Below are 104,728 nucleotides of genomic sequence, written 5' to 3' on the forward strand. Positions count from 1 at the left end.
GCACACACTTCATCACGCACACACCGTCCCGCACACACCGCCCTGTGCGGCAGTGCCCCACGCAAACCGCACAGCGCCCCACACGCGCGCGGCCCGGCCCGCAGAGGGTCCCCACAGCCCCCCGCAGCCCGCACTCTGGCCTCCGGCCGGGGGGGGGGGTTGGTCACCGAGCCCCCGCTCCCAGGGCCCACGGGTGCCGTGCCGGTCCGGCGGGGGCGTCCTTGGCCCGGGGCGGGCGCCGGGCCCCCGGCCCGCCTGCGCGGGCGCCCAAGGCCGCGGCGTCCCGCGGCCCCGGTGGCCTTGGCGGCGTCCCCACGGCGTGGGGCCTCTTGGGGACGGGGCACAGGGGGACCCCCGGGGGGGAGCACCCCCCCCCCCGAGGGCTCCTTTGTGGGAGGGGAGGCCTAGGCCCCTAGCGGGGTCCCCAAAGGGGGTATCACCAGGGGGGCAGGGCATCCCAAATGGGGGGTGGTCCCAAGCAGGTGTGTGTGGGGGGAATATCCTCAAAGGGGGGGTCCTGGGGAAATCCCCAAAGGGGTTTCCCGGGGGGCACACGGGTGCCCGGGGGCATCCCAGGGGCCATAGGGGATATCGTGGAGGGTCTACGGGGGTATCCTGGGGGGGGGCCATGGGGGATACCCTGGGGTCCTCGGGAGTATCCTGGGGGGGGGGGGGTAGGGGGGATCCCGGAGATATCCCTGGGGACTCTCGGGAGATATCCTTGGGGTCCATAGGGGATATTCCAGGGGGGCCATGGGGGTATCCTGGGGGCAGGGCACGGGGGTATCCTGAGGATATCCCGGGGGATCCATGGGGGTGTCCCAGGGGGGCCATGGGGGTATCTCAGGGGCCTCTGGGGGGGGGGTCATGGGGTATCCTCGGGGTATCATGGAGGTATCTCGGGGGGTCCATGAGATATCCTGGGGGGCCATGGTAGTATCTTGGGGATATCCCAGGGAATCCATGGGGGTATCCTGGCGGGAATCATGGGGTATCCCAGGGGGTCCATAGAGGTATCCTGGGGGAATCCCAGGGGAACCATGGAGGCAAGCTGGGGTGTCCATGGGTATCCCACGGGTGTCCGGGGGGGCCATGGGGGTATCCCACAGAGGCCCACAGCGGTATCCTGGGGTTATCCCGGGGGGTCCATGGGGGTATCCCGGGGGGCCTTGGGGGTATCCCGGGGCATCCCGGGGGGAGGGAGGTCCATGGGAGTATCCCAAGGGTATTCCAGGGTATCCTGGGGCAGGTCCTTGGGGGTATCCCAAGGGGGGTTCCCAGGGGTATCCTGAGGGGGGTCTATGGGGTATCCCGAGGGAGAGTTCCCAGGGGTGTCCCAGGGGGGAGTCCGTGGGGTATCCCGGGGGGGTCCCAGGGGTATCCCAAGGGAGGTCTATGGGGTATCCCGGGGGGGGGGGTCCCAGGGTATTCCGAGGGGGGGGTCCCAGGGGTATCCCAGAGGGTCCATGGGGGTATCCCGGGGATCCCAGGGGGTATCTCGGAGGGTGCATGGGGGTATCCCGGGGATCCCAGGGGGTATCCTGGGGGGGGGTCCCAGGGGAATCCTGGGGGTATCCCGGGGATCCCAGGGGGTATCCTGGAGGGTGCATGGGGGTATCCCGGGGATCCCTGGGGGTATCCCGGGGGGGAGTCCCAGGGGTATCCCGGGGGTATCCCGGGGATCCCAGAGGGTCCATGGGGGTATTCCGGGGAGTCCCGGGGGTATCCCGGGGGTATCCCGGGGATCCCAGAGGGTCCATGGGGGTATCCCGGGGGTATCCCGGGGATCCCAGGGCGTCCATGAGGGTATCCCGGGGGGTCCCGGGGGTATCCTGGGGGTATCCCGGGGATTCCAGGGGGTCCATGGGGGTATCCCGGGGGGGGTCCCAGGGGTATCCCGGGGGTATCCCGGGGATCCAGAGGGTCCATGGGGGTATCCCAGAGGGTCCTGGAGGTATCCCGGGGGTATCCCGGGGATCCCAGGGGGTCCATGGGGTATCCCGGGGGGGGGGTCCTGGAGGTATCCCGGGGGTATCCCGGGGATCCCAGGGGGTCCATGGGGGTATCCCGGGGGGTCCCAGGGGTATCCCGGGGATCCCAGGGGGTCCATGAGGGTATCCCGGGGGGTCCCGGGGGTATCCCGGGGGTATCCCAGGGATCCCAGGGGGTCCATGGGGGTATCCCGGGGGGTCCCGGGGGTATCCCAGGGGTATCCCGGGGATCCCAGGGGGTCCAGGAGGGTATCCCGGGGGGTCCCAGGGTATCCCGGGGGTATCCCAGGGGTCCCAGGGAGTCCATGAGGGGATCCCGGGGGGTCCCGGGGGTATCCTGGGGTCCCCAAAGGGCCCAGCGGGGGGATCCCTAGGGGGTGACGAAGGAGACCCCCCCCAGGGGGACCCGGGGGGCGGGGCGTCCCGGGGCCCCAGGGCTGCAGCACGGGGGGGCGGGCGGGGGTCCCGGGGGGGTCCCGGGGGGTCCCGGGGTCCCGGGGGCCGCGGGGGGCGGCGGGGCCGCGCCGCAGTCCTCCTCACCGTCCGCCGCAGCCCCATGTCCGCTGTCACCTGCCGCCGCCCGGCGCGGCCCGCCCCGCCCCGTCCCTCCGCGCGCGCCCATTGGCCCGCCCCGCCCCACCGCCCCGCCCCACCGCGCGCGGCAGCCGCGCCCATTGGCCGCCCCTCTCCGGGAGGGGGCGGGCCCCTCCCCGCCCCGCCGCCGCCGATTGGGCGGAGCGGGAGGGAGAGGCGGAGCGCCCGGCCCTCGCGCCCCGCCGCGCAAGCCCGGTTGGCCGCCGCCGGCCTTTCGCGCGAATGGCCAGAGGGGGCGTGGCGGCCGCGGGACACGCCCCCCCCTGCGGGCGGGGGGCGGGGCGAGGGGCGGTGGCGCGCGCGCGGCGGGAGCGGGCAGTGGCCACGTGGGGGGCGGGAGGAGCGGGGGGGGCCCGGTGCGGGGGCGGGAGGGGCACGGTGAGGGGGGGGTGGTCCCGGTGCGGGGCCGTGGGTGAGGGGGTTGGGGGGTCCGGAGCAGGGCCGGGCGGGGGCTCAGTGAGGGGGGTGGTCCCGGTGCGGGGCCGCGGGTGAGGGGGTTGGGGGGTCCCGGAGCAGGGCCGGGAGGGGGCTCAGTGAGGGGGGTGGTCCCGGTGCGGGGCCGTGGGTGAGGGGGTTGGGGGTCCCGGAGCAGGGCCGGGAGGGGGCTCAGTGAGGGGGGTGGTCCCGGTGCGGGGCCGCGGTGAGGGGGTTGGGGGGTCCGGAGCAGGGCCGGGAGGGGGGCTCGGTGAGGGGGGTGGTCCCGGTGCGGGGCCGCGGAGGTGAGGGGGTTGGGGGGTCCCGGAGCAGGGCCGGGAGGGGGCTCAGTGAGGGGGTGGTCCCGGTGCGGGGCCGCGGGTGAGGGGGTTGGGGGGCCCGGAGCAGGGCCGGGAGGGGGCTCAGTGAGGGGGGTGGTCCCGGTGCGGGGCCGCGGTGAGGGGGTTGGGGGGTCCCGGAGCAGGGCCGGGCGGGGGCTCAGTGAGGGGGGTGGTCCCGGTGCGGGGCCGCGGGTGAGGGGGTTGGGGGGTCCCGGAGCAGGGCCGGGAGGGGGCTCAGTGAGGGGGGTGGTCCCGGTGCGGGGCCGTGGGTGAGGGGGTTGGGGGGTCCCGGAGCAGGGCCGGGAGGGGGCACGGTGAGGGGGGGTGGTCCTGGTGCAGGGCCGCGGTGTGAGGGGGTTGGGGGGTCCCCAGAGCAGGGCCGGGAGGGGGCTCAGTGAGGGGGGTGTCCCGGTGCGGGGCCGCGGGTGAGGGGTTGGGGGGTCCTGGAGCAGGGCCGGGAGGGGGCTCAGTGAGGGGGGGTGGTCCCGGTGCGGGGCCGCGGGTGAGGGGGTTGGGGGGGTCCCGGAGCAGGGCCGGAGGGGGCTCAGTGAGGGGGGTGGTCCGGTGCGGGGCCGTGGGTGAGGGGTTGGGGGGGTCCCGGAGCAGGGCCGGGAGGGGGCTCAGTGAGGGGGGTGGTCCTGGTGCGGGGCCGCGGGTGAGGGGGTTGGGGGTCCCAGAGCAGGGCTGGGAGGGGCTCAGTGAGGGGGGTGGTCCCGGTGCGGGGCCGTGGGTGAGGGGGTTGGGGGGTCCGGAGCAGGCCGGGAGGGGGCTCAGTGAGGGGGGGTGGTCCCGGTGCGGGGCCGCGGGTGAGGTGGTTGGGGGGTCCCGGAGCAGGGCCGGGAGGGGGCTCAGTGAGGGGGGTGGTCCTGGTGCGGGGCCGCGGGTGAGGGGGTTGGGGGGTCCCAGAGCAGGGCTGGGAGGGGGCTCAGTGAGGGGGGGTGGTCCCGGTGCGGGGCCGTGGGTGAGGGGGTTGGGGGGTCCGGAGCAGGGCCGGGAGGGGGCTCAGTGAGGGGGGTGGTCCCGGTGCGGGGCCGCGGGGTGAGGTGGTTGGGGGGTCCCGGAGCAGGGCCGGGAGGGGCTCAGTGAGGGGGGGTGGTCCCGGTGCGGGGCCGCGGGTGAGGTGGTTGGGGGGTCCCGGAGCAGGGCCGGGAGGGGGCTCAGTGAGGGGGGTGGTCCGGTGCGGGGCCGCGGGTGAGGGGGTTGGGGGGTCCCGGAGCAGGGCCGGGAGGGGGCTCGGTGAGGGGGGTGGTCCCGGTGCGGGGCCGCAGGTGAGGTGGTTGGGGGGTCCCGGAGCAGGGCCGGGCGGGGGCTCAGTGAGGGGGGTGGTCCCGGTGCAGGGCCGCGGGTGAGGGGGTTGGGGGGTCCCTGTGCCGGGCCAGGGGGTCACAGAAGGAGGGTTCCCGTGTGGGGCTGGAGAGGGGGTCAGAAAGGGGGACCCAGTTGCAGCATGGGGTGAGCTTGAGGGGGTCCCTATGAAGGGGCAGGGGGGCTCAGAAAGGGGGTCCCGGTGTGGGGCCGGAGGGGAACCGGGGGAGGGGTCCCAGTGCAGGGCTGGGGGGTCTAGATGCGTCCCGGTATGGGGCCAGCGGCCTGGGGGCACTCAGAAGGGGGGTGGTTCCCGGTGAGGGGGCAGCAGAGAATCATAGAATCGGTAAGGCTGGAAGGGACCTCTGGAGATCATCTAGTCCAGCCTCCCCGCTCAGCAGGGTCACCTAGAGCGTGTTGGACAGGGTTGCATCCAGGCGGGCCTTGAAGATCTCCAGAGAAGGAGACTCCACAACCTCTCTGGGCAACCTGTGCCTGGGCTCCGTCACTCTCACAGGGAAGAAATTCCCTCTCACAGTCAGGCAGAGCTTCCTGTGCTTCAATTTCTGCCCATTGCCTCTTGTACTATCACACGGGACAACTGAAAAGAGCTTGTCCCCGTCCCCTTGACACCCTCCCTTCAGGTACTTGTACACACTGATCAGATCCCCCCTCAGGCTTCTCTTCCCCAGGCTGAACAGGCCCAGCTCTCGCAGCCGTTCCTCGTAGGGCAGGTGCTCCAGCCCTCTGATCAGCTTTGTAGCCCTACACTGGACTCTCTCCAGTAGCTCCATGTCTCTCTTGTCCTGGGGAGCCCAGAACTGGACACAGCGCTCGAGATGAGGCCTCCCCAGGGCTGAGCAGAGGGGCAGGATCACCTCCCTCGACCTGCTGGCAACACTCTTCCCAATGCACCCCGGGAGACCATTGGCCTTCTTGGCCACAAGGGCACATTGGTGGCTCATGGTCAACCTGCCATCCACCAGCACTCCCAGGCCCTTCTCTGCAGAGCTGCTCTCCAGCAGGTCAGCCCCCAGCTTGTACTGGTGCCCAGGGTTATTTCTCCCTAGGTGCAGGACTCTGCACTTGCCCTTGTTGAACCTCAGGAGGTTCCTCTCTGCACAATTCTCCAGCCTGTCCAGGTCTCTCTGTAGGACCGCACGGCCCTCAGGTGTGTCAGCCACTCCTCCCAGCTTGGGATCATCAGCAGACTTGCTGAGGAGGCACTCTGTCCCCTCCTCCAGGTCATGGATGAAGAAGCTGAACGGGATGGGACCCAGTCCTGAGCCCTGGGGGACACCAGTAGCCACAAGCCTCCAAGTAGACTCCACGCCACCAATGTCGACCCTCTGAGCTCTGCCTTTCAGCCAGTTCTCAATCCACCTCACTGTCCACTCGTCTAACCCACGCTTCCTGAGCTTCTCTAGGAGGACGTTATGGTGACGGTGTCAAAAGCCCTGCTGAAGTCAAGGTGCACAACGTCCCCTGCTCTGCCCTCCTCTACCCAGCCAGTCAGTCCATCACAGAAGGCGATCAGGTTGGTTAAGCAGGATTTCAACAGGGCCTGGGGGGGGGGCTGAGAAGGGGGGTCCTGGTGCAGGCTTGGGGGGGAGAGGGTTGGAAAAGGGGAGCACCAGGATACCCCTGTGCCCCCTCGCCCCCGTGGTGGCCCCAGCCCCGCCGTGTGCCCGCAGCAGGTGGACGGCGCGCTCGGCAGCCCCGCGTCAGCGCCGTACAAAATAACTTTATTCCAGGTTGGGGACGAGGCGCGCCGGCCTGCGGCAGGGTGGGCTGGGGGGGGGCCGCCCCGGGAGCCCCCCATCCCGGCCGGGAGCCGGAGCGAGGGGGAAGGCGAGCGTGGTACGGCACCACGCTGCACGGCACCGCATGGCACTGCGCGGCACGGCACTGCGCGGCACGGCACTGTGCGGCACGGCACGGCACTGCGCGGCGGCCCCGCTCAGGCGCCGCAGGCGTCCACGCAGTCCTGCCCGCTGCGGAAGAGGCGGTAGACGCTGACGACGGGGAACATGGCGAGGGCGCCGAGCAGGGAGCCCGCCTGGATGGCGGCCCCGCACCAGAGCAGGGCGCCGTGCCCGGCCTCGTGCAGCAGGCTGCCCACCACCGCCTTCAGGTAGGAGAAGAGCCCCACGAAGAGGATCCAGGACAGCACCTGGGGGAGACGCGACCCGTGAGCCCCATCCGGGCCCCCGGGGGCTCGGGCGGCCCCAGCGGCTGCCCCAGGGTGAAGGCGATGCAAGCAGGTGGCAGTGACACCCCACATCCGGATGGGATGGTGTCCTGGCACTGCCCCCCACCTCCTCCATGGAGCCACCGGTGGTGGTGGTGACACCCTGCACCCTGATGGGATGGATCCCGGCACTGCCCCCCACCTCCTCTATGGAGCCACCGCTGGTGGTGGTGACACCCTGCACCCCGATGGGACGGATCCCGGCACTGCCCCCCACCTCCTCCATGGAGCCACCGCTGGTGGTGGTGACACCCTGCACCCCGATGGGACGGATCCCGGCACTGCCCCCCACCTCCTCTATGGAGCCACCGCTGGTGGTGGTGACACCCTGCACCCCGATGGGACGGATCCCGGCACTGCCCCCCACCTCCTCCATGGAGCCACCGCTGGTGGTGGTGACACCCTGCACCCTGATGGGACGGATCCCGGCACTGCCCCCCACCTCCTCCATGGAGCCACCGCTGGTGGTGGTGACACCCTGCACCCCGATGGGACGGATCCCAGCACTGCCCCCCACCTCCTCCATGGAGCCACTGCTGGTGGTGGTGACACCCTGCACCCTGATGGGACGGATCCCGGCACTGCCCCCCACCTCCTCCATGGAGCCACCGGTGGTGGTGGTGACACCCTGCACCCTGATGGGACGGATCCCGGCACTGCCCCCCACCTCCTCCATGGAGCGCTGCCACAGGAAACCCAGTGAAGCGGTGGGAAGGGGGCACCAGCGCCCTCCCCTCCCGCCCTGGTACCCGAGGAGCCCAGCTCACCACCAGCGCTGTCCCCAGGGCGCTTCCCACCAGGGGCGGGCAGGGGCTGAGCGCGGCCAGCACCATCAGGTAGGCCCCGAACGCCGTTCCTAGGACTGAGATGATGCCCAGGCCCACAGCCGACCTGGTGGGGGGCAGGAGGAAAGAGGGTCAGGTGAGCCCCCCGCCGCTTTGCCCCACCTCGGGAGCCCGGAGGCCGCCCCGGACCCACCTGCAGAGCAGGAACATGGCGGCGAAGCAGGCCACGGGGTTGGCGATGTTGCTGAGCACCACGGCGAGGTGGAAGGCCAGGCTGCCGTAGGGCAGGCAGGAGTAGCTCTGCACCGAGGGCAGCACGCCGTTGGTGAGGGCGTTGGAGGCGGCCAGCAGCGCCAGCAGGTAGGCGGTGCGCCGCAGCGGGGAGCCGGCGGGCGCCGGGACCTCCGGCGCGGCGGCGCTGCCCGCCGCCGGCGGGCTGTCCTGCAGCGGGAAGGCCTCCTCCGTCGCCATGCTCTCCTTGGAGGCGCCCGGCGGCTCCGGGCCGGCCGCGCCGCGCCACGCCACCAGGCCCAGGAAGGCCAGCGCCGAGGCGGCCAGCAAGGCCAGCACGAGCCAGAAGTAGACGGTGGCGGGGAAGCGCTCCTCCAGGTAGCGGGGCTGCGTGCCGTTGAGGCACTCCACCTGCCCCACGCCCTGCGCCAGCGCCAGCACGCAGGGGAACAGGGCGCTCAGGCCCTGCCCGATGAAGAAGGTGCGGACGAAGGCCTGCGGGAAGCGGTACATGAAGGGCAGGAAGGTGACGTTGGAGGTGCAGCAGACGGTGGCCAGCACGAAGGCCAGGGCGAGGTAGGCAACGCTGCGGTCCTGCCCCGCCACCACCACCACGTGGTCCCAGAAGAGCGCCAGGAGGAAGGCGGCCGCCACCGCCAGCGCCTGGATGCCGTAGATGACCCGCCGCTCGTCCAGGCTCCTCGGGGCCAGCCGGTGCACCGCAGTGACCGCCACGGGGCCCACGTTGCCCAGCGCGATGAGGACGGTCAGGTAGGCGGGCAGGCTCCAGCCTGGCGGAGGCAAAGACGGAGAGGAGCTGCCCGCGGCGCCAAGCTCTCGCCGAGCCCCTGCTCCGTGCCCGCGGCATCCCGGCCCCTCTCCTCCCCGCCGACCGACCCACGGTGGCACCGGGCTGGCGGGGCCGGGGCCGCGCACATCCCCTCCCCGCCGACCGAGCTCCGGCACCACCAGACCCGCCGCGGCCTCTCCCGGGAGAGCCCCTGCGGCCGGAAGGGTCTTTCCCTTCCTGCTTTTGTGCGAGCGCGGTGCGGCCGCGGGGGACGCGGCCGTGCCGCGGGGGCAGCCCCAACCCCGCCGCCCAAGTCGGGGGACGGACCCCCGGCGTGCCCCCCGCCACCGCCACCCCGCGCAGCGGCTCCTCACCTTCCGGGAGGAACTTCACCACGACGGGCAGCTCCACCCAGAGCGAGTTGACGGAGACCCAGGAGCCCATGGCGAAGAGGGCCACCAGGACGTGGCCCAGCAGCTCGCGGCGGCGGGCGGCGGGAGCGCCCAGCCTCTCCATCCCGCTGCCGGCGAGACGACGGAGCGCCGCGTCAGCCCGCCCGGCCCCGGCCCCGGCTCCGGCCCCGGCCCCGGCCGTCGCGGGGCGGCAGCGCCGGGCAGGGGTGGCGGGGCCTGCGGGCGCCGGGAAGCAGCCGCGGGACGCGGGGCTGCGCCGGCAGGAACGCCTTTCCGCCCGGGACCGTGGCCAGGCGCCAGGGGAACAGGCTCCCGCCCCGCGCGGGGCAGCGCCGGCCCCACGGCATGGCACGGCCTGGGTGCCCCGCTCCCCCCATCCCACCCCACCACGGCAGGGGGGCTGGCGCCGGCTGGGGCGGCATGACCACAGCAGCCAGCCCGGCCTGGTCCAGTCCAGTCCAGTCTGGTTCATTCTGGTTTGGTCCAGCCTTGTCTGGTTCATTCCAGCCCAGTCCGATTTGTTCTGGTCCAGTCCGTTCTCGTCCAGTCCAGTTCAGACCAGTTCATTCTGATTTGGTCCAGCCCAGTCTGGTTCATTCCAGCCTGGTCCTGTTCGCTCCAGTCCAGTCCAGTCCAGTCCGGTCCATTCTGGTTTGGTCCAGCCTGGTCTGATTCATTCCAGCCTGGTGTGGTTCACTCCAGTCTAGTCCGTTCTGGTCCAGTTCAGGTCAGACCAGTTCATTCTGGTTTGTTCCAGCCCAGCCTGACTTGCTCCAGTCCAGTCCAGTTCATTCTGGTTTGGTCCAGACTGGTCTCCTTCATTCCAGTTCAGCCTCATTCGGGTCCGGTCCGGTCCAGTTTGGTCCAGTTCATTCTGGTTTGCTACAGCCCAGTCCGGTTCATCCCGGCCAGGTCTGGTTCGTTCTGGCCTGCTCTGCTCGGTTCCAGTTCACTCCAGCCCATTCCATTCCAGTCTGGTCTGGACCAGCTCATTCTGGTCCGATTCATTCCAGTTCATTCTGGCCCAGATCGTTCCAGGAAATTCTGTTCCTGTTCATTCCAGCCTGGTCCAGTTTGGCCCAGCTTGTTCCGGCTCAGCCCGTTCCATGCCAGTCTAGTCCACCTTGTTCCAGTCCAATCAGACCCAGTCTGGTCCGGTTTGTTCTGGTTTGCTCCATTCCATTTTGGTCTGGTTTGTTCTAGTCCAGTCTGGCTCGGTCTGATCTGGCCCAGTGCAGTCCAGTTCGTTCCAGTCTGGTTCAGCCCAGTCCAATCCATCTCATTCTGGCCCATTCCACTCCATTCCATTTCAGCCTGATTTGTTCTGGTCTGGTCCAGCTCAGTCCAGTCCGGCCCAGTCCAGTCTGGTTTGTTCCAGTCTGTTCCATTCCATTATGGTCTGGTTTGTTCTGGTTCGGTCAAGCTCGGTCCTGTCCAGCTCAGTCCAGTCTGGTCCAGCGCAGTTCAGTCCAGTTTGTTCCGCCCCGTTCTGTTCCAGTCCAGTCCAGCTTGTTCCACTCCGATCTAGTCCAGCCCAGTCCAGTCCAGCCCAATCCAGTCCCGCTTGTTCTGCTCTGGTCTGGCTCGGTCCAACCCGGTCCAGTCCAGCTCGTTCTGCTCCAGTCCAACTTGGTCTGGCCCAGTCCAGTCTGGCCCAGTCCAGTCCGTCTCGTTCTGCTCTGGTCCAGTCCTGACCAGCCCTGCCTAGTCTGGCTCGTTCTGGTCTGTCTCGGTCCAGCCCAGTCCAATCCAGTCCAGTCCAGCTCATTCTGCTCCACTCCTGTCCAGTCCGGCACAGTCCTGTCCAGCCCGGTCCAGCCCGGTCTGGTCCAGCCCAATCCAGTTCAGCTCACTCCGCTCCGGTCCAGCCTGGTCTGGCCCAGTTTGGTCCAGCCCAGTCCAGTCCGGCTCGTTCCGCTCTGGTCCAGCCCAGTCCAGTCTGGCTCATTCCGGTCCGTCTCGGTCCAGCCTGGTCCGGTCCAGCCCGGTCCAGTCTGGCTCGTTCTGCTCCCGTCCAGTCCAGCACAGTCCAGCCCGGCTCGTTCTGGTCCGGCCCGGTCCAGCCCAGTCCGGTCCAGCTCGTTCCGCTCTGGTCCAGCCCAGTCCAGTCTGGCTCATTCCGGTCCGTCTCGGTCCAGCCTGGTCCGGTCCAGCCCGGTCCAGTCTGGCTCGTTCTGCTCCCGTCCGGTCCAGCACAGTCCAGCCCGGCTCGTTCTGGTCCGGCCCGGTCCAGCCCAGTCCGGTCCAGCTCGTTCTCCTCCCGTCTGGTCCAGTACAGTCTAGCCCGGTCTGGTCCAGCCCAGTCCAGTCCGGCTCGTTCCGGTCCGGCTCGGTCCAGCCTGGTCTGGTCCAGCCCTGTCCGGTCTGGCTCGTTCGTTCTGCTCCCGTCTGGTCCAGCCCAGTCCAGCCCGGTCCGGTCCAGCCCAGTCCAGTCCAGCTCGTTCTTGTCCGGCTCGGTCCAGCCTGGTCCGGTCCAGCCCTGTCCGGTCTGGCTCGTTCGTTCTGCTCCCGTCTGGTCCAGCCCAGTCCAGCCCGGTCCGGTCCAGCCCAGTCCAGTCCGTCTCGTTCTGGTCCGGCTCGGTCCAGCCCGGCCCGCTCCAGCCCAGTCCGGCCCGACCCGCTCCAGCCCGGTCCGGTCCGGCTCGCTCTGCTCCCGCCCGGCGCGGCCCGGCCCGGCCCGGCCCGGCGCGGCCCCCTCCCCCCCCCCCCCGCCGCCGCGCCCCGCCCCGCGCCCCCCCGGTACAAGATGGCGGCGGGCGGCGGCGCCAGGCGGGCGGCAGGTGAGCGGCGGCGGCGGCGGCCGCCTCCTTCCCCCCGGGTCCCCCCGCCCGCCCTCTCCCCCTCGCCGCGGCGCCACTCACCCCCGGCCCGGCCCGGCGCGGCCCGGCCCGGCCCGCTGCCGCCGCCGCCGCCGCCGCCCCGGAAGTGCGCGCCGCCGCGGCCCTCCCCCGCCGGGGCCGCCGCCGGGGCCTGCCGCTGGGGAGCGCGGCGGGGCCGCGGGGCCGGCCCGGGAGCGGGGCCGCCAGCGCCTCTCCGCGGCACCCCCGGGGTACCGGGACCCCCGAGGTACCGGGACACCTGAGACCTCCCCGGGCCCCTCCGGCACCCCCGAGGTACCGGGACCCTTGAGACCACCCCGGGGCCCCCCGGCACCCCCGAGGTACCGGGACCACCCTGAGGTACTGGGACCCCCGGGGTACCGGGACCCCCCGGGGACCCCGGATGTACCAGGGCTGGGACCCCCCCAAGGGACCCCCCCCCCCGCCCGGTGACCGCGGAGGTGCTGGGGCTGGGACCCCCCCTCTGGGTCCCCCGTAGGTACCAGGACTGGGGCCCCCTTTGGGACCCCCCCAGGTACCAGGGCTGGGATCCACCCGTCAGGGACCCCCCTCTCGGGACCCCCCCATAGGTACCGGGGCTGGGATCCACCCGTCAGGGACCCCCCCCTCGGGACCACCCCATAGGTACCAGGGCTGGGATCCACCCGTCAGGGACCCCCCTCTCGGGACCCCCCCCATAGGTACCGGGGCTGGGATCCACCCGTCAGGGACCCCCCTCTCGGGACCCCCCCCATAGGTACCGGGGCTGGGATCCACCCGTCAGGGACCCCCCCCTCGGGACCCCCCCATAGGTACCGGGGCTGGGATCCACCCGTCAGGGACCCCCCCCTCGGGAACCCCCCATAGGTACCGGGGCTGGGATCCACCCGTCAGGGACCCCCCCCTCGGGACCCCCCCATAGGTACCGGGGCTGGGATCCACCCGTCAGGGACCCCCCTCTCGGGACCCCCCCCATAGGTACCGGGGCTGGGATCCACCCGTCAGGGACCCCCCTCTCGGGACCACCCCATAGGTACCGGGGCTGGGATCCACCCGTCAGGGACCCCCCCCTCGGGACCACCCCATAGGTACCAGGGCTGGGATCCACCCGTCAGGGACCCCCCTCTCGGGACCCCCCCCATAGGTACCGGGGCTGGGATCCACCCGTCAGGGACCCCCCCCTCGGGACCCCCCCCATAGGTACTGGGGCTGGGATCCACCCGTCAGGGACCCCCCTCTCGGGACCCCCCCATAGGTACCGGGGCTGGGATCCACCCGTCAGGGACCCCCCCCTCGGGACCCCCCCATAGGTACCGGGGCTGGGATCCACCCGTCAGGGACCCCCCTCTCGGGACCCCCCCCATAGGTACTGGGGCTGGGATCCACCCGTCAGGGACCCCCCTCTCGGGACCCCCCCATAGGTACCGGGGCTGGGATCCACCCGTCAGGGACCCCCCCCTCGGGACCCCCCCATAGGTACCGGGGCTGGGATCCACCCGTCAGGGACCCCCCTCTCGGGACCCCCCCATAGGTACCAGGGCTGGGATCCACCCGTCAGGGGCCCCCCTCTCGGGACCCCCCCATAGGTACCGGGCCTGGGATCCACCCGTCAGGGACCCCCCCCTCGGGAACCCCCCATAGGTACCGGGGCTGGGATCCACCCGTCAGGGACCCCCCCCTCGGGACCACCCCATAGGTACCGGGGCTGGGATCCACCCGTCAGGGACCCCCCTCTCGGGACCCCCCCATAGGTACCGGGGCTGGGATCCACCCGTCAGGGACCCCCCCCTCGGGACCACCCCATAGGTACCGGGGCTGGGATCCACCCGTCAGGGACCCCCCTCTCGGGACCCCCCCATAGGTACCGGGGCTGGGATCCACCCGTCAGGGACCCCCCTCTCGGGACCACCCCATAGGTACCAGGGCTGGGATCCACCTGTCAGGGACCCCCCTCTCGGGACCCCCCCCTTAGGTACCGGGGCTGGGATCCACCCGTCAGGGACCCCCCTCTCGGGACCCCCCCATAGGTACCGGGGCTGGGATCCACCCGTCAGGGACCCCCCCCTCGGGACCCCCCCATAGGTACCGGGGCTGGGATCCACCCGTCAGGGACCCCCCCCCTCGGGACCCCCCCATAGGTACCGGGGCTGGGATCCACCCGTCAGGGACCCCCCCCTCGGGACCACCCCATAGGTACCGGGGCTGGGATCCACCCGTCAGGGACCCCCCCCCCTCGGGACCCCCCCATAGGTACCAGGGCTGGGATCCACCCGTCAGGGACCCCCCCCCTCGGGACCCCCCCATAGGTACCGGGGCTGGGATCCACCCGTCAGGGACCCCCCTCTCGGGACCACCCCATAGGTACCGGGGCTGGGATCCACCCGTCAGGGACCCCCCCCCTCGGGACCACCCCATAGGTACCGGGGCTGGGATCCACCCGTCAGGGGCCCCCCTCTCGGGACCCCCCCCATAGGTACCGGGGCTGGGATCCACCCATCAGGGACCCCCCCCCTCGGGACCACCCCATAGGTACCGGGGCTGGGATCCACCCGTCAGGGACCCCCCCCTCGGGACCCCCCCATAGGTACTGGGGCTGGGATCCACCCGTCAGGGACCCCCCTCTCGGGGGATGGGGTCCTGGGCCTCCCCCCTATAGGGATGGGGTCCCAGCCCCCTCCCCTCCCCCCACCAGACCCCATTGCAGGGACTGGGCCGCAGGGCCCGGCTTGGGGCTGGCACGGGGGCCGCGATCCCCGAGCGGCCCCGCCGGCGCTCACGCCGTCACCCTGTCCTCAGCCCCGGCGCGCCACGCCGTGCCCCCCGAGTAGCCCCCATGGCCGAGCCAGGCGCCCCGGCCGGCCGCGGGGCAGCGGCGGCCGCCCGCCCGCTCCGCGGCGCCTGGGCCCGGGGCCGAGCCCGCCGGAGGAGGACCCCGAGGGGGGCAGCGCCCGACTACGTGGTGCACGAGACGGACGACGACGTGCTGCTCATCATCTCCAGCGTCGGGGCGCCGCCGGCGCGCGCCGCCGGCAAGAAGAGGCCGAAGAGGCGAGCGCCCCCGGGCAAGGCTGCCCCGGCGAGGAAGAAGAGGCGAGAGGAAGAAGAGGCCCCGGAGCCGGCTCCCGCGAGCGGCGAGGCTCCGGTGAGCCCCGGCAGCGCTGCTCAGAGCTCCTGGGGCGAGCGCTTGCCGGTGGAGATCCTGGTGCGCATCTTCCAGCCGGTGGTGGCCCGCGACGGCGCCGTGCCCTTCCTCTGCAGGTGGGTGCCGCGCGGCAGAGCCGGGCGCCGCGGCTGCCGCGGCGGGGACGAGCGCGGCGCCCGGCGCGCTGCCCCGCTCCGGTGCCCGTCCTGCCTGGGCCGCGAGGAGGGCGGGGGAGGCTCCGGAGTCCCCGACCGCGGCTCCGGGCTCCCCGCGGCGTCCCCGGTGACCATTCGATCCCTGCGGCTGCGCGCGGCGGCGGCGGAGCCGGCTCCGGAGTTGCGGGGCAGCTCACCGAAGCGCGGCGCGCGCCCGGCCGCGGGCTCCTCCCGGCCGCTGGGTCTGCGTGCCGAGCTCGGACGGGGCCTGGAGCCGGGCGCGTCCCTGCTGCGGCGTGACGGCGTCTGCGTCCCCAGGGCCGCCCGCGTGTGCCGGCTGTGGTACGGCGCAGCCTCCAACCCCGTGCTTTGGCAGAAGGTCTCAATGGGCTTCTGCTGGGCAGAGCCAGGCAAGAAGCGCCCGCCACTGCTGGAGAAGAGGGTCCTGGGCACGGTGGAGTGGCTGGCCGCGAGCAGGTGGGTGCCGCAGGGTGGGCGCCACGCGGCCCCTCGCCGCCAGGACCCGCCGCGGCGCGGTGCATCTCCGCTTCCCGCCCCTCGCAGGTTTTCGCTTCTCCGGGACTTCGTCCTTTGCCACTGGAAGAGCCACGTGCCCTTCGTCCTCAAGGTGGGAAGGCCGTGGGTCGCGGCGGGGGCCACCCGCGGACCTAGCCGCGTTGCAGGGGGTTTGGTGTCGGTGCCGTGTGGGCGCTGGGCAGGGTCCGCGTGTGCCTGGCCGCGGGACGTGTGCGTCCGAGCCCGCGCGCCGCCCGGCAGGGAGATCGTGGCTCAGGAGATGCCGGCAGCGCCTGTGTCACGCCTGGGCCCGGCACCCGCGTGTGCTCGTCTTCTGACGGTGCCACGTCCCCTCTGGGCGGCGGGGATGGCTCGGGCGGTGGGGACGAGATCCCGGGCTCCTTCCCCCGGGGCGTCGCGGTCCCCAGGCGCCCTTCTCCCTGCCTCCCCGCTGCTCTCCTCTCCCCGGCAGGCCCTGCAGGACTCCTGCCCCCTTCTCGCGTCCCTCAAGCTGTCCCACTGCAGCGGGGTCACCACGGAGTCCCTCACCAGCCTGGCCACGCGCTGCACCCGGCTCGACAGCTTGAACCTGCAAAACTCCCAGGTAGGGGCGGCGGGGGGGGGACGGCGCGGTGCGGGAGGTGGCCCCTGCCTGTCCAGCCCCTCTCGGCACGGAGCCCCCGGGGCCTGGAGCCGGGCCTGAGCCCACCGCTGCTTTCAGGTGGACTCGTCGGCCGTGGTGACCTTCCTGGAGGTGGCCGGCACCCGGCTCCAGCAGCTCTGGCTGACCTACAGCTCCCGGATGACGGCGATCGTGGCTGCGCTGGCGGTGAGCGCGGTGGGAGGCCTTGCCGTGGGCCTGCCTGGGGCGGGGAGGTTTTGTGGGGCGGAGAGAGCTCGATCCGTGGTGCTGCTGACTTCAACGGCACGCGTGGCGTCGAGGGCAGGAGCGAGGCGGTGCCGAGATGGCTCCGGAGCTCGCAACGCCCGGCCGCCGCGGGCCGGGCGAGCGGCCGGGGCGCGCGGGCTCCGGTGCCCCGCGCCGGGGCGGGAGGGGTTTGGGTGCTGCTCAGCCGCCCCGCGCGCTCTCCGCAGAGCGGGTGCTGCCCGGGGCTGCGGCTCCTCGAGGTGAACGCCGAGATCAAGCAGAGCAGCCAGCACTTCCAGGTCCCCGTGGAGCAGCTGCAGGCGGCCTGCCCTCAGCTGCAGGTACCCGCCGGCGCGTCCCGCGGGGAGCTCGGCGCGGCGCCGGCGCGGATCCCTCGGCTGCGGCCCCGGAGAGCCGGGCGGCCCCCAGGCGCGCGTGTCCCTCCGTGCCGAGGGCGGGCGAGGGCTCTGGGGCCGCCAGCGCCCGAACCGGGCTCCCGCTGCCCTGTCCCTGCCCGCTCCAGGTGCTGCGCCTGCTCAACGTGGTCTGGTCGCCAAAGGTGAGTCCCCGGGCGGCCCCGGCGGGCCCCGGCTTCCCGCAGCTGGAGGAGCTCTGCTTGGCCACCACCTCGTACTCCTTCGTCAGCGACGGCGTCCTGCGGAGGATCCTGCACGCCTCGGCGCGGCTCCGCGTGCTCGACCTGCGCGGCTGCGCCCGCGTCACGCCGCAGGGGCTGCAGGCGCTCCCCTGCCCCGGTGAGCCGGGCCCCGGGCCGGGGGCGCACCGAGGGCGGGCGGGCGCCGCGCTCGGCACCGGGTCCCCAGGCCCGCGGGGCGTGCTGGTGGCTGCCAGCTCGTCACCCTTGGTGCCGGTGGGGACGGGGCAGAGCCGGGCGGAGGTCCTTGCGTGCGTCTCGGGGCCGTGCCACGCCGCCTTGGCCGCGCCGTGCCGCGCCGCACCGTGCTGTGCCAGCCGTGGCGCGCCACGCTGCACCGTACCGCGCTCCGCCGTGCCGTGCCGTGCCGTGCCAACCTGCGCCTCTCTCCGGCAGACCTGGAGCAGCTGCACCTGGGGCTGTACAGCAGCGCGAGCCAGCTGCTGCGGCCCGCCCGGGGCAGCGCGCTGCTCACCTGGAAGTGGCGGCACAGCCTGCGCGACCTCGACCTGGCGGGCCAGAGCTTCGGCGAGCGGGACCTGGAGCAGGCGCTGGCGGCCTTCGCCCAGGGCGCCGCCCGGGCCGCCCTCCGCTCCCTCAACCTCACCGGTACCAAGGTCACCCTCGACACCGTCAGGTGAGCCCGGCCTGCGCGGCGCTGCGCTGCGCTGCACCCCGCCACGCGCCCTGCGCGCCCCGCGGCTCACGGCGTGCCCGCTTCGCCCCAGCGCCCTCATCCTCGGCTGCCCGACCCTCACCTACCTCAACCTGTCTTCCTGCCGCTACCTGCCCCGCGGGATGAAGAAGGCGTACCGGGGCCAAGACGACGTCCGCCAGTGCTTGCACCGGCTCCTCGCGGCCGCCGACGAGCCCTCGGCCCAGCGCAAGGCCTAGGGAGACCCGTCCCGCGGGTGCAGCCGGGCGGCCGGCACCCCGCGACCGGGACCCCCTCGGGCTGCAGCAATAAGGACTCAGGACGTCCCCGCTCCCGCCCCGGCCCCCCTTTTTTTTTTTAGGGTTTTCCCAGGCGCTGCGGCGCCCGGCGCTGCACAATAAAGGGCTGTTCTCCCTGCGGGGCGGCGGGGGTGCGTGCCGCGGGGCGCCTCTCCGTTGCCGGGGCGCTGGGCTGCTGCTCCGGCGCTCGCTCCGGAACCGCCGTGGCACCGGGTCGCTGCGGGGCTGCTCTGGCCGAGGCGAGGGGCTCCCGGGCCGTTCGCAGGCCCCCCGGCGTGACGCGGCCCTTAGGAGCGGGCTCTCCTGCGGGGTCCCTCCCGGCGGGCGCCGACGATTGCGGCGCTTTGGGGGCTCCACGCGCAGCCGGGACCCCCGTGTCCCTGCCGCCTGGGGGGGCTCCCCCTTGCCCCGCGGCCCCTCCGGCGCGGCCCCCGGCATGGAGCCCCTGGTGTCGCTGCGCTGGGCCCTCTTCCACGGCCCCTTGGCGCTGTGGAGCAGCATCGTGCCCGACGCCGAGCAGAGGCTGCTGCAGAAGATGCAGGCGAACCGCTACCACCCCTTCCAGATGCAGCAGATGCACGGTGAGGAGGGGGCCGGGCGGGCGCTGGCCCCGGGCACTGGCGCGGCCCCGGCCCCCCAGCGCTGTCCCGGCCCCCCAGCGCCCGCATCCCCGCAGTGTACGTCATGGAGTACTACAAGAGCACGCTCTGGAAGGGCCTGCTGCTCCTCATAGTCTCTGCCATCAGCTGGAGCTTCCTCTACGAGATGGAGAGGGTATGGGGGGCCGCGGGGCCTGGCCGCCTGGGGCCGAGGGGGCAGGGCTGGCGCGCCGCGCCGGGGGTCCCGCCGCCCCGGGCCGTGCCCCACGCCGGGTCCTGGGCCGGGGGGCCGCCATCCCCGGCAGGTTCCCGTCGTGTGGCTCGTGGTGGGTGTCCTGCAACGCTGCGCCGTGCCCGTGCTGCGCCCCGTGCCGGGACCGGGCCGGGCCCCGTGTGGGGCCCTGCAGCCCGTGCCATGGGTGCACCGTGCCCCAGGCCATGCCCCGTGTGGGGCCCTGCAGCCCGTGCCATGGGTGCACTGTGCCCCAGGCCGTGCCCTGCAGCCCATGCTCTGCCTGCACCATGCCCCATGTGGGACCCTGCAGCTGTGGTGTGCCTGCGCTGTGCCCCATGTGGGGCAGGGTACTGCCCCCCATGCTGTGTGCCCATGCTGTACCGGTTCTGTGCCCCGTTCAGCGCCCACCACATGCCCTATATGGTGGCCCCTATATGGTGGCCATGTGGTGCCAGTGCTGTGCCACGAGTGGGGCCCTGCAGCCTGCATCGTGCCCCATGTCATGCCCATGCAGTGCCCTATGTGACACCCATGGGGTGCCTGTGCCATGCCCCCTGTAGGGTGCTGCATCCCGTGCTGTGCCCCACACCGTGCCCTATACGATGCCCGTACCATTACTATGCTGTGCGCCATGTAGGGTGCTACATCCCGTGCCATGCCCCACAGTGTGCCCTATATGCTGCCCATGCCATTACCATGCTGTGCTCTGTGTAGGGTGCTACATCCTGTGCTGTGCCCCATGCTGTGCCCTATATGGTGCCCATGCCATTACCATGCTGTGCCCCATGTAGGGTGCTACATCCTGTGCTGTGCCCCATGCTATGCCCTATATGGTGCCCATGCCATGCCCACACCACGCCCCATGTAGAGTGCTGCATCCCGTGACATGCCGCAGGCCATGCCCTGTACAGTGCCCATGCGATGCCCACGCTGTGCCCCACGAGGGTTGCTGCATCCTGTGCCTTGCCCCGTGCCATGCCCTATATGATGCCCATGCCATGCCCATGCTGTGCCCCATGTAGGGTGCTGCATCCCGTGCTGTATCCCATGCCATGCCCTATATGATGCCCATGCTGTGCCCACACCACACCCCATGTAGGGTGCTGCATCCCACGCTGTGCCCCGTGCCGTGCCCTGTGCAGAGCCCATGCGATGCCCGCGCCGTGCCCCACGCGGGGTGCTGCATCCCGCGCCGTGCCCCACGTGGTGCCCGCTCCGTGCCCACGCAGGAGACGCAGTTCTTCTCGTGGCTCTGCCTCTACGGGGTCCTGGTGGGCCTGTGGCTCACGCTCAGCTCCCTGAACAAGTGGCGCCTGGTGCTCGACCTGCCCAGCGGCAGCTACCAGCTCTTCGTCCGCGGACAGCTGTGGCGGCAGCAGCCCCTGCACCAGATCTACATCCGCCTCACGGCCCAGGAGAACAGTGCGACCCCCCGCCCGGCCCCCCGCCCAGCCCCTGGCCCCCCGGCCGGGCGCTCACCCCCCGCCCCGCGCTCTCTTGCAGCCTCCGGCGTCCCCTACTACAGCCTGGTGCTCGGCGGCTACGGCATGGAGGCCGTCTCGCTGGCCACGCTCTCCCGCAACTACCAGGTGAGGCCGGGCGGGGGAAGCCGGCCGGGGGGCAGCCCATCGCCGCGGCCTCGGGCCGGCGCTGCCCGCCTCGCCCCCCCCCCCCGCCCCGCAGTACCTGGAGTTCCTGGGGCAGCGGATGGCGCAGCAGCTGGGCATCAACTACTTCGACTGCCGGGACGCCTCGCCGCGCCACGCGGTGCTGCACTGGCCGCCGGGGCGGGCGCGGGGCGCCGAGGACGCCGGGCGCCCGGTGCGCTGAGCGCCCTGAGCCGCCGCCAGTAAAGACATGTCCCGTCCCCCCACCACCACGCACACGCTCCCTCCCGCGCCGTGGGGCTCCTCTGCGCCCCCCGCCTCGCCGGGGGGCTGCGCTGCACCCTGGCACCGTGCTGCCGGCACCCTGCCGTGCCGAGGGGGCTGCAGCCCTGCCGGGGGGCTCCGCGTGGGGCAGGGCTGCCATGGGACTGGCAGACCCACCGGGGGGCTCCACGTGGGGCCAGACTGCCGTGGGGCCAGCAGCCCCGCCAGGTGGCTCCATGTGGGGCTGGGCTGCCATGGGGCCAGTGGCCCTGCTGTGGGGCTCCATGTGGGGCCGGGCTGCCGTGGGGCCAGCAGCCCCGCCAGGTGGCTCCACGTGGGGCTGGGCTGCCGTGGGGCCAGCAGCCCCGCCGGGGGGCTCCACGTGGGGCCGGGCTGCCATGGGGCTGGCAGCCCCACTGGGGGGCTCCACGTGGGGCCGGGCTGCAGTGGGACCAGTGGTCCTACTGTGGGACTCTGTGTGGGGCCAGGCTGCTGTGGGGCCAGGCGGCCCTGCTGTGGGGCTCTGCGTGGGGCTGGGCGGCCCCACCGTGGGGCCAGCGGCCCTGCCGTGGGACTCCACGTGGGGCTGGGCTGCCGTGGGGCCAGCAGCCCTGCCATGGGGCTCCGCGTGGGGCCGGGCTGCCGTGGGGCTGGTGGCCCTGACGGGGGGCCAGCAGCCCCGCCGTGGGGCTCTGTGTGGGGCCGGCAGCCCCGCTGGGGGGCTCCAGGTGAGGCCGGGCTGCCGTGGGGCCAGCAGCCCTGCCATGGGGCTCCGTGTGGGGCCGGGCTGCCGTGGGGCTGGTGGCCCCGCCGGGGGGCTCCGTGTGGGGCCAGGCAGCCCCGTCGTGGGGCTCCAGGTGGGGCCGGGCTGCCGTGGGGCCAGCAGCCCGCCCTGGGGCTCTGCGTGGGGCTGGCGGCCCCGCCAGGGGGCTCCGCATGGGGCCGGGCTGCCGTGGGGCCAGCAGCCCTGCCATGGGGCTCCGCGTGGGGCCGGGCTGCCGTGGGGCTGGTGGCCCCGCCGGGGGGCTCCGCGTGGGGCCAGGCAGCCCCGTCGTGGGGCTCCAGGTGGGGCCGGGCTGCCGTGGGGCCGGCGGCCCCGCCGTGGGGCAGCGTGGCCGGGGGGCAGCGGGGACAGCCCCATGGCCGGCCCCACCACCTTCCCCCACTAGGTGCCGCAAGTGACATGTGGGACCCGGGGACCCACCGGCCGGGGAGGTGTGGGGGGGCTACGAGGGGCACAGGGGGTTGTGGGGCAGGGGCATGGGGGGCTATGGGGGGCACGGGCGTTATGGGATCGAGAGGACGCAGGGGGCTATAGAGGGCGTGGGGAGTTATGTGGGGCAGGGGAGCTATGGGGGTATGGGGTGTTATGGGATCGGGGGACTGGGGGGCTATGGGGGCATGTGGGTTGTGGGACGCAGGGACGGGGGCTATGGGGGCACAGGGGATTATAAGGGGCATGGGGGTTATGGGGCGGGGGGACATGGGGGCTATGGGGGGCTTGGGGGGTTATAAGGAGCACGGGGGTTATGGGGTGGGAGCGAAGGTGGGCTATGGGGGGCACAGGGGTTATGGGGCAGGGGACAGTGGGACTATGGGGGCATGAGGGTTATAGGGTGGGGGGACGTGGGGGTTATGGGGGGCATGGGGGCTACGGAGTGGGGGGAAGGCAGGCTATGGGGGGCTTGGGGGGTTATAAGGAGCACGGGGGTTATGGGGTGGGGAGGAAGGTGGGCTATGGGGGGGGCACAGGGGTTATGGGGCGGGGGACAGTGGGACTACGGGGGCATGAGGGTTATGGGGTGGGGGGAAAGCAGGCTACGGGGGGCTCGGGGTTATAAGGGGCAGAGGGGTTATGGGGGGACGGCGGGCTATGGGGGCACGGCGCTTATGGGGTGGGGGGACGGGGGGCTCCAGGGGGGCAGAGCATCGCGTGGGGCGGTGCAGAAGCGCACGGGGGGCACGGAGCCGCCACCGGGCCGGGGGCCGGGGGCCGGGGGCCGGGGCGGCAGCTGGGAGCAGCCGGGCCCCCCGGGAGGTGGGGGGCCGGCGGCGGCCGGGGGCTAATTAGAGGCGGGGAGGCGCATGTGGGCGCCGCGGCGGCCGGCGCGGGGCCCTGATGGCCTGTCACCGCGCGCATCTGCGCCAGCCCCGGCGCGCCGTGATGGATCGCGGCGCGGCCGCCGGCCCCCCGCGCCCGCCGGCCCCCCGCGCCCGGCCCCCCGCGCCCGCCCGCCGGCCCAGGTGCTCGCGCCGGCGCCGGAGCCGCGGCCGCCAATCGGCAGGGGACCCGGCTTTATAGCGCATTACCGCGCCGCCACATGCGCCCCGCCGCCTGATTAGGCCCCAATTAGCCCCGTGGCGGGGCCGGCGGAGGGGGCCGGGGTCCCACCCTGCCACCTCCGGGGGTCCTGGCCCCGGGGCCGGGGGGAGCTGGGTGCCCCCCGCACTGGCACCCGGAGCCCTGCTTGCACCTCGGCTGTGCAGGACGCCCCAGCGGTGCAGGGCACCTCGGTGGTGCAGGACTCCTCGGCAGTACAGGACACCTCAGCAGTGCAGGACACCTCGGCGGTGCTGGACACCTTGTCGGTACAGGACGCCTCGGTGGTGCAGGGCAGCTCGGCGGTGCAGGACGCCTCGGTGGTGCAGGGCAGCTCGGCGGTGCAGGACACTTCGGCAGTGCAGGACGCCCCAGCGGTGCAGGACACCCCGGCGGTGCAGGGCAGCTCAGCGGTGCAGGACGCCCCAGCGGTGCGGGACACCCCAGCGGTGCAGGGCAGCTCAGCGGTACAGGGCACCTTGACGGTACAGGGCAGCTTGGCGGTGCAGGACGCCTCAGCAGTACAGGGCACCTCGGCGGTGCAGGGCAGTTTGGCGGTGCAGGACACCTTGGCAGTGCAGGACGCCTCGGTGGTGCAGGGCAGCTCAGCGGTGCAGGACGCCCCAGCGGTGCAGGGCAGCTCGGCGGTGCAGGACTCCTCGGCGGTGCAGGACTCTGTGGCGGTGCAGGATGCCCCAGCGGTGCAGGACGCCTCGGCGGTGCAGGGCAGCTTGGCGGTGCAGGGCAGCTCGGTGGTACAGGGCACTTTGACGGTGCAGGACTCCTCGGCGGTGCAGGGCAGCTCGGCGGTGCAGGACTCCTCGGCGGTGCAGGGCAGCTCGGCAGCGCCGGGCCGCAGCGTCGCGGCGCAGCTGGGCCGCGGCGGAGCCCAGGTGTTGGCGGCCGGCCCCGCAGTGCCGAGGGGGAGGCGCGCGGGCCCGCGCCGTGGGGATGGGGCGGCTCGGCCGCCAGGGCCATTTATCAAGCGCTGTCAGCAGCGCCCGGGATTTACATTTTTATATGTTTGTGACGATGCCGCGGCGGCGGCGGGGGCGGCGGGGGCCGGCGCGCAGAGCCCGCGCGGCACAGGCGCCCCGCCGGCCCCACGGCTCGCCGGGGTCCCCGGCACGCGGGCGCGCCGCCCCGGGGCCTGCCGGCGCTGGGGGCCGGGACCCCGGGCGGCGGCGGCGGGGTGGCGGGCGCGGGGGGCCCCGGGCGGCTCCCCTTCCCCCAGCGCGGCGCCGGGGAGCTCCCGGCCTCGTTAAGCGTTTTTAATGAGCCGGGCTTGGCCCAGATGCGGCCGTCTCCGCGGCGCAGCCTCCCGGAACGGGCCCCGCTCGGCCTCGGCGCCTCGCTAATCAAAATGCTAATTCGCGCCGTCCCCCGGCGCCCCTCGGCTCCCGCTCGGCTCCCCCCGGCCGCGGGGCTCGGGGGGCCGCGGCGCCCGCCGCCCCGAGCCCCCCGAGCCCGGCGCGTCCCCCCCGGGGCCGACGCCTTTGTGCCGAGGCGGCGGCGGGGACATTAATCTCGTTTGTCACCAGCGGTCCCGGGGGGGCCCGGCCGCGGGGCCGCGGCCCTTATCTCGGCCCTGCAGCGGGCAAGCGGGGCCCCGGGAAAGCCGGGCCGGCGGGAGCCCCCCGCGCTGCGCCCGCGCCGGGAGCCACGCGCGCACACGGGCACTCCTGCGCTTGCGGGCAATACGCACGCAGACCCGCGCACGCAGACACGCACATGCGCTCACGGACACAAGCCCGGGCGTGCAGGTGCACGCACGCGTGCACGTGTGGCCCCGGACACGCACGCACGCACGCAGACGCGCGCGCACCCCCGGCCCCCGGAGCAGCGCGCGGCCGAGCAGCGCGGCGCCAGCGGCGCCGAGGGCAGCGGCCGCCCGCGTGTCGGGGCCGGGCAGCAGCGCAGCGCCGAAGCCCCCCGGCCCCCTCGGGTTTCCCACCGAAATGTTCGGGGAATGAAGCACTGTGATTAAAATAGCACAGAAATAACCGTGCCCCAAGGGGTGCCGCGGCGCCCGGCCCGCGGGCCAGCTGGCTGCCGGCTGCCGAGGCCGAGCAGCGCTTCCTCCCGAGACGGGGCTGCAAACGGCGTCGCTGCAGCCCCCAGACGCCTCCGAGGTGCTGCGCCGGCGCCTCGTGCGTGGGCTGCAGGCGGAGGCGCCGCGGTGCAGGGCGGGACGGCCGTGGTGCAGGGGACGGGGAAACCACGGTGCAGGGGACGGGGAAACCACGGTGCGGGGGACGGAGAAACCACGGTGCAGGGAACGGAGAAACCACGGTGCGGGGGACGGGGCGGCCGCGGTGCAGGGGACGGGGAAACCACAGTGCAGGGAACGGAGAAACCACGGTGCGGGGGACGGGGCAGCCGCGGTGCAGGGGACGGGGAAACCACGGTGCGGGGGACGGGGCGGCCGTGGTACAGGGGACGGGGCGGCCGTGCTGCAGGGGTTGGGGTGGCCACGGTGCAGGGGATGGAGAAACCACGGTGCAGGGGACGGGGTGACCACAGTGTGGGGGGCGGGATGGCCGTGGTGCAGAGGATGGGGAAACCACGGTGTAGGGGATGGGGCAGCCACGGTGCAGGGGGTGGGATGGCCGTGGTGCAGAGGATGGGGAAACCACGGTGTAGGGGACAGGGCAGCCACGGTGCAGGGGATGGGATGGCCGTGGTGCAGAGGATGGGGAAACCACGGTGTAGGGGATGGGGCAGCCACGGTGCAGGGGATGGGATGGCCGTGGTGCTGGGCACGGGGAAACCACGGTGCAGGGGATGGGGCAGCCACGGTGCAGGGGACGGGGCAGCTGTGGTGAAGGGGGCGAGTGTCACCCAGCATAGGGCAGCGAGGGGCGTGTGATGACTAGAGGGCACTGAGAGCCCCACGGAGAGCCCCACGGAAAGCCCCACGGAGCGCCGGGGACCATGGGGGCAGCCGAGCGGGCGCGAGCGACCACTGGCGGAGCAGGCGAGACCACGGCGCGGAGCCACGGGGAGCTGCCGGGCCCGGCCGGGGCCCGAGCGCTGCGGGACCCGCGGGAGCAGGCGGCAGCAGCGGGCACGTCCTGCTGTCCCGGCGTTCTGCTGTCCTGGAGTCCTGGTGTCCCAGTGTCCTGCTGTCCCGGGGTCCTGCTGTCCCGGGGTCCCGGTGACAGGAACGCGGCCGTGGCACTGTCACAGAGCAGGGACGGGGCCGCCGGGCTGCCAACGGCGGTGCCGCAGGGATGGAGCAGGGCAGAGCCCCCAAGCAAAGGTCGATAGGGAGGGGGAGAAGGGACCGACGAAATGCTGCAGGGAAACGCAAGAGAGATGGGGCCGCGGGTGTGCGGGGACGGGGACGTCGGTGTGCAGGATGGGGTTGTGAGTGTGCAGGATGGGGCTGTGGGCGTGCTGGGACGGGGCTGTGGGTGTGCGGGGATGGGGACGTGGATGTGCGGGGATGGGGATATGGGTGTGCAGGATGGGGCTGGGGGTGTGCAGGGATGGGGCTGCGGGTGTGTGGGGACGGGGATGTGGGTGTGCAGGGACAGGGTTATGGGTGTGTGGGGATGGGGCTGTGGGTGTGCAGGGACGGGGACGTGGGTGTGCAGGGATGGGGCTGTGGGTGTGTTGGGACAGGGACGTGGGTGTGCAGGGCCGGGGCTGTGAGTGTGCCGGAGAGGCCAGTGGGCGTGCAGGGCCGGGGCCGCGGGTGTGCGGGGTCGAGGCCGGTGGGCGTGCAGGGGCCCCGCACGCCGCGCTGCCTCCGCGCCGCGGTCCTGCAGCCCGTGTCCGGCGAGCGTCCCGCTGGCTGCGCCACGCGTGCGTGCCCGTGGGTGCTCGTCTGCGTGGGCGGGGGGCGCCCGGCCCCGTGGGGGCCCCGTGCCGGGGGGGGGGGCGTCCGACCTGGGCTGCCTTTGCCTGTGGGGCAGGTTTTGGGTGCACGGCTGGTTTTGGGGTGTTCTGTGTGTTTGGGGTGTCCTGGTGTATTTTGGGGTGCTGTGCCCAGTCTGGGGGTGCCATGCACAGTTTGGGGGTGCCATGCACAGTCTAGGGGTGCCATGCACAGTCTGGGGTGCTGTGCACAGTTTGGGGTGCTGTGCACAGTTTGGGGTTCCCTGCCCCTTTTGGGGTGCTGTGCACAGTCGGGGGTGCTGTGCACAGTCTGGGGTGCCATGCACAGTTTGCAGGTGCCATGCACAGTTTGGGGTTCCCTGCCCCTTTTGGGGTGCTGTGCACAGTCTGGGGCGCCGTGCACAGTTTGTGGGCGCCGTGCACAGTTTTGGGGCGCCAACGCCGCGTCTGCTCGCGGCGTCACGGGAGGGCCGAGGTGGGGGCACCCCCCGAGATCGGGTGCTCGCCCCCCGCTCGAGCAGGGTCGCCCAGAGTGCGTCGCCCAGCGCTGCGTCCAGGCGCCTCCTGAGCGCCTCCGAGGACGGAGACTCCGTGTCGTCTCCGGGCAGCCTGTTCCGGGGCTCCGGCTCTTGCCCAGCAAAGAAGTTTTCCTGTAGGTTCAGGTGGAGCTTCCTGTGGCTCAGTTTGTGCCTGTCACCTCGTGTCCTGTCACCGGGCACCGCCGAAAGAGTCCGGCCACGTCCCCTCGACACCCTCCCTTGGGACACTCAGGCGCATGGATAAGATCCCCTCTCAGTCCGCTCTGCTCCAGGCTAAACAGGACCAGCTCTCGCAGACTCTCCTCAGAAGAGACACGCTCCAGGCCTCCAGCGCATCTCCCTAGCCCTTTGCTGTGCTCTCTCCACTAGCCCCACGTCTCTCTTGCACTGGGCAGCCCAGAACTGCACACTCGACTCCCGATGGGGCCTCACCACGGCTGAGGAGAGGGGCAGCATCACCTGCCTTCACCCCCTCGCAACACTCTTCCCAATGCACCCCAGCAGACCATCGGCCTTCTCCGCCACACGGGCACATTGCTGACACATGGGTAATTTCTTCTACGCGAGAACTCCCAGCTCCTTCACCGCGGTGCTCCTTTCCAGCACCTCAGCCCCCAGCCTGTACTGAGGCAGGGCCTTATTCCTCCCTACGTGCAGCACCTCGCGCTTGCCCTTGTTGAACCTCTCCAGACAACTCTCCAGCCTGTCCAGGCCTCTCTGAAGGGCAGCACAGCCTTCAGCTCCATCAGCCTCTCCTCCCACTTTGGGATCTTCAGCAAACTGGCTGAGCAGACACTCTGTCCCTTCATCCACGTCACCGAGGAAGATGTTCAAGACTGAGCCCAGTCTTGTTGACTTGACCACTGGAGCAACCACAGCACCCGGGGGCAACCTCAGCCCCAGGCAGGGCAACCTCCACATCCAGGGAACCGCAGCGCCTTGGGGAGCAGCCTTGCACCAAGGGTAACCTCCTACCAAGGGCAACCTCGGCATCCAGCAAGGCGACCTCAGAGCCTGGAGGGCAACCACAGCACCTGGGGGGGGGGCAACATCAGTGCCCAAGAGGGCACCTTCTGAATCTGGGGGGCAACCTTGTCCGCAGAGCAGCTGCAGCACCCGGGAAGGAACTTCAGCACACGGTGGACAACCTCAGCACCCGACAGGGCAACCGCCCCATCCGGGGGGGCAACATGAACGCCCACCAGGGCAGCCTCTGCGTCCTGCAGGGCAACTGCTGCACCCAGGGGCGACCTCATTCCAGGCCAGGCAACCTCAGCCCAGGGGCAGGCAACTTTGCACCTGGGGGTGGCCTCCACACCCAGTAGGGCAACCTGAGCATTTGACAGGGCAACCCCAGCACCCAATGGGGTCACCTCTGTACATGGTATTGCAGCCTCTTCAACCGATGTGGCCACCTCCACACCCGGGGCCACCTCTGCACCCAGCAGGACAACTTCAGTGTCCAGTGGGCAACCTCAGTGCCCAGCAGGGCAACCTCAGCATCTGATGGGGCAGCCTCAGTGCCTGTCAGGACAACCGCTGCACCCTGTAGCAACCCCTGCACTCAACGGGACAACTTCCCCAGCCAGCGGGGAAACCTCGGTGTCCAACAGGGCAACTTGCGCATCCAGGAGCAACTTCTGCACCTGGTGGGGCAATATCAGCGCCTGGTGGGGCAACCTCAGGGTCTGATGGGCAACCTCAGCACCCAGTGGGGCAACTCCTGCACCCAGCGGGCAGACTCGATGCCCAGCGGTGTAACCGTGGTGCCCGGCAGGACACACTGGGGCATCCTTGGCGCCTCGCGGGGCATCTTTGACCCCAGGAGCGGCATGTGTGGTGGCTGGTGGGGCACCCTTGGCACCTTCCAGAGCATCCTCGGCACCACCAGCGAGGACGATAGGGTGGGTGGTGCGGGGTGGTGGCGGGGGTGCCCCGGGCCAGCGTGCCCATCTGGGCCACGCGGGTTGGTGGCCTTGCACGACCTGCCCAGCTTGGCACTGGAGAGCGAGAACTGGTGTCAGTGGGGGCGCTGTGATCCCCCCCGCAGACGTCACCGTGCTGCACAGTGCTATTATCATGGAAATGAGCCATGCAGCAGCCAGGGCCTGGGCTGCACGGTCACCGGTCACTGTGCCACCACCACCGGGGTCACCGTGCCACCACCACCGGCGTCCCCAACGGCCGGGCCGGGACTGGGCTCCCTCCTGCAGCCAAGCCTGGCGATCACAGGAGGACCAACGCACTGGCAGTGCAGGGGTGCTGGGTGCTGGGGTGCAGCTGCGGGGGTGCCCCGGAGTGCAGGGTGCCCCACAGCACCATCCACGTGGGGTGCCAGCGGCCTGGGCAGCACTGGTGGGCGCAGGTTGTGTGGTGTTGGGGGGGGGTCCCCGTGCAGCCGACTGCATGGGGTGCCCAGGGTGGGGGGGCTTATAGGGGCCGCAGAGTGCTGGCTGCATGTGTGTGCACATGCATGCATGCGTGTGCAGGTGTGCATGCATGTGTGTGCATGCAAGCATTGTGTGTGTGGCATGAGTGTGTGAATGCATTGTGTGTGCATGTGCATGCATGTGTGTGCACGTGTGTGCATGCAAGCATTGTGCACTACATGTGTGTGTGAATGCATTGTGTGTGCATGTGCATGCATGTGCACGTGTGTGTGAATGTGTGCATGCATGTGTGTGTGTGTGTGCATGTGCACGTGTGTGTGTGCCTGTGTTTTTACGTGCATGCCTGTGCCCCCATCTGCGCGTGTCTTTGTGCCAGACCGTTGCACCAGCAGCAGCTGCGCCCGAGAGGCCTTGCACGCCGGTGAGCACGCGTGCGGCCGTGTGTCTGCCCGCATGGTGCACACGGGCACAGGCGGGTGCACGTGTGTGCAGGTGCACACGCGTTTTCCTGCCCAGCGCCTGCCCCCTCTCCTTGCTCAGGCAGCAAATTCGCAATCCTGCCGGCCCAGCGCGCGGCGCCGGTGGCAGCGGTGCCGGGAGCCTCGCCGGCCCCGGGGCCGCGCAGGTGCCGGCCGCCGGCGGCGAGCGGGGAGTCGGCGCTGACCTTAATTAATTCCCCAAATGAATCCAAGGCCCCGTGCGAACAACGGCAATCTGCTGCCTTGCCGGAGCCCGTGCACACGCGCACACGCGCGTGGCGGCGGCGGCGGGGGCCTTTCACGCGCAGGTGTCTCTGAGGTCACGTCCGACTTCTCTCTCGCTCCGCAGCCGCCTCCCGCAGGCACGTCCTGTCCTCGCAGTGCCCCCCTGTTCACGCACGCCCCTCTTGCACAGTCGCACACTTGCCGACACACTCACGCACGCACAAAAGCACCCTGCCGTGCTCACGCACACTCACACGCCTCCATGCACAAGTGCACACTCTCTCGTACACACCTGCCTTGCAGGGTCTCACGCACGCACACACCTACAGTGACATGCTCATACTCACACTTGGTTGCACACTCTCTCCCGCAGCTGCACACCCGTGCACCTTGCACCCCACCGGCTCCCTCTTTGCGTGTGCTCTGCCACCACTCTGCATGCTCACACACACACACAGCCCATGTGCTTACACACCTACATGTGCCTGCTCACTCACAACCCCTTGCCTGCTTGCAGTACATGCTCTCAACCCTATGTGCACACTCACATACTTATGCTCTCACACACACAGGCACACTCACACACACTCCCTGGCCTGTACAGGCCCACAGCCCCAGGGACTGGTCACACACGCAGCCCCTCTGCGTGCTCACACACACCTACACACTCACACCATCCCCCACTGTGCACGGTCACACCCCCCACAGACGTGTGCTCTCTCACACATGCATCCTCGTGCATGATCACACTGCCACGCAGGCTTGCACACCCACCCGCATGCATGCTCACACCTGCGCATGCATCTGTAATGCATGCTCACACACACTCCCCTGTATGTGATCGCACATGTGCATCCTGCATGCATGCTTACACAGGCATCCACACGTGCATGTTCACACGCACTTGCACCCCATACATGATCACACGTGCACACACCTGTGCATGTTCATACACACATGCATCCCCTAGGCATGCTCACATGTGCACACACCCATGCATATTCACACATGTGTGCATCCTGCATGCATGCTCACAAACACATGCACCCCTGTGCATGATCACACATGCACACACCTGTACATGTTCACACACACATGCATCCCCTAGGCATGGTCACATGTGCACACACTTGTGCATGTTCATACACACATGCATCCCCCTTGCATGCATGCTCACACACACCTGTACACGCTCACACATGTGCACCCCCCCATGAGTGCTCACATATGCACACACCTGTGCATGTTCACGCACACATATATCCCCCTTGCACGCTCTCTCACACACATGCACACCCGTGCATGCTCAGAATCCCCCTGCATGCTCACACATGTGCACACACCGGTGCGTGCTCACACAGACGCATTCCCCATGCATGCTCACACACGCACACACACCTGTGTGTACCCTCCCCCCCCCCGCACGCTCACATAAATATGCACCCGGTGCATGTCCACACGTGTGCACACACACTCCATGCGTGCTCTCCCCCGGCATGTGTGCCCACCCCCCCCCGCGCATGCTCACACCCCCCAGTGCATGCTCACACACACGCAGGCACACACAGGGCCTGCTGGCCCCCCTTGCACGCCCTCCCCCGCGCAGCCCCGCGTGCCGCAGCACCCCGCGGCGGGCGCTCAGGGACCCCCGGCCGCGGGGGATCGGCGTGTGGGGCAGGGGCCGGCTCAGCGCCCGCGGCCCAGCGCCCGGGCAGACAATGGGCGCAGGCCTGGGCCCGCGGCTGCTAATTAGGGACATATGTGCGCGCAGGATCGGTGCGGAGGGGGCACCTTCTGCTCGCCCCCGCCGCCCGCAGCCCTCGCCATTGGCTCGGGCGCCGTGATGCTCCGGGCGGCTGCGGGGGGCCGCAGCGCGCAGCGCCGCAGCGCAGCGCAGCACCGCAGCGCGGCGCGCAGCACCGCACCGGCGCGCATTGTTAGCCTGGCTGCAGCTGCATCCGTCTGCCGGGACGGGGAGGGGGTGGGAAAGAAAAACCCCGGGGAAACGCGGGGGGGGGCTGCGGGGGGGGGGGGGGAGGGACAGGACCCCCGGCTCCGCGGGGGGAGGGGGTTGCAGCACGGCCTGGCGAGCGGTGGCGTTCGCCCCGCGGGGCGCAGGATCAGGCCCTTTCGGGAGCTGCACCCTGGCTGCTCGGGGGGATGGGACCGGGCGAGGGCCTGTGCAGGGGGGGAGCCTGGGGGTGCCGCCCCTCACGCCTGCACCCCACCGCCCCGCGAGGCGTGGGGCGGCTCGGGGGCTCCCCACTGCGAGATCTGCCAGGCTGCAGCAGCGCAGGGGAGCACAGCGGGGGCGGGGGGCCATGAGAGCTGGCAGTGGCGGACACTGTCCTCGTCCCCCCACCCCGACCACTTCCATGGGGACATTCAGGGGACACTGGCACCCCTGCTGCCCCCCCCCCCGGAGGAGTGCAGCGAAGGGGGTGGGGGCACAGGGGTGGGGGCACGGTCACCCCCCGCCCCCCGCAGGGAAGCAGGTGGGGGGGCAGTTGCCATTCCCCGGGCTCCCAGCCCAGGGGGGCCGGGGGGGCCAGGGGCGCCCCCTCATCCCCTCCCTCCGTGGGAGTTCCCCGGTCCCCCCGTGCCCCCCCCGCTCCCCACGTGACCGGGAGTCCCCGTCCTCCCCCCCCCCCCCGCGTCCCCGTGACCAGGAGTCCATAGGGTCCCTGCTGTGGGGACTCCCATGCCCGGGAGTCCCCGGTGTCCACGGGGGTCTCCGTGTCCCCCTCCATCCCCGGTGTCCCCGGTGTCCTTGCCTCGGGAGTCCCAGTGTCGTTCCCCCATCCTCGAAAGTCCCCGGTGTCCGCGGGGGTCCTCGTGTCCCCCCCCCCCCCCATCCCCGGTGTCCCTGCCACGGCGATCCCCGTGTCCCCCGGTGCCCCCGCGGCCGGGGTCCCGTGTCCCCCGCCATCCCCGGTGTCCCCCGGCGGGGGTTCCCGTGTCCCCCGCCATTCCCGGTGCCCCCGGGTGTCCCTGCCACGGGGGATCCGCGATTCCCCCCCCCCCCATTCCCGGTGCCCCCGGTGTCCCCCCGGCGGGGGTCCCTGTGTCCCGCCCCCACCCCCGGTGTCTCCGCGGCGGGCTCCCCCCGCCCCCCCGCTGGGGTCCCCGCTGCCGTGCCCCCCGCCCCCCGCCCCCCCCCCCCCGCGGCGGCGCTCGCCCGCCCCCCCGGCCCCCCCCCGCCGCCGCCGCTGGCCGCTGGCCGCGGTCGGGCGCCGCCGCGCGGCCCCCCGCCGGGCCGCCGTTATAAGCCCAAACAGCTGATGCGGGAGCGCTCACACCGCGCCGACCGTGCGCAGCGGCAGCGGCAGCGGCAGCGGCAGCGGCCCCGGCAGCGCCCCCGCCCCCGCCCCGCCGCCGCCGCCGCCGCCGCCGCCGCCGGAGCTGTCCGGTGCTGAAGCCGCCGCCGCCGCCGCGCCGCCGCCGCCGCCGGTCCATGCCCCAGCGCGGCGGGGCCGCGCCGCTGCGCAGGGCGCCGGGAGCCGCCGGGCGCGGCGGCGCGGAGGCGGCGGAGGCGGCGGCGGCCGCGGGCGGCCCCGGCCGGGCGCTGGGCGGCGGCGCCCGGCGCACAAAGCGCTGAGCGCGCCCCCGCCGCCCCGGGGCCCTTTGTGCGCCGCGGGGCGCCGCGCGGAACCATGCCCAGGTCCTCCTGGTCAAAAAGGTCAAAATCGATGACTTCGCCGCCGGCCTCGACGCCCCGTACGGCAGAGCCCGGGCGGACTTCGGCTCCCGGCTCCACGACAAGGGTAAATACCGCCGCGCCGCTCTCCCCACGCGCGGCCCCCGCGGCCCCGCCGCGCCGCGCCGGGCCGAACCGGCTTCCCCCCACCCCCCCCGGCCGCCCCGGCCCCGCCGCATTCCTGCGCGCCGCCCGCCGCGCCGAGCCGAGCCGCGCCGAGCCGAGCCGCGCCGCGCCGGGCCGGGGCCGCGATGCGCCGGCCCCGCCGCTCCTTTTGTCTGCTAGAGACAAGTTCAAGGACAAGCGCGCAGCGGCGCGGAGCTCCCCGCCGCCGCGGCCCCGCAGCGCGCCGCCGGCTCGGCCCGGCCCGGCTCGGCTCGGCCCGGCGCGGCGCGGCTCGGCGCGGCCTTTGTGCGGAGCGCGGCCCCGCGGGCGGCCCGGCCGTGCCCGGTGCGGCGCGGCTGCGGCGCGTTGCATAACCGGCAGCCGGGGCGCCGCAGAGGGCCGCGGCCCCGCCGCCGCCGCCGCCGCCGCTGCCCGCGCCGCGCCCGCCGGGCTGACCTTGAGCGCGGCCGGGGCCGGGGCCGGGGGCGGCCGGGGCGGGCGGCGAGGGCAGAGAGGGGCAGGGGCAGCGGGGCAGGGGCAGAGCAGGGCAGGGGCAGCGGCAATGGGGCAGGGGCGGCAGGAGTGGCAGGGGCAGGAGCAATGGGGCAGGGGCAGGAGCAGCAGCGGCAATGGGGCAGAGGCAGGAGTGGCAGGGGCAGCAGGGGCAGGAGCAATGGGGCAGGAGCCGCAGGGGCAGGAGCCGCAGGAGCGCTGGGGCAGGGGCAGGAGCATTGGGGCAGAGGCAGCAGAGGCAGCAGGAGCGCTGGGGGCAGGAGCAGCAGGGCAGGGGCAATGGGCGGGAGCGGTGGCAGGAGCAGGGCAGGACCCTGGGCAGGGCAGAGCGTGAGAGCGGCAGGGTGCAAGGACAGCGGCTGGGATAGGGGCTGGGGGCACTGGAGAAGCAGGGGCAGCAGCAGGAGGTGATCGGGGGGGCACAAGGGCAGGGGCAAGTTGGGGGGCAGCAGCACCATGGCATGGGGGGCTGGACGGGGGCAGCAGGGGCAGGAAGGCAGTGGCAGGGGCAGGGACAAGGGCAGAGCCAGGCCAGATGAGGGGCAAAGGAAGGTCGGGGCCGCCGGGCAGGGGGGCGCCAGGGCAGAGGGGCGCGGGGGCCGGGCCGGCCGGGGGCGCGGGCCGGGCGCCGCGGACCCCGAGCCGCGGCTGACCGGGTCTCCCCTCTCTCCCCCGCTCCCGCGTGACCCCCGCCCGCCCCCGGCGCCCCCGCCCCGGCCCCGCAGCAGGGTACATCAGCGACTACATTGCGCCGTCGGTGTACGAGGGGGACGGCGAGGGCGCGCTCAAGGTGCCGTCTCCGGACCCCATCTACCCGGGCTCGCACGGGGACTATGGCGCGCCCGACTCGGACCCGCCGGACAGCCCGCACTCGGGGATGGCGGGGGGCTACATCAACGGCGACGCGGCGGTGAGCGAGGGCTACGCCGTGGACGCCTTCTTCATCACCGACGGCGGTCGCGGCGCAAGGTGGTCAGCGGGGCGCGAAGCCTGCAGCGCCACACGTGCGGCGAGTGCGGCAAGACCTACGCCACCTCCTCCAACCTGAGCCGGCACAAGCAGACGCACCGCAGCCTGGACAGCAAGATGGCCAAGAAATGCCCGACGTGCGGCAAGGTCTACGTCTCCATGCCCGCCATGGCCATGCACCTGCTCACCCCACGACCTCAAGCACAAGTGCGACGTGTGCGGCAAGGCCTTCAGCCGGCCCTGGCTGCTGCAGGGCCACATGCGCTCGCACACGGGCGAGAAGCCCTTCGGCTGCGCGCACTGTGGGAAGGCCTTCGCCGACCGCTCCAACCTGCGCGCCCACATGCAGACCCACTCCGCCTTCAAGCACTTCAAGTGCAAGCGCTGCAACAAGACCTTCGCCCTCAAGTCCTATCTCAACAAGCACTACGAGTCCGCCTGCTTCAAGGGAGCCGTGCCCCCGCTCAGCCCCCTCCAGACCTGACCGGCCTGCGCCCCCCCCCGCCCCGCCAGCTCACACGCACGCAGCAGCCCCCCCGTCCCCGGGACGCCCTGCCCCAGCCCCCCCCCCCCCGGCTTGCACGGGGACCCCCGCGAGCCCTTGCACGGGTGCCCCCAGCCCAGGTAAGCCCTCGCTTCCCCCTCCGCCGCGGTACCCCTGTGCCCTGGGGACCCCCTGCCCCTTTGCACAGGTGCCCTGGCCCATGGGTACCCCCAGCCCGGGCAGCCCCCTCGCCTTTGCCTGGGTACCCCGGCTGCGGATACCCCTGCTTGGAGAGGGGCCCCCACCCTGGACACCCCACCCGGGGGGTACCCCCATCCCGGTGCCCCAGCGCCATGGGGCACCCCCATCTGGGGGGTGCCCCCACCCCGGGCATTTGCCCCCCCCCCCCCCCCGGGCCCCTCCGTGCTACCCCCGGGGCGGCCCTCCCCCCGCCGCCGGCACCCCGTCCCGGGTGCCCCCCCCCCCCTCCCTGCAGGGCTGCCCGGACCCGGTAAGTCCCTCCTGGGTCCGCTCTCCCCCCCCCCTCCCCGCCCCGGGGGCGTCCCCTCCCTGCCGGGGCCTTCCCCAGCCCCGAAGAGAGCACAGCCCCGGTCCCGGCCCCGGCCCCGGTCCCGGTCCCGGTCCCCGGCCCGCTCGGGCCCTGCCCTCCCCTCGCACGGACTTTGGACTGGTTCCTGCCGGGGGCTTCGTCGGGAGGCGGCCCGGCTCGGCCGGTTTGCCGCAGCCCGGCTCGGCCCGGCCCGGTTTGCCTCAGCCTGGTTCGGCGCGGCCCGGCGCGGCCCGGCCCGGCTTGGTCCGGCTCGGCCCCGAGGAGGTTCGGCCCTCCGCGCCGCCCCGGCCCCGGCCCCGGCCCCGGCCCCCCTTTACTATGCCAAAGTCTTGTCACTTTCTTGAACGAAAGAAGGGAAAAAAAAAAAAAAAAAAGGGAAGAAGGAAGGAAAGAAGGACCCGAGCCGCCCCCCGGGGACTCTGCATGCAAAAAAGTATTTAAATCTATGCCAATTTTATGACGCTTTTGGAGCCGATTTATTTATTTATTTGCCAAACTTTAGATAGTCTATTTGAGGGCAATATTTCTCCGTAGGAGTCCGGTACTGAACCTATAGAGCAATAATTAACGTAATGCATGGTATTTTTAAGACAAATAGTATTAATGAGGAATCAGGTACATTTTAATCCAATATTCTTAATAGCAACGAATATCAGGGATGATGCCAGAGTAGCGCTAGCCCCCTCGGTGTATGCACTGCCCGCCTTCACTGTCCTCGCTAGGGCCCCGCCGCCACGTAGAGACGTCCCCCGGGACCCGCCGCCCCCGGCGCCCGCTGCACGCTGCACACTCACCGCACGCACACGCACACGCACACGCACACGCACGCACACACCCCGCACACCCCGCGCCAGCTGCACGCGAGCGGCCGGCGGGCCGAGCTGCGCGCGCGGCTTTGCACGCGGGCTGCACGCGCGGCATCCGCGCCGCGAGCTCACCCCTGCACACACGCACGCGCGTGGAGCGAGGAGCAGGCACGCACACCGCCACATGCAGGGGTAGATGCACACAGCTACCACCACCAAGCAGGGGCACACACACGTGCAGGGATACACACTGCTGTGTGCAGCGACACACATGCCATGTGCAGTGATGCATGCGCGCACACACACACACACACACACACACACACATGTGCAGGGATACACACCAGTGTGTGCAGTGACACACATGCCATGTGCAGTTTTGCACTTACACATACACACACACACACACACACGTGCAGGGATACACACCAGTGTGTGCAACGACACACATGCCATGTGCAGTGATGCACACGCACACACGCGCACACACACATACACACGCAGGGATACACACCCGTGTGTGCAGTGACACACATGCCACGTGCAGCGATGCATGCATGCACACACACGTGCAGGGCCACATTCACGCGCACGCACACGCACCCAGCCCCACCGCAGCGCAGGGAGGCACACGCCCAGCCGCCACGCGCGGGGGCACGTGCACGCCCGCGCGGGCACGCGCAGCGCCGCGAGCTCCCCGCGTCCGGCCTGCAGCCGTGGGTCCCGCGCAGCACGGCGGCCGTGGGTCCCGGCCCCGACCCACCCTCCCACGATTCAGGTAGCAGGACTGTAGAGCTAGACCTCCGTTTTGTACTTGCCCACGCACGGGAACGGCGCTGGAGCAGCCTTGTAAATACGTTTGGAGATTTACACGAATTTTTACAAGCTGTAAAGAATCTACCGCGTTTCCGGAGACTTTTCCCTGGGAATTTTTTGAGCCAGTATTTGAACGATGTTCCAGTAAAAGCACAAAGGCACCGGCCGCTCCGCACTTCACAATAAAAATGAAAACCTGCGCACAGCCTCGACGCCTCCTTCGCGCCGCCGCCGCCCCGGCTCCCGGCTCCCGCCTGGCCCCACATGGCGCCCCGGGGCCATGGGGTGGGGGGGAGATCAGGGCAGGTGTGGGGTGCCCAGGGCGCTTCTGGGGTGGTGGGGGCCTGGTGCGCTCGTGGGGGCGCCCAGGGATGCTGCTTGTGGGGCTGCAGGCTGGGGGAGGTGTGGGGATGGCGTATGTGGGGCTGGGTGCTGTGGGGAGCTGGGGGGCATGTGGGGATGGTACCTGGGGTCAGGGTGTGGTGGGATGGTTGATGTGGGGCTGGGTTCTAGAGGGTGCTGGGAGACAGTGTGTGTGGGTCTGGGTGCTGTGGGGCACTGGGGGGCATGTGGGTGAGTGTATGTGGGGCTGGGTGCTGGGGGATGTGTGGGGACTGTCAGGATCTACCCCAGGTGGGGGCTCACTAGAGCCTCTGTAATGCCTCTGCATTAGAGGGACTCCTATGCCCAGGTGGGGGGCAAAGGGCTCCCTCCATGCCATGGTCCTGGCGCAGGGGGCACCCCTAGGTGAGAGCATGTGGGGCAGCAGTGCTGCAGCACAGACACAGTGAGCCCAGATGGGCTGGGCTGGTAACTGTGGGGTCAGGGAAGCCAGCTCCATGGACATCATGGCCCCATGGACAGCATGGCTCTATGGACAGCATGGCCCCATGGACAGCACAACCCTATGGACAGCTCAGCCCCATGGACAGCATGGCTCCACAGACAGCACTGCCCCGGGGACAGCATTACCCCATGGACAGCATGGCCCCACAGACAGCACAGCCCATGGACAGCATTGCCCCATGGACAGCACAACCCCATGGACAGCACGGTCCCGTGGACAGCACAACTCCATGGACAGCTCAGCCCCATGGACAGCTTAGCCCCATGGACAGCTCGGCCCCATGGACAGCACAACCCCATGGACAGCACAGCCCCATGGACAGCATGGCCCCATGGACAGCTTAGCCCCATGGACAGCACGGCCCCATGGACAGCATGGCCCCATGGACAGCACGGCCCATGGACAGCACGGACCCATGGACAGCTTGGCCCATGGACAGCACAACCCCATGGACAGCACGGCCCATGGACAGCTTGGTCCACAGGCAGCACGGCCCCATGGACAGCACAGCCCATGGACAGCACAACCCCATGGACAGCATGGCCCCATGGACAGCTTGGCCCATGGACACCATGGCCTCATGGACAGCACGGCCCCATGGACAGCACAACCCCATGGACAGCACAGCCCATGGACAGCTCAGCCCCATGGACAGCATGGCTCTATGGACAGCATGGCCCCATGGACAGCACAACCCTATGGACAGCTCAGCCCCATGGACAGCTCAGCCCCATGGACAGCATGGCCCCACAGACAGCACTGCCCATGGACAGCATTGCCCCATGGACAGCACAACCCCATGGACAGCACGGTCCCGTGGACAGCACAACTCCATGGACAGCTCAGCCCCATGGACAGCACAACCCCATGGACAGCTTGGCCCCATGGACAGCTTGGCCCCATGGACAGCTCGGCCCCATGGACAGCACAACCCCATGGACAGCATGGCCCCATGGACAGCTTGGCCCATGGACAGCACGGCCTCATGGACAGCACAACCCCATGGACAGCACTGCCCCATGGACAGCTTAGCCCCATGGACAGCACGGCCCCATGGACAGCACAACCCCATGGACAGCACTGCCCCATGGACAGCATGGCCCCATGGACAGCTTGGCCCATGGACAGCATGGCCTATGGACAGCACGGCCCCATGGACAGCACTGCCCCATGGACAGCACAGCCCCATGGACAGCACGGCCCCATGGACAGCATGGCCTATGGACAGCACGGCCCCATGGACAGCACGGCCCCATGGGCAGCACAGCCCCATGGACAGCACGGCCCCATGGGCGGCATCTCCCCTTCATCTGCCCCTTCAAGGGCACCTGGGAGGGACCCGGCTGCAGCCGAGGTGGCCCGTGGGGACACACGGCCGAGGACAGGGACTGTGGGGCGCAGCCGGGGCCCCGATGCCGGGGAGCCGCAGCTGGGGATGGGGGACCAGGCTGGGGGACGACGTCCAGAGAGACCAGGCCAGGGCAGGGAGAGCGGAGCAGGCAAGGACGGGGACGGGAAAGGGGACGGGAATGGGGCCGGGGCCGGGGCTGGGGCCGGGGATGGGGATGGGGCCGGGGTGGGGACAGGGCCGGGAATGGGGCCAGGGACCGGGGTAAGGACCGTAGGGGGCGATGGGGGGCTGGAGGCTGAGGACGAGGCCAGAGGGCGAGGACCTGGGACGGGGCCCACGCACACGCACCCCACACGTGTCCAGCAGGGCCGGGGTCCCCTGCTCACACATGTGCATGCACACACGCATGCACACATGCACCCCACACATGTCCGGCAGGGCTGGGGGTCCCTGTGCACACACATGTGCACACACCCATGCACACACGTGCAGAGCTGCTGGCCCCGTGCGCACACACATGTGCAGACATGCACACACACATGCACATGCGTGTGCCAGCCGGGGCTGGGCCCCCGCAGGTGCTGCTATGCTGCTGGTGTCCCGGCAGCCCCGGAGGGAGGGAAGCGTGGGGCTGGCACCCTGGGGGCCCCGCACCTGGGGGGTGTGGGGCCCCCTCCAGCCCTGCCCCGTGGCAATGGGGTGCAGGGCCCAGAGGTGTGGGGCGCAGGGCTGGGGTGCAGGGCGCAGGCCGTGGGGCTGCGTCACAGCGCCCCTGGCCCCACGGCGGGCCCCGCGGCGCGGCCTCGCTCCTGCCGGCGCCGAGGATAGCGGGGACCTTGCTCCCGCCGCCCCCGGCGTATTTTTAGCCCGGAGGCATCCGGCAGCGGGGGGGGGTTGGAGGGGGCTGTGGGGTGGGAATGGGGCGGCGCGGGGTGGGGGGCGGGCAGCGCGGCGGCGATATAAGGGGCGGCCGGGGAAGGGGGGGGGCGGGCGGCGCGGGCATGGGGCGGCGGGCGCTGCAGTGGGGCCGGCGGGCGCTGTGCCGGGGGGCGGGCGCCGGGGAGGCCCCCCGGGCCGTGCGCCCCTACGAGGCGATTCCCCGCAGCGGCCGCAACCGCTGGCTCCAGCTCCTGCGCTTCTGGCGCAGCGGCGGCTTCCAGGACTTCCACCGGCTCATGGAGAGCAACTTCCAGCGCCTGGGACCCATCTACAGGTGGGGGCGGCCGGCGGCGCCGGGGCGGCGGGCCGGGCCCCCGCTGACGCCCCCCGCCGCCCCTCTGCCCCAGGGAGACCGTGGGCACCTACAGCTGCGTCAACGTGCTGCTGCCGCAGGACGCGGCGCGGCTCTTCCAGGCGGAGGGCGTCTTCCCGCGCCGCATGGGCATCGAGGCCTGGAGCGCGCACCGGCAGCTCCGCAACCACAAGTGCGGCATCTTCCTGCTGTAAGGCATGGGGGCACGCCGGGGGGCACGCCGGGGGGCACGCCCAGGGTTACATCATGGACACAGCCTGGGCACGCCATGGGGCACGGCTGGGGGGGCATCGCGGGTGCAGCCTGGGCATGCTGGGGGGCACGGCTGGGGGGGTGTCATGGACATGGCCCGGGAATGCTATGGGGCATGGCTAGGGGTGCACTGTGGGCACAGGCTGGGCATGCCGTGGGGCACAGCTGGGGAGACGTTGCAGGTGCGGACCGGGCATGCCATGGGGCACAACTGGAGAGGCGTCATGGGTGCAGCCTGGGCATGCTGTGGGGCACAGCTAGGGGGGACATTGCAGGTGTAGACTGGGTGTGCCGTGGGGCACAACTGGAGAGGTGTCATGGGTGCAGCCTGGGCACGCTGTGGGGCACAGCCAGGGTGCAATCAGGGCTGTGCTACAGGCCCGGTCCGCGTGCGTCCAGGGCTGCAGGCCGGGCACAGCCTGGGTGCAGCATGGGGCGCAGCCCAGGTGCACTTTGGGGTGCAGCCCGGGCACACCGTGGGGTGCAGCCCGGGCACACTGTGGGGTGCAGCCTGGGTGCCCCATGGAGTGCAGCCTGGGCACACTGTGGGGCGCAGCCCGGGCACACCGTGGGGTGCAGCCTGGGTGCCCCGTGGGGCGCAGCCCGGGCACACCGTGGGGCGCAGCCCAGGAGCACCGTGGGGTGCAGCCCGGGTGCCCCGTGGGGTGCAGCCAGGCTCGCCGTGTCCGGCGCGCGGCGGGGGGCCGAGGCCGGGCGCGGGCGGGCGGCGCTGAGCGGGCCCCGCGCCGCCGGCAGCAACGGCGAGGAGTGGCGCGCGGACCGCCTGGCGCTCAACCGCGAGGTGATCAGCCCGGCCGGCGCCCGCAAGTTCCTGCCCTTCCTCGACGCCGTGGCCCGCGACTTCGCCGCCGCCCTGCGCCGCCGGCTGCAGAAGAGCGCGCGGCGCTCGCTCACCGTCGACCTGCACCGCGACCTCTTCCGCTTCACCCTGGAGGGTGCGTGGGGCGGCGGCGTGGGGCGGCGGCGGGGCGGCGGGGCGGCGGGGCGGCGGAGCGGGGGGCTCACGCGCTGCCCCCCGCAGCCAGCAGCTACGCCCTGTACGGGGAGCGCCTGGGGCTGCTGGAGGAGACGCCGGCCGCGGAGGCGCAGCGCTTCATCGCGGCGGTGGAGACCATGCTGCGCACCACCCTGCCGCTGCTCTTCGTCCCGCCGCGCCTGCTGCGCTGGCTCGACCACCGCCTCTGGCGGGACCACATCGCCGCCTGGGACACCATCTTCCAGCACGGTGAGCTGCCGCCGGCGGCCGGCCCGCGGCGCCCGGCCCGCCGCGGGGCTGACGGGCGCCCGCCGCCCCGCAGCCGACAGGTGCATCCAGAACATCTACCAGGAGTTCTGCCTGGGGCAGCCCCGCAAGTACTCGGGCATCATGGCCGAGCTGCTGCTGCAGGCCGAGCTGCCCCTCGACTCCATCAAGGCCAACATCACCGAGTTCACGGCCGGCGGCGTGGACACGGTGCGGGCGCGCGCGCGCGCGGCCCCGGGGCCGCACGGGGGGCTGGAGGCACGGGGGGTGCAGGGGGCGTGCGGGGGTGCAGGGGGTCCGTGCGGGTGCAGAGTGGTACAAGGTGGTGCAGGACGGTGCAGCTGGGTGCAGGGGGTCCGTGGGGGTGCAGGGGTTGCAGGGTGTGCAGGGGGGTGCGTGGGGTGCAGGGGTTCTGTGGGGGTGCAGGGGGTTACATGAGGGTGCAAGGGGGTGCAGGGGGGTGCGTGGGGTGCAGGGGGTCCATGCGGGTGCAGGGGGTTCCATGAGGGTGCAAGGGGGTGCAGGCAGGTGCGTGGGGTTGCAGGGGGTCCGTGCGGGTGCAGGGTGGTGCGTGGCAGTGCAGCAGGGTGCCAGGGGTGCGGGGGGGTCCGTGGGGGTGCAGGGTGGTGCAGGGGTTCCAGGGTGTGCAGGGGGGTGCGTGGGGTGCAGGGGTCCGTGTGGGTGCAGGGGGTTCCATGAGGGTGCAAGGGGGTGCAGGCAGGTGCGTGGGGTTGCAGGGGGTCCGTGCGGGTGCAGGGTGGTGCGTGGCAGTGCAGGCGGGTGCAAGGGGGTCCATGAGGGTGCAGGGGGGTGCGGGGTGTGCAGGGCAGTGCAGAGAGGTGCGGAGGGGTGTGTGAGGGTGCAGGGGGGTGCGGGGTGTGCAGGGCGGTGTAGGGAGGTGCGGGGGGGGGTGCAGGGCGGTGAAGCGCGGTGCAGGGCGGTGCAGAGGGGTCCGTGGGGGTGCAGGGGGGGTGCGGGGTGTGCAGGGCAGTGCAGGGAGGTGCGGGGGGGTCCGTGCGGGTGCAGGGGGGTGCGGAGTGTGCAGGGCAGTGCAGGGAGGTGCGGAGGGGTCCGTGAGGGTGCAGGGGGGTGCGGGGTGTGCAGGGCGGTGTAGGGAGGTGCGGGGGGGGTGCAGGACGGTGAAGCGGGGTGCAGGGCGGTGCGGAGGGGTCCGTGGGGGTGCAGGGGGGTGCGGGGTGTGCAGGGCAGTGCAGGGAGGTGCGGGGGGGTCCGTGGGGGTGCAGGGTGGTGCAGGGCGGTGCAGGCGAGTGCAGGCGGGTTCAAGGGGTCCGTGCGGGTGCACCCCGTGCGGGGTGTGCAGGGCGGTGCAGCGGGGTGCGGGGGCTGCGGGGGTCCCGGTGCCCGGGCACAGCCCACGGCTGCTCCCGCAGACGGCGATGCCGCTGCTGTTCATGCTCCTCGAGCTGGCGCGCAACCCGGCGGTGCGGGGGGTGCATGGGGGTGCAGGGGGGTCTGTGCGGGTGCAGGGGAGTGCGGGGGGTGCAGAGCGGTGAAGCGGGGTGCAGGGCGGTGCGGGGGGGTGTCCGTGGAGGTGCAGAGTGGTACAAGGCGGTGCGGGACGGTGCAGCGGGGTGCGGGGGGTGCGGGGGCCCCGGCGCAGCGCACGGCCGCTCCCGCAGACGGCGATGCCGCTGCTGTTCACGCTCTTCGAGCTGGCGCGCAACCCGGCGGTGCAGGGCGCGCTGCGCGCCGAGATCCGCGCCGCGGAGGCGCGCGGCCCCCGGGAGCTCTCCGCGGTGCTGAGCGCGCTCCCGCTGCTGCGCGCCGCCCTCAAGGAGACGCTCAGGTCTGGCCGGAGCAGCCGCGGGGAGGGGTGGGGGGGTGGGGAGCTGGGGGGGGGGGCTGGGGGGGTTGGGGGGCGCTGGGGGCATTGGGGGCTTGGGGGGTGCTGGGGGATGTAGGGGGCTGGGGGCATTGGGGGGCTTGGGGGGTGCTGGGGGATATAAGGGGCTGGGCTGCGGGCACTGGGGGGCTTGGGGGTGCTGAGGCTGGGGAGTGCTGGGGCTGGGCCACATGGGGGGCTGGAGCTATGGGGGGCTTGGGGGTGCTGAGGCTGGGGAGTGCTGGGGCTGGGCCACATGGGGGGCTGGAGCTATGGGGGGCTTGGGGGTGCTGAGGCTGGGGAGTGCTGGGGCTGGGCCACATGGGGGGCTGGAGCTATGGGGGGCTTGGGGGTGCTGAGGCTGGGGAGTGCTGGGGCTGGGCCACATGGGGGGCTGGAGCTATGGGGGGCTTGGGGGTGCTGGGGGGCACCACAAGGCTGCAGGCATAGGGGGGCACCGCGCAGTCAGGGGCATGGTGGGGGGCCGGGGGAACCTCTTGGGTGTGGGGGGGCGCACTTGGGGGACCAGAGGACCCCGTGGGGGGCCAGAACACAACAGGCCACCTCAGAAGGGGGAAGTCTTGAGGGGACTGGAGGCGGGGGGCACAGGACGGCCCGGAGGGGTCTGGCCCCACTCGAGTGGGGCTCGGGGGCCAGGGAGGGGGGCAGCGCTCAGCACCCCCCTGCCCCTCGCAGGCTCTACCCAGTGGGCATCACGGTGCAGCGCTACCCCACCAAGGACGTGGTGCTCCACGACTACCGGGTGCCCGCGGGGGTGAGTGGCCGCGCGCAGCGCGCGGCGGAAGGGGGGGGTCCGGCACGGCACGGCCCGGCCCGGCCCGGCGCTGAGCCGTGCCGCCCGCAGACGCTGTGCCAGGTGGCCCTGTACGCCATGGGCCGGAGCCCGGAGGTGTTCAGCTCCCCGGAGCGCTACGACCCGACGCGTTGGCTCAGCAAGGACGAGAACAGCTTCAAGGCCCTGGCCTTCGGGTTCGGCGCGCGGCAGTGCATCGGGCGCCGCCTCGCCGAGGCCGAGATGATGCTCTTCCTCATGCACGTGAGTGGGGCCGCCGCGCCGGGCCGGGCCGGGCCGCGCCGGGCCCCGCCGGGCCCCGCCGCGCCCGGCCCCGCTGAGCCCCGCCGCCTCCGCCGCCTCCAGGTGCTGCGCAACTTCAAGATCGACACGGCCTCCAAGGAGGACCTCCGCACCGTCTTCGGCTTCATCCTCATGCCCGAGAAGCCGCCCCTGCTCACCTTCCGGCCCGTCGACTGAGCCCGCCGGGCACGGGGGGGGCCGCAATAAAGCCGTGTTGCCGCACGCACGCCTCATCCATGCGGGAGCCGCAGGGGCCCCGAGCGCCCGGGGTCCGGCAGCCCCACGGCAACGGCGCTTCCCGGGAGCAGGAGCGGGGAGGGGACGTGTCCCGGCTCTGGGAAAAGCCTCAGCCTCGCGCGTCAGGCTGTGTGGGCTGGGGGGGTCCGTGGGGACACGTGGGCGGGATGGGGGTCCGCTGCCCTCCCCCGTGAGGGAGGGGTGGGAATGGCGCTCTCTGCCCTCCCCCAAAGAGGGGCTGCACAGACGGTCCTCAAAAACACAGGTTTTTATTAAAACACCCCCCCGCCCCGGGCCACAAGGCCGGTGCGGGCCGGGGGGTCTCCAGCAGGCTCTGCTGCATCTCCCCGCTCGGGCCCCTCGCCCAGACGCAGCCCCCCCGGGGGCTCCCGAGCTCCTCGGGGAAGAGGGCAGCAGGGCGCAGCCCAGGCGGCTTTTCCAGAGCGGAATTCCCTCCTCTCCCCCTTGTCCCCGCTGCTCCTGCCGCCGGCACGGGGGGAGGGACCGCAGCAGCAACAGGGGGCTGTGGGGCAGGGCCCCCCGCCCGCCGCTCAGACCCAGGCCCCGCTGGGGGGTGGGTTCCTCTGTGGGCTGCGGCGCCCATGGGGCTGCCGGACGCCCTGCCCGGGCGCTAGAAGAGCTGGAGCAGGAACTCGGGGGCCCAGTCCAGGGCGGTGTGCGTGACGGCCAGGGCCACGGCCCCCAGCGTGGCCGAGAGCCCCCACACGGCCGCCTTCACCAGCGGGTTGTGCCCGGCGGCGGGCAGCAGGGCTCCGGCGTCCTCCTCCGGCCCGGCCCGCAGCAGGCGCTGGCGGCGCAGCACGGCGTCGGGGCGCTGCCGGGGACGCGGCTTGCTGGAAGGCGGCGAAGGACTGGATGGCGATGCTGCAGCGGGGCAGAGGGGCGAGGGCTCAGCCCCGGGGAACGGGCAGGACCCGCGCCCCCGGGAGCCCGCGCAGCCGCCGAGCCCCGCGGCCGAGCCGGGGGCTGCGCTCCTCCGGCGGCTCCGGCAGCCCGAGTCACCCCCGCGGTCACCGTGCCCCCCGCCCCTCACCTCTTGTGGTGCTGCAGGGCGGCCTGCCGGGCCAGCTGGGAGTGCGGGTGGCGCTGGAAGAGCTCCTGCGCCTTCGCCACGAGGCTCTCGTAGGGCAGGTCCTGCGGGATGCGGGACAGGAGCTGGTGCACGCTGGGCATGTCGCAGTCGCAGGCCAGCACCTCTCCTCCCGGTGCAGCACGACCTGCGCGGGGACCGGAGCGCGTCAGGGACCCGCAGGGACGGCCGGGCCCGGGCAAAGGGAGCCAGCCCGTCCCGGCTCAGCCCGTGCGGCGGCTCGGGGCGGCCCGGCCTCGTCGGCGGAGCCGCTGCACGCACCGCGGCGGCGAAGTAGACGGGCATGAGGGGGTGCGAGGCCAGGAAGAAGTCGTAGAGCCGCAGGGTGTGGTGGAAGTTGTTCAGGACATGGCCGTACCACGTGATGAGCCAGCTCAGGGCGAAGATGGTGCCCACCTCTGCCCTGCGGGCACCGGGGGCATGGGGGGCTCGTGAGGCACGGCCCAGGCACCCCGGCAGGCTTACGGCACGCGCTGCAGCCCTGTACCAACCCCCGCCCCACGCCCACCTGAGACACGGCCCCACGCGCCCCGTGAGGGCCCTGCTGCACCCCCCACGCTGCCCCCGAGCTGGTCCCGCTCTGCCCTGGCTCCTCGGCCCCCTGCCCCACGGCAGGGCCCCCGCTCGGCTTACCTCAGCATGAAGGCATGGAGCCGGGAGCTCTCCCGCTGCAGCAGGGGCATGAGGTAGTTGAGGATGTGCTTGGTGCTGTCCATCGTGGGGTCCATGAAGTCCCTGAGCAGGGCAACCGCGGGGCTGGGAGGGAGCGGCACGTGCCAGGACCGTGCACCCTGTCCCACCACCTCCCCACGGCCCTCCCACGGGACACTGCACCCCTCAGCCCCATCCCAGGAGCCCCCCAGGCCTGGGATGCTCTGGGGAAAGATGCTACCAGGCCCGGGGGGCTCCCACGGCAGCAGTGCTTGGTGGTTAGCCATTCCGGTGCAGAAGGCACCAGCGTCCCCGAGGGATCCCAGCTCGGGCTGGGGGTCCCGGTGTGGGCCAGGGTACCTGAGGTGGTGGGTGGAGAGCTTTTCCAGCAGGGCTGCGGCCAGGCGCTCGCCCACGGCCAGCAGCAGGGTGACGGCGATGTCGTGGTAGCCCTGGTAGTAGTGGAGCTCGGGGTGGGCGCGCAGGACGTGCAGGATGAGGTTCAGCAGCTGCTCCTGCAGCACGTGCCGCTGCTCGGCCCGCATGCCTGCGCGGGGAGGCCGCCGGGTGGGCACGGCTGGCCCCGCGCAGCCCCCCGGCCCCCGGGGCGGACCGCGGCCCCCCAGGCAGCTCGTTCCCCCACCCCAGCCCCCGCAGGGAGCTTCCCCCCACTGGCATCCCCCGCCGCCGGCGGTCTCCAAGCTGCTGGCGGCCGAGCGCTGCCCCCCAGGCCAGCCCCCTCCCTGAGAGGGGGTACCAGGCAGCGGGATCCTGTCCCCGGAGAGGGGTGTCCACGCCCTGCCGGCCCCGCGCCGGCGCTCACCTGCGGGGAAGCGGCGTGCGGAGCGAGCCACATCCAGCAGCACCTGGCCGTAGTCCCGGTGGGCCTGGCGCGGGGCCTTGCCTGCGGGAGAGCCGAGGTCAGGGCTGGGGAGCAGGGAAGGGGGCCCAGGAGTCCCCCGCGAGCCCAGGAGTCCTGCCCTCACGTCCCCGTCCCCCCCAAGTCGGCCCCGGCGCCTCCCAGCCCCCACCTGGCCGGGGGGGCAGGTTGTAGGTGTCGACGCTGAGCAGCTTGGGCCAGACCTTCCTGCGGATCTCCTCGGAGAGCAGCCCCCCGGCGCTGACGGCGGCGGCCCGCAGCGCCTCGACACCCACCGGGTCGCTGCGCAGCGCCTCGTGGATCAGCACCAGCTTCTGCTTCCTGCCGGCGCCCGGCCGCCCTGCGGCGCGGCGGGGAGCGTTCCGGGGGCCGCGCGGGCGCCCCCGCCGCCCCCCGCCGCCCCCGCCGGGCCCAGCACCCCCCCCCCCCCGGATCTCCCGTCGGCGAAACGGAGAGGCGCCGGGGCCAGGCCCCGTCCATCCGTCACCCGCGAGGCCGACGGCTCCGAGCGCGCGGCGCCAAGGCCGGCGCGCCGCCCGGCCCTCACCGCTGCCCCCGGCGCGCGTCACCGCTCCCCAGGGACGCGCCGGCCCCCCGCCGCGCCGCCGGGCCCACACGCGTCACGCGGTGACCCCCAAGCCCGCGGCCCGGTGGCCCCCGCGCGGCACCCCCAGCTCACCCCGTGGGCCACAGGGCTGGGGCAGGGAGCCCCACCCCGGGCCCGGCCCCACTGCACCCCCATGCCAGTCCTGCCCCCACTGACACCCCCACCCTGGGCACTGCCCCAATGACACCCCACACCAGACCTGGCCCCACTGAACCTGCTCCGGGCCTGTCCTCATTGACATTTCGTATTAGGCCCAGCCCCACCGACACCCCACACCAGGCCCGGCCCCACTGACACACCCACCCTGGGCACTGCCCCAGTGACACCCCACAGCAGGCCTGGCCCCACCGACACCCCACACCAGGCCCAGCCCCACTCACACCCCCACCCTGGGCACTGCCCCAATGACACTCCACACCAGGCCCAGCCCCACTGACACCCCCACCCCGGGCCTGGCCCCACTGACACCCCACACCAGGCCCGGCCCCAGTGACACCCCCACCCTGGCCCCGGCCCCACTGACACCCCCACCCTGGGCACTGCCCCACTGACACCCCACACCAGGCCCGGCCCCACTGACACCCCACCCCGGGCCCGGCCCCACTGACACCCCCACCCCGGGCCTGGCCCCAGTGACACCCCACACCAGGCCCGGCCCCAGTGACACCCCCACCCTGGGCCCGGCCCCACTGACACCCCCACCCTGGGCACTGCCCCACTGACACCCCACACCAGGCCCAGCCCCACTGACACCCCTACCCCGGGCCTGGCCCCAATGACACCCCACACCAGGCCCGGCCCCAGTGACACCCCCACCCTGGGCCCGGCCCCACTGACACCCCCACCCCGGGCCTGGCCCCACTGACACCCCACACCAGGCCCGGCCCCAGTGACACCCCCACCCTGGGCCCGGCCCCACTGACACCCCCACCCTGGGCACTGCCCCACTGACACCCCACATCAGGCCTGGCCCCACTGACACCCCCACCCCGGGCCTGGCCCCACTGACACCCCGCACCAGGCCCAGCCCCACTCACACCCCCACCCTGGGCACTGCCCCAATGACACTCCACATCAGGCCCAGCCCCACTGACAACCCCACCCCGGGCCTGGCCCCACTGACACCCCGCACCAGGCCCAGCCCCACTCACACCCCCACCCTGGGCACTGCCCCAATGACACTCCACACCAGGCCCAGCCCCACTGACACCCCCACCCCGGGCCTGGCCCCACTGACACCCCACACCAGGCCCGGCCCCAGTGACACCCCCACCCTGGCCCCGGCCCCACTGACACCCCCACCCTGGGCACTGCCCCACTGACACCCCACACCAGGCCCGGCCCCACTGACACCCCACCCCGGGCCCGGCCCCACTGACACCCCCACCCCGGGCCCGGCCCCACCGGCTCCGGGGGTCCCTCACCTGGGCGCCCCCCCCGTCGCCCGCCGCCCACCGCTCATCGCTGCTGCCGGGCCACGCGCCCCACCCCGCCCCCGCGCCGCCATTGGCCCGCGCCGCCGACGGCCCGCGTCCCCATTGGCCCGCGCCGCCGCCGCTCACCGAGGGAGGCAGGGGGCGGGGCGCCGCGGGTGCTCCTGGGAGACGGAGTTCCGCGGCGGCCCCGCCTCCACAAGGGGAACCCCCCGGTCGCCCCGCCCACCTTCCCCCGGTTGGCCCCGCCCCCACCTGGTGGCCCCGCCCCGCCGGTTTGGCCGCACTCCCTCCTGGGATGGCTCCCCAGCCCCCGCCTAGCCCCGCCCCCTCAGGGCTGGCCCCGCCCCTCGGAGTGACCCCGCCCCCTCACGTGTGGCCCCGCCCCCCTCAGGGCCGGCCCCGCCCCCTCCGCCCTCCGCCGCCGGGCGATGCCGCGGGCGGAACTGCGCGTCCCGGCGTGCCGCGCGGCCGGGGCGGGGCGGGCGGTTGCCGCGGTTACCCGGGCCGTGGCGGGGCGCGGTACGGTGGCCGCGCGGCGGGCGGGCGCGCTCGCACGGCCGGGGCGAGCATGGGCGACCGCGGCGCGGCGGCGGCCGGCGGCGGCGGCGGCGGCCGGCGGCGGCGCGGGGCGGCGGCGCCCCGGCAGCCCCCCGGGGCCGAGCCGGGCGGCGGCGGCGGCGGCGGCGGCGACGAGCCGGGCCCCGAGGGCGCGAACGACCCCGGCGACGACCTCAGGTAACGGCACCGGCGCCGCCCGTTACCGCGGCGCCTCCCGCCCCCCCGGTGCGCCGGAGCAGCCTCCCTTCCCCCGGGACCGGCCGGGGCCTGCGGGCGGAGGCCGCCCCGGTGGGTCACCGGGGGCTTCCGCGGCCGCCCGCCCGGGCGGGGGGGGGGAGCCCGGCGCCCGGGGACGCTCGTGCCGCCCCGGCCGGCCGCGGAGCCCCCCCGCCGCGGGAGCGGGAGCGGGGCCGAGCGGCTCCCTCCGGCCGCGGCGGCTCGGCTTCGCGGGTGCGAGGCCCGTGCGGCCGCCGGAGGCGGCGGCGACCCCGGCCGGAGCCGATCCCGCCCGCCCCGGGGGGCTGCGGCCGGGCGCCGAGGGCCGCGCGGGGCGGGAGGCAGGCGAGGCCCGGCCGGAGCTCGGCCTCGCCACCGCTCTCCCGGCCCGGCGGGGCGGCCGGCCTCGACCCGGCCGCGCCGCCGGCCTCCCGGGGCTCCCTCCCGAGGGACCCGAGAGCTCCGCTCGCCCGGCGGCGGTGGCGGCGGCGGGTCGGGGAGCGCGAGGCTCCTCGGGCGGCGGCGGCCCGAAATAGCAGCGCCCGCGCAAGCCGGGGCCGCCCGCCTCTCAGCCGCCCGTCCGCGGCGCCCTGCCCCGCATCCTGCCCCCGTTCCCAAGCCGGGACGGCGCCGGGCGCCGGGGGGGGGACGGGGACGCTCTCCGGGGGCTCGAGCTCCCCGGCCGGCCGCGGGGCAGGGCCCTCGGCGCGACGCGCGCGGTGCCGCGTGCCTCCCGTGCCCGGGGCAGCGGCAGGCGCCCTGGGTGGGGGAAACGAAGTGTCGCAAGGAGGAGATGACGGCGTTCCTGGGGGAGCCGCTGAAAGCGGGCTGAACTTCCACCTGCCCGCGAGCTCCTCCCCGGCCCGGAGCCCGGGCCGCGAGGCGCTCGCCTTGTCCTCGGCGCGATGCCCGACCCAGCGCTCGCAGGTGAAGCAGCCGGCGTTCCCGCCTAACCCATCTCCTGGCTGCTTGTGGTGCAGGATTTCGGCCGGGCGAGCCCGGGGCGCGGCAGACGGGGCGCTTGCGGGCGGGGAGGCAATTCTTGTCTGCCAGCAGCTCCCGATAAGGAAGGGCCGGGCCAGCCCAGCGGGTGGCTCTGTTCCTCCTCCGCGCCTTCGGCTCAGGTTTCACGGGGCGCCCGTGCCGAGCGAGCTCCTCTCCGGCCACCCAGCTCCGCTTCCCCGGGCCGCAGCGTGTGCCTGTCCCCGCGCCGCCGGCTGCAACGACGGGGGCATCGTCTAAGCGGGGTTGCAAAGCCCTGCTTGGGGCTGCCGTGGGGCAGGGCTGCGAGCGGAGCGGTGCTGTGGGGCCGGGAGCGCTCCCTGAGCCCTCTGCGCCTTGTAATCTTATCTGGAGCGGAAGGAGGGGCAGGCGCGCGGGATCCCGTGGGCTCCCCGGCCGATAACGCGGCGCGCGGGACTCTGGACCCGGCCTCTGCGGGCGCCCGCCGCTCCGCTGGGCGCTGGGGCAGCACCCACGCCGGCAGCACGAGGGTGCCGGGCGCGTTCCTGTCCCCTCCCGGGGCCGCGGCCGAAATGCCGCCCCGAGGCGGGCGCTCCAGGCCGGAGCCGTCCGCCGCTCTGCGCCCCGTCCCCTGCCGCGCTCGCTGCCTCGAGGGCCCTCCTGCCGCAGCTCCAGGGCTCCGTGCTGCCCCGGCCAGGGCCCGCCGCTAAACCCCTGCAGAGCGTCCTCGCCTGCAGGACGCGGAGCCCAGGGAGCTGGGGCAGCCGAGCTCCAGCACCCGCTCCGTAAAGAGCTGGGAAGGGCCTGGGCGCCTCCGCAGCAGGGTGAACCCTGGGAGACGGACGCGCTCCAAGCGCTGCTGCCGGCTCCAGCGTCGAGGCGAGGCAGCCTGGGCTTTCCCGGCCGCGCTGCCGAGCCGCCGCCCTCGGCGCGTCCTGGTGTCCCGAGCTGCCGCCGTGCCCGTGCCGGCTCCCTGGTGCTCACGCGCTGCTCTCCCTTCTCCGTCCCCAGGTGTCACAAGGTGCAGGAGTCTCTGCTCAGTTCAGCCAGCGGCTACAGCAACTACCGCGGCATCCTCAACTGGTGTGTGGTCATGCTGGTGAGTGGCGGCGCGAGCGGCCTCGCGGCTCGGCGCGCGCCGGGGCCGGATCGGGCAGGTGCCTGCGGCGCCGGGGCCTCCGCCCCGGGTGTCGGGGTCGCCTCTGCTCCCGCTCGGCGTGGATTGCTGGCGCGTGGCGGTCTCAGCACGGCGTTGGGGAGACCCAGAGACCCCTTGGCCCCTTCTGAACACGATCCCTGCTCCGGGGGAGCCCGGACGTCCCGGGGAGGTCGGCCGGGAGCAGGGGTGGCCAGCGCGGGAGAGGCCCGGCTGGCGTTCGAGCAGGCGCGCGGCACGGCGGGGCCGAGCGCCTGGGCAGTGCCGGGCCGTGCTCGGGGCGGGAGAGGCCCCAACGCTCTCGTGCTGCCTCCGCAGACCACCTGCAAGCACCCAGCGGGGCAACCAGACGTGCTGGCGGGTGGCCACGGCTCCCCCGAGGCTACCGAGCGCTCGGTACCTTAGCCGGGGCTGCCGGAGGCAAATGTTCACCTGGGTCCGGCCTGATCCAGCGATGCTGGTGCTGGCGTGGTGGGCGCATGGCAAGAGGGAGTGGAGCAGCAGGGAGCAGGGCCAGGGCTCCGGAGAGCCGCTCTGCGGCCAGAAAAGGTGCAATGAGGCGGTGGCTAATCCCATGGTGTGCGTTTAATTCAATTAGCGGGTGAAACCGAGTAGAAGAGACTTGGAAGCGGCGAGCACGCTCTCGGATTAGCTCGAGCCCTCGCTGGCGGCGCGGCGCGCGCTCTCCGCTCGGCTTTGTCTGCGGCAGCCGGCGCGGGGGGTCAGCGCGTGCTGGCGCCCGGAGCCCTAGCAGGGACTAACCGTGCCACCGAGCGGGGCCCTGGCCCACCGCGTCCTCCCGGCAGGAGGAGGCCGCGCTGGCAGCCCCTGCGACGCGCGCCGGGCGCTCGGTGCCACCGCGCAGCCCAGCTGGGCGCCGGCCCAGCCTGGCCGGGCGCTCCCGGCTTTGCTGCGGCCGCCGGGCCCCGTCCCGCCGCTGCGGCCGTGCCAGCCTGGGCCTCCCGCCCGGCCGTAGCGTGGGACGGGGCCCCGCGGGGCTCTGCCGCCGCAAGCTGCGCTGTCCCTGCCCACTCCCAGGGGAAGCGCGACGTAGCCGGGCGCGGAGATACGTGGCTGCTGCCCGTGGCACGCTTCCGTGGGGCCGTGCCGGCACGTGACTCGCGCCCACCGTAACCCTTGCACGGACTCGCGGCCTGGTGATGCAAGCGCTTCCCCGAGGTTTCCCAATCTCGGGTTGCGCGGAGGGAGGACGCCTTCCCCGTGCACGCGGGGCGCAGCGGCTCCGGGAGCTGCGCTGAGGCCTCTGCTGAGGCCGCAAAGATCCGAATCGGATCGCGCCCCGAGGCTGCGTGACACTCCGGGCTCGGCCACGGATGCGGTCCGGCACCTCGGGCCTGCGTCCAGCCCGTGGCTCGGTTGTGTCCCCCAGGCCGGGCAAGCAGCTCTGTCCCTCGCCGGCGGCCATGGGCAGGATCTGGTCCAGCCTGCGGGCCTCAGCCCCACATCTGCCGGGGTTTGGGGTGCAGAAATGCAGGATGCCCCCTCATCAGCCGGCCCAGGCAGCTTCGAGAGACCCGGGAGAGCGGCAGGGCGCCGGCAGCCCTACGCGTGCCGCGGGTCTAGCCGGCTCTTACCGTATACCCTGGCCCTGGCACGTCCCGGCCTCCTGGGACGGTCCCAGAGCCCGCGGCACCACACGGGCCGCAAGGCGGGCCTGGGTACTGCGCGGGGAGCACCCGTCCCGTGCCTGATGCGGCCCCGCCGCGGGGCTTCGCCTCGGCTCGCTCTTCTCCGAGTGACTCCTGCCTTCTCCCTCCAGGTCTTGAGCAACGCTCGGCTGTTCCTGGAGAACCTCATCAAGTAAGTGCCAGGCTCCCGGCGGGGAGAAGGGCTGGCGCCGCCGCGGCCTTCGGGATCCGGCGCCGCTCGCTCAGGCCCCCCTTTCCTCGCAGGTACGGCATCCTGGTGGACCCCATCCAGGTGGTCTCCCTGTTCCTCAAAGACCCCTACAGCTGGCCGTCCCCGTGCCTGGTCATCGGTGAGTGACGGCCCCGGGGGCCGCCCCGGGCAGCGGGAGAGCAGCCGGGGCAGCCCGAGCTTTTCTCCTCGCCGCCCAGGCTGCCCCGGGGCCGGCGAAGCCCAGCGCGGCGGGCCGGGGGCTGCGGGGCCCGGCGCGTCCCGGCAGCTCTGGTAACGCTCTGCCCGCTCCGTCTGCAGTGGCCAACGTGTTCGTGGTGGTGGCCCTGTCCCTCGAGAGGCGGCTGGCAGCGGTGAGCCGCCCTTAGCGCTGCGCGCGTGCCCGGGGCAGAGGCCTCGGGGCGCGGTGGGGTGGGGAGGCCGCGCAGCGGGGCTCTGCCGGCTCCCCGTGCCCCCCAGGCCGTGGGGCGCTGGGGCTGGGTGCTGCGCCCCGGCCCTCTCATGCCTCCCTCCCGCAGGGCTCCCTCTCGGAGGGCGCTGGCGCCGTCCTGCACGCGACCAACCTCCTGGCCATCCTGTGCTTCCCCGCCGTGGTGGTGCTCATGGTGAGCTCCATCACGCCAGGTGAGGGCCGGCCGCGGGCGTGGGGCCGGGCCGGGGCAGGAGCCGGCCCAGCTCACCGGGTCTCCTCTCCCCGCAGTGGGGGCCGTGTTCGCCCTGGCCATCTACACGGTCACCTTCCTCAAGCTCTTCTCCTTCAGAGACGTGAACAAATGGTGCCGCGAAAGGAGGGAGGCAAAAGCCTCCCCACGCCGGGGGGACGCCTCGGCCGCAGGTACCGGGCCCTGGCACTGCCCCTCCGTGGGGCAGCGGCCGCAGCAGAGCCTGAACGTCCGGCTCAGGCCAGCGCTCAGCTCCCTTCTCTTCCAGCTGCGGGGCCAAAGAAGGCTAACGGGGATGTGGGCCAGAGCGGTGTCACCTACCCGGCCAACCTCACCTACAGAAGTAAGTGCCCCGCGCGGGGAGCTCACGGCACCGCGGCCCCACTGCCCCGCGCGAGTCCCCCGGTGCTGCCGGCGGGCGCCCAGCCTCACCCCCGCTGTCCTCGCAGATCTCTACTACTTCCTCTTCGCACCCACCCTCTGCTACGAGCTGAACTTTCCCCGCTCCCCGCGCATACGCAAGCGCTTCCTCCTCCGGCGCCTCTTCGAGATGGTGAGACCCCCGCCGCGTGCTCCGGGCACCAGGGCTCCCTCCCCGCCGCTCCGCTCCGAGGGCGGCCCGGGGCCAGGAGCGGCCGTGGGTCTGGGGACGCGGCTCGGGGCCAGCTCTGGTTCAGCAGCGAAGGCGGCAGGATGAGGGGACGGTCCCTGACGCGGGGCCCCCGTTCCTGGGCACGGGCGCCCTGGGAGGGGGACAGGGGCTCCCGGCCGATGTCCCTGCCGACAGCTCCATTGCTGCCTCTGTCTTCCAGCTCTTCTTCATCCAGCTGCTGGTGGGGCTGATCCAGCAGGTACGTGGCTGGTGGGGACCCTCTCCCCGGGGAAACGGCGGGGGCCGAGCTGGGCGCCCGCAGGTGGCCGGGGGTCTGGGCCCCCCCCAGGGGCCCCACGGCGCCTGGGTGCCCCGGCTCCAGCGGCGTTTTCTGTTTCAGTGGATGGTGCCCACGATCCAGAACTCCATGAAGCCGTTCCGGGTGAGTGGGAGCCCCGCTGCGGGGCAGGAGGATGCCCCGCGGGCGCCCTTGTGGCTTTTGTGCCCTCAGCGTGAGGGGGCCCCAGAGCTCCCTCCTGCTCCTGTCCCCGGTCCGGGGCACGAGGGTGACGGCAGCCGTTTCCTTGCAGGACATGGACTATTCCCGGATCATAGAGCGGCTCCTGAAGCTGGCTGTGAGTAGCTGAGCTCCCTTGCGCCCTGCCTGTGGCCCTGGTGGCGGGGGGGAACCAGCCCCCTCACGGCCTCGGCCTCCCTCCCCAGGTCCCCAACCACCTCATCTGGCTCATCTTCTTCTACTGGTTCTTCCACTCCTGCCTCAACGTGGTGGCTGAAGTGATGCAGTTCGGGGACCGGGAGTTCTACAGGGACTGGTGGTGAGCGGCAGTGGCCGGCCCCGGGCCCCCTCCTGCCACTCCGCAGGGCGATGGGGCCGAGCGCAGGCCCGAGACCCCCCGGGGGTCCCTGCGGGGTGCGGTGGGGTGGGGAGAGGCGCAGCTCCCCGCTGCCGTGCCGGGACGCGGCTCACTGCCTTCTCCCTGCAGGAACTCGGAGTCGGTGACCTACTTCTGGCAGAACTGGAACATCCCCGTGCACAAGTGGTGTCTCAGGTGGGCGTCTGCGGCCGGGCAGGGGCGGCGGGGACGGGCCCGGCGCGCCACGGGCAGCTCCGGCAGGCGGGGGGCCGGCCGGGGACTCGTGCTAACGGGGAGCCGCTCCTCAGGCACTTCTACAAGCCCATGCTGAAGCGGGGGGCCAGCAAGTGGACGGCGCAGACGGCCGTTTTCCTGGCCTCCGCTTTCTTCCACGAGGTCAGTGCTCCCTGCCGGCACGCGCCCCGGCTGCCGAAGCCGCCCCCCAAGCAGGAGCTGCCTTCTGCGGAGCTCCGAGGGCTCCGGCCCCACGGTGGCAGCTCCGCGGGGGTGGCAGGCCGGGGCTGACGCTGCCCCCCTCCCCTGGCAGTACCTGGTGAGCGTGCCCCTGAAGATGTTCCGGCTCTGGGCGTTCATGGGGATGGCGGCGCAGGTAAGCGGTGGGAGGACGGGGGCGGCAGCAGCCTGGCGCCGGCTGCGGAGCTCTGGGACAGGAACGCGCTCTCCTTCCTTCCCCGTCCGCCGGGGGAGCGCCGCAGGCTGCCCGGGGCCTCTGCACGTCGGCACGGGCCCCACGCTGCCCCGGCTCTTCCAGATCCCGCTGGCCTGGTTCGTGTCCAAGTTCCTCAGGGGTAACTACGGGAACGCGGCCGTCTGGATCTCCCTGATCATCGGGCAGCCCATCGCCGTCCTGATGTACGTGCACGACTACTACGTGCTCAACTATGAAGGAAGCCAGTGACGCGCTGGACTGCGTTTCCCTCCTGGTGACCAGCAGGAAGGCAGGAGAGGAGGGAGCCGCTTCCTGCTGCTTCCCAGACGCCTTGGGACTGCGTCGCGCGGAGGTGCCGCCGCCTCGGGAAGTTGCCTTGCGCCCTTTTGTACGTGTGCGGAGTAGCCGCTAGGCGTTCCTCCTCTTGTGAATTGAATGTCGGATCAATGCAATAGCCCCTGCGGAGGGGCGTCCCCCTCCCTCTGTCCCGTGCCCCAGCGGGGACCCTGTGGTCCTGCCCCGCGACGGCCCGGGCACGAGGGAGGCAGGAGCCGAGCCCGGCTGCCTGCGCATGTGGGGCCGGGGGGCTCCCTGCACCCGCGGGGGCCCCCGCCTTGAGCTTTAAGTGGCCACACGCGCCACAGAGCCTCTCTTCTGTAAGGCACTTTAAAGGACTGTCCCTGGACTGTGACTGCTCTGATCCGTCCCTCCCTCCTGCCGGTGCTCCCCGCAGGGGCAGGCTCGGGGCACCCGGTACGAGCCCTGCCCGGGGCTCCCCTGCCCGTGCCGGCGGCCGGCCCGGGCTCCCTGCTCAGCCCCAGGCTCACTTCACCTGTGGCTGTGGGTCCGGGGCGCTGCCTGCTCCGTCCCCGGCTGGCTGCCCCGGCCCCCAGCCCTCTCCTTGCCCTGCATCCTGGGTGAGGAGCGGGGCTGGCTGGGGCAGCTGGGACCTGCTGCTGCCTCCCGGCGCTGCTCCGGGCTCACTTGGCCACTTTTTAACCTTTCTGGACTGTATCTGTCAAGTATTGAGTGATTAAAGTGTCTTTTTCCACACCTGGTCCTGCTCCTGTTCCTCCCGTGCCTGGACGGGGCCCATCCGGCCTTCCCGCGCAGCCTCTGGCCCTGCCCCACATCAGCCTCCCTCAGCCGGGCCGAGGCCACCCGCCCGCCCCCGGGCACTGGCCTGCCCCTCGCGGACACCCTGCCCCAGGCCAAGAACAAGCTGCAGGTCCTGCTGTCCTGTTAGGGACATAGAAAATAAATTTTATTATCCATTTTAGATTTCTACACTGTAGTTGCATCACTAACCATGATCCTCATGAGAAGAATGCAGCTAACTCCTTACCCCGACACAGACACAACAGAGATCAGCCTTGGTCCGTAGCCAGAGAGTGCGATATTGTTACTGCACAGAGAAAAAAAGGAACCTACATTTTTGCTCTTTTTTTTTCATACTCAACAGAAATAAAAATAAAATTCCAGAGCGCCCCCCCCATCCCACCCCCACCCCACTTCTGCCTCTGGGAAGCGGCTGCTGGCAGGCGGCCAGAGCCCCACGGCTCGCGGAGGGGCAGGCAGGAGGGCAGAAGGCAGGCGCGGCACCAGCCTCGGCGGTGCGAGAAGCCAGAGGTCGAGAACCGAGTTCAGGGCTGCACTCCGGCTGCAGCGGGGACCGGCGAGCCCAAAGCGTTTGGAGAGGAGATGACGGGCGACGCAGCGAGGCTGCCGATGGGCTGGGACGCGGACATCGAGGTAATGCCTGGGCCGGGGAGAGAGCAGGCGGTCAGGCTCCAACAGCGCAACCGGGAGCAAGCCCGGCCCAGAGCCCTCCTCCGTCCCACGCGCGAACGCAGCGGCGGCAGCGCGGCCTCCCTTCCTCGCCAGCCCCGAGGGGCTGCGCCGGGGCGGAGACGGCGCAAGCTGTGGTCGCAGCCTCCCAGGAAGGCAACACCCCGTTACCAGGAATGGCTTCTCCACCGGACGGGAGAGCGCAGAGCCCGCGCTGCTCGGCCCCGCAGCGGTGATACGACCCCGGGGGGCCCGAGTGCCTTGTGAGAGCCCCGTGCGAACGCGACGACCCACCTGCCAACATACTGGAGGAGCTGACGGGCGTGTTAGTGGCCGAGAGTCCAGCCGAGGTGCCAATCCTCGCTGGGTCCTTTGCTATGGGATCTGCAGGGCAGAAGGGACGGCAGCACGCGTCAGCGATGGCTCCCCACGCACAAGAGGGGAGAGCTGGTGTCCCGCCACGCCGGATCCCCCAGGAACGGAGCAGCAGCCGCGCAGGGGGATGGGCAGGAAAGGCAGCCAGCAAGGACAGAGCTGGCCCGCAGGCCCTGCCCAGACCCAAGAGGACCGGGAGAACCAGCTGGGGGCTCTGGGGCAGCACCCAGGTGCCAGGAGCAGCGAGGAGGCCGGCTCTGGACCGAGGGGACCGTGTGGGCTGTGGCTGATGCCCACGGGGTGCATGGAGGTGAAGGTGGCTGCCGTGCGGAGCAGGGGAAGGCAACGGCAGCCGAGCACAGGAGCGGGGCGAGCGGCCGGGGGAGACGTACAGAAATACGGGTGCTCCATCGCATCCCGGGCAGTGAGTCGTGTCTGGTGGTCGTAGCGCAGCAGCTTGTCCAGGAAGTCGAGCGCCTCTGTGCTCACGAGGTGCTGGTTCTCGCTGTGCACGAAGCGCTCCCACCGCTTCCGAGAGTGTCTGCGAGGAGGAGATCAGTGCGAGCCCCAGTGGCGCCCCGCGGCCGGCACGCCAACCCCTCCTGGCACCCGTGGCAGCGTCCCTGCGGCCCCAGCCCGGGACGAGCGAGGCCCGGCCACCGCGAGGGGCCGTTCGGGGAGGGAGGGAGGGAGGGAGAGCCCCGTCGGCAGGCCCAGGCCGGGCAGGCGGCAGCGCTCGGCCCGCCGGGCCACCCACCTGCCAAGGATGTCGTTGAAGCGGGGATCGAGCTCTATGTTGTACTTGTCGATGTAGTCATACAGGTCCTCTGTCCCCAGCACTTTTGCGATGCGCACAAGCTGGGAGAAGGGTGGAGAAGCAGCAACACTGACGACGAAGGCAGAGATGCATTTCCTGCCGGCCCAGCCAGAGCCCCGCAGGTCCCAACACCTCGGTGTCCCTCACTCTCCCCCCAGCAAGGACATGGAGCACAGGCTGGGCCCTCTCTCCAGCCACTGCAGGGTTACGGGCCTGCCGGGCGCGTTTGCAGCTGCTGGCAGAGCTTACAGGATCAATATGACTGGAAAATTCATCTCCACTTGCACTGTGCAGCTCTGAAGCCACAGCCCATCAATCCCACCCTGGCAAGGGGCGCTCCAGCCACCAGCACAACGTGGAGTAACTGAAACAGGCCACGGTGCTCTTGCAATAGCCGAACTGCACCATAGCCACAACCCCCTCCAGCAGCGCATGGGACAGACAGATGGCTCCTGTTAGCACCTTCCAGTAAAACCAGTGCTTTGCTCCCCTGCCCGGCCCTTCCCCCCCCTCCCCTCCCCGCAGTTTAACCACCAACACACTGACTCATCCCTCAGAGCGCATGTGGAGCAATACGGGAAGCTGGCAGAGACCCCAGCTTTGGGAAGGGGCTCCCTGAGAAGCATGAAGGCTGGAGAGATGGGAGAGCTCACGCTACATGTAAGAGCCAAGAAGAGGTACACGAGAGCCAGGGCTAGAGAGGCTGGTTTGGTGCTGCAGGTTTGCTGCACAGCCTGTTCCTGTGCTGCTGCCGCTTTGAAGAAGGAGCTGCAGCAGCCAGGCTGCTGCTGCGCAGCAGCTCCGAGGCATTCGGCGGGAGCGGCTGCTCTAGTGCAGGCAGGGCTGCAGCGCCTGCCTCGCTCCAGGGAGCCTGCGGCGAGTCTGCAGGGGGAAGGGGTGAGGAGGGGGACCGGGCATCCCACTGCCCTGGAGCTCACTTGATCGTAGTTGTCATGACCATGGAAGAAGGGCTCTTTCCGGAAGATCATACTGGCCAACATGCAGCCTAAGCTCCACATATCTAAGCTGTAGTCATACATCTGGAAAAGCCAAGAAAAGAGAGACAGGAGGCAAACGCAGCTCTGGGGGCCACCAGCCAGCCGGAATACACCTCTCCTGCCAGCACTGTGCCCCCCTCACAGATCGCGTGGCTGCTGGCAGGGAGCAGAGGCTGGCATTTGGGGTATTGCTTCCGGCAGCTCCACGCTGCAGTTTGCCCAGGGCAGTCTCCAATACGGATTTCAGGTTCAGACCCTGAGCTGCACGTAATCTCTGCCACACGCAGAAAACCTAGAACCAGCCCAACCAAGAGCAGCGACCTCCGGGCCATTAAGGGTCCTTTGGAGGATGGTAGATACTCTCTTCTCTCCTCCCTCACCTTCCCCAGCTATTTCACTCCGTGGCAGAGCTTCATCCAGGGAAGGTTACAGTGCTCTGTCACGGGCCGCCCTGTCCCACTCTCAAGAGCCCTTCCCAGCCAGGATGAGTCTCAGCCGGGTTTCCCATTCTCTCCTCCTGCCCACAAGCCACAGGCTGTAACCCGCAGGGCACGTGCCCGGGTGGAAGAGAGCCCGCAGGCTGCACTGCGGGGGGGCTGCTGCATCCACTCGGGGTGCCTGGGGCGGCTCTGCGCCTGGGCTCCGCTGTCGGCACGAGCAGCTGGCCCCGCTCAGCAGCCGGGTCCCTAAACGTACCTGGTAATCTACTAAGAGCTCCGGTCCTTTGAAGTACCGCGAGGCCACCCGCACGTTGTACTCCTGGCCGGGATGATAGAACTCCGCCAGCCCCCAGTCGATCAGGCGCAGCTGCGGAGGGAGAGAGCAAACGATCACAGGCCCGCCCAGCACCGGGGGCCTTTCCTGTCCTCCTGTCCTCGGGGCAAGGGAACCACGCTGTGGCGGTGCGGAACCGCCGGCGAGCGAGCAGCCGCACGCCTGAGAGCAAACCCAGAGCCCTGCCCTTCCACTCGGCACCTCGCAGCCCTGTCAAACGCGCGCCCATCACCGGGGCCTTCGTCTGGGCAGCCATCCATGGCTGACGTCCACCCAGGCCATCCCAGACAACCTACCCCAGCGCTCCGCTGTCCAGGCAGAGCTCTCCTTAATGCCTCACCTGAGCCTTCCTGGCTGCTGGCCCACAATTTCTACTCGCTTCTCCAGCAGCTCTTCACGCGTTTGCAACCATTAATATGCATATTACTTCTCCACTGCCCTGCCACTCTGACCTCACATGGGACACTTCCAAGCGTTACGGGAATTCTCCTGGCTCTCCCCATCTCTACCCAAGTGCCATGCCCCAGGGATGGTCACACCAGGGCCAGGAGGAAGAGATCACAGGAGCGTCTCGTGGGTTACCCCACGGTTCGGGCAGTCCAGCACGGCGTTCTCCACTTCACTGGAGTGCAACACTGCTGACTCACCTGGTGATCCATTAGCACCCCTCACCCTCTCTGCGGCCCTGCTAGCTAGCCCGCGGTTCCCATCCTGTATCTGTGCAGATGACTATTCCTGCTTCGGTGTTGGGATTTGCATTTCACCCTCCAGAATTTCATCCTGTTTTTCAGATCATTTCTCAAACTTGTCAAGATCACTTTGAATTCCAGAGGACTTGCAGCCCTCCCCAACCGTGCTCATTAAATCTGCAGATGACGCACACTCTCTACTCCATCAGTCAGGTCATTAATACTGAATAATACCAGACCTGGGACAATCCCCGTGGAACCTGTGCAATGCTGCCTTCCATTCTGACAGCAAGCCATTGATAACTACTCTCTAATTATGGCTTTCCAGTCAGCTTTATTCCTACCTTATAGAAAATGCATCTAACCCATGTTTCCCTTGTTGGCTTATGTCAAAAGTCTTATTAAAGTCAGGATATATAGCATCTACTGCTTTTCTGCTGTCCACAAAAAGCCTTCCCAAGCAGCCCTCTCAAGTGGTTTTAATATTAATTTGGGGAGAGGGAAAGATTTCCTCAGCTCAGATGTCTGTCTGTAAGCACAGTGGTTACACCAGAATGCAGCTGGTTAGAAACAGGGTGATGCTGGGCTGTGATGACAGGGAAGATTTCAAAGAGCACAGTGCCCAAGGGGCACAGAGAGGCTCAGCCGCTTTCTGTTCTAATAACAGGAGCATTTACTGACCGTACGAGGCTTTGCCATGACCCACGCCGCAGGGAAACACCCTGCTTACCTCTGTCCAAGCAGACTCCTTTTGAAGTCATTTTTATTTGAGGCCCCAGATGGCCAGTTGCTACAGAGGTGCTGGAAGAAATCTAAAGTTACATTTACAAGCCTAAGTTACTGACAAACAGGTGGCAAATAAAGTGAGTTTACTGGATACAGGTGTGGGTTTTATGGTCACCTGTATTTCCAAACAAACAGCTGCAAATTCAACCTTCCCTGAACTGGAGTCTGCTGGGGCCCAGATCTAACAAGGGCCGATCAATTTATACCTTAAGGCAGAACTTAAAGGCAACACTCTCTTGCCCAAATGTGAGCTTGGGGGTGCTAGTGCTGCCCCATTTGATGGTTCGAAGCAGGCCCAGGGAGAGCCACAGCACAGGAGAAGGGCTGCAGGCAGCCCACTGGAGACGAGGAGGACCACAAGGCATTAGCTGTGCCATCTGCTAACCACAGCAGCTAAATGTGGGATAAGAAAGTAAGGAGTACAGCCCAAGCCTGTGTGAGCCTGCAGGAACAGAAGCACGAGGAAGCAGGCAAGAGTGCCTGCTGGCTGCCTTTGACAGGGCACACGCTCTTAGCCAGGAGCTGAGAGCTGAGAAGAGCTCCCAGCCTCAGCTCGCCAGTGCCTCAGATGGCTAGAGTGGGAGCTAAGAGCAGGACTGAGCTTCTCACCTCCATGAGACACGCCAGACTAGGGCACCGCCTCAGGGAGAACCAGCAGTGAGCAGCTGGGCTGCCCCGCAGCACTCCCATTTCCCAAGAGATGTGAAGCAGGGCCCAGCAAAGCCTCACCATACCTTTCTGTGTTCGTGGTCTATCATAACGTTGTGTGGCTTCACGTCTCGATGCATGACACCCATACTGTGACAGTAGTCCAGCGCCTGCGGACAGAAGAGGCACCATCAGAAAGTCTCCTTCCACATGATGATGGAGCAGGCTCGCGGAAAGAGCCTGCAGCACGAGCCAGCAAGGCAGTGACGAAGCACAGACCCAGAGGCTGTTCTGGGACTGAGCCAGACAACCGCCAGAGCCCTACTGGGCAGCACTGAGGTCAGCCACTGCCTCAGTGACGTGTGTACTAAAAGCTAAGAGCACCACGCACATTCCCAAGCAACCTTCAGGCCTTGGCCCTCTTCCAGCTCCAGAGAGGTCTATGCAGTCCTCTTTACCGCGGCCCCCCTCTGGTTTCCAACATGCACCTTTGCCTCTCCCGTGCAGAGAACCTTTTCCGTGCTTGGTCTGGGCTGCCAAGCCTGCCATGCTGCAGACCCACACACCAGAGAGCGCAGTCACACAGGTAACGGTGGTCTTGCTAAGCGTACATCAGCTTCTGCCCTCAGGCACAACCTCTCACTTTTGAAGCCAAACCCAAGAACTGCAGCTCTATTGAGCAACACAGAATAGCAGGGTGCAAATGTCCATGTCCCTTACCAATTCTGTGCCAACCACTGCCAAAGGAGACAGTGCAATATAAATGTCTGATCCTCATTCAAGGGCTGCAGTGTCTCTGCTGTGTCTAAAGAACTGCAGATGGGATAATGCAGTCTATCCTGGCCAGTCTCTGCTGGCAGACTGATGGCTGGGACAAGCAGAAAGTGCTCTGAGGACCAGTTTCAGCACCCTCAGCTCCCTGGCTGAACAGATGCCATGCTCCATCATGGCTCTCGTCCTTGCTGGCGGCTTGCAACTAAAGCTATTTCCAATACCAAATGTCAGCAGGGGCAGAAGCCTGCAAGAAGATGTCATGGAAATAAGATGGCTTCTCAAGGACACAGCGACCTCACACTGAAGTCATTCACTAACACACTCAACAGTCATCTGCCTCTGAGCCTCCTCTTGTGCTGTGGCCTAAGAAGCCGTCCCATGTGGATAGCTGGGCATCAGTCCAGGAGGGTTTAGTAGCCAAATGACCTCCACTCTCTACCTCTTGTTTCCACACTCCAACTCCCAGGAGGAGATTTAGCACCAGGCCACTGTTTGAGCAAAGATTTTCTTAGGGATTTGTGGATTTTCCAGTCACCCCTGTCCTGGGAGCTTACCTTTAGGATTTCATACATGTAGAATCGTATGTCAAAGTCAGATAGTGTCTGGTACAATTGCTGAAAGAATGAATACAAGAGGCAAGTTAACAAAACACGGAGCCATATTAGTTCACTCTGTCTGAAGAGACCAGGGCCAGGGACCCGGGCTCCTAGTGCCGCTGTGGAGCAATGACAGCACCACCCCCGGGGCCAGCCAAAAGCCTCTGGGAGGCACCAGTCATTCTCGCAGGCACAGAAACACACCCACACACACACACACACACACACACACACTTGTGGATTCACAAATATCAACTGTCTAGACAGCATGTGAGCAGCTTGGTACCCATTTTCCAATTTGTACCCCAATTTTCACCACCTGGGAACTGCCAACACACCACAGGGAGGAGCCAAACTCACGGTCTAGCTAGTGAACTTTCATAACATGCATGTGTCCTCCCTCCTTCCACCCTGGAGGGGACCAGAGAACTCTGCTTGAATCTGCTGTTGTAGACCACGGACTTGGGAGAATTCACTCCCCCATACTGAGGGCAGGCAATGAGGATGAAAGAGCATGCCTAACCACCCTTGCAAAACCCAGAGAGCAGAAAGCAATTCACTGAGGCAGCCCAAAGACAAGCCGTAGGGAGAAGAATCAAGGGAAAAAGGGTCACATCAAGACCTGCAGTGCATTACCCACTGGAAACAGAACTGAGCAGCCACACACAAACAGCCCAGGCAGCTGGCCACTAATTCTCATAGCTCATCTGAATACCCCTCTCCTCTCCCGCTGCTCAGCCCAGGCTCTAGGGACATAAGGCTCAATTAATCCAACATTTTCAGTCCTCTCTGACGTACTGCAAATTGGCCAGTGCCTGACTGCGACTATAAGCCCACAATAGCCAATTGCTGGAGCAGCATGCTGGAAAGCAGAGCCTAGGCCAACGCCTAGCATGGGCACTGTGCCCCTTGCTCTTCTCTTAACTATAAGTTACAGGAAGAGATGTAGGCCTCAGCAGAATCCCCTGTCCCCTCTGGCACAGAGATGTCAGCCATTTCTGTGGCACCGCATGCCTTTGAAATAGAAGTCTACTCCCTCCCCAGCACAAGGCAGGTCAAGAAGTCCTCCAGTAGCCATAGCATGCTGCCTGCTTTGTAGAAGAGTCTAGAAGAGTTCTCCCAGATGCTCCACACCAGCCTAAGATTCAGGAAGTTTCTGCAACAGCTGCAGTCACTCACCTTGAAGTCTGTGTTGTTGACATGCTCAAAGACCAGGGCAGGTGTGCGAGACTGCAGGGCAGGGGCAGCAGTTGAAGAGATGGAAAGAAAAGAGAGCAGTTCAGTCTTTCTCAAAGTAAGAGAGCGCAAAGGGGTCAGGCAGGCAGCGGGGGCAGCAGATGGGCTGCTCTGCGTCCAGCCCAGGTCCCTCTGGCACCCATAGGGAGCCTCCCCCCTCACATGCTTCCCATCCTGAGAGTCCCAGCCCATGCTGCATCACACACAGCTGCGCAAGCTGCTTCCGAGATCTCTGCCTGTGTTTCAGCAGCGTTCAGTGCATTCGGAGGGACATCTTTACACCACCCCCACAGACGTGCGCACATGCGCTTTGTACGCCATCATTTCAGCAGTCACAGAAATGCAGCCACCTCCGGGTCTTGAACAGGACCCAGCAAAGCTGTAAGGCAGGAAGCAAGGGAGCATTCCTCCTTTCGAGGTTTGATTCGCAACAGTGGTGCCGGTCAGCATCGCTAGGGTGAGCTGCTGTTATACGCTGAAAAGCAGAGAAGGGGCTCCCACATATTTCCTCCACTGGCAGCAACCAGATCTCATAAAGACTTCATAGAAATTCAAGCAAAAGGACAAGAGAGCAACTGTCTGAGCCATGTATCACAGGCCATCACACCCCTCCCAAGCAGGCCCAAGCGCAGCTTCCCAGCTGGCTCAGCTGGACGGCTTTGTCTAAGGCACACTTGGTGGAGGGGGTGCACAGCACCCCAAACAACGGAAGCAAGCTGCCCTCCTTAGGCCTTGTGCAGCACAGCAGCTTTTCTGGCTCTTGCAGCATTTTTGCAGGGCTCTCTCCTTCCCTTCCCTTCCTCTCTGAACTCCTCCTCCTTGCAGTGTGGATTCCAGACCTCAGGGCAGGACTCTGAAACGCTGTGTGGGGAGATAAGACCCCTCCACCTCCGTCTGCACAGCCCCTTTTTCATGCACTCAAGGGACAAAATTAGCCCTTCTGGCCAGAGATCACATTGAGCATTTGTGCAGCAGCCGTCATCCACAGCAACCCATGCAGCTCTCCGGCTTGCTGCGTCCCCAAGCCAGCCTCCCCTCCTGACATTAGAGCCCGCACCCTGTTCCCAAGAGCACAGCCCTGCTGTACTAAGATATGCCCTCCAGGCATATAACCCATCCTCATTTCTTAACTACAAAGTGATCTTTTTATCACCCGCAAACTTCACCAACTAAGATTTCAGATCGTTTCTAGAAAATGTTCAAACGGCAACTAACTGAGAACCAATCCCCAGGGCCCCCATTCACTGGTATCTCCCCGCAAGCAGCTGTCTTTCACGGCCTGTCAGAGGGATTATAACTGGCTCAAATACGTCCCGCTAATTCAACCTAGTGCAGCTTTTTAATCAGAATGTCATGTGGTACTAAGTCACGCACCTCAGAGAAATTCAACTACACTACACAAACACCACTGCTTTTATCAGTTTGCACATGCAAAACTCTGTCTTAGTTGCCAAAAGCACATTTCCCAAGATCCTCCAAGTCCAGCCAAGCACTGCCTGCATCACTCTGAGGAGCAAAGCCTGCCACAGAAATGAGCTAGCAATGCTGCTCTTAGACACCCAGGGCGGATTAGAAACCCACTGAGACAGGGGATACCCTATCTCTATGGGGATAACAGAAGTAAAATCTGCCTTTGGAAAAAAGCCAGGAGACCAGCAAGTGCCATAAAGGAAACATCATTCTGTTCCGTCTTTCCGACCACAAGTCGGGCTTTTAGCACAGAGCCATTTTTGCTAGGAGCAAGCAAACCCAGCACAGCACAAAGCATCAGTGAGGTACAAGTGCAGAAGAAAGTCTCCCTGACCAGTTTATCTACAAAATAATCCCAACCTCATTTCTAAAAAGCAATGTTCTTCCACCTCTCTAGTGATTCACCTTAAATTCGCTGCTGTCTGACTTTTTCTCCTCTGCCTTCTCAAAGGCAGAAAGTGTCACCCCCCGCCAAGCAAAGAGTAGCCTGACACTGCAAACACTGCAACAATATGCAGATCTCTAATCCAACCCAGTGCTCCACAAGGGCTCCACAGAGAACCGTTCTGAGCTAGCTCTGAGTGAAGTGCACACTGCGGGGCAAGGCTGAGAGCACCCCTACATGCAGCAGCATACAGTCCAGGCAATTCTCCACACAAAACTAAAGCAGCCCAAGACCAGAATGGTTTGAAAGGCAAAACACCACATCTGGGAGAGGGCACTGGAAAATATTCCTTGCTCTGCTTCCAGTTGGAGACACTGGCACTAGAATGCCTCTTTTTTTAGGACCAAGAGGAGGCAGCCCACTACGCACAGTCTTCTGCCTACCACGGCTGGATCAGCCAGAAACATCTCCTTCTGCTCCTACCCTCTACTCTTACTGCGTCACCACTGCTTTACTAGAGCACGCACACAGAGGTCTCCCGGGCTGGACTCAGCTGCCAGACAGATGCCAAGCATGCCAGGGACTCAGTCCTGCCTCAGAGACACATTCCAACTCCAGCCATAAGCTGCTGGCAACTCAGGTCAGACAAGGCGGCGAGGACTCACTCACACCTTGACATTTATGAGAGTCAGAGTTGTCCCTTTCCCTTCCTTACCACAGGATCTTTCACTATGTCTAGCAGGCTGATGATATTAGGGCCACCTCGGAGATTCTCCAGGATCTTAATCTCACGTTTGATCTTCTTCTTTTTGACGGGCTAAAAAACAGAAAATAAGAGCCATTTACCACCAGACAGGCCTCTCCAAACCACTCTAAGGGCGGCAGGCTGTATACACAGCATGGGAACCAGCAAAGGAGCACGTGGTTGTACATTAATGCAGAAGAAACGGTGATGAGCAGGCACATTCTCTAAGTTGCAAGAGGTCTGCATAGCACCTTCTGACCTCAGAGCAGCACAGATTCTGCCTCCCGAGGATGACGGTACCTAGCATTACCTGATCCCAAGCCAGCCCTGCAGCAGAATAGAGGGAACACGCTTCCATGCCTAAAAACATCCAAATCACCACGGAGAACGGCATTCTGTGACCTTGTCAATCTAATAGTTCTCCGCTTTCAAAGGAATGGAGTTTCCTGCATTTGGAAGACCTTTTGGAGATTACTGTATTACAAAAAAGGTTTAAGCACTAAAGCTCAGCTTCTTGAAGTGCCAGGTTAAATCTTTGAAATTCTGGAAACAGTTAAACAAGAAAAGCATAATTTAATAAAATAACAGTTCTAACAATCAAGCCTTTTAAAGCCTCTATCTCATCAGTATTGCCTCACAACCTAGTCCCCAGGCTGAGCTGCCCTGGTAAACTGTCCAAGTTTGCAGAGCATAAGGACAACTCCGGATCTGCTCTGAGAAGCTGAAGCTGATCTGAGTATCTTTCTTCTCTCTCTGAAGACAGAATGCTCTTTCTGCCCTCTGAGTTCTCTTTCTGCTTCTCCATCACCAGGCTATGTAACGTACCGTGCTAATATATTAACAAGGACATTTCTGTCTCCCAGGCTCACTTTCCCACTCATAACCTGCCCCAAACTTTTCTTAATTTATATTTTCATTCTGCTCTTTAATTGGTATACTCCTTCCACCTTTATTGCTTTTCTTGCAAGGGCAACATTCTTAATATTGTGTCTGCATTTTACAACTCATGCATCTTACAAACTGTAATTATACACATTTTAGTAACACCACAGAAATTAGCTTGTCATCAAAAGCTGACAGAGCCTAAACATGGCCCACAAGCATAACAAATGATGAAACTGGAGAAGCAGGACTGCACACCATCAACCTGTCATTACTCTGTTAGCTTTAGGGAACCCCTCTGCACCCTGTCAAATTTCCCGGGACATGTGGATGTACCTGTGCTCATCCTCAGAGCAGGAATCAGCTGCAACTTACAGTCTGAGATATCATGTGCTGCAACGACCTTCCGTTGCAAGACGCTGGTTTGATCATCCTGGGAAAGATCTCTGCACTCCTGTTTCCTCTCTCTCAGGCAGTGAGCTGCACTCCATGAATCCAGCATGTGGATTTTATGAACTTGGATCAGAACAAGCGAAGTACTTGTGCTGAACTGGTGAGATTATGACCTGAAACAGGCCCAAAGAAAGCCTATTCCCTAAAGCATTCTTAATCCCACAGCACCACTGAGATGCAGCCACCTGTCAGGTGAAGAGCACCACCCACCACAACCTCGCAGCTACGACAGCAAGTGCTGGGTAAGCAGGTGATGGAGAGGGAGGGCAAAGAGGACACATGCAGAATTTCAGTATGAGGTTGAGCAGAGATTTTCCTTCTGCCTCCACTGTATGTATATGATGCCCCTGCCTCCCTGCTCTGATCTCTGGTTTATGCGGAGAAGGAGACAAGTCGAACAGTTGAAACTTTTTACTTGAGGACTCATGTTTTCCTCAGCTACAATGAGATCATCCAAAAATCAACAGTATACTTCAAATGGAGGGGGGAGGAGGGAGAGGTGAAGGAGGGGAAGAAACAGAAGCATCAGCTGAGGAATAAAACGGTGAGCAAGGCCTCAGGCACCTACCTTGAGTATTTTCACAACTACTTTCTCATTGTTGGTAATGTTGATGGCTTCGAAGACTTCACTGTATTTGCCACGGCCAAGTTTCCGTACAAGCTGATAGTCATCTTGGTTGCTGTTTGAAGAGCAGAGAAAAAACAGATGAAGAGACTGCACGCACCCAGGTCAAAACAGAGCACTGCTTGGTTTGCAGGCAGCAGTTCTCCTGAGGAGCAGGCAAGGGTAAGGTCTGGGAGCTATCCTATGGGAAATGAAGTGCTAGAAAACTACCCTCTGCTGCTTAGAGGTGGAAAGAAGCAGCCACTGCTGCAGAGGAATATGCAAACCGACCCCAAAACAAACTGAGAGCACTGCTGAAGTGCAGCGCTGCCTGCAGTGTGCGCGGCAGAGTGCTTGTTCAGCAGCTTCCACGTGGAGATGGATACCAGACCTCACACGTTACAGAGCGTTTTGGGAGAGAGCACAGCCCCCTGCTCGTGCACACCAGAGCCCTCCAGGTAAACCCTTCCGGCCTGCAGAAAGCGCTCCAAAGGCTGGCACCCTCCCGTCTCAGCGAACATGCCTGAGCTCTGCTCCCAGCGCTGCTACGACTCTTACGGAGACTCCTTCAGTCTACGTTTCAGTTTTCTCACTTATGGAGTGGAGGCAGTGGGCTGTAAGGGTTAGCTCACCTGAAACTCCAAAATCCACTAGCAGTCAGTTAAATGGTTGAGACTGACAAAATACCCGAAATAAAAATTCCTCTAGTCAAAGACCCACCCCTTTTTACTGAGGTATAAAGGGTCCTGCATACCTGAGGACATAAACATCCAGTACAAGAAGAAATCAGGAAAAACCAATGATCACCCATAAAATCTCCATATATTTAAATCTACTAGGGTCTAACAAAAGTCACTTGAGAGGACTGAAGGAAACTGCAAAAGTACGGGCAATTATTTCTGCTATGCCAAGGAGGAAAGGCACAGGGCCTCCCAGGACCTGATAAGGGTAAACAAGTAGAGGAAAGAAAGGGAATTACAGGGTAGAAAGCTTGACTTCACCAACTGCTAATTACCAGAGACAATGCACGAGATGACTTGTCAGCATCTCTAATAAAACAAGGAGAGTTCGGATGGGCAATGGAGCTGCAGCACAAACCGACCACGCTAGGCTACTGCTCTCCCTAACATTATGTTATACTCAGCAAATATTTATAAAGGGAACATGGTGAAACAAGTGTTACAGATGGAAAGAATCAATTCATGTTCACTAGGAACCAAACACACAGGAAGGCTCAGGGTCAGTGTCAGGAAAAACATTAACTGTACGGATTGTTTGGGTTAAAAAAACCTCAGAACCCAAGATGCTGAAAGAACACATGGAAATATCAACCTGGAGAGACTGAAGGCTCCCCAGGGCTCTGGCTGGCTCAGGGGATTTGAAATGGGATTTAAAGCCTTTCCCTTCCAGGTTCCTGGTCCCAGCCCAGGCTGTTCAGTGACCAGCACGTGTTACGGAGGGAGCGTGTTGGGAAGGGCTCCTAGTGCAGCCCCAACAGAAGCTGCGCTGCCAGCTGCAGCACAGTGAACAGCCTCCTCTGTGTCTAGGCACCAGCTCACACTGAAGCCTAAAATAAAAGAAAGAACTTGTTTTATGGATATTACCACAAGCACACCGAACAAGAACAGCCTCGTGGGCAGAAGTCCTTCAGCCCAAAGCGCCTGGCACATGGGTCAGAAAGTAAGATGCTCTCAAGCAGGAGAACATTTCTCGCTGAGCAGTGCTACATTAATACCTGAGAAATCAAGGCTAGCACTCTGCCCATCCCATCATCAAGCCAGCTGCCATATAAAACAATCAACTGGTCTTCTTAATTTCAAGTTCTCCGAGACTCAAGTCCTCAGGGGAACTCCAAAAAAGAAAAAGCCCCAAGAGCTTCACCTTAGGCCTTTCAAATCCCTCTTCAATACAGGATCATTACCAAGTTTCTCACCAGTGTTTCCCTGTTACTCCCAGCACCAAGGCTGAGCACAGCCAGCCAGCTAGCTGCCAGTGCTGTTCTTAGCATGGTGTCAACAGATCTCTGGGGTTGCAAAACTGATGTCTTCTCCACCATTCCCAGCCTTTTAATGTTTGGTTCAGCTCTATGGGCGGCAAGAATAGTGGGAAAAGCCTCCCAAGGTCAGGCAGAGCAGAACAGGCTGACTGAGAGGCAGGCTGGAAAATTCTTTTTGTATAGTCATCCTTTCCAGCAAGGAAAACCAAACGCTTACCATGCTTGTTTAATTAATCGCTTATTTGTGGCACTTAAAGGCAGGCACCCACGTCTACTTTGAACACTTAAGTAAAAGTGGCTCCATCTGCGAAGGTGCCAAAGAGCAGCAGGCCTCCCTCGGAAATCAGGCCACCGTTTTCCACTGCTACCTTCACCAGACCGTGCGGTCTCGTGGGCGGGCGCTGGACCGCAGCTCAGAAAACCGAAATGCCAGTCCCCGCTCTGCTGGGTGCCCCCGTTACGCAGGTGCTTAAACAGAGGCTCCAATACCTGCCCGTAGACATGCGTAAAGGCGCCTGTTACCGTGGCGCAGGGCTGTGCAGGGAAGCCCGCACCAGCGCGCGCACTGAGCCCTCGGAATAACACGTCCCCCTTCTAGCTCCCTCGGAGGCCCAGTCATACCCCCATTCCACGACGTGCGACTCGTAGTCCCAGTACTCGCGGGGTCTCTGAGTGTTCACATCTGCATAGACCCTGGCCCGACTTGGCACTGGCCCCGACATGCTTCCACGGCCAGAGGCGCAGTACCTCAATCACCCTAAAAATACAAACACACATGAATTGGGATGAGACCAAAGCACACTTGTGAGAGAAATATGGAAAACAGAGGGCAAGCGTCGGAACTGCTGAGCAAACACAAGTGGAAAAGGGGCTGCAGAAAACGAGGACGGGCAGAAGGTAGCTACGCGACCGGCTAGCCAGCTCTGCTGCAGCCCGGGAGGAAACGCCCCGCGCAGCCCTGCAGCCTCTGCGCAGGACGATGGAAACCTGCACCGGCTGCTGGCCTAGCTCCAGGCCTCTGCTTGGAAGCAGGATCTTGAGTTTGCAGAACTGACAGTTCGTTTTTGCCTGTGACTGCACACGCTTTCCTCCTTCGCTCCCCCTTCCCCGTCCAGTCCTCCTCGCCCCCCCCGCCCCACAGCACACTATCCACCCTGGAGGCCAATTAAGCCAAGGGCAGAAACCTCCCTCCTCTGCTCTCCCGGGTCAGAAACCTCTACAGCAATTAGCAACGAGCACCACCAGGTCCTCCTGAACCAGCCAGTTTTGGTCTGAACCTGCTTCCCCAAAGGGAAGGAAATCATAAAACCAACAGAAAAAGTTGTTTGTGCCAAGCTAAGGTGAAGTGCTGGGAACATGCACGGGGGGGACATGCACAAATCCAGTCCGCCCAGGGCTGCCAAAGGAGCTCTGCCCAAGGCAGGCTGCTGCTGGCGAAGGCTACACCGAACAGAGAGAAAACGCAGCCAGCTGCTGCCATCGTGATCTTCCCTGGAAGAGCAGCCTGCTCTGCCCTGCCCCAGCACCCACGGAGCAATGGAGGTAAAGCAAGGCTGACCCCCAACCCACGCCTCACCCTGCCCAGTTCGAGTGCTCCTCCCCTGAGGATGCTGACTTCCCTCTCGAGCCCCGCATGGGAACTTCCCCCACGGCCACCCCTTCTCCCCGCACGAGCGGTACCAGAGCCGCTCCTTCCACGGGTCATAAGCTGACTCTCTTCAGGCACCCAGCTGGAGTACGCGCGCCCATCGAGGCCCTCCCAGCCAACACGGGCAGAAGTCAGGGCAGGCACTGGCGCACCGAGGCTGGGGAGCTCTGTGTGAAACCGACTGGCATCACTTCCCAAAAGACACAGGGGACAGGGCTCTTCCATCTCCTGACAACAGCCAGGGATGATGAGAGTCCCAGAGGTCCTGCCAGGCGAGGTCCCCAAAGGACGCTAGCCCCACAGTCCCGTTTTTCTGTTGCTTGCAATCACTCCAGTACGTGCACCAGGATCGCTCCAGAAGAAACCGCCGCACGGCGAGATGCGCAGCGTCAGCTGGCGGAGCCGCAGAGGAGAGGGCCGCGAGCCCGCGCGAGCCAGGCCAGCTGCCCGCAGCCTGGGCAGACGCTTCTCGGAGCAGCGGGCTTCCGAAGGGCACAGGCAGCTGCAGACGAAACGTCTCTGCCGAGGACGTGCTGCTTAATGCCCCAGGTCAGGAAACACAGGCAGGCACAGAAACCTCGGCTCCACCTCGAAAGAGGGCAAGATGCAGCGCAGAGCTGGCGTGCTCACGCTCATCAGTCAGCGCTCTAAAACACAGGCTTGGGAGGGCTTTTTCTGACGGTCCTTCACCCTCCCACGTCAGCAGGAAACTAGCAACCGCCTTGCAGTCTTCTACCCAAAATGTAAAATGTTCTAACACAGCATCCTGGGCTCTGTTCCACAAAGAAATCCAGCCGTAACAAAATCACCCGCAAGAAATGTCACAGCAAAACCTAAACGTACACATCCACTTGAGGGGATGGAAAGCACATAAATCAGTATGAGCACTGCCAGTGACTAGCACTAAGTATTTATATAGCCGTTTTGCATTTTTAATATCCCACGCAAGCGTCAATAGGCATCTCAAGTCCCGGAAAGGCAGACACTACCCCGCTGGTACAGGCAGAGGCAGAGCGAGGCGGCAGTGGGCAAGCTGTGGGCAGACCTCGGGCTTTGACAAGCAAGATCTGGCCTCTCCGCTGCTGCGGAGACCGCTGTCCTCCACTCCTGCCCCTCTGCTACAGGCGGCCGCCCCACCACGAAAGGGCAACTTTTGCCCCATCCCTCTCCACGGGGCCCAGCGCTTTGCTCAGCTGCCGCCGGCAGCGAGCAGCGGGCTCAAGCTAGGAGGCCACACCGCGCTGGAGCGGCTGCGGTGCGACCACCGAGAAGCTGCTCCTCTCCTCCGGCAGAAGAGCAGGGCAGCTCCCGTGCTTGTCTCCTACCGGAGCGAGCTGACCGAGTTCACTAACCCAGCAAAAACCGGGAATAGTTTTCTGCCAGGATCCTGCGGCCTGCAGCAGGGCTTGGGGAGCATGGGGAAACTAAGGAAAAAAAAAAAAAAGACTCGGACACACAAATTGAAAATGGAAAAATCCTGCTAGGTCCCATCTGCAACCACTCAGTGAAATGGCTTGTGCACAGATGCCAGCAGTAAAAGGAAGAAGTTCTATTCGATGCTCAGCAGAGAGAAAAGACCAAAAAGAAAGAGCTGTTGAGAAAGGGACGCTGAGAATATCCCCCCCGCTTCTGTAAACCAGCAGGGTGCTCTCAGATCTGCTCTTGGCATCTCGCAAACTTGCAGCACAAACAGAATGAGTTCAGAGACACAAAAACCCATGAAAAAATAACAAGTACAGAGGGTCAGGGAGAGAAGAAAAACCAAGGCCACCGACTTCCAAGAGGACCCGGGCGGCTGCTAGCACAGCAGCGAGTGGCAGCGGGTGGAAGCAGCGCTCTCGTTCATTCCCTCCCAGCACAGAGGGGGAGACCAGATGGCCCCGAGGCGCAGGCAGGGAGAGGGGATACATGCAATAGCTATGCACCGTTCACCACCCTGCCAAGGCCCAAACGTGGGCAGGATGAGGCCTGACGGCAAGGCCAGTTCCAGCTGCTGAAGGGCTGGAGCCGAGCAGCGAGGAGAGGACGCGTTCCTGCTGCAGCACTGCTCATATTATGGAATAGGTCGAAAACTGCTGACACGGAGGGAGGGACGACTGCAGATACACCAGGGAGGAAAAACAGCAGGAACCTAAACCCTTCTTCAGGGCACTAGCCAGCCCCAGAGGATGCGGTCAGATGACTGGGAGCACTTGAGCGACAGCAACTTCAGTCCCCACCCCCAGCACAGCCGACAACTGACTCGGCACAGCACCCTGCTCCGCGCAGGAAAGCTCCTCCGCGCAGCCCACTCCGAGCAGGATCGGTACCGCAGCGCACGGAGAGCACGCGCCCGGGCAGCTAAGGCGCTCGGCTCCGGGAACGGCAATGTCCAGGCAAGGGGCAGTTAACCGACAGGAGTGAGGAGCCTGGGATTATCAGGAGGAGACTCTCCCCCAGGGCAGGCGATTTTGTAATCGCGCACTGAGTCCCCAGGACCAGCTGCAGGCAGAAGGAGGTTGCACGAGGAGCGTCTCCCTGATCTGATCCACTTTAGCAATGCTCATGCACCAGCGCAATCAGTCTACCCCCAGCCAAAGTAGGCTTGCTCCCTACAGCATATTCTCCAGCGCCTGAAACTTCACACGTGAGGCTGGTGGAACGAGCAAGAACTCCTGTCATCCTGTCCCAGTTTTTAAATATTTTTAACCTGAAGAGCTTGGGAAAAAAAAAAAGCCATCATTTCTCTTCTGTACTAATTTCAGAGTTGTATTCTTTACCTCTAAAGGCCTCAATGGAAGCAGCTCTCTCCCGGGCAACTTTTAGCACTATGTACCTTGCATCTCAGAGACACCAGCCAAGGTCAGGGGCTTCTCAGACTTCCTGCACTTACCACTTTTAACTTAAAAACACCCGCAGCAGCTTGCTTGCTCACCATGCTTCCCAATCATGGAATTCGCTCCCTGCATCCATCAGCAGGAAACAAGCTGTTGAGGGTTTTTAAACTAAAATAACAAACTTAAGTGGGATGTAGCATTTGGTCTTTTAAAGAAAGAGTGACGTCCTGATACTTTTTTTGTAGCGTTCAGCGCCATCCCTCCTTCTCTCGGCACTGTGACTGAAACGTAAGAAGTATTATCAGAAAGGTGCTGAGATGAAAGGAGTCAACGCAGTTCCTGACGTCGATCAAACTGCCATCTGATGAAATTCTGGCAGGAACAGCAGTCTCTCTAACGGTTCTTGCCCTCCCTCTCTGGAAAGATCCCTCCCTCTCACCAGGGTACTACTCCCCAGGCATCCCTCAGAGAGTCCATTAGAAAGAGACGGCTGAAGGCCACCAAGTCCCATCCCCTGCTACTGCAGCCACCTCACACAGTATCATCCAGAAACAGGCCCAGCTGTACAACACTTCTTGTCCCTGCTTCTCAGATCCAGAGCTGGACTGCTCTACGAGTTAGGAACTTTCTCCTGATTCCCAGCCTGTTCATCCACAGCCAAGGCAGAGCTATTTGTTGCTCTGCCAACTTTGTCCTTTGGTTTAAACTGCTCTCCTCCCTCACTGACGTTCACTCCTCAATGTATTTATAGGCAGTTCTGTCTCTGTACAGCTTGCATTTTGCCAGACTCAACAAGACAAGCTCCTTCGGGCTCCCCTCCAAAGACCAGCTCTCCCCGTCCCCTGACAGTTCCCTTCTCGGTACCTGTTCGGTTTGGATCAGCTCTCTTGCACCCGGACGCCTTGCAGTGTTTGCTGTATGCCAGAGGGAGCACTACCACCCTCATGTGACAGAAGGGCACAAGATTCAAGACGGGTCTCTACGAGAGTCCAGAACAGGCCGCACATCTTGAACTCAGTGTCACGAGTCCAGCGCCACCTCTCCTCTTCCACAGCACAAGCTCCCCGAAACTCAGTGCTGCATTCAGTCCGGCAGGGCCCCGCACCAACGCTCCATGCAACAACACGGGATGGCGGTCACCTCTGCGGCAAGCAACGTCACAGCTCCAAAGGATCCGGCAAGAAGCCCTTGCTCCCAGACAAGGCCAAGGCTGCCTTCATCCTCAAGAAATCAGAAGCTGGCGTGCAGCACTAGCCGGATTCCAGCGGCCTCCAGTCCCTCTGTACTGGGATTGAGAGGCTCTACCAATCTCAGTGCCCTCCTCTTCCACAGGCAGCTTATAACCCACTCCAAATTCAGGGTGGCCTTTCAGTTCCTTGGTGCATTTGGCCACCCCAAACCCCTTTCAGACACATTCGGCAAAGACAAGCCAGAACTCAGGTAATTGCCAGTTGAAAACACAGTGGTTCAACATCCTGCCCAAGCAGGTCATGCCATAACCGTGTCCCTCTGGACTGCTTCCTGATGATCCCAAGGGCAGAGGGGATGCACTGTCCACCTCAACACCACTTCAACCGCTGGAAACAAGCTCTTGCAACACCGCTGGCTTTTCACGCATTAACAATTATGCCAACGTTAAGCTACGGACAGCTGAACAAGACCTCAGAATATGCTCCACGTGACCTCTCTGCCAGCTAGGAAACAGAGCCTACCTCGTCCCACAACACAGCACTTACCCTTGGGTGGCAGAAGTCGATGCGACGCACAGCTGGCACTCCTTGGTGAAACACACAGCCCTTGCCAAGAGTCTTGCCCTGAAACGCTTTGGCACCTCTTGCCTAAATGCATGCCCCAAGAGCGTGCTCAAGGGCTCTGCACTAAAATCAGCTTTGCATTTTGACAGCCTCCCTGACTACTTCAAAAGGTTCTCCTGAGTGTACGGACAGGAGGAAGCCTAAGGCTGGAGCAATCTTATCTTCCCTTTGTAAAGTTGCTTTGCCAGACCTCGCCTCTTCAAATCACTCTTGCATGTCCTTCCTGTGCTTATCATCCCTGCAGGGAAGTATCTCTCCGTATCACTGTTTGCTAGATCTTTCAAGTTAGTCAGCCTGCAACTCTTCATGGTCAGGACCTTGCCTTTGGGTCCTGGAAAATGCAACAAGCCTTTATGGCACTCTATAAACAAGCAGCAAACAGGACTTCTGAAGACAGGCGGCACAGGAAAAGAATGCCAGGCATGCAGACGCACAGTGCAATAACTTAATAGTCGCATTTACAGTTCTGGACAACAAACTGAAGCAATTCTAACAACTTAATAGATTAAAAGTATGAGGTAAGTGGATGCAACGAAAACCAGGAGGACAGCAACAGACTGAAAATGACAAAAATGCTGAAAGCAGCTTATTAATTGCTCCACATTCAACTTCAAAGTCTCCGGCTTCTCCCCTTAGTTCAAAGGGAGGCTGCAAAGCGAGGGGAGGATCTGAAAAGCCTGCCCCCCCACTCACTGCTGCCTTCCTGCCCCGCCAGCACAGCACCGAGGCAGCGGAGAACGCAAGCGCAGCCGCAGAGCTCTGCCAGGCCCTCCTCAGAACGAAGGGGGAAGCTGGGGGGGGAGAAGAGTTTCTTTAAAGACAGGCGAATTCTCTCAGGAAGTGGCTGCAGCCTCAGGTGCTTCCGCAGAGAGTGGCAAGCTGATGTCGCCACCGACTAATGAAGAATATCATGATGAGGGCAGGCTGGACAACATCCAACAAGGCTTACCACTACCTCTAGCTGCTACATTGCACAGAGCCTGCAGACTGAGGCAGGCTACCTCCAGCTGCGGGGCAGAACGGGATGCTGCCTCCTCTGAGGCCGCAGGCTGCACCACTCAAACACTTCTTCCCAACGGGGCTCTGCTGATAACTTTTTCCTTGGGGCTGCTCTGAACAGAAGACATTAATGGCAGGCATGCATGCTCTTATTTCTCATGTGGGCTGTAACTATCGCTGCTGCCAGCATCTAACACAGATGTGCTGCAAGACATACAACATGCTGAGCTTTCGGGCCATTACCTGAAAGGCAGCAGCGATCAGCTTTATTTCCTTCGCAGCCTCCTCATTCCTTCAGCGCAGCCACTGAACTGACGCACAGCCTCACGAGGGCCAGGGAGGCGGCAAGCCGCGGAGAAAGCTACTGCCGAGAGCCGAAGCTCTGCGAAATCCTAAGGCAGTCTCTGTCCCGCGATCCCAGGAGCTGACCATCAACCCAGAGGGACTGTGCACACTCTCACTGCCGTACTGCAGGCTCCTTTTCTAACGCAGGGTTATCCACACCGCTGGTTTAACACAGGCACCTATATCCCTCTTGAAACATTCCCTTTCTGGCATAACATAAACCCAGGCCTAATCTGTTCATGGCAGCCAAAACGAAGGACGGGGCTGTAAACTACACTCAGCTGCAGCTGAGGCGCAGGCAGAACCTTTGCCATCACGCCCAGGCACGGAAGAGCACTGTGTAACGGCACAGGTCACTGTGCGCAGGAGCCGCAGAGATAAGAAGGCTGAAAGAAGCTTCCTGGGGACTTGCAGAGCCAAGAAAGCCTTCTTAGACATCTAATTGCCTGATTCAAGCGGGCTCAGTGAGGAGTGGGGCAAGCGCCCTCAGCCAGCCTTGCCGGGGGAGAACCCTCCCCGGGTAGCTGCAAAGCAAAGGCAAACGCGAGGCCTCGTCCCACGGGCAGCCCAGCCTCCGGCGCAGCGGCTGCCTGACCCCTCTCAAGGAGACCTCAGTAGGCGCGGAGGCAAAGAAACTGATTTTATATCCTTCTTTAAACTCATCAACACATCAGCAAAGCTCCCCAAGCCCAGTGTGCAAGGGAGAAACCATGAAAAAATGACTGGGAAATACGATGAGAGGCTGACAAGCACCAGAGCCGCTAATGGAGAACTACCAGGTAATTATATACCCCAAGGGCAGAGAAAGCAGCCATGTGCCTGGGGCTATGCTCTGAGAGCAAAGCTGAGCAGTTTGTTTTTAACGATGAGGAAGGAAAAGGGAGCCAAGGAGGATGCAAAGAGGCATGACCAGGGCACTGGGCTGGGAAAGCTGGCTGGGCAACAGCTCTTTGAAGGCACAATCGTGGGGCAAAGGCGCATTCACCACAGCTAAAGGGAAGATGCTGCAGTAAAAGGAGGCAAAGTTAAGGCTAATTTCCCCCTTCCAGTCAGCACCACTGTGATCTCGACTCCTGCTAGGCTCACACAGCTACTCCTTCTCCAGGAGCAGATTTCTTGAAGGCCTCTGACAGTTTTTAGCAGCGCGGCTCCCACACACCGGTGGGAGCTAAGTTGGGCTGCAGCGCTCTCTCCCACCGGTTTCGCGAGGACGAGACGCGAAGAGGCAGCAGCATGGATCGCTGTAAGCGGAGAGCTTCGGCGAGGAGGAGCTACCGTCTCCTGAGCTGCTCTCGCACTCCCAGCGCAGACCCAGCTCAGCTCAGCACTGGCGCTGCCGAACAGGAGCAAGCTGCATCCTGGGGGAGCCACGTGTTGGGCTCCTCGCGGGAAGAATAGGTCATTCAGCAAAAGCCCGAAGCCGATCACTTGACTGTGGACGCTGTCCTCTCCGTGCCACGACAGCCACGCGCTTAACCTACGACAAAGCCCCGACTGACAACTCGCATCAAACAACGCCAAAGGCAACTGCTCAGAGACCGGCTGTCCTCAGAGGGTAGGACGGGGGCACAGACTAGGACCCTCAGGGACCCGCTGTCTTCCCCCGACCGGACAACTCTGCGCAGCGGCGACGGCACGGACAGCTCTCACGACGGCTCCTCGACGTGCGGGGAGCCCTGCCCCTGCAGCCACCTGCGGCTATGGGGAGGGAGGGAGGGTCCGGAGCGCATTTGTTCTTCAAAGGGACCCACACATCACCGTGCAGCACAAGAGTTAGCATCAAGATAAGATTCAGCCCGCGTGAATAGAAAGCGTTATTCTTTCCCACCGCAGGAGCCTGACACGCAGGCCGCGTGCTGTGGTCACTTAAAGTACGCTGCTTCTCCCAGGTAAAGGGACGCCTGATGCCTTACATCCAAATCACCTGACTTCGGAGCGATTACAAATACTTAAAATAGCAGTAACAGCTTTTCTTCTAGCATACAGTAACTTCCATTTATAACTCCTTATTCAGAAGTGCAGAGTGTCTGATACTCAGTCTACGCTGGACAGAAATACGCCAATGCAGGAGCGCTCTCTTTGAAGGGAAAGGAAAACAGCTGAGCCCAACCAGCAGAGCTTTAGATACCAAGAAGCTGTGTCCCCTACGCCAGGAGAAGAGGCCTTTCCCCTAGAGATGTGCATGACTCTGCTGGAGCATGTCACAGCCCACCCATAACCCACAGAAGCCATCTTTGCAGTCCCTGCTGCTCCAAGGGGACAGAACAGGGGAATGAGGTTGGCTCTGTTGGACAAGGCTGAAGGCCCAGGTCCTATAATGTGACAAGATACATATGAAAGCAGGGCACGCTTGTGAATAAGCCAAACCCTCTCCTCAGCACTGGCGATCCAGGAGAAGCTGGTAAAGATAAGCCCTCACAGGGCAATTCCATACCTGCACATGGGAGAGGGCTGGAACACTTCATTTTCTGAAGCTGAGCGGCCAAAAAGAGCTCACCACCTTCCAGCAGCCCACAGCTCCGTTCCAGTCGCCTCTGCAAAGGACTCCTCTGACTTCTCCATCCCAAGATACTCCCCATTTTTAATACAAAGATAGATGGGTGACAGAGGCAGAAAGTGACACGTTCACCAAGGAGGTCTATACACGCAGGGCTTTAAAATCCTACTTTTAAATTCAAGATTAGATGTTCTCACATTTGATATGGTGAGCAGCCTCCTGTCTCTAAAGAAGGGAATGATCTGGTTCCGGCAACACCAGCATTTTGTCCTGTTATCACACGCCTGCGTTCCCAGTTGCTCATGCTCTGAGCAGGGGGTTGGATCAGAAGACCTTCAGAGCTCTGTTTCAATCCGAATTGTTCTATGACCCCAAACTGCTCAACTCCAGAAGTGACTCTCAGATTACAAAATCTGCTCCCTTGTTAACCACAGGGCCTTAAGTTCTCCTTCATCCCCTACAGTAAGCAAAACGACTTTTATCAGGCTACGGTTTTCAGTCTCTGGGACACAAAATTTTGCAGGCCACAGGTGGAGGAAAGCAGATAAACTTAATCTTCTCAGAGCCCTCATCCCTCCCAGCAGCGCATCTCCCAACTCCAGTGCTTCCAGGAAGGGCAAGTCTCTTCACTGGCTATAGCCACCAACCAAACCTCTGTTCTGACTGAAGGCCCACCGACGCCAAGAGCAGATAGGCCTGCCAAGGTTCTTCTCCCATCTTCACCAGTGGCCCACGAGAGCACCACATGAACTTGGAGTTTGGGTCCAGAAGTAGTTTAGCCATTAGCACATCATTGCGCAAATGCACCTAAATTGTTTCCAAATCTGGGCCGGTCGACTGCAGCCAGCTCAGGTTTCCAGCCTGAAATCCCAGTTCTGGCAGCAGCTCACAAACGCATCAGGCATTTCTGCACTCCCCAGGCAGGCATGCCCTCAGTCACTCTTTAGACAGGGAAGCTTCTCAAGCCAGGTCCTCAGCAATGTATTTATTAGCTTAAATCATCAAGATTGCTTTGCTATATCCAAATCTACAGCACAGAATAGTCTGGAAAGGCAACATTTTAGGGTGAAACAAAGGAAAGGGGTTTTACCCAGCTGGCTGCCTTAAAGCAATGTGAAATGGCTCATTCATCTTAACAGGATGTTTTCAGCTGACTCCATCTGTACACAAATACTGTCACTACTGCCCCATTTGCTCTTGCTAGGAATTGTCCCCCCTCCTCCTGCAAGAAACACGTCAAATAAGCCTGTTCCCAGCCACCTCCCACTCAGCGTGGCTGGTGCAGGCTCCCAGAACCCAGTTCACCTGGGGGCCGCAAGGAAAGAGGCTCAAATGGCCACTTCTGGCATCTGCTCAGGAGATGACATGGGGCTGACCATCCCCTCCCTTTCTGCAACTCCCGAGTCCCTCTTCCTTGACCTTCTGTTTCGCTTCCCTCCAGCTGCTTGCTCTATCCTAGCAAGTTGGCACTTGTTACGAACGAACACTTGCACTCTATCATCCTCGTTACCTTTCGTTTATGCCGGGCACTTCTCAAAGGCACCTATGAAGCCTCTTGTTCTACCTCATATCCTCTTCTAAAATCGTCTTTTGCCAAATACTAGCAGAAGTGTCGCTGGTGTGTTAAGATCACTGCCCTTCACTCTCCCCGATGCTGTCACACGCGTTTTTCCCCTACTCCTCTATCTTACTTTCTCTTCAGCTATGCAGCGTCCTGCAGAGTGAGGTGCAGTATGCCTGCAAGGATAACACAAAAAAACATTTTCCTGAAGAATGCGAGCACTGTGTGAACTATCTACAGCCTCTCAGTAACATCACCCCGAGCACTGCTTCCATATGACATCTCCAGAGGAACTGTGGGCATCAGGTGCCACCAGGAGAAATGCTCCAGAGGGAAAAAACAAGCTTGGTCAACACTGGCCTTGGAGGCAGGAGGCGAAGAAGCAAGGGGTCGATATCCTAAATTTAGACTACTGTTCCGCATCTCCGCCCGACACAGCAAGTTTCAAGGTGGCCTGAGTAAGCAGGCACATTTCAGAGAATTTCAGAACAGGAAGAACCACCAAAATAACCACAGAAGTAAAGCTCCAACGTGACGAGAAAGGTTAGTTTTATACATCTTTCTTTCCTGTCAGCTGCTCGTCAACTGGTCAGGCCTCCATAACCCACAGCTGGCTGCCCAAAAGGTGACAGTTAGGGAATTGCTGTAAAATACAAACTACCGTGCTATGCCAGCACGTTTCTGGTTTCCTCCAGAGCCTAACCACTGCCAAAGCACAAGAGTTTGCAAACGACAGCACTCCTCCTCCCAGCGCAAGGGACCAGAAGTTATTATAATGGCTCCTTCTGCCACAAAAAGCCTTTTAGATAGTCAACTGGAAATCCATCGCAAGAAATGGAGTTCAGCACTGATCGATGCACTTCCTAGCACGGAAGCGTGACCTAAGAACTGCCCCACAACGTTCTCTGGTGCGACAGTTTTCCTTCCTTCAGCTTCATCAACACAGTCCTGTCTGGATTTCAGTTAACAACAGTTTAAACCTTCTGCTGGTTTTCCATTGAAAACTGATGCTCGCAGGAGTCAATGTCAAAACCCTGCTACAGTTCAGAACCTGTGGAGGAACATGACTTCAGGGAGCTGGCAAAGGAAGACAAAGAAACATGAAGCAGTCGCTATTTGCAAATATGGAAAAAGAAGATATTTATAGGCATCTCAAAGTGCCTAATGGATTGAAGAGTCTGAGACGTCCATGGGGACAGTGAGACCCAAGTGCTGAAAGTGGGAGAAACGTTACCGTTGCGCGTGTGTGTGTGTGTGCGTGCAGCGGGGAGGGGTTTCTGATGGGGTCAAACCCAGGCTTTTGACGGGACAGCAGTTAAATCTTCAGTCCTGGTTCTCCCAAGAACGCATGGCCTTCGCTAGGCAGATTCCTGCTGGGGCGACGGCAGCCTGGGGAGCGCGGCACAGCCTGCCGCGTGCCAGCGCCTCGGCGGCCAGCGCCAGGCGAGAGGCACGAGCCGCAGCAGCACGGGCAACGCTCCCTCCGGAGCGGCTCCCGGAGCGGCACGCGAACCAGCAGCCCGGGGCCCAGCGGGCTCGTGCGAATACGCTGCCCCGGCGGCGGGAACCAGCTCTTACACGCGGGCGGGAGCGGCTCCCACCACCCGGGCACCCGGCACCGCTTGCCGCCTGCCGAGCGCTGCGGTAAGAGCTCCGCCAAACTGACGCCCTTCGCTATGTCCCACGACAGCGCAGGGAGCGCGCGGCCTCAACCTCCACAGGGCGAGATCAAGCAGGCCGGGGAACGCGCCCGTCTCTGCTGACAGCCCCCGCAGCAGACGAGAACGCTTCCGCGACCCGGCAGTCTCACACGTGAGGCAAGACGAGGGATGTCGCAGAAACTCACAGTCGGTGCCTACAGAACGGGCCGAGACCCCGGGACAAACGGGGCTCCGGATCGACCTCGCGGCAACAGCAAGCCAGGGGCCTCCCCTGGGACGAGCGGGATTTCCACGCTCGGTACGCAACCCGGCTACGGCTCGAGGGCTGGGACTCAGGTCAAAGGGAAAACCTCTCACTGCTTGCCAGGAAAACAGGTTTTGCTTTCTTCCGTTCTGTACGGTTAAGGAAGGGCACAGGCATCAAAGCCCGTCACAAACAGCGTCCCTGCTTGCTTTGGTCTCAGATAACAGACTCTTTCCTCTCCTTCTCACCCCTGCGAGGGAAGCTCCACGGAAATTGCTCCGAGCGCGGCCCCCGCCGCCGTTCGCGCCCCCAGCGCTCGGCTCTAGAGCTGTACGTGCCGGCAGCGAGCGCTGCACTTCAGCAACCGCTTAGTGACCAGACTCGCGGGCTGCGCTCACGATGCCCCGGCGTCCGCTCCGCGTGACCAAGGTCACCGGAGCCTCGACCCCCGGGCACGCCACCGGGCGAGAGCCCCGGGCACCCCGGCTGGCGCCGTGCTCTCGCACCCTCCTGCGAGCGAGGAAGCAAGGGGCAGCTGCCGGAGCAGCGCGGTGCCGGCTGCCCACCTCGCCCCCGCAGAGGAGCGGCAGCCGGCAGAAACGACCCGGGAACAGCACGAGCGGGCACGAACGGGGACCCGGGGGCGGCAACAGCCCGGGCTACGGGGAACGCGGCGACACGCGAGCAGGGCACCCCGCCGGCGGCGTGAAGAGGACGCTTCCGCAGGCAGGGCCTGCTCGCCGTTCCCTCGGTCGCGGACGCTCTCACCGTGAGGGCGCAAGGCTGGGTGAACTCCGCGCGGGTCGCCGCCGCCGCCGCGGCCTCTAGCAGCAGGCAGCCGCCGCCTCGAGCCTCGGCCGACCTGCAGCGCAGCGCTGCCCGGGGCCGCGGTGCGGGCTCGCAGGGTCGGCCGGGCCCGCTGCATCGCCAGCTCAGCGAGAAGGGAAGAGAGCTGCGCGGCGCCCAGCGCCGGGGGAGCGCCGGCCCGAGCGGCCTCCCGGGAGCAAGGGCCGAGGCCCAGCCTCCAGCCCCGCCAAGCGGCCCGGCCCGCAGGGCCCCTCGCGCAGAGCAAGCTCCCTGGCGGCTCCTCGTCCCGCCGCGGCAGCGCTCCCCGGCCGGGGCCGAGCCCTCGCCAGGGCAGGCAATGGGGCCGTGGGGCCAGGGCCAGGGCCAGGGCGGGGGCCGTGGGGCCAGGGCCGTGGGGCCATGGCGCCGTGGGGCCGGGGCCGTGGGGCCGCCCCCGCTGCCCGGCACGCCCAGCGATGGGGGGCAAAGCGCACAGGGCCCCCCGTGCGCCTGGCCAGCCCGTCACCCCGCCAGCCGCACCGCAGGGGGCTTCTCCCCTCCGCCGCGCCGTGGGACGGGGCACCTCTGCCTGCCCCACAGCCCCCGGGGCGCCCCCCTGCCCCACAGCCCCCAACAGCAACCCCCTGCCCCACAGCCCCCGGGGCGCCCCCCTGCCCCACAGCCCCCAACAGCAACCCCCTGCCCCACAGCCCCCGGGGACACTGCCCCACAGCCCCAACAGCACCTCCCTGCCCCACAGAGCCCAGAGACACTGCCCCACAGCTCCCAGGGACACTGCCCCACAGCCCCCAACAGCACCTCCCTGCCCCACAGCTCCCAGGGACACTGCCCCACACCACCTGGGACACCTCCCTGCCCCACAGCCCCCACGGACACTGCCCCACAGCCCCCAACAGCACCTCCCTGCCCCACAGAGCCCAGAGACACTGCCCCACACCACCTGGGACACCTCCCTGCCCCACAGCCCCCACGGACACTGCCCCACAGCTCCCAACAGCACCTCCCTGCCCCACAGACCCCAGGAACACTACCCCACAGCCCCCAGCAGCAACTCCTTGCCCCACAGCTCCCAGGGACCCTGCCCCACACCACCGGGGGCACCTCTCTGCCCCATAGACCCCAGGGACCCTGCCCCACAGCTCCCAGGGACCCTGCCCCACACCAGCTGGGGCACCTCTCTGCCCCATAGACCCCAGGGACCCTGCCCCACAGCTCCCAGGGACCCTGCCCCACACCACCGGGGGCACCTCTCTGCCCCGTAGACCCCAGGGACCCTGCCCCACAGAACCTCCCAGTCCCACAGTGCCCCACAGCTCCCAGGGACCCTGCCCCACACCAGCCGGGGCACCTCTCTGCCCCGTAGACCCCAGGGACCCTGCCCCACAGCACCTCCCTGCCCCACAGTGCCCCACAGCTCCCAGGGACCCTGCCCCACAGCAGCCGGGGCGCCAGGGCACCCCACAGCGAACCCAGGTGACCCGCGAGAGGGGCCCCAGCCCCTCGCAGCCCACTGGGCCCCAGGGCCCTGCGCTGGGGAAGGCCCCAAGGGGCCGCCCGGGGCCTGCACGCACACGCGCCCCTCGCACACGCTGCGCACGCCCCTCGCACACCCACCCCTGCACGCGCACATGCACCCATCGCACACGCTGCACACACCCCTCGCACACTCACCCCTGCACGTGCACCCCTCGCACACCCTGCACACACACACCTCGCACACCCACCCCTGCACACCCACCCCTGCACACGCACACGCACCCCTCGCACACGCTGCGCACACCCCTCGCACACCCACCCCTGCACTTGCACCCCTCGCATACCCTGCACACAGAAACCTCACACACCCACCCCTGCACACGCACCCCTCGCACAGCCTGCACACACACCTCGCACACCCACCCCTGCACACGCACACGAACCCCTTGCACACACACCTTGCACACCCACCCCTGCACACGCACCTCGCACACCAACCCCTGCAGACACACCTCGCACACCCACCCCTGCATGTGCACCCCTCGCACAGCCTGCACACACACCACGCACACCCACCCCTGCATGCGCACACCTCGCACACCCACCCCTGCACACGCACCCCTTGCACACGCTGTGCACACACCTCACACACCCACCCCTGCACACGCACCTTGCACACCGACCCCTGCACGCACACCCCTCGCACACCCTGCACACACACCTCGCACACCCACCCCTGCACTTGCACCCCTAGCACACCCTGCACGCACACCGTGCACACCCACGCCCACACACGCACCCCTCACACACCCTGCATACACACCTTGCACACCCACCCCTGCACACACACCCGTTGCACACCCTGGGCACGCACACCTTGCACACCTACCCCTGCACGCACACCCCTAGCACACCTTGCACAGACACACCTCGCACGCCCTGCACACACACACCTCACAACCACCCCTGCACATGCACCTGTGCACACACACACGTTGCACACCCTGCACACACACACCTCACACACCCACCCCTGCACACCCTGGGCACACACACACCTCACACACCCACCCCTGCACACACACACCTTGCACACCCTGCACACACATACCTCACATACGCACCCCTGCACACGCACACCTTGCACACCCTGCGCACACACACCTCACATACGCACCCCTGCACATGCACACCTCACACACACTGTGCACACATACATCTCACAGACTGCGCACACACCTCACACACCCACCCCTGCACACACATGCACCCCTGAATACACACACCTCACATGTGCACACCTTGCACACACACACCTCACACACCTTTTGCAGCCATCCCTGCACACACACCTCACATACCCACCCCTGCACACCTCATACACACACCTGCACACACACGCCTGCACGCACCCACCCCTGCATGCACCCACCTCACACTCACCCCTGTACACACACACCTTGCACACCCTGTGCACTCATCCCTGCACACACACCTCACACACCCAACTCTGCACATGCACACCTCACACACACATGCCTGCACACACACCTCATACACACCCTGCACTCCCAGCCTTGCACACATACACTCACCCCTGCACGTGCACACCATATGCACCTGCCCCTACACACAAACCCTGCACACTTGCTTCTGCACATGCAGACCTTGCACATGCACACTCGCCTCCACACACACCTGCCCCTGTACATGCACACCCTGTACACATACTTCCCCCTGCACACCCACACCATGCACATGCACACCTCACACATGCACACCTTGCACATCCACCCCTGCACATGCAGACCCTGTGCCCCACACCTCAACACACACACCTTGCACGCACACACACACTTGCCCCTGCATGCTCACACCCTGCACACACACATCTCACACATGCATGCCTTGCACACTTACCACTACACACACATCCTGCACACCTGCCCCTGCACATGCACACCTTGCACACCAGCCCCCCACACACACACCCTGCACACGCACAGCCCTGCATACCCGCCCCTGCACAGGCACAGCCTGCACATGCACATCTTGCACACCAGCCCCTGCAAACATACAGCCTGCACACACACAGCCTGCAAACCCGCCCCTGCACACGCATAGCCTGCACACACAGACACACACCCTGCACACCTGCCTCTGCACATGCATACCTTGCACAGGCACACTCACCCCTACACACACACACCATGCCCATGCACACTTGGCCCTGCACACGCACAGCCCCACACGCTCCCATCCTGTTACACACACAGCCCTGCACACTCACACCTGTCCCCGCACAGCCCCACACTCACACCCTGCACACACCTGGGCATGCTCACACCCACACCTGCACAGCCCCGCACACTCACATCTTTGCACCCAGTTGGGCATACTCACACCCCTTCTGACACTCACACCCACACCACTGCACTACCCTGGCCACCTTCCAACACACACAGCCGTGTGCATACTCACACTCATGGACCCCTGTGCACACACATGGCTGTGCACCCCACACGCACTGCTGCCAGCGGCCCAGGTCTGCATCTGCCCACACACCCCCTGCTCACACCCCTGCCCGCACACCCTCCTGCTCACACCCCTGCCCACACACCCCCTGCTCACACCCCTGCCCGCACACCCTCCTGCTCACCCCTCGCCTACCCCTCACACCCTGCTCACACCCCTGCCCTCACGCACCCTTGCTCATCCCCTGCCCTCACACCCCACCCACACACACCCTGCTCATCCCCCACCCGCACACCCTGCTCACACACCTGTCTGCACACCTCCCTACTCATGCACACCCTGCTCACACATTCCCACCTACACATCTCCCTCCTCACATACCTCCTGCTCACAGCCCTGCCCACACACTCCCACCTGCACACACCCCTGCTCACACACATTCTGCTCACCCCACTGCCCGCGCACACCCTGCTCACACCCTCAACTGCACATCCCCCTGCCCACACCCCCCCCACACACACCCTGCTCACACCCTCAACCGCACACCCCCCTACCCACACACCCCCCTGCCCGCGCACACCCTGCTCACACCCCCAACCGCACATCCCCCTGCCCACACACCCCTGCTCACCTCCCTGCCGATGCACACCCCATTCACAGTCGACGCTCACACCCGTGGCCTCCGGTGCCCCACAGTCATAGGCCTGTACACCGCTCACAGCTGCACCCTTGTGCGTTCGCACACTTGCCCACGCTCCCTCTCACCCACACCTTCACTCCTGAGTCCTCGTGTGCACGCTCACCCTCACCTTCCTGCTCACGCGCTCACTCACTGCAGCAGCCATCCCGCTCACATCCGCACTCCTCCTCACCAGTCCACACTCGCTGACCCACACTCCCCTGGCTGACCCACAGTCACACCCACGCACACTCGTGTGCACACTCACCCTCACCTTCCTGCTCACGCGCTCACTCACTGCAGCAGCCATCCCGCTCACATCCGCACTCCCCCTCGCCAGTCCACACTCGCTGACCCACACTCCCCTGGCTGACCCACAGTCACACCCACACACACTCGTGTGCACACTCACCCTCACCTTCCTGCTCACACGCTCACTCACTGCAGCAGCCATCCCGCTCACATCCGCACTCCTCCTCACCAGTCCACACTCGCTGACCCACACTCCCCTGGCTGACCCACAGTCACACCCACGCACACTCGTGTGCACACTCACCCTCACCTTCCTGCTCACGCGCTCACTCACTGCAGCAGCCATCCCGCTCACATCCGCACTCCTCCTCACCAGTCCACACTCGCTGACCCACACTCCCCTGGCTGACCCACAGTCACACCCACGCACACTCGTGTGCACACTCACCCTCACCTTCCTGCTCACACGCTCACTCACTGCAGCAGCCATCCCGCTCACATCCGCACTCCCCCTCGCCAGTCCACACTCGCTGACCCACACTCCCCTGGCTGACCCACAGTCACACCCACGCACACTCGTGTGCACACTCACCCTCACCTTCCTGCTCACGCGCTCACTCACTGCAGCAGCCATCCCGCTCACATCCGCACTCCCCCTTGCCAGTCCACACTCGCTGACCCACACTCCCCTGGCTGACCCACAGTCACACCCACGCACACTCACCCACTTACCCCTGGCCAAACTACACGTGCACACACCCTTGCACTCCCTTTCACTGACCCACACTCACACGCCTGCACTCGCACATACCCGCACTTGCCTGGCCAACTCACGCTCACACACATCCACTCTCCCCTGGACAATGTGCACTCACACACACCTGCAACCTCCCCTCTGACACACTCACACACCCCTGCACTTAACCCGCAGCGTGTGCCTGCACTCACACCCCTCACACTCGCCCCCACTCAAACTCATTAACCTACTCTAGCACCCTCAGCCCCGTTACACCTCACCCCCGCTCCCACCCACTCCCTCACACAAGCACTCAGCTCACCCACTCCCGTCAGCCGGTGCTCATAGCCCCCCGCACTCTCCTTCGCCCCCACACACCATCACTCACCCTTCACTCACACTCACCTTCACCACCTCCCTTCACACTCACACACCATCACTCACCCCTCACTCGCACTCACCTTCACCACCCTTAATCACACACCATCACTCACTCCCTCGCTCACCCCCGCCTCATTCCCACTCACACATTCACCCCATCTCACGCCCACTCACCTTCACAAGCCTCACTCACACTCACACCACCGCTCATCCCTGTCTCACTCCCACTTGTTTTCAGCACCCTGACACACCACCACTCACCTCCTCACTCCTACTTGCCTCGCTCCCACTCACCTTGACCCTCACTTGCACTCACACATCATCACTCCCACTCACTCCATTCCCACTAACCTCCACTCATCCCCACCTCACTCCCACTCACCTTCATGCTCACTTACATACCATCACTCACAGCCTCGCTCACTCACCTCACTTCCACTCACCTTCACGATGCTCACCCGCACTCGCACACCATCGCTCACTTCCACACGCACTTACAGCCACCCCTCACACTCATACCCTCACTCAAGCCCATCACTCACACTCCCCCTCACTCACAGTCCCCCTCACACTCACAGTCCCCCACAACCCTCAACACTCACACTGCCCCTCGCACCCCTACACTCACCCCCCTCATGCTCTCCCCACTCATTCATGCTCCCTTCACTCACACTCACACTCCCCTGACTCATCCCCATCCCCCTCTCACTCTCCTCACTCATGCTCCCCCCACTCCCCTTGCTAATACTCTCCCCTGACACCCCTCACTCACACTCATAGCACCTCAGTCTCCCCTTGCACTCTCCCGCACACACTCACTCTGCTCACTCTCACCTCACACTCCCCCCTCACTCATCCATGGTCCCCTCACTTATACCCACTCATTCTCTCACAGCCCCACTCACACTCACACTGCCCCCCTCACACTCCCCCCCTCACACTCACTCACAGACCCCACTCACACTCCGACTCCCACTCACTCTCTCCCAGTCCCCCCACTCACACTCACACTCCCCCCACTCACACTCACTCTCCCACTCACACTCACTCTCACTCTCTCACAGCCCCCACTCACACTCCCCCTACCCTCACTCTCTCACTCTCCCACACTTCCTTCACTCTCACTCCCCCCACTCACACTCCCCCCACTCACACTCACACTCACACTCCCTCCCCTCCCCCTCACGCACAACCCCCCCCCCCCGCCCGCTCTCGCCCCCTCGCCGCCCGCTCGCCCTGGCCCTCGCCGGGGGGCCGGGCCGGGCCGGGCCGCGGCGGGCCCTACCTGGCGGCGCGCCGGGCCCGGCGCTGCGGGGAGGGGCGCTGCCTCTCCCCTCCGCGGGGGTGACAAGATGGCGGCGGCTCCTGGCGGCGGCGCCGTCGGACCGGCCGCGCCCCGCCGGGCCGCCAGGGGGCGCGCGCGCGACGCCGCTTCCGCGCCTGCCGCGCCGCGCCGCGCCGCACCAGCGAGCGCGGGACGAGCGCCGCCACCTGCCGGCCGCTCTGGCCGCCGGGGAGCGCCGAGTGCGCGCGCGCATGCGCGGCGGCGGCGCCGGGACCCAGGCGCGTCGGGCGGGGCCGCGCTCCGGTGCGGCCGGGTCCAGCCCCGGGGCTCCCAGTACAGCCCAGTACACCACTGGGGCTCCCAGTACGGCCCAGTCCAGCCCCGGGGCTCCCAGTACGGCCCGGTCCAGCCCCGGGGCTCCCGGTACGGCCCAGTCCTGCCCCGGGGCTCCCGGTACGGCCCAGTCCAGCCCCGGGGCTCCCAGTACAGCCCAGTACACCACTGGGGCTCCCAGTACGGTCCGGTCCAGCCCTGGCGCTCCCGGTACGGCCCGGTCCAGCCCCGGGGCTCCCAGTACAGCCCAGTACACCACTGGGGCTCCCAGTACGGCCCGGTCCTGCCCCGGGGCTCCCGATACGGCCCAGTACACCCCTGGGGCTCCCAGTACGGCCTGGTCCGGCCCCGGAGCTCCCAGGATGGCCCGGTCCAGCCCCGGGACTCCCAGTACGGTCCAGTACACCACTGGGGCTCCCAGTACGGCCCGGTCCAGCCCCAAGGCTCCCAGTACGGCCCAGTACACCCCTGGGGCTCCCAGTACGGTCTGGTCCAGACCCGGGGCTCCTGGTATGGCCCAGTACACCCCTGGGGCTCCCAGTACGGCCCGCTCCAGCCCTGGGGCTCCCAGTACGGCCCAGTACAGCTCCGGGGCTCCCAGTATGGCCCGGTACAGCCCAGCGCTCCAGTATGGCCCGCTCCAGCTCCAGGGCTCCCAGTACGGCCCGGTCTAGCCTGGCATTCCAGTATGGCCTGGTCCAGCCCCAGGGCTCCCAGTACAGCTCGGTACAGCCTGCCGCTCCAGTACGGCCCGGTACAGCCCCAGGGCTCCCAGTCCGGCCCAGTCTGGCCATGGCTCTCCAGTACAGCCTGGACCACCCCAGGGCTCCCAGTCCGGCCATGGCACTCCAGTACGGCCCAGTCCACCCCAGGGCTCCCAGTCCGGCCCAGTCTGGCCATGGCGCTCCAGTACGGCCTGGTCCACCCCAGGTCTCCCAGTCCGGCCATGGCGCTCCAGTACGGCCCAGTCCACCCCAGGGCTCCCAGTCCAGCCCAGTCCGGCCATGGCGCTCCAGTACAGCCTGGTCCACCCCAGGGCTCCCAGTCTGGCCCAGTCCGGCCGTGCCATCCCTGCACCGCTGTCCCCACAGTCCTGTCCCCAGGGTCCCTTCCCCGGCCCCATCCCCATCCCCACGGCCCCCCCCTCCCCACCCCGGGGCCCGGCCGGCACGGGGGGCCCAGCGGCGGGAGCGGGGTGCCCCACGCACCGGGGCCCGGCCGGGGGGCGGCAGGACGAGCCGCGGAGAGCCGGCGGGGACGTGCCCCTCCGCGCCACGCCGCCCCCGCACACCGCGCACACACGGCCGTGCCGCCCCGCACACCGCGCACACACAGCCGTGCCGCCCCGCACACCGCACACACACGGCGGTGCCGCCCCGCACACCGCGCACACACGGCGGTGCCGCCCCGCACACCGCACATACACGGCGGTGCCGCCCCGCACACCGCGCACACACAGCCGTGCCGCCCCACACACCGCGCACACACGGCGGTGCCGCCCCGCACACCGCGCACACACGGCCGTGCCGCCCCGCACACCGCGCACACACGGCGGTGCCGCCCCCGCACACCGCACATACACGGCGGTGCCGCCCCGCACACCGCGCACACACAGCCGTGCCGCCCCACACACCGCACATACACGGCCGTGCCGCCCCGCACACCGCGCACACCACGGCCGTGCCGCCCCGCACACCGCGCACACACGGCCGTGCCGCCCCGCACACCACGCACACACGGCGGTGCCGCCCCGCACACCGCGCACACACGGCCGTGCCGCCCCGCACACCGCACATACACGGCGGTGCCGCCCCGCACACCGCACATACACGGCCGTGCCGCCCCGCACACCGCGCACACACGGCGGTGCCGCCCCGCACACCGCGCACACACGGCCGTGCCGCCCCACACACTGCACACACACGGTGGTGCCGCCGCACACACCGTGCACACACGGCCGTGCCGCCCCGCGCACACACGGCGGTGCCGCCCCGCACACACACGGCCGTGCCGCCCCACACACCATGCACACACGGCCGTGCCGCCCCGCACACCGCGCACACCGCGCACACACGGCCGTGCCGCCCCGCACACCGCGCACACCGCACACACACGGCCGTGCCGCCCCACACACCGCACACACCGCGCACACACGGCCGTGCCGCCCCGCACACCATGCATGTGCTGTGCACACTCCAGGGACGTGCCACGTGCTGCGTTCACGACCTGCGCACGCCTGCGTGCCATGCACACCCCTCGCACATGCCACGCGCAGGGCTGGCTGGGGCTGCGGGAGCCAGCGCTGCGCACCCAGGGCCATGGGGCAGCCTGCGGGGGCCTGGAGCCCCTGGGCACAGTGTGCCCCACGGAGGGGCCCCACCGGCACCGGGGGTGGGGCAGGGCCAGGGCTGGGTCCGGCCGCCCCGTGGGGTCTGGGTCCGGCCACCCCGTGGGGATCTGGGTCCGGTCACCCCGTGGGGTCTGGGTCCAGCCACCCCGTGGGGATCTGGGTCCGGTCACCCCGTGGGGTCTGGGTCCAGCCACCCCGTGGGGATCTGGGTCCAGTCACCCCGTGGGGTCTGGGTCCGTCCGCCCCGTGGGGATCTGGGTCCGGCCACCCCGTGGGGATCTGGGTCCGGTCATCCCGTGGGGTCTGGGTCCAGTCACCCTGTGGGGATCTGGGTCCGGCCACCCCATGGGGTCTGGGTCCAGCCACCCCGTGGGGATCTGGGTCCGGTCATCCCGTGGGGTCTGGGTCCAGCCACCCCATGGGGTCTGGGTCCAGTCACCCCGTGGGGATCTGGGTCCGGCCACCCCATGGGGATCTGGGTCCGGTCACCCCGTGGGGTCTGGGTCCGTCCGCCCCGTGGGGCCCGGGTCCGTCCGCGCCGGCGGGCGCCCTTGATCGGGGCGGCGCGGCGGGCGCACAAAGGCGCATTGAGGGGCCGCGGCGGCGGCGGGGCCGGCCGGGGCGCGGGGCGGCGGGGCCGGCCGGGGGGAAGGAGCTGCCGGAGCCGCCCGGATAAAGGCGCTTTGTGCGGCGGCAGCTGGGGCGCTTCCGTACCAGGGCGCCCGATCCGGGGCGGGGGGGCCCCACGCGGCCCTGCAACCGGAGCCGGCCGCTGCCCCCCGGCCCGCGGACCCTCTAATCCCGGCGCCGCCACCGCAAACAAAGGTGCTTTGAGCTGCGCCGGCCATAAAGGGCCCCTTGTTCGGCGGGGGCCGGTGCCGGTGCTGGGGGAGGGGGCACGTGGCGGGGACAGGACCCCGCACCGGCTCATGGCCCACGCGGGTCCCTGCACGCATGCCGGGCATCCCTGCATGGGCCCTGGCCGTGCCTCGTGGCACTGGTGGTTGCTGCATGGATGCTGGGGGTCCACCTGTGGGTGCTGGTGGCCCCTACGTGGGTGCTGGTGGTCACTCCATGGTCACATGGGCTGGGGGGGGGGGGTCCACCCATGGCGCTGCAAGTCCCTGCATGGGTGCTAGAGATCCATCCACGGACACTGCTGGTCCCTGCACGGGCACTGCTCATCCCTGCACAGATGCTGCTGGTCCCTGCACGGGCACTGCTCGTCCCTGCACAGATGCTGCTGGTCCCTGCACGGGCACCACTGGTCCCTGCACGGATGCTGGTCATCGCTGCACGGATGCTGGGGGTCCATCCCTGGGCACCACTGGTCCCTGCACGGGCACCACTGGTCCCTGCACGGATGCTGGTCGTCCCTGCACGGATGCTGGGGGTCCATCCCCGGGCACCGCTGGTCCCTGCACGGGCACCACTGGTCCCTGCACGGATGCTGGGGGTCCATCCCCGGGCACTGCTGGTCTCTGCATGGGCACCACTGGTTCCTGCATGGATGCTGCTGGTTCCTGCACGGGCACCGCTGGTCCCTGCACGGATGCAGGCGGTTGGCGCTGCGGATGCCAGGCCCAGCGTCCCGCGGCGGTGCCGGCGGTGCAGCCGGTGCGGCGGGTGCCGGGCCCGGCGTCGCGCGGCGGTGCCGGCGGTGCAGCCGGTGCGGCGGGTGCCAGGCCCGGCGTCCCGCGGCGGTGCCGGCGGTGCAGCCGGTGCGGCGGGTGCCAGGCCCGGCGTCCCGCGGCGGTGCCGGCGGTGCAGCCGGTGCGGCGGGTGCCAGGCCCGGCGTCCCGCGGCGGTGCCGGCGGTGCAGCCGGTGCGGCGGGTGCCAGGCCCGGCGTCCCCGCGGCGGTGCCGGCGGTGCAGCCGGTGCGGCGGGTGCCAGGCCCGGCGTCGCGCGGCGGTGCCGGCGGTGCAGCCGGTGCGGTGGGTGCCAGGCCCGGCATTGCGCGGCGGTGCCGGCGGTGCAGCCGGTGCGGCGGGTGCCGGGCCCGGCGTCGCGCGGCGGTGCCGGCGGTGCAGCCGGTGCGGCGGGTGCCGGGCCCGGCGTCGCGCGGCGGTGCCGGCGGTGCAGCCGGTGCGGCGGGTGCCAGGCCCGGCATTGCGCGGCGGTGCCGGCGGTGCAGCCGGTGCGGCGCCGCAGTGCCGCGGTGCCGGCGCGGATTGGCTGGCCCGGAGCCACTTGGCTCCTCCCCAGGGCCATGCAGTTATAACGGCCCCGGGCGCTGCCGGCGCAGGTGGCTCTGGCACCGCGGGCACCGCTGGCACCCCCGGCCCCCGCGGAGGCACCGCCGGCGACGCCGCCATGCTGCGCAGGTGAGTGCGCCCCGCGCAGGCCCGCAGCCCGGGCTGGGGGCTGCTGCCCGCGGCCCCCCCCGGCGGCGCGCGGCCGGACCCCGCGGGATCCCGCCAGCGCCCAGCGCGTGCAAGGCCAGGCCCCCGCCCCGACCCACAGCGGGACCCCCCGGTGCAAGGCCAGAGCCCCCCCACACCCAGTGCACAGCGGGAGCCCTCAGTGCACTGCAGGACACCCCCCCCCAGTGCACAGCCAGACCCCCCCCAGCTGCACAGTGGGACCCCCCCCATGCATGGCCAGACCCCCTCCCGGTGCCAGGCAGCCCCCTTGGTGCACAGTGGGACCCCCCCCCCCGGTACACGGCCAGACCCTCCCCCTCCAGTGCAGGGCAGCCCCCTTGGGTACAGGGCAGCCCCCTCGGTGCCAAGCAGCCTCCCTGGTGCACAGCAGGACCCCCCCACCCCAGTGCATGGCCGCCCCCCCCCAGTGCCAGGCAGCCCCCTTGGTGCACTGTGGGTCCCCCCCAGTACAAGGCCAGACCCCCCCCCCCCGTGGTGCCAGGCAGCCCCCAGCCAGCTGCGCCATGCGGGACGAGGCCAGGACGAGCCCAAGCCGCCGGGGCCACCGGGGATGGGGGGGCCGGGGGTCTCCAGCAGGAGCGGGGGGGCCCAGGTGCTGCGTGTGCTCCGCAGGGCCCTGGCGCTGGCTGCAGCCGTCCTGCTCCTGGCCCTGGCAGCAGCCGACGGTAAGGGGGCCGGGGGCGGCGCGGGGGGCGGCGGGGGCCGCGGCGGGGCCGCGCGGGGGGGCCGCCGGCACCTGCCGCTCCGTGTCCCCGCAGAGCCCGACAGCACCCTGGAGGCCGCCTTCTCCACGGAGGGACGGACGCAAGGTAGGGCCGGGGGCGCGGCGCGGCACGGCGCGGCACGGCACGGCACGGCACGGCACGGCATGGCCCGGCCCGGCCCTCCGCGCCGCACGGCCGCCTCACCGGCGCTGCGTCTCCCGCAGAGCCCGAGCCCGGCAGCCCCGCCAAGCTGGAGGCCTCCGGAGAGAGTGAGCGGCGGCTGCAGCGCCCCGGAGCCACAGCCGGCGCCGGCACCGGAGCCGGCGGCCGCCCCTGACGCCCCTCTCCTCCCCGCAGGTGATCTCACCACCGCGCCGCAGCGCCCCGGCAAAGGTGGGGGCTGCCGGCGGCCAGCGGGCCGGGGGCCGCGCCGGGGCCGTGCGGTGTGCGCGGAGCCCGCCCGGCATGCACGGAGCGGGCGCGTGTGCGCGGAGCCCGCCTGGTGTGCACGGAGCGGGCGCGTGTGCGCGGAGCCCGCCCGGCGTGCACAGAGCGGGCGCGTGTGCATTGAGTGGGCGCGTGTACACCGAGCTGGCCCGGTGTGCACGGAGCCCGGCTACGTGTGCACAGATCCAGCCTGGCGTGCACGGAGCAGGCACGTGCATGCAGAGCCGGCCTGGCGCGCACAGAGCCGGCCCCGTGCACGGTGCTGAGCGCTGCACACAGGTACTGAGATGTGTGCACAGGTGCTGCCCACCGTGCGCAGCCCCATGTGCACAACCCTGCGCACACAACCCTGCGTGCACAGCCCCATGGGCACAGCCCCATGAACAACCCCACATGCACAACCCTGCCCACCGTGCGCAGCCCCACGTGCACAACCCTGCGCACACAACCCTGCGTGCACAGCCCCATGGGCACAGCATTGTGCACAACCCCACGTGCACACCAGCCCTTGTGCACGGCCCCGTGCGTGCAACGCTGCACGCACAATGCTGCACGCCCAGCCCCCGCGCCCCGCGCCGTGCACAGCACCCCGTGCACCCAGCGCCGTGCGCAGCGCCGCGGCCACGTCCCGGTGGGGCTCTGCTCTCCCGCAGCTCTCACCGCCATGAGCTTCGAGGGCGCCGAGCGGTCGCTGGCGGCCGCGGCGAGCCGGGAAGCGCCGAGCAGCGACTCCTCCAGCCTGGACACCCTCGAGAGCGGCTCGTGGGGCGCGGAGGCGCTGCGGGGCGCGGCGCCGGGCGGTAGGTGCCGGGGGGCCGCGGCGGCGCCCGGAGGCCGGCGGTGCCCCCGCCCTGGGCTGGGCCCCACGTGCCGCTTCCCGCCGCTGCCGCAGGTGCCGGCGGGGACGGCGCGGCCGGGTCCCGCGAGTCGCAGGAGGGTGAGGACGGGGCCATCTCTGCCCTGCGCCGGCGGGCAGCGCCCCGGGGCCCCCGCCGCGGCCAGGACGGGGATGCTGTGCCGGCCCCCCCTTGGCCCCCAGGGGCCTGGAGCTGGGGGGCCCCATTGCCTGGGGGGTCCTATTATCTGGGGGGTCCAATTAGTTGAGGAACCCCAATGGCTGGGGGGGGTCCTTTCCCTGGGGGTCCCAGTAGCTGCAGGGGCCCCATTGCCTCGGGGGTCCCACTGGTTGGGGGGCATTGCCTGGGGGGTCCCATTGCCTGGGGTTCCCATTGGCTGGGGGGGGGGATCCATTAGCTGCGGGTCCCTGGTAGCTGGTGGGTCCCACTGCCTGGGGGGTCCCGTTAGCTGGGGGGGGCATTAGTTGGGAGCCCCAGTGGCTTGGGGGGTCCCTTCCCCGGGGTACCATTAGCCTCAGAGGCCCCATTATCTGGGGGGGTCATTGGCTGCGGGGGTCTCATTAGTTGGGGGGCCCATTGGCTGGGGGAGCATTACTTGGGGGGATCCCATTACTTGGGGGGGTCCCATTGCCTGGGGGAGCCCATTACCTTGGGGGGGGCATTAGCTGGGGGAACCCTGTTAGCTGGGAGGGGCCCATGGGCGGGGGAGGGTCCCGTTAGCTGGGGGTCCCTATTGCTTGGGGGTCCCGTGAGCTGGGGGGGCTTTGGGAGGATGCCCAATTAGCAGGGGGTCCGTTGGCAGTGGGGGGGGGGCTGTGTCTGTGCCCCCCTCCCACGGCGGCTCCACTCACCCCCAGGTGCCGACCGCGACCTGGAC

At 67.2% G+C, this 104,728-nt stretch overlaps 7 protein-coding genes across 10 annotated transcripts; 4 read left to right on the top strand and 3 right to left on the bottom strand.

Moving 5' to 3' along the window:
* Positions 1–6,369: 6,369 nt before the first annotated feature.
* On the bottom strand, positions 6,370–12,013 carry SLC52A2 (solute carrier family 52 member 2). 2 transcript variants are annotated; one of them, XM_062570745.1, is made up of 5 exons: positions 11,977–12,013; positions 9,077–9,222; positions 7,875–8,703; positions 7,664–7,787; positions 6,370–6,818 (listed from the first exon to the last, which is right to left on the bottom strand). In XM_062570745.1, exons 2-5 carry the CDS (start codon positions 9,216–9,218, stop codon positions 6,606–6,608), a joined length of 1,308 nt encoding a protein of 435 aa, XP_062426729.1. In that variant the 5' UTR covers positions 9,219–9,222; positions 11,977–12,013; the 3' UTR covers positions 6,370–6,605. The 2 variants fall into 2 exon arrangements, with proteins under 2 accessions (XP_062426729.1, XP_062426728.1); XM_062570744.1 differs by lacking the exon at positions 11,977–12,013 and having other exon boundaries at positions 9,077–9,271.
* Positions 12,014–14,767: 2,754 nt separating this feature from the next.
* FBXL6 (F-box and leucine rich repeat protein 6) lies at positions 14,768–18,345 on the top strand. Its single transcript, XM_062568578.1, has 9 exons — positions 14,768–15,192; positions 15,550–15,708; positions 15,796–15,859; positions 16,220–16,351; positions 16,469–16,576; positions 16,843–16,956; positions 17,139–17,370; positions 17,667–17,907; positions 17,999–18,345. The coding sequence occupies exons 1-9, from the start codon at positions 14,768–14,770 to the stop codon at positions 18,162–18,164; spliced, it is 1,641 nt and encodes a 546-aa protein (XP_062424562.1). The 3' UTR covers positions 18,165–18,345.
* A 315-nt stretch (positions 18,346–18,660) lies between these two features.
* On the top strand, positions 18,661–21,177 carry TMEM249 (transmembrane protein 249). The gene is made up of 4 exons (XM_062568579.1): positions 18,661–18,805; positions 18,901–18,998; positions 20,288–20,647; positions 20,742–21,177. Exons 1-4 carry the CDS (start codon positions 18,661–18,663, stop codon positions 20,886–20,888), a joined length of 750 nt encoding a protein of 249 aa, XP_062424563.1. The 3' UTR covers positions 20,889–21,177.
* A 19,950-nt stretch (positions 21,178–41,127) lies between these two features.
* LOC134136662 (cytochrome P450 11B, mitochondrial-like) lies at positions 41,128–46,768 on the top strand. The gene is made up of 10 exons (XM_062568580.1): positions 41,128–41,145; positions 41,949–42,097; positions 42,171–42,326; positions 43,145–43,344; positions 43,431–43,634; positions 43,708–43,862; positions 45,293–45,459; positions 46,192–46,270; positions 46,361–46,552; positions 46,655–46,768. The coding sequence occupies exons 1-10, from the start codon at positions 41,128–41,130 to the stop codon at positions 46,766–46,768; spliced, it is 1,434 nt and encodes a 477-aa protein (XP_062424564.1).
* A 601-nt stretch (positions 46,769–47,369) lies between these two features.
* LOC134136663 (TBC1 domain family member 20-like) lies at positions 47,370–51,584 on the bottom strand. The gene is given in 10 exon segments (XM_062568581.1): positions 47,370–47,672; positions 47,674–47,713; positions 47,883–48,048; positions 48,051–48,066; positions 48,201–48,342; positions 48,573–48,674; positions 48,951–49,137; positions 49,414–49,494; positions 49,622–49,810; positions 51,566–51,584. Coding segments are annotated over 10 exon segments (1,155 nt in total). The 3' UTR covers positions 47,370–47,459.
* Positions 51,585–53,192: 1,608 nt separating this feature from the next.
* On the top strand, positions 53,193–60,290 carry DGAT1 (diacylglycerol O-acyltransferase 1). The gene is made up of 17 exons (XM_062568582.1): positions 53,193–53,214; positions 53,988–54,349; positions 56,187–56,227; positions 56,320–56,405; positions 56,585–56,637; positions 56,803–56,908; positions 56,985–57,119; positions 57,215–57,289; positions 57,396–57,499; positions 57,759–57,797; positions 57,939–57,980; positions 58,129–58,173; positions 58,262–58,374; positions 58,543–58,608; positions 58,722–58,809; positions 58,961–59,023; positions 59,186–60,290. Exons 1-17 carry the CDS (start codon positions 53,193–53,195, stop codon positions 59,330–59,332), a joined length of 1,587 nt encoding a protein of 528 aa, XP_062424566.1. The 3' UTR covers positions 59,333–60,290.
* Positions 60,291–60,325: 35 nt separating this feature from the next.
* Positions 60,326–96,880, bottom strand: LOC134137588 (casein kinase II subunit alpha-like). 3 transcript variants are annotated; one of them, XM_062570747.1, is made up of 13 exons: positions 96,776–96,880; positions 73,068–73,179; positions 72,422–72,612; positions 71,135–71,236; positions 68,508–68,558; positions 67,287–67,346; positions 66,045–66,128; positions 63,758–63,868; positions 63,002–63,103; positions 62,004–62,104; positions 61,639–61,787; positions 61,166–61,255; positions 60,326–60,842 (listed from the first exon to the last, which is right to left on the bottom strand). In XM_062570747.1, the coding sequence occupies exons 3-13, from the start codon at positions 72,476–72,478 to the stop codon at positions 60,727–60,729; spliced, it is 1,023 nt and encodes a 340-aa protein (XP_062426731.1). In that variant the 5' UTR covers positions 72,479–72,612; positions 73,068–73,179; positions 96,776–96,880; the 3' UTR covers positions 60,326–60,726. The 3 variants fall into 3 exon arrangements, with proteins under 3 accessions (XP_062426731.1, XP_062426730.1, XP_062426732.1); XM_062570746.1 differs by lacking the exon at positions 72,422–72,612 and adding an exon at positions 75,721–75,856; XM_062570748.1 differs by lacking the exon at positions 72,422–72,612.
* Positions 96,881–104,728: the final 7,848 nt, after the last annotated feature.

This window comes from Rhea pennata, chromosome 2 (assembly GCF_028389875.1).
Source record: "Rhea pennata isolate bPtePen1 chromosome 2, bPtePen1.pri, whole genome shotgun sequence".
Classification (NCBI taxonomy): Eukaryota; Metazoa; Chordata; class Aves; order Rheiformes; family Rheidae; genus Rhea; species Rhea pennata.

What these genes read in the sequence shown, in the direction of transcription:
- SLC52A2 (XM_062570745.1), bottom strand. Translation starts at nt 9,218, where the DNA reads ATGGAGAGGCTGGGCGCTCCCGCCGCCCGCCGCCGCGAGCTGCTGGGC. An exon ending in GGTGAAGTTCCTCCCGGAAG is followed by an intron (nt 8,704 to 9,076) that starts GTGAGGAGCCGC and finishes TGCCTCCGCCAG; the next exon opens with GCTGGAGCCTGCCCGCCTAC. An exon ending in GCCATGTTCCTGCTCTGCAG is followed by an intron (nt 7,788 to 7,874) that starts GTGGGTCCGGGG and finishes GCCCCCCACCAG; the next exon opens with GTCGGCTGTGGGCCTGGGCA.
- FBXL6 (XM_062568578.1), top strand. Translation starts at nt 14,768, where the DNA reads ATGGCCGAGCCAGGCGCCCCGGCCGGCCGCGGGGCAGCGGCGGCCGCC. An exon ending in GCCGTGCCCTTCCTCTGCAG is followed by an intron (nt 15,193 to 15,549) that starts GTGGGTGCCGCG and finishes CTGCGTCCCCAG; the next exon opens with GGCCGCCCGCGTGTGCCGGC. An exon ending in CGGCCTGCCCTCAGCTGCAG is followed by an intron (nt 16,957 to 17,138) that starts GTACCCGCCGGC and finishes TGCCCGCTCCAG; the next exon opens with GTGCTGCGCCTGCTCAACGT.
- TMEM249 (XM_062568579.1), top strand. Translation starts at nt 18,661, where the DNA reads ATGGAGCCCCTGGTGTCGCTGCGCTGGGCCCTCTTCCACGGCCCCTTG. An exon ending in CCAGATGCAGCAGATGCACG is followed by an intron (nt 18,806 to 18,900) that starts GTGAGGAGGGGG and finishes GCATCCCCGCAG; the next exon opens with TGTACGTCATGGAGTACTAC. An exon ending in TCCTCTACGAGATGGAGAGG is followed by an intron (nt 18,999 to 20,287) that starts GTATGGGGGGCC and finishes GTGCCCACGCAG; the next exon opens with GAGACGCAGTTCTTCTCGTG.
- LOC134136662 (XM_062568580.1), top strand. An exon ending in AAGTGCGGCATCTTCCTGCT is followed by an intron (nt 42,327 to 43,144) that starts GTAAGGCATGGG and finishes CGCCGCCGGCAG; the next exon opens with CAACGGCGAGGAGTGGCGCG. An exon ending in TGATGCTCTTCCTCATGCAC is followed by an intron (nt 46,553 to 46,654) that starts GTGAGTGGGGCC and finishes CGCCGCCTCCAG; the next exon opens with GTGCTGCGCAACTTCAAGAT.
- DGAT1 (XM_062568582.1), top strand. Translation starts at nt 53,193, where the DNA reads ATGCCCGACCCAGCGCTCGCAG. An exon ending in TTCCTGGAGAACCTCATCAA is followed by an intron (nt 56,228 to 56,319) that starts GTAAGTGCCAGG and finishes CTTTCCTCGCAG; the next exon opens with GTACGGCATCCTGGTGGACC. An exon ending in GAGTTCTACAGGGACTGGTG is followed by an intron (nt 58,375 to 58,542) that starts GTGAGCGGCAGT and finishes TTCTCCCTGCAG; the next exon opens with GAACTCGGAGTCGGTGACCT.
- LOC134137588 (XM_062570746.1), bottom strand. Translation starts at nt 75,821, where the DNA reads ATGTCGGGGCCAGTGCCAAGTCGGGCCAGGGTCTATGCAGATGTGAAC. An exon ending in TCGCACGTCGTGGAATGGGG is followed by an intron (nt 73,180 to 75,720) that starts GTATGACTGGGC and finishes CTCTTCAAACAG; the next exon opens with CAACCAAGATGACTATCAGC. An exon ending in TAGACCACGAACACAGAAAG is followed by an intron (nt 63,869 to 66,044) that starts GTATGGTGAGGC and finishes CTCCCTCCGCAG; the next exon opens with CTGCGCCTGATCGACTGGGG.